Source organism: Drosophila mojavensis, unplaced genomic scaffold, assembly GCF_018153725.1.
Source record: "Drosophila mojavensis isolate 15081-1352.22 unplaced genomic scaffold, ASM1815372v1 contig_136, whole genome shotgun sequence".
Classification (NCBI taxonomy): domain Eukaryota; kingdom Metazoa; phylum Arthropoda; class Insecta; order Diptera; family Drosophilidae; genus Drosophila; species Drosophila mojavensis.
Window position 1 is genome coordinate 19345877 of NW_025318667.1, and position 141346 is coordinate 19487222.

Genomic DNA, 141346 nt, shown 5'->3' on the forward strand with positions numbered 1-141346 from the left:
TGGTTCATTGAAGTCATAAACTCATATCACCGCTTGGATTTTGCTGTAGTATAAATCTTTAAAAATATCGGAAAAATACCAACAGAAAAGTCATTTTTGCCTCATTCAAGTCATAAACTTAAACCAAAGCTTTGCTTTTATTTATTTATTTTTATTTTTTAGTATACTTATTTTTAAAATATTTTTAATTATTAAGAATACTGAAAATACCATAATAGTAGCAAAAATAATTTTTTGCCTGGCTTTTGTCAGACACTCCAGTCATAAGCTGAAATCAAAGCTTAATTTTCTTCTTCTTTTCTTTAAGGGGTTTTTTTGCTGTTATTGCTGCTGTTGTTGTTGTTGTACCAAATGTCAGCGCTGCAACTGGATGAACACTTCGTCGGATCAGCGTCCCCAGCTGGCAAATCAATGCGCCTCACGCACAATCAGTGCGACAGTCGGGCAGACGCGATGCGATGCGACCAAGTGGTCCAACGCTCAACTCGCTGGATGGACAGCCCGCAGCATTCAATCAGAGCTATTCAATGGCAGCGCAAAAATGAGAATAACCCAAACAAATCACAGTTGCTGCCCGCCGGCTGTCCCGGCTGTCCCGTTCCAGCTAAAGCTGGCAACTTGTCTGTGCTGCCAAAACTTTGTTTTCGCTCACTCTCCTCACTCCCCTCTCGCCACTCTAAATCTTTTTTTTTTCATCTCTTTTTTTTTTTTGCAACACTTTTTGCAATGCAATACATAAACATGGTTACAATTTATGCGCCCCGTCCGGCAGTTGTGCAACCGCATTCCCATGCCAAGGAGCTGTAGCTCCTGCACACCAGCCTGGGCCGGCCCCTCCATACCTACCCATCGTGTTGAGCAACAACTGTTGCCCTAGAAAGGCGCGGAGTGCCAAACTAACTTCAAACTCGCAATATAAACACATAAATCCTGGCCACTGATACACACAGATTCCGTTAGACAAGAGTTGGACGAACTGAGCGTGGGCTGGGCGTGGCTGTGGTTGTGGAGGTCGTAGGTTGGAAAACGCCAGCAGCAACTTTTGCGTAGCGACAACAGCAAAAAAAAAAAAAAAAAAAAAAAAAAAAAAATAACTTGCCAGCAACAACAGCAACGGCAGTTGCATTCAAAAAATATTATTGGGGCGTTTTTGTGGGCGTGTTGGCATCGGTTAGCTCGGGCAATGTGGAAATCTGGCAAATGGAGAAGCGCTCGCAGCAACAGCAACGACAACACCTTTCCCCCAGTTTAGGCTGCCTCTTAAATGATGAAGCGCTTAGTTTTTTATGCATGGAACTTGTCGATGGCAAAAGTTGAATTATTGCGAATCCAACGGGGCAGTAGCTTGGCTCATGCATTATGAATGCGTTGGACGCTGACGAGCAGCAGCAGCAGCAGCAGCAGTAGAAGAGATTAGCGGGGTGTTGGGACAGACAACATGATGTTGGACTTAGATGGCTTAAGGTCGCCACACACACATATACATATGCATATATATATATATATAAACATATAGACTATATATATTTATATGGCATTTGGAGTGGTGCAGCCGGTGGCAGCCACAAGTTGCACTCACTAGTATGCCACAAATTTGGTGCAAAGGGCCCTTAAAGCCTGGCTAGCAGCTGTGCGAGCGAGCGAGTGGAGGAACGTAAAGCACAAACTTGTTGAAGTGCTCGATGAAATATTTCAGCAGCACACAATTTGCCGAAGACAGTATTCTGTCGATTTATATATATATTTGTATACATATATTTATATACATATGTTTCTTATATACATATATATGTATATATATATATATGTATCTATACATATCACTGGAAGAAATATAGAGTTATATATATTAGTTATAGTTATATATACTTAGCTTTTCAATACTTCAAGCACAAAGTCATCTCTAAGAAAATATACTCCAATATATATTTAACCATTTGTCTTTTATATTCTGGCTAGTCCCATTTGTAGAGACTTACCATGGGATCATAGTATAGTATATCTTACATTTTATACTACTATTTAAATTTACTACTCTCTTCGCACTGCCATTTTGAAAAATCATTTTACATTTTATATTACTAAGTTTTAAACCAAAAAAATATATATGTATATCTAAATATATATAGTTAGTTTTAAATTTTTCTCAAAATATTGTATTAAATAATACAATTTATTCTACTATTTTAGTAAACTCATTTTTTCGCACTACCTTTTTTATAAAACACAAAATTTTGTTAACTCAGTTTTTAACCAAAACACATCTATTATACAAAATATGAATACTTTAATATTATTTTCCAATTGCTGTCTCAAAAATTAATTTTACATTACTATTTGAATTAACTACCCTCTTCGCACAACTATTCTTATGAAACACTAAAAGTCGCTTACTAAGTTCTTAAAAAAAAAAAACTTATTTAATATAAAAATATAAATATATTAAATTATATTAAAATAGATATTAATATTATTGGTTTTAAACTGTTCTCAACATATTGTATTAAATACTAAATTTTTGCACTATTATTTTCATGAACATATTTCATGAGCTGCATATAAAATTTAAGGCATTTATTTAATTGATTGCATTTCACTCTCTGCCAGGCAAATCTCAAATCTAACCGAAATATTTGGCACCCAATTTTTGGTATTCCATAATTTTAAACTTTCCAAGTTTCATTTTGGGGGCCAAATTCAACTTTTATTCATATAACTGTTAACGCCCACAGCCATTCTAGTATTTATAAACGAGTATTAAGCGGATTCGTATGCATAAAAAAAAAAAAAAAAAAAAAAAAAAAACAGCAAATAAATAAAATCGAAATAAATAGAAAAAGTTTTATGAATAGATTTTTTATAAACAAGAAATTCCATTTTGTTATATAACAAAAACTGAATCTCTGCAAAGCTTTAGCTTTAACGAATTGAAGCATTATTAATCGGTAATAGCTCCAACACTTAGTTGATAGTAAATTGATAAAGAGATATTCTATTATACATATATTTAGAGTAGGGCTAAGGCAACGTATGCTTGACTTGACTTATGGCTGGCAAATGAAGCAAGGTCAATAATAAAATACTTTGAACAAAAATTTCTAAAAATATTGAATGGCTCTTTGCATATAAGATACTCACTTAACATATTACAAGAGTATTTCTAATCTTTAAAATGTTACAAAAATATTTGTGCCGCTTTGAAAGCCATTGATTTTTTGTTAGCACAACTTTAATATGCGCATAGCTAATGGCCAGGCGAAAAAGCCAAAAGCTAAAAGCAACAGCAAAACTAAGAAATAAAAGGAACAAAATAAAATATATATAAATTTGAATATATAGCATTGCACTTTTCGCGTTGGCGCTGGCGCTGCAAGGCCCTAAATCAATGTTGGTATTGTGCGGAACGGTGCGGTACGGGCATGGGCATGGGCATGGGCATGGGCATGGGCATGGACAGGTTTGGCAGCGCGGTGTGAAAAGGCAATGCTTGTGGCAACACCCGGGGGCATGGCGTCAATTTGGTAACCAAATCGAACATTTCACAATGCCAACCGAAAATGTAATTGACGCACGTTGCTTAGGTACGGAATCGTAGCTGCAGTTGGAATTGGAGTTGGAGTTGGAGTTGCAATTGGAGCTGGAGTTGGTGGGGTCATCACCTCTGTCCAGTGGGCGGCAGCACCCATGCTACTATCATCATTTTAATGTTGATTGTCGGCTTGTCAGGGCTTGCGGATAGGCGATAAGCGCTTCATTTTGCGGCTTGGTCGCCAAAGCAACCCGAAATTAGATTGAGTAAGCGCTGCCTGCGCGCGTCGTGCAATTGGCGGTGCCACAGCCACTGCAACTGCAACTGCAACTGCAACTGCTGCAAATTGAAATAGCTGCGATACAAGCGCTAATTTGATGACGCCACGGCCTCCCGTGCAGGTCAACGCCAACAGCACCGTCTCCTCACGAATGGCCACCTGAGCAGCTGGCGCCGCCACAGGAACCAACCCTAACCGATTGATAATGCACATGTGCATAAATAAACATCTATATAAAGCCAACCCCTCGGTAACAAGCCGAATTAAATGGTTCAGCGCCTTCGGGCAGGACAACGCACGGCCTCTGGCTGCCAAAGTGCAGCGACTGGAACGAATGCAGTTGCTCCTTAATGAAGTGCACAAAATTCAAATTTATGAGCCTATTCCTTTTAAATGCTGACTCGTTTCATTTATAAATGTTGAAATATAGCTATAGGTATGTAAATTTCTTGGATATGAAAGCAGCAAGGGGCAGCTTTCTTTCTCTAATATAGCATTACATAAATATAAAAACAAAGTCCAACTGCCTTGAGTTTGTCTTTAGTAGACCTTTACTCGAGCATTGAATGAGCCTAGAAAGAGCGAGTCTAGGCAGAATGTATTTAAGTAGAACGACTAGGGAGAGTGGGTATGGGGAGAATGACCCTAGGGAGAGTCAGCATACATATATGTATATATATATATTTTCATATTCATAGATTAGCGTACCGCTACCTTTTTGGCAACTTAATCTAAACATTATTTCTAATCTAAGATACTTATGTATGTCTTATTAATGAACAGATATTTTTTAGATTTATAAGATGCATAGGTGTTCAGGTCAAGACCCAATCCAGCAGATCTTGAGGGAGATGGCGTTTGAGTCTCCTGCTTATACCAGTACGGCGCTTGAGTGAATGCAGAACGTAAGCGCCTGGCCTAGAGCTAGCATAAGCAGAGCAAACCTAGGGAGAGCGACATACAAAATGTACCTGGTTTTAACTCGTCAACTTTAAATGCTGCCTATACAAATCCTATTAAAGTGCCGTATTACTTCTAATAACGTACTACTAAAACATTCAAATGATATAGCATAAGGTACTTATATAAATATGCCTCATACATTGCAAGCTCTATTCAACAACTGCCTCTCTGTGTGATTCTCATGCATTTGAGACTGCGCTTGAAGATCTTCTAGAATATTTATATCACAAACTAAATGTTTTTAACACAATAGAAGCCCGATAAATGACACTAGACTTTGCATTTTAGATATTTATTTGAAAAAATAACTATGTTTCTAGTATTTATTTCTGCTCCGAAAAATGAGCACGACAGTTTTTCAACACAGTTATTGCTGTCAACTGATTTTTGACATGTGATTTTCACTTGTCACTTGCATTGAAAAGTTTTCGCAGCTTTGTCATAAATAATTCGTTTCGCTATGAATTGGGCTTTGTTCCTGTGCATTTTCCTGCGCCAAGCAATGCAAACCAAGTGAGTTAATGAATATGCTAATAAAATCAGCTGTCTCATCAATGCTCCACGCCTTGACAGACCCTGTGGGGCCCACGGCGAGGCGCACTGCATGCGCTGCCAATACCAGCGGGTGGTGCGCAAGAAACGTGGACGACAGTCACCCGATCTCTGCGAGCAGACGGGCGTCTACAGCTACGACTATGAAGAGGATGACTAGAGGAGAAGACTCAACGCTGATAGAGACTCGCGGAGCGGAAAGTTACTCTCGATAATGACTGATAAATAAAACTTGAGCTGAGTGAATTCGCAGCCGAATGGATTCTCTGCTTTGGTATCGGGGGGCCGCTTTGGGACGTCTGCACTTGCCGTTTTGTAGAAATCGCTTAGAAATTGTCACTTTTAGGTAGTCTGGCAAATGTGTCTAATTGACTGTCGCTCTTCGAGGTGCGACGCGGTCTGGCTGGCGTTTGGGCCTTTGTTTGGTTGAATTTGAAAGTGGCCGCAAATAGAAGACAAAGTCATGGCCATCACAATTACGCTCCGGTTCGGACCGGTCCGGGAAAGTGCTACTAATTAGCCATGACCAATCACAAGTCTCGCACACCGGCAAGACGCTGGTCGGGGGGGGGCCAGAAATCATTTACAAAAGCCAGCGCACAAATGTGTCGCTGTGCGACGAAAATATGATGTTAAATAAATAATAAGCTGTCCATAATAGATGATATAGGCGTAGAGCTAGTTGCCTTTCGTTTTGGCCCATTCGCATTGCATAAGTCCGCCCAGACGGCGACGAAATGTAGGTGAGACAACTAGCAAAAGAAAACCAGCGTCCCACGTTTCGCGCCAAGCGTGTTGCTAGCCGCTCTACCGAGACACGCTAGTTCTCACTTTTATCTTCTTTCAGAATGTTATAACGCTTCAATTGATACTATAACAAATAATCGACGCTCTTGCTTTCTTTTTCTTGTGCCCTTTTCCTATGTCTCGCTGAGGCTATCTCTATCTTTCCTTTCTATCTCCTTCTAAATTTATTTTCTTTTCTCTCTTTCTCTCTATCCGTCTATGTCTTTCTATATCTTTGAATTCTTCTCTCTGTCTCCATTTTGCCCCCTTAGCTCTCGTATTCCCTTACACCTCTCGCCCTCTCTCTCTCTCTCTCGCTCTCTCGCCCTCTCTCTCTCTCTCTCTTACTGCCTGGCTTCCCCCACATCCCTTTTCGCTCTATTTGCTCTCTCACTGTCCCTTGTCGTTACCTCACTCACTCTCTCTCACCTAGCTCTTTTTCTCCTATCTCTCTCTTCTCACTTTCCTTGGGTCTCCTCTGTTCTTTTTCGTCCTTTCTTTAGTCGGAGAGAGATGTAAAGATTTTTTTACACTATCTTTCTCTTTCTCTCTCTCTTTCGGTTTTTATTTTCTGATCATAGTTTTTCGATACCTCTCTCTTTGTTTCTTAATTTATCACAATTTCCGTAAGCGTCCTTTATCCGCCTGTCTAGCATTCTCTTTTTTTTTGTCAATCTTTGCTCGCTGTCTCTCCTCACCACGCCATTTCGCTCTACTCTCTTCTTCTCTTCTTCTCCACTTTCCCTCTCTCATTCTCCTCCCACTCCACACACTACTCCCCTCCCTCACTCACTCTTATTTCATTTTCAAATAGCTTTGAAAAGGGTTTATGCAAAAAAATGCTTTCCCTAGCGTGTTGCTCTCGTGCGCTTATTTTTGGACTGGAATAAATTCAACTTTAAGTCCATTAAGCCGCAGTCAATCAGCAAGGACAATATTTTTGCCTTTTCGCCATTTGGTGAAAAATTAAAACTGGCCACAGACAACAACAACAGCTCGCGGAAGTGAAATCATTTACATATTCCTTTCGTTCTTTTTTAATGTTTCTTGTTTTTGTGTTTTTTTTTTTCCTGTTTACAAAAATTTGTTGTCCTTAATTTCCATTTATTCTGGTCATTTTTATTTATTTTTTTTTTTGCTTTACCACTTTGGCACTGCCAAAATAAACTATCCATGAATTTATGTATAGGAGTGAAAACGCAACATGGGAATGCAGGCCCATACCCCGGGCACGCCCCCGAACAGGAATGCCCGAAGTTTGGGGCAGACACGGAAAAAAAGAGAAGTAGGAGCAAACAATGAAAATGCTCGCAATGAAATGCATTGAAAATTGAAAATCAATGAACTGTTATAATAACTTGCTGCAGCGTCAGGAGGAACCCTTGCATATCTATCTGCAGCTCCAGCCACGTAGACGCGGATATCCAGCATATGTGCATATGAGCTCGCATGGCTACATATGTATGTATGTAGAATGTATATACATATGTACATATTGGTAGGTACGTACAGACCCTTAAATGCATATGCACTGTGCAGGCCCACTGAGAGAGAGAGAGAGAGAGAGAGAGGGAGATAAAGAGAGAGAGAATGCACAGGCTATGGCGGCTTACCAAGCTACACTGTGACAAATTATCCAGTAAAAAATCTAGATAGAAGGAATAAATCAGCTATATATATATATATATATATATATATATATATATATATATAGAAATATCGATTCATCTGAAATTAATGTATTACTCTATATGCATTACTCTATAGAGAGATTTATCGGCATATCAATATCTATTTATCAACAGGAAAACTTGCTTAGTCAGCGCTATAAATTTGCTATCATTCATAGATATGTATATCAACATATATATTTGGAATATATCGATTTTCATAAATATATCGATTCGCAAAGATCGAAAGGATTTCAGATCTTCGTAGAATTATCCATATCTCTAGCATAGATATATCAAGAAAAATATATAAGATATATAATACGGAGATTTTCATAAATATATCGATATGCTATAATCAAAAAATTTTTTTTTAAATTTTATTAATTTTAATTTTAATTTCAATTGTATTACCTATGGTAACTCCATTCCATTTCAGAGAAATAGCCATGAAGTATATAACAGAATATAGATGTTATGTATAACTTATGGTAGATTCTTTCCATTTAAGGAAATATCAATGCAGTATTTTGCCGAATATAGCTTTACGTAGCACCTATGATAGCTCCCTTCCCTTTTAAAGAAATATCAATTTAGTATATTACTAATATAATAGTACCGAATATAGATCTTACGTATCGCCTATGATGGCTCCCTTCCATTTTAAAGGGATATCAATTAAGTATATTAGTAATATAAAAGTAACGAATATAGATCTTACGTATCACCTATGATAGCTCCCTTCCATTTTAAAGGGATATCAATTAAGTATATTAGTAATATAATAGTAACGAATATAGATCTTACGTATCACCTATGATAGCTCCCTTCCAATTCAAAGAAATATACATTTAGTATATTAGTAATATAATATTACCGAATATAGATCTTAGGTATAGCTCCTTTCCATTTCAAAGAATTATCAATTAAGTACATTAACGTATACAGATTTTAAGTATCACCTATGGTAACTCCCCTCCGACTCTGCTGCAGTGCATAATTCTTTGGCTGCTGCTGCTGCTGCTGTGGCTTCTCGGACTGCCTCTCGCTGTGGCTGTGCGAATGCAGAGATGGTAAACGGTTGGAATGTGCCATTGCAATGGGACAAGTGGAATGGGTCGTCAGCTGTACCACCAGCCACCTGCCACCCAGTGGCAACTCGTGCGTGCAACGCTCTTCATTAAACATATGTATATGCACTGGCTTACGAGCAGTTGCCGCAGCGAACGCACCCCCCGATCCTCGCCAGCGCCCTGGCCAGCCGAGCTGCTCCAATCGCATTGTGAATGGGATGCAACGATTAAAAATTAAATGTTGTCGTATTAACAAACAAGCTGCACCCGCTGCCAGTTGGCAGTGGCATCTTCGACCACAGATGTGTTGCACTGAAAGAGACGTTCGATGGCGAAGGGCTGCACTTCACTGGCTTCACTGACTTTCCGCATGGCAGTATGCCGAGCTGAAAATCCTTTTGTGCATGTAAAATGCATGGAGGGCTGGCGTGGCGGACGCGCGACGTGTGAAATTTATGCACATATGTTGAATGCATTTAAGGCAACGAGCGGACAGAGGGAGTGAGTGAGGAGGAGAGGGAGCGGCATGTGGAGTGCAATGGACAACGAACTGGATGCAGTCCGTAGTCCATAGACTGCCAGACTGCCAACATTAAGACTCTCGGCTAGGTGATCAAAATTCATGGAAAATCAAGCAAAGCGCGCATATATTTCGGCAACGGCAGCGGAAAAACGGAATAAAAACAAGTAAGAAAGCTCTAGTCGAGACTGCTCGACTACGAGATCCCCTGAACCCTTGGAGCAATAGATATTTCAATACTTTTTCGCGACTTTCAGCTTACACAAGAAACACGCACACACACACACACACACGCACGTACGCACACACAGGTAAACATACACACACACACGCATAAAGACACACATACACACACACACGCATACAGACACAAACGCATACACACACACACATACACACACACATACACATACAAGCAACCACGCATAAACACGCATCGGCTGCAGTGTGCGCTTACTATGAGAACTTAATTGTTTAATAACTTTTTTTTATGGACGTACGATCTTCATGAAACTTTTAGATTATGATTATAACATGAATATGCATGTAATTGCCAAAGCACAAGTCTCTAGTATTTGAAATACGCTTTTTACAAAAGTGAGGGTGAGGGGGTGAATTTAGAGGTGGGGGTAAATTTTAACAAAAACCGAAATTGTATAAATTGCATATAAGCATACATTAAAAATTTGGAGACTCTAGCAATAAAGGTGTAGAAGATATAATTTTATAACTGGGTTTCGATAAGGTTTTTTATCGATAAAAAAAGATCGGGATGAGTTATCGATTTTTAATGATAAACTTGATATGCGCGCTGTAATTACGGACATTTAAAAAAAAATTTGAAGTGTCTAGCTCTTATATCTTCTGAAATCGACGCGTTCATACATACGGACAGACGGACAGACGGACAGACGGACAGACAGACGGACAGGGCCAAATCAACTCAGCTCGTCACCCTGATCAAGAATATATATACTTTGTGGGGTCTGCCACGCCTCCTTCTCCCTGTTACATACATTTCAACAAAACCATTATACCCTGATTTCCCATTGAAAATGGGTTCAGGGTATAAAAATATGAAAATGAAATTGTTGGAAAATTGCAATGGCAATGGCAGTGGCAATGGCAATGGCAATGACTGTGTGCAACTGAACAGAGCAGCCCGAGAGTGCCACGAAGCCAAGGCACAAGTTGCAGCAGGACGTTCAGGCGAGTTAAATGAGTTGGAAATGCATTTGGCTTGCATGACACTTGGCATGGGCAAAGCTAATGGCCAAGAGCATAGCTGCTGCTGCTCATATTGATGATGCTGGGGCTGCTGCTGCTGCTGCTGCTGCTGCTGCTTCCCTCTTGCTGTTGCTGGCAGTCATTAAGGCCAAAAAATATGCTGGCCCCGTCCTTCGCTGATGAATTGCCGCCACTCACCCGAGCGTCTCAAGTTTTTCCAATCAATTAACAATCGGAATTCTTTCTTTATTTATTTTTATTTTTATATTGTCAAATTGCCATGACCCAAAGGGCCGCCAATACGATCCTCCAGTTGCATCATTAAAGCTTTAAAAAAAAGTATATATAAGTACATGGAAGACCTAACGAAAATATTGCACAACTTCAGGTTTTTTTCTTCGGCCAGCACAAATAAATAAAGTGTAAAGTCACTTCGTTGGGCCGCCAAATAAGTAAATAAACAGCGCATCACTGAAAATAAAGCTAAACTATAATAGCGCATAATTGCTGAGATACTTAGGCTATTGATGCGAGTCTTCAGCCATAAAGGAGCTTGTTAGCATGGTCGTATATATAGCATAGCTGGGTACCATGGCATGGCATGTCGCTCTATTTAAGCCAACTTGTCGATTTGTCACTTTCACTCGACAAGCATTTCATTAGCCTAATTTTTATACCCTAAACCCATTGAAAATGGGAAATCAGGGTATAATGGTTTTGTGAAAAAGTATGTAACCGGCAGAAGGAGGCGTGGCAGACCCCACAAAGTATATATATTCTTGATCAGCGCGACGAGCTCGAGTCGATATAGCCCTGTCCGTCTGTCCGTCCGTCCGTCCGTCCGTCCGTATGAGTGCGTCGATCTCAGAAGTTATAAGAGCTAGAGAGCTGAAATTTGGCACGCATACTCGTGTGTACCATACGCAGTACGAGTTTGCTAGACCTGGAGTCTTCAAATTTACGTTGTATATAAAGTTAATGGATACAAAGATTTTGTAATTTACAGATTTTGGATACCACGGCCCCTTCGCCCCCAATTTTAAGTATTAGAGACTTGTGCTTTGGAATTTACACACATATTCACCACATGATTACGCTCTGAAAGTTTCATTAAGATCGTATGTCTACAAAAGAAATGATTCAACAAATAAATTCTCATAATATTGCCCACACTGCAGCGCAGCCCAAGCGCAGTCGCTTCTTACTGCGCAGTTAGCAGAGCGTAGGCTTATGAGTGCGTATGGATGCATGTGTATGTATGTGTGTATAAAAGAAGTGCAAAATTTTTAGAATATCAGCTTAGGGGGCTCAGGGTATCTCCTAGTCGAGCAATCTCGACTGGAGCCTTCTTACTTGTTCGCTATTCGATTGCCGATCAAAGACCAGCCGAAAGCCCTCTGCGTATCTCTTATACCTTTTCACAAAGTGAATGAGCCTATTAGGTTTTTTTTTTTTCACTGCCCGCCTTGCTGTAGGTACGTCCGTTCGTTCGTTCTGCTCATTCCGGAAGCTCCTAACTGCATAAATTCGCTTTCTTAGTGATGAACGAGTATTATGCAGCCGAATAAGCTCGACTACAATATTCTGACATGTTTTATTTTGGTGATTTGCCAAGCAAACTCAATAAATGCTTGGACTGGCGCACGCGGCGTATGCGCAATGTTGTTTTTTTTCATATAATAGCTGAAATTGACGTTAACTTTGGTTCAGTTGTGACTATTATTGTGCTTTATTTTCCATATAGTTTCATCATATTCATTTGAGTAATTAGCTATGAGTATTTGGATGTCGGAATCGAACACAAATATAGAATATAATCACCCGATTCGAAGAGACTCTAGTTCAGTTGAATTTTGTTGTATGTGAATTTTGATTTTGATGCGTACACAATTTAAACAAGTGGACGATTTTCGATCTTGAACTGGATATTTGATATTGAGTACGGCATGTCGACTAAGGCCCGAACTTGACTCTGACATTTATTGCAACAGCACATTATTTTGACGGTTGCGGGCAGGGTTGTGGCGGATGGGCATTGTTCAGCGAAATAGGCCTCCACTGCCTCCTGTTGGCTGCGGTACATGGCCTGGAGATGCTGCTTAAGCCGCTCCTCACTGCTCAAAGGAGTCGACGTCTGGTCATCCTCCGATTGGTTTTGCTCGCTCAGATCTACCTCGGATGCCTCTGTTGTGGGCTGTGTGCTGGTCACATACTCCGATGTTTCGTTTTCACCGGCTAGACGGCGGTTCTGACCGTTGGCCCCGAACGGCGGCAACGGCAGTGGAAACGGATCGTTTGTCATGCTGATTTCGGCAAAGCTCTTGGCCAGGCGATACAGTTCGCCGCTGTTGCCATTAATGAGAGCTATGGGGTCAAAGTACCAGGGTACCCTAGCCTTGGCAAATGCCGACTCCAGCAGCATATAGTTGTGCATCGAATCGTTTGCATTCGCGGGCCGATTGATGATCAGGATGCTGGCCAGTGATCCAGGTCGCAGCTTGCCCATCAGGCGACACCAGACCACACCGTTGCTGAGATCCCTGAGCTTGTGACAGCGCGGAGTGCTCACCAGTCCCTTGATCCACTGCAACAGCTGCCTCGCCTCGTTGCTCTCGTGGCCCTGCGAAACTGCAATAAAAAGTCCATTAAATCGAGCCAATCTCCAAAAACACAACTCGGCTGCCAACGGCCACTCACTGCTATGCATGTCGGGGTGATTTCTTATTCCAAATCTAATTTGTGTTAATCACTTGCAATTTTTAAGATGTTCCTATCTGGATTGCTACGTTCGAATTGGAGAGTTAGACGTAATACTCATTAACAGTTTGACACTCAACCGAAAAAAAAAACGAAAAAAAAAGGCAAAAAACAAATTTAAAAACTTCCTATTTCGCTCTCCCTTTCGACAGCTTTTCTCCCTCCGTTCGCCAATTAACACATTTATGTGGCCAGTGACCAATTGGCCAATAGGCCCAGCGCACTTAACTCGTTCACAATGGGTCAATTTGGCTTTTCACAGCCAGCTCAAAATCAAATGAATAGCATATTGTGCACGTTTCGATTGGACTGAATGTTGATTCGCAGCCGCATAACTTCCAAGTGCCCAGCACTCAGGCACTCACAATTCATTCGATTGATGTGTGAAACATTAGTTTATGACAATTGGAAATTTGATAGCTCTCAGCTCTGCATTCATCAAGTGACTAAGCAATGTTTTGCCCACAGATATAAATGAATATAGATAAAGTCTCATCAATTATGGTTTTTAATGCTTGAAATATATTAAAATTTCTGTAAACGGTTCTTTATTCATATATTCATTTAGCTCATTTTAAAGTAAATTTTTATATTGAAATGCATCTAAAATAAACGATTTAAATTTTTGAATTTTTGCTCAGCTATATATCAATTTCAGTTCATTCATTCATATATTTATTCATCTCGTATAATATTCATTAATTTATTTAGCTAATTTTAAAGTCTATTTTTATATTCAAATGAAATAAACGACTTCCAATTCTGAACGCTTCAGCTACATCTAAATTTCAGTTCATTCATTCATATATTCATCTTGTATAATATTCATTCATTCATTTAGTTCCTTTTCAAGTACATTTTTATATTCAAACGCAATATTGGAATGCTCAGAGTCTCTTATTTATAGTTCTTAATGCTTTAACTATACTTTAATTTCTTAGACTACAAGTTGTGATTCATTAAATTCATATATTTATTCACCTGATTCATTCATTCATTCATTAATTCAGCTCATTTTAAAGTAAATTTTTCTATTAAAACACACTGAAATATAATTTGACAAACAGACATCACACACACACCCACACACACACACACCCACGCCCACACACACACACTTACACCTCTGTCTATTTACTAGTTTAGTTTTATGTGTGGTACGTAGTGGCTCTTAAAAAATCTCTTGTATATTCTTTGTGCTTCCTGTGGCTAACTGCGCTGACTGTGTGCTGTGGTCAAGGCGACCCCATTCGAGACGCCCAATCTAGCTGGCATTCCCGTTGCCATGCCTATGAGCATAGCCAGCTTCAGTCCTAGTACCAGCACCAGTCCCCAGTACACCAATCCCCCAGTACACATTGCCATTTGCTGGCAGCATGCAAATGAACGTTGGCCGGATACGGCACGTGCTCTCATCGGCTTCTCTCCTTTGGGGCGGTTGCCGTCACCTTTATGCGGCCATTCCGTTTCGCCACTGGCCGAAAGAGGCCGACCGGCAGCAGCAGCAGCAGCAGCAGCAGTTAGCCAGCTCCTGCGCGCAGTTGGACATGGCGCAGTGTTTTGTTAGAGACGGCGCCATCCTGTTGCAGGATGTGGTACGGTTACCTGCGCTTTCCAGCGCACACACAAATAAAATGCAAACAATGCTTGTTTCATTTGCGTAATAAAATATTTATACAGGTATTTAGTTAGCCGGACTCCGAAAGAGAAAGCGCGAGAGAGAGAGAGAGAGAGAGAGAGAGAGAGAGGGATAGAGAAAAATAACAGCACAAAAATACCCGCGCCAAGAGAACGAAAATTAAGCAAAATGCCACGAAAAAAATGGCAAAAATACAAAAAAGGCCACCAAAATAACAAAAAACTGGAAGAAGCAAAGAAGAGAGAAAATAAACGAACCCAAGGAAATAGACAGCTGCCCGCGGATGTGGCAGCAGCATTTTTAGTCAAATGAACAACTTTAATAAAAAGCTGGCAATCCCTTTGATGCCGCTGCTGTGTGACCCATTGTTTTGGGCGAAAACAAAAAACGTCTAGACGTCATTTCTCAGCCGAGAGTCGCTCGAACAGTACCCACAACCCACACCATACGCCCCCTCGAATCCAGCTGCCACAGACTGCGCCTCGTCCTGTCGCTGCTCGCGATATGTTAGATAAATCAGTACGCGCTGCGATTTGCGCTGACTTCACAGGCCGTTGCAGTCGCAGTTATCCTCGAGAATTATGGCCATGACGTGGATATTGCTTTCATTTATCATTGCGCCAACATTAACCAACCGAGCAGCCCCCTGCCTCACCCGTAGCTGACCGCACCAACCGAATTAAGCTGCGTGTCACGACGCTCAACTCTGCTCAGCCCATCTCAAGCAACATATTCTTTCAGCTTCATGATTTCTCAATTTGATTAAAGCCTTTTTGTAGACCGATCAGATTGGAAATGGGAAACTCGGGCATCACGTGGCTGACAGGCAGAAGCAGGCGTGGCAGATCCCTTGAGATATGCTAATTCAGTAAGGCGAACTGGCCTAGCACTTTCCGTCTCTACATTCATCTGATCGTCTTCTATTCGTCTGTCCATACGCACGTCTGTTCGTCTTTCTGCTTGTTTATCCTTCCCTCTTTCCGTCTATCCGTTCGCCCATCTGTCCGATCGCTCGTCCGTTCGTCCCTCTGCTCTGTCCGTCCGTCCGCCCATCCTTCTGTCCCTTTGTCTGTCTGGCCTTCGTCTGCCCGTCCGTTTGTCCCTCCATCTGTTCATCCGTTTGCCTGTTCGTCCGTCTGTCCGTCCGTGCGTCCATCCGTTTGTCTGTTCATCCGTCTGGCTGTCTACCCCTCCCTCTATCCGACTATCCCTTCTTCTGTCCGTCTATCCATTCCTCCATTTGTCCGTTTTCTCGTCCATTTGTCTTTCCGTCCGTCCGTCTTCTCATCCGTCTGTCGTTCCGTCTTCTAATCCTTCGTCTGTTCGTCTTTCTGTCTTTCTATCTGTCCGTCCGTCTTACCGTTCGTCTGCCTTTCTGTCGTTCCATCCGTCCATCTCTCCGCCCATCTGTGGCAGCTACAAAAATATTCCTGATATCCAAGATTTTCATTCATTATTGAGTTAAGCTATTCATTTTTATTGCATACAGTTCAGTTAAATTTTCATTGGAGAATCGCACGTTTTGAGCCACTGTTTCGTTAGGCGAATACTAAAGTGTTTCGTATGCCTCGAGTGTGCTAAGTCTTTGCGCAGTGCTGTTGGCGTTTTCCTTCTGGCTGCAAATGGTTTTCCAAATTCCAGGTGCTGCTGAGCCCAAGTGGTTATCTTGGCCAGGGCTTTGCACGTTGGCTCTCTGAATAGGACGGCGGGCGGCTTTGACTGCAACGTGCTTTATCGCAGAGACGCTAATTAATCTGTGACGCCTTCAACTCCATTGTTGCGGCTGCTGCATCTTCGTGCAGGTCGAACTGATGGTATTGCCCCCTCCCCCATCGCCGCCTCCTGCTGTTACTGCTGCTGCCTTTTTGCGATGCTGTAAACATTTTTACCACGTTTTTGCGAAACGGAAATTCTTCTAATATTTTTACATAATTTTATGTGCGACTACAACAAAAGGCGGAGGCAACGACAACGACGATGACGACGACAACGACGACGACGACGTCCGCAATGACAATTAACAAAATAAACAAAATGTAGCAAAAAATGCGAGTGAGTGAGTGACTGAGTGAGTTGTAGGCTGTGGGCTATCTGCCACTTGAACGAGTGAAGGGGCCGAGTGGGGTGTAGGCTGTGTGCTGTGGGCTGTGGGCTGTGGGGTGCGGGGTGAAGGGGCGCAAGGTTCGGCGCTCGCATCAGGGGTTGACATTTGCTGGACGGGGGGTCGGGGTCTCAGCCCGACTCTTGCCGTGGCACACAAACAGCGCACTTTAATGTGCGGTCAACAGTCAGGCAAAGTCTAAATTTGAAATGTCAGCATTGTCAACGGCAATTTAGTCGCAACGCGGTGACAACACCAACAACATAACACAGCAACAACAACAACAGCAACAGCAATCAGAATGAGTAGTTTTTTTTTTTTTTTTTTTTTTTTTGTTTTTTAAGCATCGTCGTTTGAATACACTTCAATCACTAAAATGCATATGCAAATAAGTATAGGGACGACCTGACTGAGTCTAGCTTGGGAACAATGGAAGGCAGCCGAGTTTATGGCTCGAGAGATAAAAGTTTGTAATATATGTAGACTAGAGCTAACGATTAGCTGTCCGACATTGATTTAGAGCTAATTACCGTTAACTTATACGTGCATGTTATAGACGTACCATACACATAGGGATTGCATCAACAGACATGCCATAAGCATACTATATGCATACATTGTTGCATTCATGCCATATACCAACACATACACAAATTTGCTGAATGCTATATACAAATATAGTGTCTATATAGTGTTTAAGGAAAGTATACATACTGTTTAGATTTGAATACTATCTATACAAATATGTACATACATACATCACATCATAATATGCATACATCATATGAAGATAGTAACAATGTTTGGCTTATACTTATGACATATCTACATGCTAGTAAATAATACTAATAATAATAATATAATATAAGTATATACTGGGCTGTTCATATTCGACGAACCCATCTGGCAACCCTACTAGATTGCCCATGTTTGACGGGTCCATGTTTTGTTTTTTAAATCAAAGAAAAACACATTTTTTTAGATGTTGACATTAATAATAATATTTTTTTTTTTTTTTTTTTTTTTTTTTTTTGTATTTTGTTCAATTAGATTTGTTGACATAAATTTTCAATATGATATCTCTCAATTGGCAGATATAAATTTACATAGCTTTTAACTATAAACATATTAGATATGTACATATGCATATATCAATATTAGAATACTTTATATATTTATACTAGATATTACATTCATATATAATTAACTTTGAAGATCAACAAATGCCACTCTTGAAAATTTCATACATTTGAAGAAGCAGACTATGCGAGCTGAGAATAATTAGGGCAGTCTTATATAACGAGTACGATTTCTACTAGTTTTTCTGATTATACCATTAAATTAATATTTCTTGAGTTTTAGTTCACCTTCAGATGTGCATATATGCATTTTTGTTTTGATTCACCGAGGAAGTCAACAATAACACAACAATTTTTGTTGGGGTTTTATAGCTGGTATATTAGCATATTATCAATATATCTGAGTATAGATTCCTTCCCGAGCATCTACATAAGTGCATACAGACATACATACATACATACCTACACACTTGCATACATACATACTTACATGCATACATACTTACACACATACATGCAAACATGCATATTGCATATGTACATACATACATTCATGGGCAAATATCCAAAATTTCATATAGCTAACTTCTGCTACCCTCCCATCTTCTTCTCCCTTCATTAATATGAAAAGAAACCTCACAGAAAACCCATATACCCTTTCATAGCATGCTTAAGCAAACTAAAACAACCTCCCACATTTGTTCTCCATGCACATCAATTGTGTTGCAGCTGCATAGATAAAGCGAAGATACCCCATTGTGTAGAGCATCTGAAAAGCTGCAACATATTGCACAATGTTGTTGATGCTAACAGTTGCTTGTTGCTTTTTTGTTTGCCGTTTGCTGTCTACTGCTTGCCGTTTGCTGTTGTTGGCTTTGTTGTTGTTGTTTTTTGTTTTTTGGTTGACAACATTTACACTTGTACACAAATAATGCATAATACATAATAATAATTGCGAAAAGCTTTCAAATGCTTTGTTTAAATGTTTTGCTCGTCGGATTTGGGCACATGCTGAGGCCTTCACGACAGCACGAAAATGTGGCATGCGGCATGCGGCATACGACATACGGAACATGGCATGCGCCGTGCGGCATGCGTCATACGGCATGATGCATGTGGCATAAAGCATGGGCATGACTTCGCTTAATTCACACACTGTGTGTCTACACCTTTTGGCGGCAATGGGCGGCCGCCCAATTGGACCCGAGCGCCCGGTGAAGGGTCGACCCGGCAGCAACGTGTTGTGCAATCAACTGACTAAGCACTATCTCATTGCTATTATCTAATTTTAGCTTCTTTGTATTTGGCCAAGGTCTCCGGTCAGCTAATGGCCATCAAAAATCTGTTTTGCTTTATTGAAGATTCTATAAGCACTTAAGATAAAAGCAAAACTTAATGCAAACGACCTTGTGCAGATGCGCCTCATGCTCGCACTGATACTTTGCACCTGAATGGCAGATTTATTAAGCATGTGCACACCTCTGAGGTGACTAGAGACTGTTATTACTTACAAAGGTATATTGTGCCTATTATTTATCAGCAATCATGCAACGCACAGATGGGCAACATCTAGCAGAAACCCTTTCAGCACATACAAGTTGTCCATTGGGCTCCACTCAATTTGGTATTTATTGGCACTACACATGGTGGGAGGTTCCACTCAACTTCGTATTTACTCAGATCCTCAAATAGGTTCGATTCAGCTTCGATAGAATCAATTGTGGGAGCTCAACATCAGTGCACTGCGCGCTCTCGACTGAAATTGGCGATTCTTTAATGAAGTCTTACGCTCCTAGTCGTTCAAATATAAAGAGCTGTCCATATTCAAGGGACTCTATGTATATACACTGTACTTTGACAAAGACGGACACAATACGCCGTAGAGGTTCAAGGCGGTCACTTGAAACTATCATATTTAACAAGTGATGTCAATAAATCTACTTGAACCAAATAAATTTATTATTATTCAATAATCTGAAACAATTTGTGATTTTCATTGTTAAAAAAAAAAATCCATCGGTCAACCTTGTAAGGCTGCCAGATGGGCTCGTCGAATATGGACAGCCCAGCATTATTATTTTTGTAAATTTATTCATATTGGACGAGTTATTCATTCCCATAAGTTATTCCAGCTGATATTGATGGTTATTAAGCTCACAGATCATAGACCTTCTGGTTTAGGTATTGGATGTATCAAATGATATTTCGAACTGTTTACATCTAATTCCTGAACGGTCTTGATATGTCTCCACATAGAACTCTTAACAAAACCAGGAGGCTGTACTCCTTTTTTTACTTAAATTATTTCCAAATGATGCTCGCATTCTTCTTCTTTCTCTCCAGCCATTCACTATCATCGCACTCACGCCAACTGTCGACAGCCTCATAGGCATCGGAATGGGTAAGTATCGATAAATTTATATATATTGATAATTAACCACGATGCTCTTATTGGACTACTACAAATGGAAGCAGGAATTTTTTACAAATTACATACTTCTATACTTCTACATTTTACCTAAATATTTATGAAAGATTTTACCATATTTAATTTGGGAGTAGGACATGAAAACATAACAGAAATAATTTTTTTTTGCATACTTCCACTTCCTCCTTGCTCTTCATTGTATTCACAAAATTTCATTACATTTCGAAATCGGATTTCAGTTAATAATGAACTCTTGATCATCTTTAATCAATATCAAATATGTAAATATTTCACAATTTATTAAACCTACAACAAAAGCCAACAACAGAGAAAAATACAAAATAAACGAACGAAATGTAAATGAAAATTTGCATTGTGCAAATGCATTTGACGCAATTAAAATGTGTGCAAATACTTTTGACAACTGATATGCAGGGGCTCAGTGCTATAATTGCTGTTATATGAACCGCTGTATTGTAAAATTCATATTATTTGTTTTGTTTTGTTTGTTGTTGTTGTTTTTTTTTTTTTTTTTTTTTTTTTAGTCTTTGCCGCCAGCTAAATGGAAGAATAATTCCCTGCCTGCAGTGAAATGTGTAAACAAACCTTTGACATAATTAAATATGTATAAAAATACATTCGGAATTTGTATTATTATTATTCTTTTTTTTTTACTCTACGTGTGGTAAGCCTCGCTTGTTGTAATTTCTATATATTTTATAATATTTAAAATTGGGTTTCAATTTAATTATAATGAAATTCCATTTAGTTTAGGGTCAGATTTAGTCCAGCGCATACGAAATCTGACCCTAAGCTAAAATCCATTCGGCTTGAAAAATTGATCGACAGGATGGAACAGCTTCAGACATTCATACAAGTGGCAGATTATTATTAATCTATATTTTATTTTATTTTATTTTTTTTTTATTTATATTATATTTAGTTTCTGTATATATGTTATAAATATAAATAATAAAAAGTCAACGGTTTTAGAAATGGTACGCATAAATATGCGATATGTTGAATTTGAAATAAAATTCTTATGAGTAGAGAGTGGACCTACATGGGAGCAGGTAGCGGAATGAGAGTCGCTAATCAAAAGACAGTATTTGTAAGACATTTATATATACGAAATAACGGAATGGGATACTTAATGAGAGCTGAGTGTGATTGCTGAGCTGAATACATATACATGTGTCCCTGTATATGCAAGTTTATAAATGAGTTAATCGGCTTTGAGTCCGTTTTGTCTCCTACCATAGCATAGCTTATATATACATATAGCATAGTTTCACAGTCGCTCCCAGTAACGAGTTCTTTTATTTTTAAATTTCTATTCGCTTCTCTTCGTCCACTTACAATCAGAAGGACCCCTATTCATAAATAGCTTGCTCCGCAGCACTTGGAACCGCGCTCTTTGTTTCCCACTCACTCTCTCCCTCTCTGTCTCTTTCTCTCTCCCTCTCTCTCTGTCTCCTTCGCTCATAAGTACACTATCTGAAAGGCCTGAGAGTGAGAAGAGTCTCTACTCTGAAATCTCTGAAATCAGAGAAGCGTGCAGCTTAGATCTAAACTCACGCGGATTATACCTGTACAACAATTCTATATAAGCTCTCAATAACATTACTGAAATGTTGGGAAACAATTATAAAAATTTAAATTTAGAAAACTGCTCAAGGAGCCAGTTGCTTAAATCCTAAGTTACTCTAAATTTAATATTAATTGTAATTTGTAAGAAATCAAATCAAATCAAATCAAACGACAAGTTAATACATATACCAATTTGTTCGTCTTTACTAGAACAATTCAAAGTTAAGAATTCATATCTGTCTACATATACATATACAATAATATATGTACATACACTTCGCGTCATCAGGTTAGCGCCCCCCCTTACACTCATTTTCTTTTACGTTTTTCTCTTTGCCTATTGCACACAACTTCTTGGTTTTTTTTTTTATTTCATTATCATCATATGAGATGTCTCTCATACCAAAAAAAAGCGCGAGTGAAAACCCGTTATGTTTTATTTTCTATCCTTCTCTATTTTCGCAAAAAATGTGTGCACTTATTTTGCGTCATCAGATTAGCGCCCCCAAATGCAATTGTAATTATCTTGCTTATTTTGGCAATTACACTCACCAAATTTTTTATGAAGCTCAAAGTATTCAATATATTTATAGTATGGGTAAAGAAACAGTTTTATCTTTGGTTGAAAATCAAAGATTGAGGCATACTTTGAATCTAGACTATGCAACCATAAAATTGCTGAAAAATCAGGAAAAAACAGAAAACTAAGTGGCAATTTTCTTACAAATAGGGAAAACTATGGAAAAAACTATATAAGCGGTAATAATCAAGTGATTTCAGAAGGAAATAGAAGAGCATTAGTTCGAGAAGCTTCGAATTCCCACGAATCGACCACCAAGATTAGGGTTAAAATCAGTGTTAGGACGAGCTTATCAACGGTCTAAAGAGCAATTAAGAAAGTTAATTACTTAAAGAAACAGAATGTAAAAAAAAAGACACCAGTCGATATGCTGAGAAAGAAATACGCATTAATTTTGGCCGGGCGAATAGGACGTGGTCTACCCAATGGCAGCATGTTGTCTTTTCTGATGAGAAAAATTGAATTTGGAAGGAACTGATGGATATAATTATTATATCCATGACCTACTCATAGAAGAACATTATTTGGAACGGTTTCCAAGCCGCTGCGGCGGGGGGTGGTGTGGCATTTGTGTAGGTATCAATATCTTACTACAGCGCTTGTAAGCTTCAATTTTTGACATCGCGCATGAACGCATAGGACCATAATATCGTGTTTAAAACTGCTGTTCCGCATTTCTATAACCTGTCTGAAAACCGGCATTAGATTTTCCAGCATGATAATGCCCCAATTCAGACCGCCCGATCCCTGAAGTCCTGGATTCAGGGCCAAAAAATTGATCTCATGGAGTGGCCACCATACTCACTCGACCTTAATATCATTGGAAACGTCTGGGGATGGTTGGTCAGGAAAGTATATGAGTCCGGAAAGCATTATAGTACAAAGACAGAGTTAATCGAAGGTACTGAACACGCTTAATCAACCATATCCTTGAATAATATTGAACAACTTTATAATTCCATTCCTAATCGAATTTTTTAAGTAATTTCAAACAAAAAACGGCACTACGCACTACTAATATTACTTAAAAATAACAATAGCTTAAAATACAGGTGTTATTTTTGGTAATTAACTTAAATAAATTGAATTTAGCGCAGGGGGCGCTAATCTGATGACCAAATTTTTGTTACATGTTTTTTGTACATTTTACAAAAAAAAATTATTAAAAAATAATCCTTATTGTTACAGTAGCCATTCTTTTTGTATTTTAAAGAGAAATAAATGGAGTATAATGTAAAAAAATTTCAAAGATGGAGCTCTGCTGGTTTAGATTTTATTTAGCTTTGAGGTTGAGTGTAAAGGGGGGCGCTAACCTGATGACGCGCAGTGTATATGTAGCTCAGCAAATCTGCCAACATCTCTGTCATTTGTGCTTAAAGTCCACAAAGTGTTTAAGTTGCATTCGAATGTATTCATTCGCCGTATGAGCAGCTCCATTGCTATTCAAGATGTCGCGCACAGAACAGACGCCAGCACAAGATAGAGCATGAAAGTGGCACACACACTCACACACACACACTCACACACTCCTATACACACTCTACTCAAAAGGAGAGCAACAAAAGTTGCCAACGCGAATTAGTGACACATTTTCGAATTCGATATAAATGTTTTTATGGGTTACTCCAGCTAGAGCTCGCCAGGCGAGGGGGCGTGGCTGACTGTGTGCGATAGGGCGTTGGGCGTTGGGCGCTGGATCGTCTCCTTCGTCGGCAGCCTGGTAGCTACATTGATAGTAATTGCATGCAGCATGCACAATTGCAGCCGCTTGCAGCTTACTAAAAACGACACGCGTAATAAATCCATAATCCGAGGCGACAATTTGAATCATTGCGCTGTAAATGCATGGCGAATGGGCGTGTGGGCGTGTGGGTGTGTGGGCGGGCGCCACTCGCTCTACTTGTAACTACAATCCCTGCCGAGTGGAGGTCTGGAGGTCTTCGTGGGTCGAGCCAAGCGTTTGACAGGCAACGGCAGCGTTGTCGCAGCTGCAGCAGCTCCAGCAGCTCCACGCAGATCGCAGTTTGCAGTTTGCAGTTGCCAGTTGCCAGTTGCCAGCTCGTATCCAAAAGACAAGACAGTCGCAGCTGCAGTCCCAGTTGTAGACGCCGCTGTTGCCCCTTTCTTTTTGTTTTATTGCATTTCACTTTACTGGCTTTTAGTTTTCATTCTTATGCCCTGTACAGTTGGGCAGTCGGGTATGCTCTGTCGTGCGACAGCATGTTATCAGTTTGATAATCACAAAAAAATAAATTGCTCTAGTCCAGGTTAAGTGTGTAAATAGTTCCATAATAAAAAGTTGAAATGGACTTGTGACAGTCTTCGGATGTCCTCTAGTCGGGCACTGCCCATCGCTTGTTATTGTTGGTTTTGCTGCCTTGACGCCAAATTCATTTGGGCCCCTCCCTCCGAATCGGCTCCTCCTTAGCCTTGCCAGTTGCTGCTGTCAGGCATGTGAAAATTGCATTTTATGCTGCTGCTGCTCCACTACCAACGCATCCCAAACCATTCGCTGTCTGCTGCTGCTGCTGTTGCTGCTGCTTAGCAGACAGGTCCTTGTGCTGTATGTTTGCCTTTGCCTTGGCAGTTAAAATAATCATAATAAAAACAAAATCCAGCGCACGACTGCGGCGCAGACGAGACGAAGACGTAGAATAGCATTGAGCCTTAGCTGGGGAATGAGCGTGGCCAGAACAAGGGAAAGCGCATTAAAGAAACAGCAGCTAAAGCAGGAGAAGTAGCAGCAGCAGCAGAAGCAACAACAACAACAACAACAACAGAAAAGGCAGCAATAGAAGCAACAACAATGAATGTCAACATTTGCCAGTGCACTTTGGCAAGAGAACGGAAGCTGGGAATCAGGACATGGGCTTTGACTTGGACATGAACAGGAGAGACGTGAATGCCTCACGTCGGCTTAGTTATCTTGATCAGGGCAATGCAATCCATTTAATTTGCCCTTAATGAAGTTTGTAAAAGAAGCGCAATAGCAACAGCAGGAGCAGCAGCAGCAGCAAAAGAAGGAGCAGGAGTAGCAACAGCAGCAGGAGCAGGAACTTCACTAATCAGTGGACTTTTTGGGGCTCATCCAATCTGAAAGCTGACGCCGTTCGATTTATACGCCCGACCTTTTCAATTGGCAGCGGATTTTCATGTTGCGGTTGGTTGGCAGCCAAACTGGCGAGACCCGCTGCCAGGATCTGATGTTAATTTGCAAATGGCTCGGTTTGCGGCCCGATAAAATGCATATCGCATCCACACCAGCTGCACTTAAGCCAGGTCAGCCAGCAGTGACCAGTTCTAGTTATGATTGTTAGTAGCAACTAACAAAAACTAAATTGTGAAACTAAATTGCGAGAGTTAAGCTTCGCAAAAACTATATATTTTTATGATTATTCCACTATCATTTAAAGCATTTTCGAGTATTGAATACGACTTATTTTCTCTTTTTAGCCCACGATCTGCTCTAAATGACCTCAATTAAGCGTGCTAGAGTTGGCGCGACTAGGGAATACCCTGACAGACGAATAGGGCTAAATCGCCTCAGTATGAAATATATATACTTTATGAGATCTGCCACGCCCTTTTCTAGCACTTACATACGTTTTCAGAACCAATATACTCTGATTTCCCACATTCACTCTTTCTCTCTCTTTCTCTCTCTCTCTCTCTCTCTCTCTCTTTCTCTTTCTATCTATCTCTCTCTTTCTCCCTCTATCTATCTATTTTTCTTTCTATCTCTTTCCATCTATCTCTGTCTCATTCTTTCTATCTCTCTCTTTATATCTATCTCTCTCGCTGTCTTTCTCTCTCCACCTTTCTTTCTATTTCTCTCTCTCTCTCTCACCTTCTCTCTGTTTCCATCTATATCTCTCTCTGTCCCTATTTCTATCTATAATTCTCTCTCTCTTTCTATCTTTCCCTCTTTTTCTATCTATCTCTCTCGCTGTCTTTCTCTATCTATCCCTCTTTGCATCTCTCCCTCTCTGCCCCTATCTGATTGGACAGGAAATGTTTATTCCATTCCATTCTCTAGTATTATAAGGCTTTCCACTCTATTCATCTCATAGAAATTTCAAATGATTTTACATTTAATTTTGTATTTTTCACAACCTTTCAACCTTTGCATTTTGACTTAATCAATTTAAATTTAAATTGCAATTGCCACCAGAGCTGCCTCGCTGTTTCTTAGTTTATTTCTAAAAAATGTTTTTGAATGTGACACACCTATGCGACAAATGGAAGAGCTTTAAAGCCAAATGAGACAAGCGACAGACACGTTGGCCTCGCTGCTGATTGTCGCGACGTGTCAAATGGCCAAATTGCAGTTTGAACTCGGTCCAGGGCAGGCGATGGGGTCAATGGTCAATGGTCAAATGCTGAGCAGCTTTCGGAATGATGCTCACTATTCGGCCCAGAAGGTAATCACACCGACACCTGACTGACAGCCATGTCATTACGTATTTAAGAGGCTCGCCAAGGCAAGGCAAGGCAAGGCAAGCTCCTGGAATAGGGACTGTGGCAGGACTACATGAATGGCGACTCGAACAAGGACCCAATACATCCAATTTTCATACATTAACATGCTGTGTGCCTTACCCACATAATTAGCCAGTGTCCTAGACGGAGCCATAAAGTCAGCGCTGGGCCTCAAGCGGAAGCCATTTCAATATTGAATTGTCGGTTCGACGAATGCCCAATGCTCCGCTCGGTCAATCTGTCGCCCTAATAGCTTGTCTCGGCTCCCATATAGTAGCATATACACATACGAACGAGCTGTGTTATCCAACAATTGATTAATGTTGCTCTGGGACCGGCAGCAGCACTTGCCAATTGCGAGCTCTGCTTAGCTGCCAGCTGGCCATAGTGCTGAGTGTTGAGCGACGATGGCATCATAACAATGAGCATAGAGAAGAGCTTTGAGTATACATTGGAGACGATAATGAGATTTTTAATGAGACTTGATTAAAAGTAGATTAGAGATTTTGTTATAGGATTTATAGAAGAAAAATCATTTTTTTAACTCCCTGATTTTTTATTGCTTGAAATAAAGTTTAACAACTTTAGGCTTTGCCTATGGCATCTAGCGGAGCTATGGTATATACACGTTCAATGTGGATTAGCTTGAATTTAATACCTTAGCTAACATTATTTCTATGACAAAGAAACTTGTTGTGCTTGATTACTGGGCATTATTAATTCATTAGTCTTATTAATGATATAATTGTTACTTGATTTGATTCAAGCTCGAACTAATGCATATTTTCTGCGCATCATTAGCATAGCTGATTCACATTCTTTGATAATATATAGTTAATGTAATAGGACTACAGATAGCTATAGCTTTATAATATTTTCTAAAATAATCTGTTAGATTTTGCCATTTCACAAAAAATAAATAAATAAATAAATAAATAAATAAAAAAAAAGAAATAAAATAAAATAAAAATAAATAAATAAATAAAATAAAATATTTTTTTAATTTAAATAAAAAATGAAAGCTTATACTAAAAACAGCACAGCGTGATAGGCCTTGCTTCTAGAGGACTAACGGTTTATGCAAGAGCCTCTGTTAAAGTCTTTTATATAATATGTATATATAATTTTCCAATATAATATTTATCTTATCAAAACTATATATCCTACAGCTTTTTTGACAGTCTCCTTTTACTATCTATTTTATAGGAACTCTCTCTTCACCTTCCACTGATGAATACATATTCATCTGCTGCCTTTTTTTTTATTAATGCGAGTATTTATATTTACATATATTTTTTTATTTTGTATTTTGTATTTCTATTTTTTTTTATTTGCAATCTGTCTTATACTAAACAATATTTACAATAATTATCAATAACCGGATGGCTTGAGCTCCAATGAGATCCATTCATATATTTACATAATATTATATAAATCTAATACACTCGGTAAATATATACTTTAAAGCTCAATGCTGCAGCTTTAAGGCAGTAAATACTTTCACCCTTTTGCAACGCTCTAACTTACGCCCACGCATAGCTCTATCGCAAATGGAAAAGCACTTTCAAGCTGTGAGTACTTGAGTGTGTGTGCGCGTGTGTGTTAACCAAAATCAAGCCGACTATTTTGCATACGCAAATAAAAATAAATAAATTGAAATACGTTGAGCATCAGCGCCGTGTAAGCTACCTCCCACTGCCAACAGAAGCGTTCCCTTCCACCTCCTACACCGCATCCTCCCGCGCTCCAGCTCCAGCTCGTCCAGGCAGGATATAACACGCATGTAAATCGACGTTTTACAGCACAAATGCTACCTGTGGGGCCGCCAGCCACCTGACCCGCTAGCTGACTGTCTGGGGTGTAGTTGTTCAGGTAAATTTTCCGTGCGGATGTGCCATTGCCAATTGCTCAAATTGTGGAAGAGCAGGGGAAGACGATGGCGGCGCCGGCGTTGGTTTGCTCTTCTCGTTTGCTTTTCTTCTTTCCATCTCTCTATTTTTTATTTATTTTTTTTTTTGTGTGTTCATTTCGCACCTTTTTGTCTGCGCTGTTTTGCATATTTTTCGATTTTACCGCTCGCTAAAATTGACGTCGCAGCTTCTAATATATGTTGGGATATATGTAGATATATATTCAGAAATATATATGTATTTACTTATACTTATATATGCGTATGTATTTTTATTTCGATAGTGCTGATCTTGAAAAGTATTTATTGATATCTACAAGGCATTTGTTTAATTTTACTTTTTAACTAGGGACTCTGCTATCTCCATTTATATATATATATATATATATATATATATATATATATATATATATATATATATATATATATATATTAAGGAGAGCAGAAGGCCTCAGGCTTCTAAATAAATGGAGATAGCAGAGTCCCTATATATATATAGCATCATTTCTAGAAATGTGACGAGCTAATTTCGCATTCCATCGCTCTTTAAAGTTCCCTTCACAATCACAAATGCTTGATATTTCTGTCTGAACTCACTTTGTTTCATATTTGTCTCTAGGTGAGAGGTAACTGAATTACTAACTACTATCAAGTATTCCGAATGAGTAGGGCCTGTGTGCATACGTGCATGAAATATTGAAATCGTTTGTCGTTTGCCCTGTTAGATCTAACACATTTGGCCATTCAGCGTGAAGCCATACAATTTGGCATTTGGATTAAAGTATTTTTAATCAATTTTGTTGCAAGTTTTTTTTTTTTTTTTTTTCTATTTTCTTTGGACAAGGACGCAATTACAACTAATTTACTGCCACCCCCTGCGTATGCAATAAAATGAAATTAAATGCCATAAATCAACGCCAAATATGTTGCTAGCTGGCCCCAAACATAGAAGCTTTCATATAGTATTTATGGCTTAGATACAGCGATACACAAGGCGTTGCGCCTTGACCTTTGACCGAGCCGGTGTGGATGTTGGGGGGGCACACTGCCAGCCTATAATGGCTAATAATACGAGGAAATATATATATATATTTATAAATCTGTTTGCATATCAGAAATCGTTTGGCAAAGAAAATTTGTGAAACGAATTTTTTTAGATTAAAATACATAAATATTTATTAAGTTTGTTGCATTGATTTTTGTATCTTCGGGTTTCTCTTCGCTTCTTTCCCTGGTTTTTTATGTTCGCTCCTTTTCTATTCTGTATTCTTTCATCTAATATATTTTATTGTATCTTCTCTTCTCCTGTTTTGATATTTTCCTCCTATTTCTTCGTTCTTCCCTCATGCCCAATGCATCTTCCCTCTTTCCCATCGTTTTTTCGCCTTCACTCTACACTTTTCCCTCCTCCCTCTGCCCTCTTCTTTCTCGGCTCTACTCTTTTTTTCTTGTCTCGCATGTTCTCTTCTTCATAATCTAACTAAAAGCATTCAATATCATTATTTCAGCATAACCAATTCAATCGGCTCTCGCTGGTTGCTCATTCCTGTTGGCCAGTGTTATAAGTTGAGCATTTGGCTGAAATGCGATATCGTTTGCATTCTACAAGGCTGTTGATTAAAGTCAAAGGTGGTCGAGAGTCGGCTAATGTGGATTTGACAGTTAACAGGATTAAATACCATTAACAACAATAACTGTTGAGCAATCTTTTATTGAAATGTTGCACAATTGCTTCGTATATATGTATATATGTAACACAATTCGCTATTCAGCGTACAAAGCGCACAAAACAAGCCCAACCAAATCTATACGGAGAGTGAGGGAAAAAAAGCAATCAAATAGAAGCGAAGTGGTCAACGGCTAGTGGGTGACCCGTGGCCGGCACGTCGCCGCTGCTCCAGTGCCAATAGCCGAAGCCAACGGCGGAAAAGGCGACGGTGGCGTGTGGGGGCCACACAAGCGTATACAGAAGAAACCATGTGGCGACGGTGGCTACCACCTGACCCGATCCCGTCGCGCCAGACGCTCAGTTCTATGCGGTAACAAAAAATAGTCACAATAAAATGCCAACTGCCAATAAACGTCAATAAATCAAACAATTGAGCGGGGCCAACTTTTGCGACGCCGTGCGCCAAATAAGTCCAACTAACGACGTGGCCCCGAGCCGTTTCAAGCAGTCCAAATAACCAAAAAAAAAAAAAAAAAAACAACAACAAAAAAACACAGCTAAAGCGAGCCAAGCGGCAGGCCATGTGAGTATTAACATGTATTGGCTTGCATGTGCAGGCAGATGCACTGCCTCCATTTAAACAAAGCTGTGGGGATCATTCCTCATTTAATGACAGAACAAAGAATAGAGCGAACACAAGTTGCATACGAAATGATCTGTATCATTTAATGAAAGTAGTTCATGTTAGGACAGTAGAAGAACAAAAAGGTTTCATTACTTCTAGAAATATACGAGAATATAGGTATTTTAAATATAAAATAAATAGATAGAGATAGATATTGAGATATTGAGATATTGATACAGATACAGATACAGATACAGATACAGATACAGATACAGATACAGATACAGATACAGATACAGATACAGATACAGATACAGATACAGATACAGATACAGATACAGATACAGATACAGATACAGATACAGATACAGATACAGATACAGATACAGATACAGATACAGATACAGATACAGATACAGATACAGATACAGATACAGATACAGATACAGATACAGATACAGATACAGATACAGATACAGATACAGATACAGATACAGATACAGATACAGATACAGATACAGATACAGATACAGATACAGATACAGATACAGATACAGATACAGATACAGATACAGATACAGATACAGATACAGATACAGATACAGATACAGATACAGATACAGATACAGATACAGATACAGATACAGATACAGATACAGATACAGATACAGATACAGATACAGATACAGATACAGATACAGATACAGATACAGATACAGATACAGATACAGATACAGATACAGATACAGATACAGATACAGATACAGATACAGATACAGATACAGATACAGATACAGATACAGATACAGATACAGATACAGATACAGATACAGATACAGATACAGATACAGATACAGATACAGATACAGATACAGATACAGATACAGATACAGATACAGATACAGATACAGATACAGATACAGAAACAGATACAGATACAGATACAGATACAGATACAGATACAGATAAAAATACAGATACAAATACAAATACAGATATAAAACAGATATGGAAGTTTTGAGGATTTTTCTCTTTGTGTTACATTTTGAATCTTAACATCTGAATACCCTATGATCGAAAAGATATCTCTTTATACAATATAAATAAATATTTATAGTATTTGTTTACTGTAAACTTTCTTCTTCTTCATGACTAGATTAGAAACTAGAGGAATTTTAATTTAATGTCTTGCAAAAGCGTTTGTCTCTCCAATTACTTACGTAGATTATTTTTAATTATTTTTACTTATTTTTAATTATTTTAACATTCACAAGGACTATAAATAATAAGCGTTTGGACTTATCAGCAAAATATTTATTGAATAGAAATTCAAAGAGAAACCCTTTAAAAGCTTAACACACGAATTGTAGTGCTTCATAATATCGACAACGATGTCGCTGAACAAGTGGCTTCTTTTGGCTGGGCTGGTCCTTTTGGCCACGTTTGGATTGAGCCACGCCGAACGCATTCGCTACGACAATTATCGTCTGTACAAGGCCACTCCAGAGAATGAAGACCAACTGGCGGTGCTAAGAGATCTGAAGGTATCTTCGGACTCCATCATATTTCTGAATAGTGCTCATGTCGTCGGAGCTGATGTCCATATGGTTGTTGCCCCACACAAAATTCCTGATTTACTGGAGATACTGGGTAAAGCTAAGATTAAATATGAACTGCAGTCCAAGGACTTCCAAAAGTCAATGGATGAGATTGAAGGAGAGGTCAGACCTAGGAGTAATGCCAGCTCTGAATACAACTGGTTTGACTACTATGACTTGGAGGACACCTATGCCTGGATGCGATCATTGGCCAAGCAAAACCCAAACATTGTTACACTGATCGAGGCTGGTAAAACCTATGAGGGACGCTCTATATTGGGCTTGAAGATTTCCAAGAGTGGCCGCGAGAAACCTGGAATCTTCATCGAGGCTGGTATTCATGCTCGAGAGTGGATCGCTCCAGCGGCAGCTACCTACATCATCAATCAGCTACTCACGTCAAATGTGCCTTCTATCAAGCAGCTTGGCGAAAACTACAACTGGTACATCGTCCCACATGTCAATGCCGACGGCTATGTCTACAGTCGGAAAACGAATCGCATTTGGCGCAAGACCCGCAAACCCTATGGCATTTGCTTTGGAGCCGATCCCAACCGCAACTGGGACTTCCACTGGAATAAATGGGGCTTAAACAACAGTCCCTGTGATGATCAATACGCTGGACCCTACGCATTCTCTGAAATTGAGACTTTATCACTGTCGAACTACATTGCTTCGATAAAGGACAAGATTCAGCTTTACCTTTCGTTTCATTCCTTCTCCCAGGCTCTCATATATCCTAATGGTTACACCGCATCGCCACCTGACAATATTAAAGACTACCAACAAGTGGCCAAAGCAGCTCTCTCTGCCATTTCAAAGCGCTATAATACGAAGTATGAAGCTAAGAGCATCTATAATTTTGCACGTCTTGTATCTGGATCCACTCTTGATTGGGTATATGGCACCCAGGGTGTGCGAATGACTTTCTGCTATGAGCTGCGTCCTCCCCCCAGACATGGTTCAAGTGGTTTCTTGTTGCCCCCATCCCAGATTCTTCCTACCAGCGAGGAGCTCTTGGACTCGATTACTGCCATGGTTGATCAGGTCCAGAAATTGGGTTATTTTAATTGAATACTTTTACAATAAAAGAAATACATTTGAAAAGCACAGCTACGCATTAGACTCATTGTTATATTTATCAGATTGTTGATTATATTCCATGTGGATCTTATCGATATCTACAGAAATATTCACAGTCAAAATTGCTGGCCTGAGACTTAAATAGTCAGGAAAGAGAAAGTTATATGGGACACGATGGGTTTCATACGTTTTCTATAGGCTTTAAGCTCCATAGGAAAACTTATTCTGCAAAAGCAATTAAGTAATGACAGCAGCAACTTGATATGAATGGCTCCATACTATGATTGAAATTTAAGCAACGTGTGCTAAAGATAAGGTGTTAATAGAAGTCTTAATAGGTTTTCGTGGTTAATCTGGCGGTAAGCGCCTGACTCATTGACGTTGGGTGTCAATCAACTGTACTGCTAAAATATTCAACTAATTCGAAGCAGCTCGAAGCTGTAATCAAAAGATAAATTAAGCAAACATGACCCTTAAAAAAAAAAAAAAAAAAAAAAAAAAAAAAAAAAAAAAAAAACAAAATATCGATTATCTGCTAAAATTGTGGGACATGCACAAAACCAATATACTTATTTCACTTTCGTGAATGAGTATAATAATTTCCAGGAAGCCAGCGATCCAGGGAATTCTTTAATACAGATGCAGATACTTCATGTATATATATGCCTACATGGCCACTTTCTAAGAGGTATAATCTGGTATAGTATATGAATAACAAAGGTGAATGATTTTGCAATGATTTTTTTTATTTATTTCTTGCATTTCTTAGTTTTCTTGTCACCAATATGCACTTGACATAGATTTGCTTCGATTGACATGGAATTTATACAATTTTGAATTTATGTTTGAGCATCTTAATGGTTAAATTTCAAATGGACTCGGAACTTCGGATATGGACTGGGAATTTAGTCGCCGTCATTCGGAATTAGAATTTGCCTTTTTATCAGACTGACGATTTGGGTTTGTAGATTGAGCACTTCAGTTGCTGTATTTTTCTTTGGGTTGCATTTTCATCAATTCTACAATTGATATAATATTCATTGCTAGAAGGACTGACATCCATTTGGACAATAGAAATGTAGTATGTTTGCGGTACCTATGATTTGAATTTTTTCATTTTTTTTTTTTTTTTTTTGCTTTTTTTCTTGTGAGTTTTTTTTTTTGTGGGAGAAGGGTGGGGGTAGGTTATTGTTTTGTAGCCAGCGTGTGATACGGGGCCAAATAATCAGCGGGTATAGATGGTTTTGACCAACGATCCCTGCTTGGCCATGGTGTCCTTGTGCAGTTGATATTGAAGCACATATGCGCTCTCCATGCGCAGGCCGTCGCGCAGCTTGCCGCCAATCTCGAGAGCAGCTGCCTCGTTGTTGCCATTGGCTGTCCAAATGGAGATCTTGTTGTTCTTGCCTCGTATATTGACGACAGCGCCGCACAGCTCATGCGAATATTCACAGCTTTCACCGATCAAGACAAGCATCGTGTCCAGCCAGAAGTTATCCAAATCATTTTTGTTCCCCTTGTTGAGGGTGATTACCCAGCGCCCGCCCTTAACGTTAGCCTCATCCTCCCACATTGGGCGTATTCCCTTCTTGAACAGACAATAGTCGCTGCCCATTTTAATCTCTGATGGCGTCTTAATGTGATTTATGAGACTCCAGAAATTCTCGACCGTGTTAAAGCTGGCCACTTCGTGCAGCATCTCCTCCCAGCTCTTGCTGCGATCTGTCTCCAAATACCACAGCGTCCATTCACTGTTTAGAGGATGATGCGGCTCCGTTGGCTCTGCTTGCTCTGCCTCACTGCCACTAGCCACACCAAAGCTGACTGTATCCGTGCCAACTGGATCTAGGGGCGCCAATGGGGTCATATAGCCGCCATCTGTGGTGCCTCCACTCAGATCGGAGCGAGGTGTGGATAGCGGTGAGCAAACGCTACTGCCACCACTACAGCAAGTAGCATTCATCACGCTCTTATAACTAGCGCTGCTACTGCTGCCGCTGCCGCTGCGGCCGCTGACCGAGCTCGGCTTGTTGGCCTTCTTGGTCGCTGGCGAACAGCTCTGCACTGGCGTCGTGGAGAACTCGTCGTTGTTAGAGCACGACTTAAACATGGTCTTTGGATTGGCAAAGTTTTTCATCTTGTAAAAGTTAGATGGATACATTTTGTATGCTTTCTTTGAACTCTGCGAAGACACACAAAATGACGAAACAATTGACACCAGCCTACACCATTCACGATAGCGACGAGGATAGACATCGATTCGTTACTTACCTACCTTTGCCTGCGATTAACTTGATCTCAATTGCCGTTTTTGTGTTCCTCTGTACTTTGCTCCAAATTCAAATTTGTTGCTTTTGATTTTAGGATTATCACAACACTCGAACAATATTATTTCTGTTCTTAAAAACGAACTGTATGACTGATCTCCCTTGCGTCGCACACTATACTTAAAGAATGAACAACAAAAAAATAAAAACACAATTAATTGAAACTGTTTCAACAAAGCACACGAACGTGTGAAAGACTCAAATACACACACCATAGATGTATATGGCTGTCATGTTTGATTAAAAAATCTAGGCCTCTTTAGCTTGCAGTCAACATTAATTTCATTAACTAGACTAGAATTACATGGACATGGATCTGACGGTAAGACGCTAAGCGCACTGCATAAATGAAAGTGAAATAAAAGTATGAATAAAAAGAATTTTTAGAATTGTATTAAAAAAAAAAAAATAAATAAATCAATCAATTTCAAAATAAATCCTTATAAATTTGCAAAAAAAAAAAAAAAAAAACAACTTTGCTGAAGTAGTGCGCCGTAACTGCTTTCCTCAAAGTGGATTAGCAGAATTTCCAACCTCCAAGAAAATACAGTAGAATCCCGATAATTCAAAATGGCAAGGGGACTTTTTTTTTTTCGATTTTAAGGGGATAAAATTTTTTTCGATTTATTACGATTTTCGATTGCTAAATTACGAATTATCGAGACTCGACTGTGATAGATTAGTTTTCCAATGTCCGTTAGAGTTTACATTTATTTTCGTTCAGATGGTAAAGAGTCACATAAATTAATATAGCTGTGAAGCTGCTAAATTCTAGAACTAAACCAAATCTGTTATATACATTATTTTGATTGTCCATATGTAGCTCAATTTAAAATTCTATAAAGCCAAAAGAAGTCAATGTTTTTTCACCTCAACACCGGTCGAGAGGTGTTTGCAAAGAGTTTCCCTTTGTAGTATAAACATTAAATTTGATTGGCATATGTGTGCTATGCGAAACTTGTGCCAGTAATTATACCCTTACAGACCATGGAAAAGCAGCAGCAGAGACGTGAGCTCATTGAATGTAGCGTAAGCATCATTTTTTGTTCTCTTTCAATTGGCTAGGAAACTAAAACTAAGTGAATCTAACACGTAACATTGCATGAGCCAGGCGAACTCTACTTACAAATACCATCTATCAAAATTGCTGGGAAAAATTTGCAGACTTAGATAAGACTTAGATATGCCCTATCATCATTGTCAAACTATATGTGAGCTCTTTAGCTTGTCAAGGCTTAGCTGACTCAGTCAGGGCTCGCTAAGTTAAAGTAATTTTTGTTGTTTGAAGACTTTCGACTCAGATCTCACATTGTTTATCTTCATTCTCTGATATGTGTCCTAAGCCCAGCAACATTTTTCAATGGGTATTTGAAATGGTTTGAGCTGAGCGCTGACCAAACGAGCAACGTGCACATGCCTGAATGCTGAGTTGGATAACGAGTCCTGGGCAAAGCCCAATTTCAATTCCAATCGCACGCAAAACTTGACGAGTTTCAAAATAAATATTTACACACACCCCCATGCACACACACACACACACACACACACGCACACACACATACATACATATATAAATATATATATATACACATACACTCAATACACTTGGCCGACACGCTGGAGCAACACTTCACGAATTTCTTATTAGCTGCACTTCAAAAACTGTGCAAAGTTGCGCTCCAAACTTATTATGGCACTCGGTTCGACCCAAAGTAGCTGAAGAAGATGAAGAGGAAGAGGAAGGGGAAGAGGAAGGCGAAGGAATTGGAGGAGGCGAAGAAAAAAGCTGAAGAAAAGGCAAACGGAAGGAAATGGCCGTGGGAATGGGCTAAAGTAAGCCAACTTTAACTAATGGCAACATTTTTGTTTGCTCATGTCGAGTGTTATTGAGCTAAAGCAAAATAGCAAAGTTTCATTTGGCTCCGGCTGTCATAAGTTTAAATGGGGTTATTGGGCGAACAAGCAAAATCAACAGCCAACAACAACAACAAGAACAACGACAACAGCAACAACAACAACCACTGGCTGCAAAGGGATAAATGAAAAATGTCAAAGTCCAAGGCAGGGCAACAAATCCTAGGACATGGCTGACAAATATTTGTGCAACGGCCAAATGGAAGCCAAATCCCGTCCTGTTAAATGCCAATACTGTTGCAACATTCTGTAGCATATTGCAAGATGCGACAACTGAATATTAAGAAGTAGCACACTCTTACATATATATTCAATTTAGCATATTAAGTATGCATATTTTGAAACATTTTGCTTCCTTTTTGCCTTTATTTTCTCTTTATTTTCGTTTATCAGCTGGCAAATGTCAATTAATGGGCCAGTTGCAGCGGAAACTAACTTACAGCAGTCACTGTTTGGATTGAGCAATGACAAATAGCTCAATCTTGAGCTTGAGCTGTGAACGGTATATTGAATTTGAGTATTTGATGTGCCAGCAGCATTTTTATATACTCGGAATTTGCTAGCCAAGATGCTGACTCGTTGCACCTGTAATCTTAAAGAGTAATGTAACCGAATCTTCTCCTGGATAATACCGGGGTAATTCTATGCCGATGCGTTGAGACTGACACCAGGACAGAGAATTTGCTTTGTTTAATTTTTTATTATTATTTTTTTTTATTTATTATTTTATTAATTTTAATTTTTTTTATTTTAATTTTTTTTTTATATTTATATATATTTTTTTTGTAATGTACAACTTGTTAAGCTGTCAATTAGGTAGTAAAAAGCCGGTTTAAATAAAAAAAAAAAAATAAAAATATTTTATTTTTATTTTATTTTATTATTTTATTTAATTTTTTTTGACATCCAAAAATCAAAATTTTTCCCCTAAAGTCGCCGCAAAGCTTATTATCAAATATGAATGATGTCTTCGTTTGCTAAAGGAAACATTTTGTAATTCAACTTCCTCAAATATCATGCCACGCCTCTTTGTATGCATTATAAACTAGCTTTGAGTGCTTAAAAGATACTGCAATTCGAATCAATAAACCAATATTTCTGTATGCTCATAAGTATGTGTAGGTTTTATCGAAACTATAACAAAAATAAGCTTTAAACAAAGAGAGAATGAATCAACTCTCTCTCTCTCTCTATCTATCTCTTTCTCACTCTTTCAATCTCTCCCGCTATGCATAACTCTAGGCGTTGACTCTGCGAGTGCCATGCAACAAAATAGAACACATCAAAACTACAAATAGAAAAAAAAGGAAAGCAAAACATCACAAAAACAAAACAGAATAGAACAGAACAAAACAACATGAGCCAGCCATGTTGTTTGTTAATTAAAATTGGCGCAGCAGCTATAACAACAACAACAACAACAACGACAATGGCAACAACAATGACTACAACAATGGCAACAACATGGTCCAGCATTGAGCCAAAAAATTGTAAACCGCATTTCAAAGTAGTTTGAAGACAGGTCAGCATTTGAATATTTCATGTATGGGCGGGGCGATGGGGAGCTCTTGTGTTTAGGGATTTTGATTGCGATTTAGATTTGAATTCGGATTTGGAAAATGCATTAGCATAGCGGGCCACGGCTCACATATTTAGTAACTATTGAAATATATGAATATTAAGTTTTATTTGCACATAATTGAATTTACATTCTCTCTGTGTGTGTTTGTTTGTATTTTTTTATTTTTTATTTTTTTTTTATGTTATTATTATTATTGAAAATTAAATATATTTAGCATAAATTTGAGCTGAAATTGCATTAGACGTGACCTGGGCTGGTTGAAATTATTTATTATTTGTTGCGCCCAAAAGTATGCTCATTAAAATATACCATAAAAATACCTGCAGCCCCAATGAAATCAATATTTGTTACATAGCTCAGCTGTTTGTTGTTCAAGTCTTCTCTCGATATAGCTTTAGCTGATAAATTGAAGGGTATATAGAATCTAATCATATTAATTATGTTGCCTTATCATATGGCTATGGTAGATTTCAAGTCAAGAGCCGGTCTGGTAGGTCTTGATGGTCGTGGCATCTGCCTCATCTCTTAGTTCTAGTGCGTCGGACAGAAGATCTTGGGGCTACGCTTCTAAGAATGTAGGTTGTCGAGGTAGTTTCTGGGCACATCTTGGATTCTGTTTCCAGGTATAGCTCGATGTTCCTTACTCAGAGCCCGAGGTAATCTTCATCAGGAAATTTGTGCAATGAACAAGTAATTTATATATAATCTTGCCTGCAAATGTTTATATAAAGAAGTTAAAGATTATATTCTATCAAAAGAACAAAAGAGTATAAATTTAAAAAGCATTTGCTGGTCTAATGGCCAATGCTTGAAGCCAGGTTAGAAGTCAAGCAATACACAATAAGAAATCGTAAAATAATAAATACATAGCAACCTAATATTATTTACATATTTAAGCAACTTGAGCTGAATCTGAAGTTTGGTAGATTTTTATACCCTGAACCCATTGAAAATGGGAAATCAGGGTATAATGGTTTTGTGAAAAAGTATGTAACGGGCAGAAGGAGGAGTGGCAGACCCCATAAAGTGTATATATTCTAGATCAGCGTGACGAGCTGAATAGCTCTGTGCGTCCGTCTGTCCGTCCGTCCGTATGAGTGCGTCGATCTCAGAAGTTATGAGAGTTAGAGAAAATTTGGCATGCATACTCGTGTGTACCATACGCAGTACAAGTTTATCATATTTTTGGCGATAACTCGTCCGATAACTTTTTTATCGAGAATAATCGAAAAATTGATTTTGTTTTTTCATCCTAATTTGAACACTTTTAGACCTAGAGACTTCAGATTTACTGTGTATATACAGGTGATCGATTTTGTAATTTACAGATTTTGGATGCCACGTCCTCTTCGCCACCAATTTGTAAAAAACGCATTTCATGTACTAGAGACATATGCAAAGCCCAACTAATTAATTCTATGAATTTTATGAATTTCTTTTCATAGTATATTTATAGTACAAAAAATCCTTTTAAGGACACCGCTGTCCGCTGCAAGCTCTGGCTGCTACTAATTATAAGATTAGCTTCACATTTATATTACTATGTGCACAATCGCAAGCTTTAATGCAAAGCTCCAAGTCCTTGCCTTTCACCTAGAAATTGACTAACTCTTTTGTATTTGGCAAGTGGCCACACGATACGAGAGCGACGTTGTCAAATGGCTGTGGGTGTGGCAGCAAAAGCAGCAGCAAGAGCAATGGCAACGCCAACGCCTCGTCTATTCGAAAAGCGATTTATGTGCTGCCAATAAATTTACTCAACACTTTGGCCCCCAACTAATACAATATTTACATCAAATCCTTGTAATACATGAGGCAGTTGGCCCGCCTGTGGGTGGCAACTGTGAAATGTCTAAAGTAAAAAATAGCAGTGCGTATTTCTGGCGCTCGTTGCTGGCTGGCACTGGGACCCCATCATGTATCAACGGAGCTTCACAGCTGCCGCTGCCGCTGCTGCTGCTGCTGCTGCAGGCGGCGCCCCTCCTAGGACTGTCATTTAAGTTAAAAGCGCATTTGTAAGTGCGTTGTGACTGCTCCGAGTTAAGGAGCTGGCTTCTGTGCCAGCGTATGGATTTGGAAGGTCTGGGCCTGAGCCTGGGCCGGGGCCAGCGACTGTTGCTGGGAATTGAGATGGGCTTGGGAGGGGGAATTCTGTTCGTTTTGGGGTCGGTTGAAAGCGAGGAGGGCGAGGGTATGGGGTTCGGGAACTGCCTTTGGCCTGGCAGCCAATTTCAATCCCAGCGCGCTTTTTAAAAGCAAATCTGGCACAAGCTGCGCACTTCTTTGCGCACTTTATGTCTGTTGTGCAATGTTTTAGCATTTTCTCTCTTGGCCCTGGCGGCACTTTATGACGGCGTTAAGTGTTCAGCGGTAAACGGATCAGGCTCGGACAGTCAAAAGTGATGACATTTACAGCACCGGCTTATCCGGGCTTAACATAAACACATATAAACAGCAAACAACTATTTATCATGCAGCTTTAAGTTATAAGCAGCATATAGAGAGCACTGGATGCTGTGGATGTGGACATACATAAATACGATTAACCTAACATGAGCTTCATTTTCGTTGGAGCGAGAGACTGGGAAAGCTAAGCAGTAGCTCAGACTATGTGAATCGGCTTAACCAACATTTCTTATGTTTTTTTAGATAAATATTTACAATAATATTTAGAATATTTTATTTATTTTTTTTTAATGTAAAAATAAAAAATAAAATAAAATTTTTTTAAAATATATTTTATATTTAATTACAAATGTTTTTTTTTTTTTTTTTTTTTTTTTTATTAAAATATGTTTTGTCATTTATATATATCATTTGTAAATATCTGTGGAAACATTTCATAAAATAGATTTCAAATTTAGAGCAAAGGGGGCCGGGTATCCAAATTCTACAAATTACTAAATTTGTTCTTTAATTCCATTTTCATATACGGTAAATCTAAAAATATTCAAATCAAGCTTAAGAAACGATGCTAAATTAACAATTATTATAGATAGTAAGTGAGTAAGGTGAGTTAACGAAAAACATACGATAAGCTCGCACTGCGCATGGTGTACACGAGTATATATGTATATATATATATATATATATATATATAGTCTTCAGTCTCTGTTGTGGCTTACGAGATCTATGCATTCGTACGAACAGACGATTAGACAGACGGAATGGACTCAGCTCGTCCTAATTTGAAATGTTTTTCATAAACATGCAACTACTGACATAAAGAAAAATGCACATTCAAAGCTGTAAATAGCATGGAATTATATAATCAATTCGTTTTGCTCAAATGCATTTAATTCGCCTAATTGTTGCAATTTGGAGAACAAAATCGTGAACGAGAAAATCCAACAGCTGCTTCAGTGAGACCTTTCTTCTGGCTTAGTCTGTTATAGTTCATCAATTGTGTTGTTAAAATACCAAATTTGAACAGCTTTGACAGAAAGAACACATTATAGTTGAGCAAAAAATAATTATGTAAATAGATGCGACTTGGAGAATTTTGTATGTAAAAACTTCTGGTTTTTACCTCGATGTTTGTTCTATAAATATTGATACGGCTGAGGCAAAACAGGTTTTGAGGCTAATAATAATTTGTGCTACACATTTAAAGTCCCGTTAAACTAAATCAATAATAATACAAAGAATAGCAGTCATAATAGACAACTGCTTATCAAATCGAAAATCTAATTTATGCATGTCAAAATTTAAATGCTCTCAGCCCAGTGATTAATTAGCAAATGACAAAGCCTGAACTATCTGAATAGCAGGTTATGTAATATGCCAGGGAGTATCATATAGCTAATATGCTCCGCCACGGCAATTTCCATATGTTGGCTAACCAAACGTAACAAATCTAATCGCATCTGAATAGTTTCTAAGGGGCCCTTCGAGCTCCTCCACAGCAGCCGCATCCGCATCCGAGTTCCGTGCGAGTCGAGACGCAACCGGCAACTGGCAGGCAGCACAACTTGCCACGCAATGGCGCAACTTGTCGGTGTTGGCCATGCAACAGAGTGTGGCAGCCAAACAGCAGAGCCGTTAGCTGTTATCTGACAGCGCCCAATGTGGACTCATTTTCTATTTGCCCAACTGTTTTAATCTGTTGTCTCTGTTGTTTCAATAGATTACATTCGACTGAGATCGAATCTACCTTCATTTGACATCATGGAATCTAATTGAGAATTTTTAGCACTACATGTCTTTATACACTTCCATTGATGGCAGCAGGAATCAGTCATGCGGTTGGTAGTTTGGCCACGATACAGCGCATCGCATTTCTGGGCAGTTGCTAAAAAACGTGCTTATGTTCGAGTTGTAGAAAATCCAAATGAGCTGCAGAAAAAGAGTGTTACGATAAGTAGACTCTTGGACAGTAGACGTGACAGAAAGAAGACTTAAAGTGATATATATATACATATATACAACAATCGGATGCAGGTTTACCAGTAAGAGCTAAAGCTCGCATCTCAGTCTCTCTTGGAGCTATTCAATTAAAAGGTATTTTATTTTATTTATATTCTATATAGCAAAGGAAAAGACATAAAATTTGAAAATTAAAAAAAAAAAAAATAACAACAATAAAATATTACTTAACAGTCGAATAGCTTTGAGCTCTGATATATATACGTACTAATAAAATAATTAATTTTAATTTTTTTTATTTTATAATATTATAGGTAATTCAGATCGATGTAAAAAATCAACCGCAAAAAAATAAAAATAAAAATAATAATTAAATAAATAAATAAAAAAAAAAGTCAAGCAATATTCGGCTCTTATCGCAACCGCAAGACCTTCTATAGAAATCCACTTATGCTCATCAATATAATATAAGAGAAGCAAAAACTTCACAGAGGATTTGTGGCGAACTGAACTCAAAACAAGCCGGAAAAGTGGAAAATATAACTCGAATTTGTTCATGCAGGCAGCATGAGTACCTAGGACACAAGACAACGAAGAAACATCACAAAACGTGGGTTACAAATAAGTACATAGTTAAGTGCTTCAACAGACCTCGCTGATAGAGCAGATTCATAAAAAAAAAAGTAAATAGAAAACATAAATACTAATGCTCGTCGATATAATATATATAGAGAAACAAAAAATTCGTAGAAAATTTGTGGCGAACTAAATTAAAAAAAATCGGAAAAGTTGAAAATAGAAAGATAATTTTTCATATAAGCAGCATAAGTGTTCAGGACAAAAAATAACAGCGAAACCTCAGAAAACGTGGGCTACAAATAAGTAGTAAAGTGCTTTGACAGACCTCGCTGATAGAGCAGTCGGTAATGCTCCATAAAAAGAGAAGCGAAATATAAGTAAGAATAGATGAAGAACATATCTATTTGTGTGCAGTTGGTATGTTTATCTCTACATAACATAAAACATTTTAATCAAATATTTCGTGAAGGCAACTATGTCGACGTAAGCGCTGCTGAAATCTACTCGGCTGAGAGTTAACTGTGATCCGAGCGGAGCAGCCGACTACAGTTCAGCAGTGGCTGTCGCAAGCCAAACATCGAGCGTTAAGCGTGAATTGGAATTCAAAGTGGAACTGGAATCGAAATCGAAACCGATATCGAAATTGGAATTGAGTTCGTTGACATCTATACAGCAGCAAGCAAGTGGAGATCTAACTGAGCGCAATATGTTGGCGGGTCATGTGCGCCTCCTCAAAATACTATTCGTGATCATCTCAATAAAGCTGTTCATCGTGGTCGTGTTCTTTGGCTACGACAACACGAATGAGGTAGTTCGGCCACAGCGCTTCGTGATCATCGATGAGCTGCTGGTGGACAAGAGCGATGGTAGGTCACAATGGCATCAGGTAACGATAGTGGTTAATTGAGTGGTTAATTAAACATTGGCATATTCTAGAGCCCAGCTGGGCGGATCGTCTGAAGCTGATACGAAAGGAGATGCCCTCATTTCCGCTCGAGGAAATGCACCGTCGACCGGCGGGCATTCCGAAATGCGGAAAAGTGCCCAGCTTAATGGAGATCGACTTCAGCAACGACTATTGGCAAACTTTCACGAATGTCAACCTCACTTACCACATCTATGGTGCCTACTACGACAACAGAGAGACGATGAGCGAGGCGCCCCTGGTGCGCGTGCTAACCATGATCAATCACTATGGCAAGCGTGGCGAGATCAGCTATCCGGAAACCTTTTGCCAAATCTGGTTCAAGGGTCGCGTCGAGCCGGTTGTCGTGAATGTCACAGATCACAAGTTAATATGGTACTGGGGCGGTGCCTCGCCTTATGTCTTCCCAACGCTCCTCAGCTGCTGTTTGCCCAAAGCGAACGTCACAGACGCAGCGGAGGCACCCGAAATGGTGTCGCTGGTAACGCAGCCTTGCAACAAGCCCAGGAATCTGATGCGCGTCATTTACGAGCCGGATGACAGTAGTGCAAATGCCACAGACGCTCCGCAAACGCGGCAGCAGGAGCAAACAAATAGCACGCAACTACAACGGAAACCATTACGATTTATGGTCTGCGTCAAGTCCATGGACTTTATCTACAAAGACATGTCCTGGCGGTTGATTGAGTGGCTGGAATTGATGCGCCTTCTGGGTGCCGGCAAGGTGGTCTTCTATGATAGTCAGATGCATCCGAACATGACGCGAGTACTGAATGACTATATGCAAAGCAGTCCCGGCTTTGTGGAGGTGCGACCCTTGTCAATGGCACGCGGCGAGCCGCACGCTGTCCCACACTTTCAGCACTATGTCATGCAGGCAGACAGCTTTAATCGCATACTGAACGAAATGATACCCTATAATGACTGCTTCTATCGCAACATGTACAAGTACGACTATATTGGTGCCTTTGACACGGATGAGGTGATCATGCCGCTGGGCAATGTCACCAACTGGTCAGATCTAATCGATCTGGCGTACAAGGTGCCCGACTATCAGCGAGAGACGTGGAACTGCAGTGAATGGGCTAGCTTTTGCTTTCGCAACGTCTACTTTCCCGCCTACCCCGAACGACCCAAGGTATACAAGAAGCTGCCCAGCTTCTACTACATGCTGCAGCATGTGGAGCGCGTTAGCGAGCCCTGTGATCGATATTCGGCCACCAAGTGCCTGCACTCCACACGCTATGTGATCGGGCTGCACAACCACTTTCCGCTCTTTCGGGCGGAGAAGGGCGAGTGCGAGCCGAAATCGGTGCCCGTCGAGTATGCCCAGCTGCAGCACTACCGCGAGCCGGACAATAAAACCCGCCTCCTAAATCCCATCATAGACGACAGCATCTGGCGATTTCAGCCGCTGCTGCAGCAGCGTGTCTATGCCCAATACGAGCGGCTCGGCTTTCTGCCCAGCGCGGAGCAAGTGCTGAGTGCCCAGGAGCAGCGGCACAAGGACGACGAGCTCCTATTAAGCAAATCAATCTCAATGGGATAGAAACTCGTATCTCATCCAAGTACTAGGCTGATGTATTTTTTTTTTATGTATACTTTTTTTTTTTTTTCTATATTTATTTAATAATGTTATGGCCCACGCGTAGATAAGCCTCTGTCAAGGTATCCAAGAACTATATTGCCTACATTATCTACCTCTTTCAACTCACACGCCGACTATGCAGCAACTGGAACTTTGTTAGATCGACAAGCTGTCATACTGCATTAAAATGTAAATATACATTTCAAATTTCAAAATACCCAAAAATAGTCAAGTATAAATATACGTGTAGAAATTGACGTTCTTGAGAACATATACTTTAACAATTTCTATACACGTCAGAGAGTTTGTCCTCAGCTCTATTGAATTAGATTTACAAATGATGATGAAATGTGTGTTTAGCTGAAATTTCAATGATCTGAATGTTTGTGCTTGTGCTAACAGCACAGATGCTGTGGCCAAATTGTGCCTAATAAAACTAGATAAAGCCGGCAACGACTCTGGCAGCCGAGCGAAATGGGCCATAAGTTCTAAAAATGACAAACAACCGCCAAATGTGGAATTGTTGCTTGGCGGCGAGCTATGCATGGGAGACGCTCTTTGGCTCTGGCTCTGGCTCTGGCTCTTTCTCTGGGTCTGGGTCTGGGTCTGGCCTAAGGCGCTGACTGGCGCATAGCCTGTCTGGCAAACTAAACGCAAACACAACTAAATGGTAAACGAAACCAGCCTTAGAGAATGTGTATGTGTGCGTGTGTGTGTACTCAGAAGTGCGCACAAAAACGCACCTGAGCGCAAATGAATGATGATGTTGTGCAGTCGCTACTTTTTGTCGATGCAACACTCTGCGCCGGCTGCGCCTTGCACACAGCACAGTGGCCAAACGAATTCAATAACTTGATGAAAAAAATGTAGAAAGTCAATTTCAAGCAATCCAATTGTTTTCCCTAAGCTTGTAGAGCTTATTAAAAATAAACAAATTGAATAATATACATATATAAATACAGTTAAAATTGTGAAGCAAAAAAAAAAAAAATTGTTTTTCATTTTTTTACGGGTTTCATTCATTCTGCGCCGGCTGCGCCTTGCACACAGCACAGTGGCCAAACGAAGTCAATAACTTGATGAAAAAAATGTAGAAAGTCAATTTCAAGCAATCCAATTGTTTTCCCTAAGCTTGTAGAGCTTATTAAAAATAAACAAATTGAATAATACAGTGCTTATCATAATTATAGCCCACCCTGCAACTTAAACTTTGAGCCCGTTGTAACAAAATTTTTAAGGTTTTTTAAAAATAAATTTTACAGCACATTATAGACTGGAGCATGTTCAGTATATTTTATCAAAATTTTAGTTCAATTTATGGAAAACTAAGAAAGAACCGTTAACTTTTGCTCTGTGCTAGCATTTTTGCTTGCATTTTTGTGTATCATAATTATAGCCCACTGTCGCAAATTTGAATTTATTAAGTGCGGAACAGACTTTTGGCTTTACAGACATTGTAATTAAGTAAATTTAGATAGTTTTTAAGAGATGCCGCTTGGAAAACAATAATCTTATTATGAAAAGGGCCGTATTTTCTCACTTTTCGAGTCAGGAGAGTCTATTTCGAGTATTTTACGAATTTTGAAAAAAAGTCAAAGTGTAATTAAAATTTTTTTGGATAACCCCGAAGAATAAGGATCAAGAAGATGTACTGGGTGAAAACCGTTACTAATTGCGCACGATAAACGCAAAATTATTAAGAAAGCCAGCAACAACCCAACCGCTTGTATAGCTTTGGCCGCACATGTGGCCGAATCTATGTCAGCGATGACTGTTTGGCGAGTACTTAAGAGCTCAGGAATCATAAATAGGTCTAAACTGACCAAAGCATCCATGTTGCTAAGTCGCCACAAGGTTGCTCGCCTTGGTTTTGCCGATGGACATACTGCGACCGATCTGACATACGCGCGTTTGAATCATCGTCTTTTGGCTTACAGTATATTTATAAATTTTTACCCTAACAGGTCGTGTTTTCTGATGGGAAGAAGTTTAACCTGGATGGTCCTGATGGGTTTGATACTTATTAGCATGATTTGAGGAAGGATCCTATGTTTTTTTCAAGGACAAACTTTGGAGGTGGCTCCGTCATGATTTGGGGTCCATTTTTTTCATTTGGTACCTGGGAATTGAAGTTTGTAACGAACCGAATGAACAGTGAAGAGTATATTCAGGCTCTGGATAGTATTCTCATTCCATATTCAAGGGAATTACGTGAGAAACCAATGGTTTTCCAACAGGATAATGCCAGAATCCATGTGAGCAGACGTACAAAAGAGTGTTTGGAGGAATGTCATGTTGATGTCCTTGACTGGCCAGCATGTTTTGGGGATTTCAACCCGATAAAAATGTCTGGGGTAATCTTGCAAGACGTGTGTATGCCAAAAATCGCCAGTTGGAGACAGTTGGATATCTTAAAACGCAAATTCTAAACGACAATGACTAAATAACAAAGTTTCGAAAAGGACCTTTTATTAAATTTAGTGGTTTCAATGAGGAAGAGAATTTTTGAGTTAACTAAGACAAATGGAGGCCGGACTAAGTATTAACATTAGTTTTTCCATTCATCCGCAACGAATTCGGATTTTTTTTACAAAAATATGAATATGGGCTATAATTTTGATACAGAAAATGGTGCTGTTTTTCCTTGTTTTTTACTTCTTTTTAAGAAATCGTTATTAAATCGTGAATTTTAAGTGAAAAAGTTTTTTTGCCATTCATAATTGAAATATTGAACTACTCATTTTTGAAGATTTTGAGGAAATATTCCATTTGGGAAAAATTTTCAGCCGATTCGTTTAAGTGGATTAAAAGTGGGCTATAATTATGATAAGCACTGTATATATAAATACAGTTGAAATTGTGAAGCAAAAAAAAAAAAAAAATTGTTTTTCATTTTTTTACGGGTTTCATATTCATAATAATATTCATTTAAAATAGAGCAATTTAATTGTTTTATCAAAAAAAAAAAAAAAAACAAAAAAAAAAAAACATTTGCATAAATTTATTTGAATATCATGGTATAGAAACATTTGTGTGACGTCGGCTTTGCAGCTTGTCTCTCTCTATCTCTCTCCCTCTCTTTCACACAATTTTAGCAGCATTTGTGTTGCTGCTACGCACACAAGCAAGGGTACTGATCACTGATAAATACATACATGTATACATTTCCAACATCGTCTTTTTATGCTTTATACGGAGGATCTTTCATATTCGTTTCGTCGATATAACCGTTTTGATACTTTAAGCGGAGTCGTTATAACCGAATACAACTGTATATGTATGAGTACAGTAGAGTCTGGGTATAGCGAAAGTTCTGGTCCCCAGACAAACTTATATTAGCCTTTGCCGGGTCTTACAGGTCGCATCGCTCTAAACGGATTTTGCTGTATTTATGAAAGACAAAGCTAACAAAATGCTGGACAGGCAAACGAAGTATAAACTTTGTAGCTGGCCTTAAGTTTGGTTTTTAGACTGAGTTTTATTTACCTTTCATTTTCACATTTTTTTATTTTATTACTTTTTAAGCACGTCAGAATCTATTCATTGTGGTTTGATGTGATGGACGGTCAAGAAAAATTCCAAGCCGCCTGAATGTGGCATGCCTATATTTTGGCTCATCAGGACTTCAAATCTGCAGCCAGAACACATTCCCCAATTACTATCGGTTAGGTCTATTATAATAATAGAAATTAATTAAAAGAAATCATAAATAATAATATTGTTTATATCATAGACTGAATTTTCTCCAGACTTTACAATTTCAGCACCTATTCAATCGATTATTAACCACTGTGCAACTGGTCGTGGCGCTCGCTGCTCGTTGGCATCCTCTTGCTGCTGCTGCGGCTGCTTGTTGCATCGTTTTTTGGCTCATATGTTGCAACCTTTCGCTTAAGCAAATTGCCAGCGTATGTATGTCTGTGTGTGTGTGTGTGTGTGTGTATGTGGCTTGATGAGTTTGCGTTTGCGTTTGCTGGCTCTGCGGCAGTGCCTTGTACTTGCGGCCAGCAAAAGGCGCTGAGTTATTTTGCTCGTGCAATGGAAACAGCGACAGCAGCGTTTTCCCAAAATGGCATAGTGAACCTGGAGGTATTTTCATGCCAAGCCAAATGCTCTTTCGCTCTTCCAGTCTCACCCTCTCTGTCGCTCTCTCTCTCTCGCTGCTTCTCATTCTGTGCTGCATTTCACTTAAAATGCTTTTAACCAAAACATTAAGCAGCTGGTGTCACATTACATCACAATGCAGACCAGACGTTAGCTGCTACCAGCCGCAGCAACAGGAGCAGTGGCTGCCACACGAGCCACTTGAATCCCTGAGTTGCAGCACCCGCCCACAAATTAATAGCTTAAATAAGCTGCGAGGCTGGCTAAGAAACCAGATAAAGTTATGAAAATGTAAACGAGATAAATGCATAAACTGGAATTAGAATATATCTAAGCTGAGCATGTATGTACATATATGCATATAGGATATGTATATGTGCTCGTACATATATAAAGGTAAATATGATTAGCTCGTAGCTTGAGCTCAACTTGCAGGTCTTCAATTTAATACAAAACAGTTAAGAATTAGTGTCTGCCACGCCTCCCGCTGCCTGTTGCATACATTTTCCGCAATCCATATACCCTCACTATAAATTCCAGCAGGCTTCACTTAAATCATATCATCTAATTTGCATATGTTAAGCTTCTATATTGAATCAGAGACCTTTGATAGGGTTTGAAATTGCTTTACATCATTAATTAAATAATTTATGAAAACAAAATTATAAAGCTGTGTGTGCTCGCTAATTGTTCATTCATTAAATTTGTTGCATTATTTAACTGCATTTATTCACAGCAAATCAGTTCGCTTCGATGTTATTGGGTTTCAATTATTTTGCATTTGCTGTTGAGTTGTGCGATTGCAGTTTGACTAATTAGTGCAGCACAAATTGTGAACAAAAAGGATCAAATGTAATTTATGTATATGTGTGTATATACTTATATATACCATATACATATATATTTAACTGACAGCCAATGCTCGTTATTTACCTAGCATGAAGAACAACAAAAATGCATTTGATGTATAGCCAAGGAAGAAAGGAAACAAAAACGAAAGAAAATTGAAAATAAATTACATGGCAAAATGTGAAAAGGCCATGGGCAAGGCTTTTGTCAGCTTATTAGCTGAAAATGCCAGGCTGGGCTGCACTGGCCAAGTCAGCCAGGTTCCGGCCGGATCGGGCTACTTGATTCGTGGCCCGGCTCCTTGTGCAGCTTAGCGCTCAAACGGGCTATGGCTGCACCTTTCAAACGTAAACGTCAATGCCATAGCCAGGTAAACACACACACACACACACACACACACACACACAGGCATGCACACGCATGCAAGCATGGCTAAAGCGCAGTCAATCAAGTCGTTTATGGTCTTTGCAGCTAATACAAATGGCTGAGCATTATATATGCACCCAGGCGCACGCCCACCCACACACACACACACACAACCTACCACCCTCTCGCTGCCCTGTTCAGCAATTGATTGCTTGTTTATTCAAATTAAATTTTGCATAATAAACTAATCGAAGAACTAAGTCAAATTTGGCTCTGCTCCACGCTGCAGAGAATCCTGGCATTTGCCTGCTTAATAATTGATGGAAACCTAACCGAGAATTGCCCAAAGATGCATTTAAAGCTGTGTGTAAAGATGTGTGTCACAAAAGAGCAGCCACAGCTTCGGCTGAAATAGTTGGATCCACTCACAACGCACCGAGCACACGACTCTGACTATGCGTGGCGGCGGCCTCTTTGGCAGTGTGCCGGCCAGTCCATAAATCACTTTAATGCCCGCACTCCAAGCAGCCGGGTCAGGCACTGGCACCACCCGGCATCCAGCTAGGGCCGTAGGTGGAATTTCTTGTTGGGACGCCAGAAGCCAGGCCGGAGCAGAGCTGGGCACTATTCAAAATTCAAATCGAAAGGTCTGCTCTGATTTGCAGTTCACTTGGAGCCAGTGATTGATATCTTTTGAATATACTCGCAGCAGTCTTAAAACACATGCACATACATGAATCTGGGCCGAAAAGAAGTTGATGAGGAGAGTATCCTTGAAGTATACGCTCATCAGCATCCACTTAATATCATCTAGGCGGAAATCTAGTCAAAATGCGATATGGTCATCTTAATGAGTTGCAGTAGCAGCATCCAGCAGCCATCCATTCACTCTCTAAACTGCTCGAATATTGAACGTAAATAACGTAAAGGAGTTAATAGCCGTAATTTAAGTACGGACAGATTTCGTACGGAGCATGCACAGCATGGACTCATCTTTGGGTCAACTCTCGGCCGATTAAATGTGAGGCCAGCCAGCAGTGTGTTGTTGTTCTGGTTGTCCAACTGCAGCTGAATCGTCAGCATGATTAATTGATGAAAATCCCTTTTGCCATGCAGGATAATAAATTACAATACACAGACCAGCACGGGCGGACAAACGAGCGAACGAGCAAACGCACGGACAGGTAGCATGTGCTTCAAATAGCTAACAGACAGACAGCCACACACACACACACACACACACGCACACACACGCACACACACTTATAGCGAGAGCAGCGCGCTCAGATGAGGTCGTGATATGTACCGTGGCCCTGCATTGAATTAAACCACGGCCAGGACGAGCATGTCGACAGGTTCCGGCCAGGAAGGGCACGACGACACGTTGGCAGTTTCCTAAATTAGCTTAATTTCATTTAAAAACATACCATGCTCTATGCCATTGTTGTTGTTGTTGCTGCCATTGTTGTTAACGGCGACATGGTGGCACGCCCACGATCACGCCCACGGTTGTTGGCCCAGGCCAACAAACAAGCATCAAGCAGCGCACATCACATATTCACATACATATGCATTGCTATTCTTACTATTCATCTAATATTGGCATTATTATTATTATTATTATTATTAGTATTTATTACTATTATTATTATTATTATTATTATTATTATTATTATTATTATTATTATTATTATTATTATGAGTATTGGTATTAGTATTAGTATTAGCATTAGTTTATGTAGTTAATCAGTCATGAGTCTTTTAATTAATTATATTTGTTAACCTAATTGGAGAGTAAAGCTTCAAGCTTTCTTTGATGCACACAAACACATACACAGAGACACACTCACACACACAGACACAGACACACACTCACACACACACACACACACACACACACACTCACACACACACACACACTGAAAGATGATTACATGCGAATCGTGCAGCTTCTGGCAACTGGCAGCATATGAAATTCAGAAATTTAATCATCACCTGCACTCTTGCTGTTCACCTGTGCATATGCATATGCATATACGTACGTATATACGTATGTGTACTATATGTTTGCCTGCCTCAAAGCTGAATTTGCAAATATACAGTATTTAGCTTATTGCCAGCTCACAATTAGGAAAGCCAGCGAGTGAGCTGCTTACGGAGCGGCTGCACCGCCCATTCATAACAGATGCACTAACTGGGCCAATACGCTGCGTATACACAATGCGCTGCAGCGCGCACTGGCGGCGTTTCCGCGGTGTGTGTATCCGTTTTGGCTTCCCCTAAAAGTATGCTATGTGTTTATTGTGTGCCAGCGACTACTAGATACTAATCAGAGGAGACCAGCAAAGAGAGCCGAAGCATGAATGGGAGGGAGAGCGTGCATGTGTGTGTGTGTGTGTGTGTGTGCAAGAAAAAGTCTTTGATGACTAATTGCATAAACTGAAGCGAAAACAATTGTCAACGTTGTTTAAAATAAAGAAATATACATACTCCAAGCTGATTCACATGAATTGAAAATAAGGAAATCAAATAGAGCTGAATTGCTGCACGACTTATTCGTCATGCAGAAATACAAAGAATGGGAAGCAAAAGCAAAGTCTATTAATGTATATAATATACGAGTTGATTGATTTTTAATTGTAATTCTATACGAATGAATTGCCACGTCAAATAACTATTTGGCAATAAAAAATATTAAAACACTCGTAGATTTTTACTGATGCTGAAAAGCAGATGAAAGCCTTTTGATCAGATCAAATAATATTTTTTATATGTTATTTTATTTTATTTTTATTTTATTTTCTTCATTTAATAAAATACATATTTATTGATTGTCCTGCTACCTTTTTGGCAACTAAATCTAAAGAAAAAGTAGTTTCTAATATTTTTGTAAGGCACAGAATAATTTAGTGGAACTGGAATTGTGAGGTTGTATTATCACGACTTTATGAGCTTACGAGCTACGACCCCGTCTAGGAATTCTTAAGTGTGGCGGCTAAGTATGTGTGAGAAGTCAATATGTACAAGTCGAACACGCCCGACTTAGCTATTAATTCTATTTGCTTTTCCACAAAACATATCTGAGCTGTGATAAGATTAGGTATTGTTCGACTTATGCATATTTTTATGTGTTTTTTTTTTTTCTCTGGTGAAGTGATGTAATTGTTAAAAACAGCTATTTCATGCATATTCAAGGGATAGCTAGCAAGCTGTAGCACTACGCAGAGCAGACGATGATGCCTTCGAGCAATTGAGGTGTTTCCAGTTAAGCGCGCCAAGCCTAGTATTATATGAATTTCTTGGAAATTCTGCTTTTGCAAAGAAAAATATTATTAACTCAAAGCACGCACATAAAACACTGCAGCACTGCCCCACTGCACCACTGCCCCACTGAACCTCTGCACCACTGCACCACTGCCCCACTGAGTTTTTCCTTGGCTTCTCCCGTTTAGTCTCGCTCGTTTAAATGATATACTAGCTAATACCCTTTGTGGATAATTAATGCATGCATCTCAGAGAAGCAAAGCTCTCGAATGCGTCGTTACAATTAGCTGATTGGACTTTGACCAGGTGGCATTCCGCAACCCGCTTCCCGGCTCACACTTCACACCTCCCGGTCGCCTCAATTCATTCATATAGAGCCGTGGGGCGATAAAGCTTATCGCAGTCATTACGTAGCAACTGCTCTGACGAACTTTGATCGCCTGTGTAAAATGTTGAATGTCGTTTAGTTTGCGCTCAGTCGCTTTGTCCAACCGGTTTCCGTTCATAAACTTGAGCTTTTGCCCCGGCAGGGCTCAAGCTACGCTCGCACAGCCGAGAGAGCGATATACACAGATCTTTGGGTACGCTTATTAATAAATAGCATACTATGCACTTGAGATCGACTGATTGGACTCAAGCTTGACTTGCTCAGTGCACAAGCTAATAGTAGACTTTTATAGCTGCAGATGACTGAGGTATAGCTGCGACAATTAGCTTCCTGCCTGTTAGAGGTTAAGCAGTTGGGCTTATTTCCACATGCATAAATATCAATGATGCTCTCTTATAAACAATTAAATGACTTATTATGGTTAAGGCTCTACGGCAGTACTGTCACTTTTTCCAGAGCACAAAAAGCTAGATCTAGCTGGAAAGGCACATAGAAATGAGCTTTTATATATTTGTGCTCCATTTTAAATATTTTGTGATTTCTATTAGGTAAAATAGTAATTTACATACATACAAATTGAAAATAAATAATTATAACAATTAAAAAAAAAAAAAAAACGTTTAAAAACAGATTTACAATTTTCCGCTTTTGGACTTTGAAAAAAAAAATATATATATATATATATATATATGTATATTTCAATGATTGATGCTCTCTTATAAACAATTAAATAACAGATTATGTTATGTAGGTATTTTTATTATATAATATAGTAATTTACATACATATAAATTAAAAATAAATAATAATAATATTTTTAAAAAATCCAAAAATAAAAAAAAATAAAAATTTAATAAAAAAGCTTTTTCAATATTCCTATCGGAGTTTAAAAAAACGCCAGATCTGACGGGACAAATGCTGAAATGGCATCAGTGCTCTACAGGGTCTAAAGTGTTAGAGTAATTCCAGTCAAATATTGTCGCAGTCACAAAAAAAACCTTTATTATTACGTCGTACGTGGTTTATATAGACTTATCGTTTTTCAAGCATCGCTCTCTCTCTTTCTCTCTCTCTCTCTCTCCCTGTCGCTCTCGCTCTCCCTTGCTGCAAGTTCAGTTTTAAGTATTTGCTCGCGAAACCGCTGGGAAAAGCATTAATTGCGCTCGTTGTAAAAATTATTACGAAATGCCCAAGTCATATAAAATAACATCAGAAACATCTGATAATAATGAAAACAGAAGAGCTAGCATAAACAGCAATTTGAATGAGCTGTGTAACTGTAGATCAGCACTGAGTGTGAACATTCCGCTTACGCTGCAACTGAACGGCCGAGGCCTTTGATGAGACTGTGTGGGTTTGGTTTTTCGATATAATTGATAATCAGCTAACAGCTAGTTATCAGTTTATTTTAGAGCATTCCGTTGCTGTTACTAAACGGATCGGTTATATATATATGTATATATATATATGTCTGTATGTATGTGCATATATTTATACATATGTCGATAATGCAATAAGCGATCAAAAAAAAAAAAAACAAACATTATGGACAGCAGCCAGATAAGATAAGCGAACACCTTATGGAAAAGTCAGATACATAAACTCAGACGCACACTCACACATACATTATACACCAATATATCGGCACATATCAAGATATGTGTGCCTTGGAGCGTGTTAATTCCCTGTAAATCAGTCGTCAGACGTCGACATTACCCTTTGCCCGCGTGTTCCAATGTTGCAAAATTTGCAACGGACATAAAGAGAGAATTATGTCACTGTGCTGATTACACTTGGCCGAAATGCCGGCGCGACGGCACAGTGTCCCAAAGAGCTGACAATTGTTATCATATCTACTACATGCAGCTTTAAACCTTTGATAAGCAATGCCTTCGGTTCAAGCGAAAGTGTGCAAAAAGAAAATATGTATAATTTTGTGGAAAATTCAAATGAAAAGAGCCAATCAAGAGCGATCGATAGCTGTACAAAGCGAACTTATCGATAGCATATAATTGCATATGCTTTGCATGTATGTAGGTATGTACTTACATATGTATATGTATGTATCTCTTATCTCTTATTATTGCAGCTGCTAAGCAGTAGTCACATACATATGTATGTATGTGAGTGTGTATGTGCATGGTGTCTGATACCGTCGACAATTGTAGATGTTTCGCACAGCGTTCGCAACGCCACGCCCCACTGTACACAATCGAATCACAGTTGCTCGCGCTTTTGAACGCCAGCCGCTCTCATTCACTCGTAGCAACGCGCGCTGTACGGAGGCAACGGAAGCCACAGCAGCATAGGTAGCTCCACCAATTACCGATCGCATACTCAACTCGACTCAGACAGAGACTGCAGAGACAGCCGACATGAACAAATACGCTCTGATCGCTGTGTGCCTGCTGGCCGCCCTGGGCGCCCTGCTGCTGGAGGTGCGCGCCAGTCCCAGTCCACAGAAGCTGACCTCGAGCCAGCTGGAGAGCGTCTCGGCGCAGTTCCTGCCGCCCGAGTTCCGCAACACGAATGTCAGCATGGGTAAGTGCAGCTTGGCGTCGGTGACATAACGAAGGGGCTATGGTTAATGATTGGGTTTTACTTCCTTTCGGCAGATGATATTAAGCGCGTCTATCGCGAGAAGTGTAAGAAGGTGACTGGCAAGGACAATACCACGCTGTACAAGGATATCGAGGATGCGGCCGGCAAGCTGGGCGCCTGCCTCAGTGGGGTGGCCAATCTGACGGCCCTGCAGGCCGAGATGGAGGCAGCCCGTCCGATCGGCGAGCTGGACACCGTCTTCCACAAGTACTGCCAGCGGGCGCCCGAGGCCGAGGGCTGTGTGCGCGAGTTCAACGAGAAGGTGAAGCCCTGCCTGAGCGCCGAGGAGCTGCGCCAGCAGGCCACCATGATGCGTCTGGGCTCTTCCTTGCTGAACTTCGCCTGCTCTCGCGGCGGCGATCAAATTGCACTCTTTGTGGCCGAGCAGGGGCCAGAGTGCCTGGAGGCGAACAGGGAGAGCATCAGCAACTGCCTGAACAGATCATTCCATCAGTATATACCCAAGGACGGCCAGGTGCCCGATCTGATGAGCCGGCCCGAGCTGCTCTTCTCACCCACACACTGCGTCGACCTGCAGAGCTTCGAGGCCTGTGTGCTGCATCATCTGGAGCAGTGCGCCGAGATCACGCCCGCCAACATTGTCCAGTCGATCTTTCGCTTTGTGAAGAACGAGACCGACTGCAAGGCCTGGATGGATGCCCGCGCCAACGAGCGCCCCATTCTGCTGGCCAGCAGCAATCACACTGGGGGCGGGGCCGGCACCCTAGTCACCACCCTCAGCGGCACCCTGACCCTCACGCTGGGCGCCTTCCTGCTGCGCAACTAGGCTATCACAACCAGAATTCATCATGCTCAGCATTTGGTTGGCTTTGATAAAATGTTTAAAGTATTCCTTATTTCCATTGATAATCATATAAATATATATCATTAATTTTTTTTTTCCTTATCTGGAGTAATGAGAGTAGTGATAACGTTTCCAGCGAGCATATTTATTTATCAATTTTTTTTTGTTTTTTTTTTCTTTTGTTTTTGTTTTTGTTTTTTGTTTGAATACTTACGTGCGGTACTTTGTAATTTAATGACAACTTTATTTATTGCCTATAATAAACAAACAATTACGATATGTGAAGCAACCGTTCTGCCTTTCCACGCATGCCAACGATATCCCAGACTTGCGGTAAGCTGTGTGGGGGCAATCGTCTATATAATAGGCGTGATGGAACGATCGCTTCATCATCAGCAGCGTAAATATGAATTTGATGTATATAAATAGTTCACACACTCAAGCGGAAGGCTTTGTTCTTATCAAATCGCAACACTTTTATTTTCACCAAGATATGATTGGGCAATAAAGTACGACTCATGCTGGGCTAGGAATTATATTGAAATCAAGGGGTATATCTATTGCTTGATTCAGTAAATTAATAAAACATAAGCACACAAAGGGGTTACTGAGCTGCCCCGTATGGCTTTAATAAATCAAAAAAAAAAAAAAAAAAAAAAAAAAAAAACAAAAACTTAATAAAACATTAATTTTTTAATTTATATATTTTCCTAAACGAGTTTTCTGTTATATTTTGAATGAGCTTAATGGAGTTTTACGTTACTTCAAGACTCGTAAGACTCTTAAACTGAGTCACGCACTCCGATTATCCGTTGTATACTTTTGTGCTGCTCGCTTAAATCGAATGCAAATACTATTTGCTATACTATTGAGTGTCCAGTGTAATATACCCCTTTGAGTGATTCGTGACTGTGATGGGTGTATGCGATAGGCATGCCTCTGCGCTTGCTGACGGTAATCAGACGGTATATTCTGTTCATGTATTAGAGAGATGTTGCTGACACTTCGACCGGGAAAATCCCATTCCATATTAATGAGAGTTCTATAAATATAGACTAGCACTGTACTTATATTGGAAACGATAAGCAAAATAAAGATAGGCTAATAAATTTGGGCTACATTCCAGTTTCGTCTATCTTCTCGATAAATTATGATAAAATATCCAAAAATTATAATATTACTGTTGAAAATCTATCGATATTAAGTATTGGCAACACTAAAAACTATAATGCCGATTATTGAGATGTCTGGCAACCTTACACTTATATATAAGCGAGAGTTGAGTTTTAGCACGCGTAACGGAGTGTCGCGCATACATTTTTTTTTCTATGAATAAACGTTAATATAATTACAAACATATCTACTGTAAACTTTTAGTATGGGCAGTGAAATTTACAACAATTACTTTAAGCGAAATAAGTCTGCAAATTAAATGATAAATATAATGAAAAAGTATGAAAGCTCTAGTCGAGACTGCTCGACTACGAGATCCCCTGAACCCTTCGAGCAACTGATATTTCAATAATTATTCGCACATGCACACATACACACAGGCATACGCACGCACGCATAAACACGCATTGACTGCAGTGTGGGCTGACTATGGAAATTTAGTTGTTTAATAACTTTTCTTGTGGATGTACTTTCTTTATGAAACTTTTAGATTATGAGTATAACATGGATGTGCATGCATTCGCCAAAGCACAAGTCTCTGTTTGAAATACGCCTTGTACAAATATATAACAAAAACCGAAACTGTATAAAATGCATATAAGTATACATTTCAAATTTGGAGACTCTAGCTTTAAAGAGGTAGGAGATACAATTTTATAACTGACTTTCGATAAGGGGTTTATCGATAAAAAAAAATAAGTTCTCGATTTTTGAGTTATCGGACAGGGCCAAATCAGCTCAGCTCGTCGCCCTGATTAAGAATATATAGATACTTTGTGGGGTCTGCCACGCCTCCTTCTGCCCGTTACATACTTTTTCACAAAACCATTATACCCTGATTTCTCATTTTCAATGGGTTCAGGGTATACAAATAATCGGGCATTCATCAGCGGTAAATAATAGAGGCGATCATGGAGTAAGCTAGATAGCATTGGCTAAATTAGTCATGCGCCCAATAATGGAAGATATTTGTATATGCTAATAGTACTAAGTAGGGCCACATATACATACATATACATATATACATAAATTATACATATATCAAGTCTCTAGTGGTCAATAGAAGAATAACAAAACTACTCTACTTTTTTTTACTGTGTGAATAAGTACAGCAACATATAGATAAAAATATACTTCTTTGGCTTGTCATTAGATTGAATTGTATTATATACATTATTAACTATATATATAATTAAATAATATGTGCAATTATTCCAATAAAACCCAATAAGCTTCAACGTTTTCTGCCAAGACGATTGCCTTGATAGACTGAAAATTTGAAGCTAGAAGAGATTGCTGTTAATCTCACTCTCATCATGCTCCCCTTGCATATTGCAGAACTAACTTCAGGTTAGCTCAGTCCATTGAAGCTAAACATGCGATTTGTAAGGCGCCTGAGTATATTTCACAGAAATACGTTGGATTATTATTATTATAAAAATAAATATGAGCAACTAACAGAAGTTCCTCAGTACTACTGAGAGAGAGAAAAAAAAACCACTTAAATTATTCGAATCAGCTGCTAATTTGCAGCATTTGCGGTGTGTGTTTGCTCCAGCACTTGGTGCTGCTCTTGCGCCTGCTCCAGATCCGTTTCCTGCTCCGGCAGCTCGTCCAGCGTATTCTGATCCTCGTCCATGTTGGCCACCTGCTCCTGCACATCGTTCAGATGCAGCCACGCATACTCCACGGCCGCACGCAGCTGATTGGCATATCTCCAAACGCTGCGGTCCTCCACCACCTCGGACATGTCGTACTTGACGTCCGGCTCGCGATAGTGCTGCATCTGGGCCAGCTGAGTGCTCAAGGTGTGCTGGCTGCAACCGCCAGGCAGCCACTTGAGTGTGAAGTGATTGTGCAGGGTCACCGAGTAGCGAGTGTTGTGAAAGCACTTGGTCGCCCGATTGGGCAGCGAATAGTTGCGATGGCGCAGTGTGTGCTGCAGCACATAGAGCTCGTCGGCCTCCAGCTGCTCGTGGTTGAGTGCCTCGGGCACCGTCTTGATGAAGTACGTATTGATGAAGCACAGCGAGACATGGCCGTTCGGGCAGTCCGCCCTCGTCTCGATCTCGTCGGCGTCGACAACGTCTTGCCAGCTGTGGAGCTTGCCCAGCGGCATGATCACCTCGTCGATGTCCACATTGAGCATATAGTCGTGCCGATACATGTTCCTGTAGAAGCAATCATTGTAGGGTATCAGCTCGTTGAGCCGCTTAATGAGGCGACGGTGCTGCAGCAGCTGGTGCTGATAGTGACGCAGACGCGGCATGCCGTTGGCCATTGTCAGCGGACGCAGCTCGAGGAAACCGATGCGCTGATAGTAGTCCAGGACCCGCTGCACCGCTGGATGCACATCGTAGATGTAGGCGTAGATGCGCGAGGCGCCCAGCAGGCGCTGCAATTCGAACCACTCGATCAGACGCGCCGACAGATCCACATAGGGGAAATCGAAGGCCTTGACGCAAACGCCAAAGTTCAATTTGACGCCGCCGCCAGATGCAGCACTGGGTCTGCCGCTGGATTTCGCCAGGGAGAGGGAGCTGACGTTGGCACTGGCCTTCGGCTTGGCTGTGGTATTAGCAACCGGAGAGCGATCAAAGTGGACGCGCAGCGAGTTGCTGGCGCGGTCGCAGCTGTCGCTGACCAGTGAGACGACGCGCGGCGTGGCGCCCTTCAGCTGGAGCGGCAGCTCGGGCACGGGGCAGCTGAGCAGGTGCGGATAGCTGAGCAGCGGCGTATGGCCCCAGACATAGACCCACACGCTCAGGTACTCGCTGACCCGCGTCATAATCGGCTCCTTGTGGCCGGCATACCACAGCTGGCAGTGCGTGGGCGGGAACGGGGCGTGGATTTGATTTGCCGTGGCCAGAATGCGCACCACGCCCAATGGCAGCTTGACGCCCGGCCGTATGTCCATGTAGGCGGCATAGAGGCGGAACGTCACGTTCGCATTGATGAACGTCTGCCAGTAGGTGTTGTGGAGCTGCAGCTCCAGCGGATCCGGATACTGGGCGCATGTGCTATTCTTGCGATAACTATGCGGCTTGGCGTAGCGCGTCCAGAAGCCATAGTCCACCTCGGGCAGCTCGTATTCCAGCTGGCGAACCAGCTCCTCATCGAACGGCTCCTCGATAACTTCGATGGGCGAGGCCAGAGACTGCACCCGTTCCATTTTCGGTGGTAGCTGCTGCCGCAGGCTCACATCCGTGCTGTGCAGCGTCGTCAGCAGCAGCAGCAGCACAAATATGAGAGACACCGCCAGCACCGTCAGCTTGACGAAACTACTTCTACCTCTTGTTGTCATTGCGGCCAAACTAATTGTGGTTCTCATAACGCCAATCGACGAGCCCGACACTCGTTCGCTTTATCTATCGAACTCAACGAACTTGGCCAAGTGCCGAAGTGTTTCCTGCCCGAGTTTTTATCACTGTTGCGCTAACTGCCGTGCTAATGTGCTGCCTAATTAGACTGTTTCAGCAGAAGTCTAATTGCAATATGATAAATGCACGTATGACTCGGCAAATAACAAGGACTCTCCACAAATATGTATATAAACATGAGAAATATGTAAATTGAAACTGGGTAATTCGTGGTTAATGATAGGTGTTTTACACCACGTTTCGCTATCAACTACTGCAACAGTTTTTCCAACGATCATTCATAATAATTGTCTTCTTCAAGCCAACTGCTACAAACTTTTTTGTGTATCTCCCGTTGCACATGATTAAGGTCTTACCCTTAGCCTCCTCGGGCAATCCAGCATTTAATGAAGTTCAGGTCTAGGAGAGTTACGCTTGCCTAGGGCCAGCTGTTAAATGAAGTTCGGCTTGTTAATTTTAATATATTTATTTTCTGTGCTTCACAAACGAATGTATTGAAGTACATATTTACTATATTAGTATTAAAGCTTTTAAAATTAAAGTTTTTTTTTTTTTTTTTTTATTTAAAATTTTGGCATTTTTAAAATGTCAATAAAAACACTATTTTATAAATAAAATGCTTTTTTTATTTAAAACTTTGGAATGTTTAGAAAAATTTTATATTACAAATTTAAAATATTTTATATATATTTTTTAAATTTACATTAAAAAATTTATTTTATTTTATTTATTTTTTTTTATTTTTTTTATTTTTTTATAAAAAATATTTCTTAGTTGTTTGTATAAATTCGTTATTGGTTTACAAAAAAATATATGTTTCAACTATATTAACAATAATAACAATATAAAATAATAATAATATTTTGTAAAATCTTAAGTTAAAAAATAATATTTAATTTTTTCCATTTGATTCAAGCAGATTTTTAATTTAATATAAATGTTGTTGCTTTATTTTTAGGCGTTACCCTGCATTTATATGTATAAGAAAATATAAGTACACACAATAATAATATTTTATACATCAATAAAAATTTTGGGTGTGATCCGCATTCACGTTTTATAAGTCTGTTTCGTGTATAGAAAATTTTAGCTTATCTGGAATTTGACAATCGATCACATCAATCAAGCACTAATTGCCAAATAAACAGTCCGCAGTGCCTTACTCCAGAGTCGGAAAGATAAACAATAAAGTTCAGTACAGTGTCAGCATGATTAGCATTTAATTAATCATCGATATGCGTTCTTGCCCGTGCTGTATTCAGTTTAGTGCGACCTCGTTGTAGCGTCTCCAGGTGCAAAAACTTTTTCCAGTGCATCATTAAAATATGTAACTGTATTAGTTGGAACATAGCATTGCTTTCAAATGTGCTTTGAAACAAGCTGTGTGTGTAACACTCGAATAGATAGACAGACAGACAGTTATGGAGTGGTCTTCCATACAATGGATGACCAGACAATTGTAATGAATCCAATTCAATGTTTTCTCTCACTGACTTATCAATGGTATATGAGTCAAGCAGTTAATTACTTTCGATTGGCTTTAAATATTACGTTCTATGCTCAATTTCGAAATATTTGGTAATTTCGTTGATAAGTAGATAAGATAAGACTTATCCAGCAATCGGCTCAGCATATGTTTTCCTTTTATATATTTTGACATTTTTTTAATTTTTTTGTTTATTGATTTGCTCTCCTAGTCAGAGAAAAGAAAGTTCATTGAGCTATTTCTCTTCGCTTTGGCTATTGCTATTGTTTGCCCTCGAGACGTTTAAAGTGCTGATAAGTGGATTGTTCCGATAATATTATTAAAAATATGAAGCAGCTGAGCCTTATAGAAGGCGAGTTCTTCTAGTTAGTTCGTTTTCTATTTTCAGTCTAAAACAAGTAAGAACGTTGCAGTCGGGCGTTACCGACTGCGGAATACTCATTCACATCCCATCAACCATTTAGTAGTTAAGTTTCGCTCTAATACTGTAGAATATACAGGTTTTTCCGATTTGCCACGCCCCAACTGGGCGTAGACACCTCATTTTTGGTCAGTTTTTAGAAAGAGATAACGGTACCCTAACTGCAAAGTTTGAATGCTTACCCTCAAAAAATGTGAAAATTACAGGGTATTTTTCGATATGCCACGCCCCTAAAGAGACGTAAAAATTATTTTTGGGGAATCGATAGAGGAGGCTACCAGTAACTCAACTATCCAAATTTGAGCTATTATACTTTAGGAGATATAAACTTTTGCGGTTTGCCACGCCCCCTGTGGGCGGACATATATCCGACAAAACTTTTTGGTCTTGGGTGATCAGTCCGAGTATATATACAAAATTTGAGGTCTCTGCCATCAATAGTGTCCAAAATATAGGAGAATTTAAAAAATCACTATATCTTCAGGTCCGATTTGCCACGCCCCCAATGGGCGTAGACTTATAATTTATCTTCAGACTTTATAGAATCATACCGTTAGCTGAAGTGCAAAATTTCAGCATTCTAGGTTTACAACTTTAGGAGATACAGTTTTATCCGATTTGCCACGCCCCCAATGGGCGTAGATATATCCGCCATAGCTCGTCATCTTGGGTGGTCAACGCGGACCTACATACCAAATTTCTGCTTTCTAGCTCTTCAACAAACATGATTTCTGGTATATGGGAAAATGCATTTTCCGATTTGCCACGCCCCTAGTGGGCGGATCGGGAAAATTTTAACACTTTATAAATCGGAGATATACACGAGTATGTGTTCCAAATTTCAAGTCTCTAGCTTCAATAGCGCCGAAATAGATTGCGTTCATACGGACAGACGGACAGACGGACGGACGGACAGACGGACAGACGGACAGACGGACGGACAGCAAGACGGACATTGCACAAAACCAATATACTGATTCACTTTCGTGAATGAGTATAAAAAACAATTTAGATTGCCATCAAAATGTTGGCAAAGCAAAATTATTGAGTGGCGAATTTTAGATTTACAGAAGCAAAAAAAAAAAAAACATAAAAAATAAAAGTATTTATAAATAAGATTTGAATGCAGAATTAATTATTTCGACTTTAAATACAAATTTTATTTATAATAATTTCTACATTCATTAGGCTCAGATTCAGTTTAAATTATTATGGTAAAACATAAAGTTGAACCAAAAAATTAATTATATTTTAATAATTATGTCATGTTCATATATAATATATATATTAATATTTATCAAAAAATTATGGAGCATGCATATGCTTTCATTGTTTCCAACTATAATTTAATTTAATTTTAATTTTCCGCCTTGAATGTCTACAGGGTATTTGCAAGTCGGTGCACGCCTGTTGCACTTCTTTTACATCTTGTGTTCTTTGTGCTATTATAACTTTTCGCTGCCCTATTTTTACAAGTAATTTAAAAATAATTTGATGATGTCGCTGCTGCTGCTGCTGCTCCTGCTGTGGAGTGGGACGGAGCAGCGTTTGCGCTTGGGATTAACGTTTTTTGCGAGGTCCGAAGTTTGCTTTATTGACATTGTCACCGGGGCTAGCGACAATGGCGGCATACCTGTAAAGCGACCACGGTCCACGCCGGAGACAACTGCGACAGCGGGCGGATAATAAAATTGTGAAACAACTTTTTAATGAGAAACATTTTTTGCGTATCGCGTGGCCCCTGCGAAGGGTTGAGATCTCATCAGGGCTGGGCGTGGGTGCTGTGAGTGGGCGAATTGTTAACGCTGCCACGAATCTAGGTGCTGTTGTTCTCTCTCTCTTTCTCTCTCTCTCTCTCTCTCTCTCTCTCTATCGCTCCCTCTCTGTTGCCTGTGGCCGTATGCCCCGGATACGGCTGCGGATACGGTTGGCAAGCGAGCGAGCAAACTTAAGTTACTTTCGAAATGATGCGGTAATCGCTTAAATGCAATGTAAATTACGCGAGTATCCACTAAAGAAATGGCGGAATTTCAAGAGGGCTTATATTGACTTTGGCCTGGTCACCTCAATGTGCCACTTCAGCAGCTAATGTTAGTTGGAAATCGTCTCTGTGTGAGTAATGGAGCATATTACAGTTTGTTTCTTTGCATTGCTTATCTATCTTCCCGCGAAAAGATAACGATGCCACTAGCTGGCGTGCGGCTGCCAATCAATATATTTAATGAAGTGTAGAACTGGAGTAGGCTGACCTTAGAGGCAACGCTATCTGCAATACGATCAGTGAGTGCATGCCTCGACTGCATTCCAATATTCACAGAGTACTGCCAATGCTAATACGCCCTATTTCATGTGCAATCAAATTTGGCGCATACTGCTTTCAGATTATATTAAAGCAATAAACATTTTGACACTGTGGTGCGGGTATTGTTAGATCGAGCAGCCGACACCTGTGGCTGCGGCTGCGGCTGCTGATGAGCTGCGGCGCCATTAAAAACAGCCACACAATCGATTTTAGTGCCATGGAAAATACATGAAACAACAACAACAACAACAAGAACATTTACCACTTGCCAGAGAGTGGAAAAGTTGTATGCCCAGACGATTGACGCGAACATTGGCACATGCACACACACATACATACACACACACCTCGACATCGTCGACATCATAGCCTGCACTGAGCATGGGCAGGAACTGGCGAGGAGCTATCGCTGGCGCTGGCCCTGTCGCTGATTCTGCTCGGGCTTATGGGCTACAATTAACTATGAAAATTTTACGCCGCACTGCAAAACTGCAAACTTTTTGCCTTAATTGCCCAGAAAAGTAACACAAATGAAAGCCATCGACGCTTAATTACTTTTGCTAAATGGCAGGGATGTTGCCGTTGACTGTGTTACGTAAACAGTGGGCGGCACGGGGCGTGGCATGGCATGGCATGGCATGGCGCTGCTGCATTTTTGCCTTTCTCATTCGAATGCTGGCCAAGTGGCAGGGCCAACTTTACAGCATGCGGGCGCAAAGGGCAGGTGGACAGAGCAGAGCAGAGGAGGGCAGAGTCTGGGCGCGCTTTGAATTTGCAGGCAGGCAATTTACTGCATTCAGTTCATAGCATTGGCCAAGTCTCCATCTGTTTATACACTTTTGCACGGGATATTATGGAATCTGCACCTTGGCTGCTTAGCATTGAGGAGCGCGAGCTAATGCGCCTTTTGTTTCCAGTCATTGAAACCGATTTGTGAATCGGCTCGAGAATATGCCTCTATCATGGAGGCAGCTCTTCTACGCTAAAGCTGACTGCATTCTATGGCCCATTGCGAGAGCATTGAGGGTTCGCTGTGCTGTGCAGCCGAGCTCAGCTGGCGCTGTTTTTACTTGTGCTTGGCTAAAGTCAGACTGATTGCTGCCAGCATGTGAGCGGCAAAGCACGATTTGACTTTGGTAGACGTCACAATCTGAGAAGTTTTGCCAGCGCTCTGGCAAACTTGGCCGAAAAACTTGCCAGGCACTTGGGTTGCAAGTTTTTGATTAAATGCCTGCCACAAAACGCTATCCACGCACTGGGCCGAAACTTTTGCACCACTCGCAGCCAGAAAATTGTTAATTGAATGCACTTTGGGTGCGCAGTGTTTGCCTTTTACCCAAATGAGTGGCCATCTGGCAGCAGTTGGAATTAGCAAACGAAGTGGATTACTTCGAGCTTGCTGCCAGCCAGCCACGCCTACTCCATCGATCTAACAGGAGTGCCAAGAAAACTTTGCTTTGGAGCGAAAGGTTCTTCACTAAGGCTCGTATTGAGTTGATTGCAGCTGAGCTCGTCTTGATGATAATAGGGCTACAAACAAAATTTCCCAAAAAAAAAAAAAATAATAATAATAAATAAATAAATAAATAAACAAAAATAAAAAAGTCAATAAAAAATAAATTTAAAAAAAAAATTAAAAATAATAGCAGTAAAAATTAAATTAAATAAACTAAAATACCAACTCAGGTCTAAATATAATAGATTGCACAAAAAAAAGAATAAAATAAAAAAAAAAATAAAAAATAAAAATACATTAAAAAATAAATTTTAAAAATAAATAAATTTAAATAATTAAATAAAATAAAATAAACTAAAATACCACTTCAAATCATATAAATAGGAACATAATAATAATAATAAAAGTCTAATACAAATAAAATAAGATAAATTATAAAAAAAAAAAAAATTCTAAACCAAATTAGATCTTATAAATAAATACCACTTCAAATCGTGTTAATATGCATATATAAATAATAACAATAATAATAATAATAATAATAGAAGTCTAAGCCAGCTCAAATCTTATAAATACACTGACAATTGCAATTTGAGCAATCGCATTATCCTGCCTGCCTAAGTTCATCAATCACACACGGAACTGGCTTGGTTTTTCGTATATATCTCGTTTATGGCCACAAATTGATATCGGAGCTATTCGAAGCACATTTGTTAGACTGCATTTCAGCTGTCGGTTAGTTGGCTGCACGAAAGATGAATACCTTAAGCCACGCCCCTTAGCTTTAACAAGGAAGTCGAGGGACGCAGTGCAGCTGCACTCGCCTTAGACACACATACACACACAGACAGGGAGAGACGCATGTATCTAGAGCCACGCCCCACAGCTGCTGCTACTGCTGCTGTTACTGGGCGTGGCGTCTTTTCACTTGAATAAAGTGCTCGCCAGAGAAGTAAAAACCCGAAAATAATAGCAAAAGCATCTGAAGATATTCTATAAAAGCCGAGGCTAACGAGATTTGATGAATTGCAAGTCTTTGTGAATGGAAGCTGCAAGAAAACTGTGCGTGAATAGCGCTTTCAACTTCAGCGCCCGCATCTTAGCCAAAAAAAAAGGAGGAAATAAATCCATTAAGTGGCTTAAACCAGTACAAAAAAAAAAAAAAAAAAAAAAAAAAAAAAAAGATGCACAACAAGAAATACGGCAACAGCAGTGAAAAATGCAGTTGACATAAAAGGCACCCAAGGAGGACAGACAGACAAGCAGTCAGACAATCGGACAGACAGACCGCCAGATAGACAGACAAACAGTTAACTAGATGGCACAGCATTCGGATGGGATGGCAGCACAAAGCATCTTGACGAATTACTTGACAGCAACTGAGCCACTGAGACGCAGTCCACGAAAATTTCATTTGACCAAAAGCCTTAACGTATCAGGTTGCCATTTATTACGTGGCCGTTGCAGCCGCTGATGGTTGCAACAATTAAAATGCGATTTGCAGTCAGCCGTAATTGGGGCAATATCATATTTACGGCTCGCAATTAAATGAACACAATGCAGACGCCATTTCCTTCCAGTTATTGTTGCTATTATTAGCCATGCCTCCAGCTTCTGATATCTTTGTTATCTATCCAGCTATCTATAGACATTGTAAGTGCCCGGCATATCGTGTGATATTCATTTGTCGTGCAGTCTCTATGTCTGTCCAGCTGATAAACTTCCAGATAAAAATTCATGTTCAGGTAATTATTTGCTTTGAGCTTGGATAGGTTTTGCTATTAAAGCATATGCCGCAAAGTATACAATTTGAAATATGCAACTATTATAGAGTATTAGAAGTGTATTGAAATATTTTCCTTATTTTATTGGTTCTATGCTCTTATTGGTTCTATGCTCTCTGTCCGCCATTTCTGTCTGGCAATCAAATATATAAAAATTATTTATATTTTCTGAAGGCAATGGAAGATAATGCGCACAGAACAAACAGCTTAAGGCCAGAAAGAGCGAAGAAACAGAGAAAGACGGAATGAGTTTAGCTCTATCTTGATATGGTTCCGCTTTTGAGAGAGAATCTACTCTGCATTGGTCAGCCTTTGCATTCAGTCTGTCATTTTTTTCAGCTATGGTCGCCTTTGCATATTGGAAATGGATCTCCCATATTTGGCAGCTTGAGTCTTCGCTCTCGCTCTGTGGGCTCGCCCCGCTCCGCCTCCATATGCAAAACAATCGTCTTGCAGATTGTCAACCTCAATGTAAACATGTTTTTGCAGGCAAAGTAAAATATTTGCGGATATAGCGCAAAGTATGCAACGAACGCAACTGAAACATCAATTCAGATTGGTCCACAGATGCAGCTGGGACAGCCACGGCATAAAAATGAAAGTAAACAGTCGACTAATCACGGCGAACGAAATGAGGAAAAACAATGCCTTGATTTTGCAGCCAGTTAGACGTGTTTGATGGGAAAATGTGTTTTGATGTGTAAATAGTATAATATGTAGCAAGCTCAAACAAAATTCAAACCAAATTCAAGGAGTTAGCCCCCAACGCACTCAGACAGAGACAGATACAGACATACAGAGAGTGACAGAGAGAGCGAGTTAGGGGGAAATAGAAAAAAAGTGAGAGAGAGAGAGAGAGAGAGTGGTATAGACATCGTATCAAGATCCATTCTGAAATCCATTCAGTTATGGAACGACTCTCGTTCTCAGCACTAACCATGGCAATACTGCTGCACTCGGTCATGGGCATCTCGTATTACTTTCTGCTGGCCCGATGCTCCCCGGCGCCCCTACTCGGCAGCTGGCTGTTCGTGGCGAGCATTGGGGCCGTACTGCAGGTGGTGCGCATATTTCCGCACTGGTGCCGCAACTGTTCGTCTCTGTGCCGCCTCACCCTCGAGATGGGCATCTGTCTGCTGACGCTGGACCTGATGCTGACCAAGCTGTGGTGTCGCATCGAAGCGCTCTGCCACTGTGCAATCATCGGCATACTGCAGCAGCTAGTCACCGAGGAGTACACCTTCGAGAGCTGCGAGTACTGGCTGCTGGGCATCACCACCAGCATCATCGGTGCCTGCCTGCTCTGGCTCACGTTGTGGGCCACCGCGCTGCCTGCCCGACTGCGCCTGAACTACATCAACTGGCAGACGAACGTCTCACGTTCCGTCAAAAGCAATATTTGCCACTTGGCCTTCGGCCCATCGAGCATGCGGAACAGCACGGCGATTCAATGCCAAGATAGCATGCAGAGCTTTGCCAGCTGAGCTAAGCGTATCGCTTCTGTTCTGGCAATAGACATGCAAATAAGTGTGCCCAGAGTTGGATTCAGCTACGTGGCTAACCGCACGGATTGTATAACGAAAATTATACTAAAAATTAAATAAAGAGTGCAAACAGAGTTTCCATTTGTTATCCATACTCTTCTATAAAAAGCAGAGATTTGCTAGGTATAATATTTATTCTTTAAGGTGCTGCGATTTGCTGTCTATACTATTCATTAAAGGGCAAAGATTTGGTTTGAGTGGGTTCCATTAGTATACCACATTATCACTGATGGGCTGAAGCTGTAAAATCGTTGTAAAGAATCGAAAAATTAAAATTCTTTAACACATTACTTGTTCATCAATTTAAAATGTCCGACAGATTACGATTTATCATGGAAATTCTGCATGACAAACTGAAAATCGGCTTGAGAGTCAGAGAGATAAGGTTTTTCAATCCCAGAGAGTTGAGTAGGAATCAATCGTAGCGGCTTGATGAACAATATATAAGAACCTCTCAAAAGACTCTATAGCAGAAGATGATCTTTGAGATGAGAGAGTGAGGTTGGAAGTCAGAGAAGAAGAGAGGAAGAGAGAGAAAGAAGACGAGAGAGAGAGAGAGGACGAGAGAGACAGAGAAACCGAGAAAGAGGCAGAGACAGAGAGAGAGAGAGAGAGAACAGATTCCAATGACTGCAGTTCGATCAATCGAGTCTTAGCTCACAGTTGGCTAAATGTCATCGTTTATAGATGATCCACACATTGATTATACTCAAGTCAAATGAACCTAATGATATATGATCTCTTTATTGGACCTGTGTATATATTCAGAAGCCGTTACGGCCAATAAGAGGGCTATTGACCAATAATAGTTCACTAGGTGGACAACATTCATAGATACAACTCTTTATAAATGACGTGCAAAGGTGCGAGCGAATTTATAGTGTTACAGTGTATTATAGTAGGGCTTCTACAACCATCAGGTTACTAGTGTAGGCACCAATATATATTTAGTAGAGTCTATATTTAATATCAACTACACTTAAACATTAAATAATTATATATAACAGTTATTTTGAAATCTATTCCTAACTGAAGTGAATTTTAGCCTTAGCTCGGAAGACCTGATTGACTAACACACTTGCCGAACATCTGATGTCCGATTGGGAATTATAATTCTCAATTATAACAATTAGCTAGCCGCAATTCATTAGCTTTGAGCCACACTCAATGATTATAATATCCAAATTCAAGCTCAGAATTTTGTGCAGCTTGAAAAACTAATGTAATTCTCGTACGACCTTGCCATGCTTTGTTGTTGTTGCTTAGCTGCATAGCTATTGCTATAACTGAGCAGCAAGTAAACCAAGTGGGGAAAAGCTATTTTGGTTGCTTTGGCTGGCTCTAGCTTTGAGCCAACCGGTGCTCGGCTGCTGCTACAAAGAAACCCGTTTGAGCGTATCATGGCCAGGAGGCAATGCGGAAAACATCCGCAGCCAGCGCCTAATTGTGGGCTGCTGCACTTCTCTGCTCGTCGTGTTTCGGAAGACGGAACCAAAAATCCAAAGCAGTCAGAATGTCGGAGACGAGCTTGCCACACGGCCAGATACTCTGCAAATGTGTGCGGAGGTATGAGGATAAGGATTTATGGTGGTTTGCTGCGATGAGATTGTCAGATGTATATATGATATATATGTATATCTGTATAAATATTTATATGTATAAATATTATTTTCATTATATATGTTATTTATATTTATATGAATATATATCTCTGAATAATAATAAAATGAATAATATGTATAACTATGATTTTCATTGTATATATTATTTATTTTATATTTTTATATTTATTTTTCATATTTATATTTTAATTTAGTATTCCATTGTGTCATAAATTTCTTTATAAATTATTAACTCTAACTCTATTATGAACGTTGTGGAATGTCTGCAGAGCGCATTCCCAGTTGGCGCGGTAAACTTGAACTTGAGTTGAGCACGACTTAAACTGAGCTATGCTGCACATGCAACAATGCGCACAGAATGAGCTGCTGTGATAATGTTTTGATTTCCACGCCGCAGCACCAAAAAAAAAAAATAAAATAAAATAAAAAGCAAAAAAAACATGCAATAGCTCGTGAGTGAGTAGCAAACGGCTTTTGGCTGCAACTTGTGGCATGCTACAGTTAAACGGCTTTTAATGGCGATTGAGGAAAATTGGCAGCTTCCTCCCACCTCGCCCGGTGGCTCGCCTGTCCCCAGCTGCCGCACCTGTTGCGCCCGCCTGGCTCGGCGTATATAAGCAGCCTCGTCGGCGTCCGTGACGTTAATCAAACCGCGTCGCCTGACAGTCGTGGGCTGCAGCCAACTGAAGTGCAAGTGTTTAGCCAACATCAGATACAATTTCATTTGGTCTCTCATTAAAAAACGCGACCCAGCGAGTGTCACAGCAAACGTTAAATCATGGCAGAGGTGAAGCATTTACTGCTGTATATTATTTATTTTTGTTTTTGTCTTGGTTTTTCATTTTTGTTTTATTAGTGTTTTCGAACAAATATTTGCTCGTGTATGAATGAGCATAATTGCTGTGAGGCTACGAATTAAATGAAAAATAAAAGCAAGCAGCAACAAGACAGCGCGCAGTGAAAGTGAACTTTAAATAAGATTGTTACGCCCATCCATTCATGGAACTTGGTTAAGTAATTTTCGGTGGCTTGTGTTTATGCCATTTGTATGGCAATTAACCTGGCCAAAATGCTTAAACAGAACAGGCTACCTAATTACCGCGTTGCCCCCATTGGGCGTTGCAGCTTGCCAGCTTGGACATGAAACAAAATTTATTAATTAACAAAACAAACGATGCCTCTCTCTCTCTTCACATCTCCATCTCCATCTCTCTCTCTCTCTCTCTCACTCTCTCTCTCTCTCTGTCCCTTTCTCTATTTCTCTTTGTGAACTATTACCAAATTGTTAAATTAACCATATTCGGCCAAAGCGTTTTGCTTACAATGAAGCAGTTTTGTTGGCATAAATTATAGTCAAATTATTATTGGATTTTGTGAGGCGTATATATTTTAAAGAAAATTGAAAAATAGACCTAAAGCTAGATTTATAATTCTCATCAATAGATTCCTGTAAGCAGCTTTCACTTGGCATAGCCAAATCTCAAACGTCTTAGAATCAATCACATCAATCAATCAGTCATTGAGAAAATATTGTTACTTGCTGATTCTGCTCTGATTCTCTTACTTCTATCTAAACTCTAGATGTACTACATTTATATGATATGTTGTATTTTATTGAACAAGTCTTTTGCTTTTTTTAGTGAAAATTTAATCTGGTTAATTGATTGACATTCCATATATATAAAACTTATTATGTTTTACACACAATATATCATAGAGCAAATTGCAATGTGTGTCGCCTTTTGATATCTGACTCATTAATTCGAATTTGCCGTTACACTCGCTAAACTCTTTCACATTTCAGATGCTGTGCCTAGGAAGATTCCACTGCGTGTTGCTGCTAGTGCAGCTGCTCGTGCTGCCTTTGCTGCACGCTCTGCCCGTATCAAGCCCCGAGATAGCCAACAAATCGGGCAAGTCCGCCAACAGTGTTCAAGTGCAGCAGCAGCAGCAGCAACAACAACAACAGCAACAACAGCAACAGCAGCAGCAGCAGCAGCAGCTACTCCAAGGCAGCTCAAATGGCCAGGATGTGCATCTGAACTCCCTGAGTGCTTTTGCCACCAACTACGATAGCATAGGCACGGCCCAGGCGCAGCCGCAGCCGCAGACAGAGGCCGGCTTCAAGCCCTCCTACAAGCTGCCCGAAATGGAGACGAACTTCTCGCCCATGCAGAGCGTCAGTCTGGGCGACAGCCCCCCCCTTGCCAATCTGCCCAGCACGCCCATGCTGATGCAGTATCTGCCGGCGCAGTCGCTACAGGATGGCAGCGGCACCGTGCAGTATCTGCAGCTGATACCGACGCGCCCCATCATCGTGCCTATCAGTCCGTACCTGACGTCAGCGGCCTCGGCCGGCGTGCAGCCGCCGGTGCCTGCACTGACGCCCAGCGTGGCCGCCACGCCCGATTATGGTGCACGCAGCGTGCAGCTCAGCCCGCTGCCCGCCAACACTGGCGTCACGGGCCTGCACTACTCAGGCGCCGGCCTGCAGGGCTACGCCAGCGCCATCTCGCCGGTGGCCGCCTATCGCAGCAGCTATCGCATCAATCGCGAGGCAAAGGAGAAGAGCTTCCCGCCCGCATTCAGCCTGAATATGAATGAGTATCTGCCAGCGGCAGCCGCTAATCACGGTGGCACGCCCACGGGCGCAACATCCCATCCACAGCTGTATATGAGAACTAGGACATAGTTGGCTGACTCGAGTTTGTTGTTTAAGTCATTCGTTTTTTTTTAATTTGTTTTTTTTTTTTTTTTTTTTTATTAATATTGTTATACTTAACTTTGACTTGTTATTTGTTATATTCGAGAGCCGAATAAAGATATTTTGAATAAAAGAATTGTAAATCATTCAAATTAGCTAGCTTAGAGTGAGGTCTGAGTGAATGTATGCTGTTATTGCTGAACTATGAATACATATGAACTATAGATATACTATAGATATAAACATATCAGGTAAAATTTGATATAAATTAAAAACATTCACTATTAATTGATCATCAAAATCATAACTCTAAGAGAATGTTCTGATTGACTGACTCGATTGGAATATAAATAACTTAGTTTAAGTGCTCCTATTGTTAATTTCAGACTAACAAAAACTTGACTGTTTCTAAGTTCACATTGTTACATTTACATAGTCCGACTCATCCAGGCATTAATGCAACATTATAAATATTACAGAGTCTATTACAACATGCCCGAGTTGCTTATAGGCCCAACAGAGTAAACAAACAAACTAAGATGACTCGGAGCAAGGTCGTCTTAGGCCAACAATCAGCCGCCAACAGGCAACAGTTAACAACTAACAGGTAACGGCTAACGGCCCAACAGCCAAACAGAATGAATTTCCATTGTCTCTGGGCTGTGTGTGTTTTTTTTTTTTTTTTTTTTTTGTCAGTGAAAGTAAAACAACAAATTTCACGCCCGCCCGGAACAGTCGAATTGTTAACATGCACTTGTACACACACACACGCATATATATATAAACACACGTGTGTCAGCAGTCATTACGTTGTCAACCTTGAAGTTGCGTCAGTCAGCCAGTCAGCCAGATGCCCCAAGCGTTCCAAATCGTAGTCCCAGTCCCAGTCCCAGTCGAGCCAATACTTGCACTCGACCGTCTAATTGTCGCGTTTTGACAAATTCATTTGGCTGGAGCTCGGCCTGTGCGAGAGGCTTTCATTACCACTCCATCTTGCGATCAATTATAGCGATCGAGCCGACCTTCTTTCACTTGCGGCATTATGTGGACCGAGTGCCGACAGGCATTTCAAAACAGTTCCAAACACAGCTCGTGAATGCTCTTACTCTGGCCCTGATTATTAAAATTAATATTGGAAATTCTGTATATATATCTATATTTCGAATATCTCTATTTTCATATAAATTATTTTCAAGTGGGTCAAGAACTTTTTATTAAACTCGAATGCTCATTGCATGAAAATCAAATTTTTGGACAGCAAAAGGTTTAGAGGGCGGAACAAATGGATTGAATGATTGTGAATAAGATATAGGTATCATATATATATATATATATATATATATATATATATATATACTATATACTACATAGATATATCAACTTTCTAAGTTCTCCGATGCACAGAACGTGAAGATCAAATTTCTTAGCAGGCAAAGGGCCCAAAGCCAGGAGGAACAAAAAAATAAGTGTGAACAAATATTATATATACGTATGTGTAGAGAGTAATCTATATACATATAAATTACATACACATATATATAATACTGCATATACATATATAATCTTATTCTATCAATTCTTATATTTTACTGTTGAAATTTTACCTCTGATTTAAGCTTTAATATATCTCCATACATAATAAAAGTAAATGTATATGTTTATTATTATATATTATTATTCAAATTATTATTGTATTTTTCTTCTATTACACATTGAAGACATAAATGTATGTATATACATTTTAACTATATACAAATAAGATCTTAATCGCATCTCAATCTTCGCTTCAAGAAAACTCTTTGGCAATCGAAGATAACTCAGTTCTGCCAACACACCTGCCCGATAAGGCGGGTACAATTTTAGTGTACAACATCTCTGACCATACCCGAAACTGTTATCGAATGCAGCACATCGATGTACATATGCTGCCACAATTTACTTTCGAGCAGCTCTAATGGCGTTGACGACGCCCCACGGCGTGCCCAGTGCGTCTTGTGGGGCCAGCGTAATGGAATTTGTTGGCTCTGCTCTGGATATGGATGGAACTGATTAGGCACACTTGCTACGACGGCGACTGCGCCTCGTGGCGGAAGTGAACGGTTAACAACAACAACATAACTAATACCAAGCAGAAGAAGAAGAAGAAGAAGAAGAAGAAGAAACCAGAAAACTACTTGAATATAGTTCAATTAATGGTCATGTTCGAGATGCTCTCGTTGCTCTGTCGCAGAGCAGGTGCAGGGATGGTGAAAGGGGTGATTGCTTTGGAGGGAGAGTGGGGGGGGGCTGCTTTGCATGTTGGCTGTCTGTTATAACACTTTTAAATGCGTAAATTAGCTTTGATGGCTTGACTTTGCATATTGTTGCTGTTGCCTTTTTGTTTTGTTTTTTTGTTTTCTGTTTTTTTTTTTTTTTTTTTTGTGTGTGTTGAAGTTTGGGGCGGTGTTCAATGTTTGAAATGATTTCAATTTTTAATTTCCGACTGGTGGCTGTGCTTGCCCGCACTTTCCATTTCAATTAATTGCGCGCACTTGGCGCTCTTAGCCGCCTTTTGTTTCGCATTCGTGGGCTTGGCTCACTTGGCTCAGTTTCAGCTGCAATCCTTCGACTGACTCCCATCTGCATTGCTAAACGTTTATTGCCCTCTATCTCTCTCTCTCTCTCTCTCTCTCTCTCTCTCTCTGTCTTTGCCTCAATCTCTCTCTCTCTCTCTCTCTCTTTCTCTCTCTTTCTGTCGCTGTGCTGTTGCCGAGCAGCAACAATGCGTCCACTTGTTGGGCTTTGGCCATGCCTGCAGAACTGCACGGCCGTTTCTGTGTTAGCCAAGTTGGCTCTTGGTATAAAACGCACCGTTAACGCTTCGCTCTGTCGCAGTCGCAATTGCTACGCTACGTTGTTTGGTTTCGGCTTCGTTTCAAATTGCGCCGTATTTGTTTATTTGTTTTTTGTTTGTGTTTTTTGTTTGTGCTATTTTTGTTTCATTCTCTCTATCTCTCTCTCACTCTCTGCTTACTTCGCGAATGTCGGCAGTGCGTTGGAAATTTAATTTTGGTTGTTAAGGAACATCCGCTTTAAAGCATAACCAAAGTGATTGATCGCGTTTCTTTTACGACTTTCTGCTAAATAAGGCCAAAGACTTGCCAAAAATCAAAAAGCAGCTCGAATCGTGCAAAGTGCAGAAATGGTGCGTAAAGAGCTGAAGCTCAAAAGGTTTGCTAAAGTGACCCGAAAATCGGCATAGAGCTTAGACTGAGTATTGAGTTAGTAAATATTGACAGGAAGTTTTTGTTTAAGGAAAGTATGTTGACTTAACGGTATACGGATAGAGCTGTTACTTCTTCAGATTTCTCTTACATGTGTAATTCATAATGAATGTATGTATAATTGATGACGGACTTTATGTACATTGATAGGGCTGTTCCTTGAGGGAGGAGATTTCAGAACGTTTTTCCCTTCTCATATATATATATATATATATATACATTATATTTACTGTATGTATAATATCAATTATATTGCTTACGTAAATAATAAACGACTTCAAAGTCATTTAATATGTCTCATATAGGTATAAAACTATTATAACATGGATTTTTATTGACTTAGATTGGCAAAGAACCAAAGAAAGCAAAAAATTGTATCTCTTCTAGAAGTGTACATAGATGATTCCTCATTCATTTAGCAGATATTCCAAAGGTAAACTTTAAGGCCTAGACAATTATCTACTTGAAGCCTTATCGCTGAAATCTGAACACTGATCTTTGGTATCAGAAACTATACTTTCAGATACCAAATATTGCACTATCAAACAGTTAAGAACATCATATTAGCTATTACTGAGGAAAACCATATAAACCAGGCTAACTATAATTGTATCTAGTCTCATTATAGACAACCTCCAATTTGCACTGATTCTTAAAGTTAAGAGCAAAGTTCATAAGTACATCTAGAGTCTTATTATAAACAACCTCCGATTTGCGCTGATTCCTAAAGTTAAGAGCAAAGTTCATTCATCGACTGAGCATAGGTCAGCAATTCGCCTTCGACTGCAACAATGCAATCTGTCGCTCTTAGACCGCCCAGGCTGACAATTGTGAATGACACAGAAGTATGATTGATGGCCAGGGCCCTCAGAGCACTCAGAGCTGTTCTGTACAGGCGCGAGTTTGTCTTTTAAGTCTTTTGATTTTGCTGAGTTTTTTTTTTGTTTGTTTTTTTTTTTTTTTTTTGTAACTGCGGGCCAAACAAAGGCGCGCAAATTACGCACTTTAGCGCTGGCAATTGGCAGTCCATCAGATCCATTAGCCGAGCTGTCATCAATCAAGCTGCATTTGCATTCGCAGCGCCGGGCATGTGACCTGCGAGCGATCATTACCAGCCGCTGTGGCCAGCAAAATAATTAGAGAGCAGCGTCAAACTGGCGCACGCATCTATGATAATGCTCACGATGGCACTGACAGCTCCAACTGGCTTAGCGCGCCACAGCGAATGCTGTGCAGCCGCTTGGCCAAAAATTGCAACTAGTTTTTCAAAGACTTTTGAACGGATTTTTCTGTTTCTTTATTTTTTTTTTATGATCTTTTGCCTTCTTTTTTTTTTTTTTTTTTAATGTGGCATCATTGGGTATTGCACAAAAAATGCAATTTTTGGCTGGCGAGACGAGTGCAGTTTTCGGTTCAATTCGAGACCGTCTCACGTTGAATGCAGCAGGAATGTTGCAATCGGGGCCGCTTAAAGTTGGCGTTGCGTTTGAGTGCTTCGTGACAAATGGCCGTTAGTTTGGACCAGCGATTTAGAAAGGCGCTGCTTATCAGTGGCGCTCGGCCTGGCCTTGTGCCGTTTGGCCAGCTGCTCGTCTGGCCAACTGATTGGCTGGCCACCCCCACCTATTATAGCCGTCTGTGTGTTGCCAATTTCACAGTTAATGTATTACTATTACTATTCGTCAAGCCGGTTGATCTCGAATCTCAATCAAATGCATCACTGGTCGCAGGTGGGCGTGGCACTGGCCACATTTCAGCGAAAGGCAGCTAGCAAAGCGTAAACCTTTCACTGCCGATTCCAAAGCCAAGCAATAAGTTAACATTCAGCTATAGCAACAATAAACACAAACTGCGTACACCTGCGTCATTACATTCGCTTGCTAAAAAGGCCCAACTAAACATCTTCTTTTCTCCGCCTCCACAGAGACAACTAGCTCTGCTCTGGGCTCTGCTGGCTGCGCTGACCGCGACTCAAGCAGCGCTGCAGCGCCCACCACACGGCTACGACGATGACAACACGCCACTTCAGCTGAGTCTCGAGGATCTGGAGCGCGAGCAGGAGCAGCGGCTCGATCTCAATCGTCTGCCACTGCTGCCCACGCACTACGAGTGGCATCCCAGCGTGGCGGCCAGTGTGCCGCCCAGCTACATCCAGGACGCCGCCAAGCTGGAGCAGGTGGAGCGTCTGCGCCAGCTGCAGCAGCAGCATCAGCAGCTGAGCGCTGGCTACGCATTGCCCGACCAGCTCTCAGGCGGCTATCTGCTGCTGCAAGATGGCAATGCAATGTAAGTATGCAGGTGGCAAGAGCTTTCAAGCTTTTGGCTTGTGACTTGGGACGAAGCTCAAGTGCAGACACAAACCAGACACAAATCAGACACAAACCAGACAAGCCAAGACTGCAGCAGTTCGAAGCTTTGCAACGTTAACTTTAGTGGCTACACATAAAAGCTTTAAGCTCTAAATGATTAATACTTTGAGTTTGAAGTTTTGTAAATATAAATATTTGCCTAAATTGCTAATTTTGCTGGGGAGTCACAGAATTTGATGTTTATTTGGATTCGTGATTATATAATAGAATCGGAATCAATCTAGAATAATATACATAGATCATAGAAATCAGATTAACTTTAGTAAAATTTGAGATATCAAGTCAATATACACATATGGCAGAAAACCGGGTATTGCCAATAAAATTTTGAATGCAGGATCAATATAGATCAATATAGATGATAGACATCAGGTTAATCAAAGTACGCTTGTTAATAGAAAATCAATAGATAGATGATAGAAAACAGAATAAAATTCATTAAATTTTAGTTAGATAATCAATATAGAATATAGAGTTCATAACATTTTGAATACATTTTAGAAGAACGAGTAAAAGACTAAAGTCAATAGAGATCAATAAAGATTGATGATATAACACATAATGTCATTAATTAAATTTAAAATAAATTCCAGAAAAACGCCTACAAGATTTACCAATCTAACCAGTATTATTTAAGTTTTAAAAGATGATTTGAGGCTTGGTTTTTCTTACAATATCTTAACAAAACTGAAATTTTGATAGGAGTGGAGAGCCGCTCTTGCTTTATGAGTAGGCAAAGTGAGAAATAGTTGAACAGACTCTATTTAAGTGCGGAAATGTTGATTTAAGCATCCGCTGGGCATTATACACTACCATATGCTGGAGACCATAAAATAATAGAAATATAGTTCTTTTATTAGATATTGAAAGTGATTTGGATGTTTAAGAAAACCGCAACATTAACAAGACCAGACCATCAGATACTTGGGATTAAAAAACACACACACACACTCACACACACAAGTGCCTAGTGAATTGCGGTTTTCCAGCTCTTGTCGGCAGCCAAATTGCCTGTTTGTCAATTGAATTGGCGAATTGGCTGAAAATGAGCGAAAATTGCAGTGTTAATCGAATGCCCTTAAAGACACATTTAGACGAATGCAGCCAGCCAATCTGCGATAGATAGCTCTTGGCCTGTGGGTGGGTGTTGAAACGGTCAGTTTCACTCACGACTGCAGCCGGCGTTGGCTTCCGACAAATGGCAGCATCGATTGCCTTAATAAGTAGCAGAGATTAGATAAACGCGGCTCGTTAAGTCACATCTTGCTGGCTCTCTCACACACACTTTCTCTCTCTCACTCTCGCTTTCTCTCTCTCTCACTCTCTCTCGCTCGCAGCTCACCTACGTCCGCGTCGACGGCAGCAACGCCAACAACAACAGCCGCAACGAAGACGCAAACGCGATTTCTACAGCCCATTGTGCCCTTTGATCTGGACCTGCAGCTTCAGCTAAATGGCGTGCAATATCTGGATGGCAATGCGCTGCCAGCTCCCACCACCACAGTGCTGCCACGCCCCATACCCAGACCCGTACCACGTCCGCTGCGACCGCCCTACGCTTTCTTGCAGCAACAGCATCACCACCACCTGCCAGCGCCGTCGCTGCGCCCCAGCCTCAGCTCACATGGCGGCCCAGTGGCGCTGCCGCTGCTGCTGCCGCAGTCCAAGCAGTTCGCCTATGCCCCTGTGGGCCAGCGCAATTATGCGCCCGGCACCCGCATACCGCTGCCCTATCCGCCCAGTTTTGTCAGCATTACGACGCGACGGCCAGCGTCTGGGTACGCAGGCGGCTACTCGAAGCCCTTCCGGCCATCGCAGCCAGATCTGACCCCGGATCTGTTCGCCGGACGTGACTCCAAGTCGCTGCTGGACTCCTACATACCCAGCTGGGAGGTGCTGCGTCTGTACCAGCAGCACCAAACGCCGCGGCCATTCCAGAGCCACACGCTGGCCTACGCTGTGCCCATCCAGCGAGTCTTCAAGCGCGACTCCCAGCCAGAGACGGTGCCGGAGCGCAGCCGCATTGTCAAAAAGTCCCTGGACAAGCAGCTGGCGCCGCATTAGTTTGTATTTCTTAGCAAATGCAACTATGTATAATTTTTATTATTATTTTTTTTAATTTCTCATTTGTTATAATTAATGTTTGTATTATTTATTCAGTGAAGCTCAATGCATTTTTGTTAATATTTTTATGTAGACTAGAAAATGTTATATATATATTTATTTTGATATACTTTGTGGCCTTTGTTATTAGATGACATTCCAATCACTTAACCAAGTTATTTTAAATAAATGCCGTAAAAATATATGACTGAATAGTAGGACAGATTGCAGCTTGTCGTCGTATATTGTTGATTCATCATTTATTATATTCATCATGTATCTCCCACCAAGGGCACGTTTTCGCCAAGTCAGCGTTGCTTATGATATGTATTATGCGATTTCGTAGATTTCTATTCCAAATCTCCATATTTAGTGCAGTTTTTATTTTAATTTTTGCATTTTAATTTTTTTCTTTTTCTTTTTTTTTTTTTATTATAAATTGAAAGTTTGTTGCCAATTACAAAATCTTGTCTTCTTCGTTCACACATTCGTTACGAAATATAAAATATCAAATTATATTGCATATGGCATATGATAAGTAACGATGGTAGTCATATATTTTAGCTTGTTTATTAATTATGTCATACACCAAGAGGTGTTATTGTTGTAATTTTTTTTTTTTTTATCTCTTAGTTTCTTAGGTACTTTTTCTTTGTCATGTACCTACATATATTAGTATATATATATATCAGTGTTTGTAAATGAAATTCAAAGCAGATAATCAAGTAAAATTATGTTCTGTTGGCTTCTAATAAATATATTTAAGAAGAAAGAAAAAAAACACTATGCTAATATGAATTTGATAGAGCTCCAATGTATGTAAGTATGTATGACAGGACTGCATTGCTTCACGCACTACATAAATCGAATGGAATGAACTCGAATTAAGCTGATTGACTGAGCGGCACACAATTTATTGAGAGAGTTCCAGTTCGCACCATACGGCCTGCAGTGAAATTGGTGAGAATTAATAAAGTAGACAAGCCGAAGCATATAAATAAATATTGCGAATAATTTCCCATCTGGACAGTGGCGTGACATGCCTGCAATGAATGAGAAAATCAGGATAATGATTAGCCCAATTACGTATTCGAATTTATTTGTTAAGTCTGTAAGCCATTGCCAAATATACGACTACTCAATAAAAATCAGCCCCCATTAACAACAACTTAGCTACGCCCCTGCGCCTGGAACTGATTTGAATAGAGTATTGATTAATATTTTTTAGACAGTTGCATGGAAGGCAAATGCATTTCCTTAAACTCTCTATCACACTCGCACTCTCTCTCTCTCACACACACACTCGCTTTCTCCTTCTCCCTCTCTCTCATTCTCTCTTTAGTAGCCATTTGAAGTAAGCTCAGTACATCTATCACAAACGAACTTTCAGCTTATCAAATCTGAGCAAATGCAATGCCAATTTTAATATACACATATACATATGTATGCATGTGAAGACGAATGTCTAGCCAACACTCACATAAGTATTTCGGAGCTGAACTCGAGTTGCTGTTGTGTGCACTTTGGTCACATAACATGCGGCAAGCGCCATGTCCAGGCCATTTAAAGCGAGGCGAAGCCAATCGAATCTGACGACAATCCAAATGGAAGATGTGCCTAGCTGTGCCCGCTGCTGATGTAATCGCGTCCATAAACCGAGGAGCCACCAATAACAAACAATTACACCGGCCACATCAGCAGACGGCATCAAAGCTGCCAGTTTGCACGGCTGCACCCAAGTCGCCGTCGCCGTCGGCGTCGTCGCATCTCTGCGAGGCGATGCTGCAAAATTATGATTTGTATGGCAGTGTGTTTGTTTGTTGTTAGATTTGAAAGTCGGCAACTGTGCAATTTATGCAAGTAGGAAGCGTTGCACAGTCGCCGCCAACTGCAGCAGCAGCGGCAATAACAGCAACAGCAGCAACAGCAGCAGCAACAACAACAAAAACTGTGGCATTAAGAGGTCGCATTTTGGCTGTTAATGAAGCTGACTGCTGACTGCTGGCTGCCACTGTTGAGGGCCCAATTGTTGCATCGTCTGCTGCGGTTTGCCTGCCAACCAATTATTTACGAAAATATATATGAAGAAGGAGGATGTTCCAGCTGCCCAGCTTCCGCTCATCAGCTCTTTAAAGACCATGTTTATAATAACCAGGTAGTTAACTGGACTGAGTGTGGCATTAGCATTAGCCCTCGTACCGCCGTCATTTCCTGCTTTTAGCACACTCAACTTCTCGTTAATATCGATAGAGAATCGGCCATGAAACCTTTCTCTGCGCTTCTCATAATGGAAATCTCACTCCTAGGGAGAACTCTACGTGCCTCAACTCTTATTGTCGACTGGCATAGCTATGCATGGTCCTCCCTAAAGCTTCATTAGCTTGTCCCGTTATCAGATACCTTACAAGATAATTATAATTATACAAACTCTATGCCGTTTGGAGCTGGTAAGACAAAGAGTCTTCCCTTTTTTTTTTCTCTCATTCGAAATTCGTGTGTACAGCAAGTAGGAGCCCGCAGCCATGTAGACAAGACTCCACTTAAAATGTAAATGTACTTTCCAATCATGTGATATAAGTGTTCCTCGCTATCAAAATAACATTTAAGCTACCATCTAAATTGCCCGGTTTCAACAGGCCACAGCACAGGCCGAGTGAAACGGGTTTTTGCCGCGCAACTAACCCATTATCTTTTCCAAACCCAGCTAATTTGCAGCTAATTGAATTACTTAGTTAACAAAGTGTTCGACATTTAGTGAAACTAACTACTTGAAATGGGCGTCCATTTGCAAAGTTTCGCTTTCGCAGTATTCATGTGCGAATTTCGTAGCTCGCAATTATTTTAATTTAGATTGCTGACGGACGGGACGAGCAATGCATAACAACAATTTCTTGACTATTTATTAGAGTTGCCTGGCGGGCAACTGAACAAATCGACAAATCGAAAAATCGACGCCTCCGGACACAATCTATGTATCTCGGTTGACCTTGCGCTGCCCAAGGGCCCGCTCCAGATGTTCCGTACTATTCAAATGCATGCCCATCAACATAATAGGGAACTCACCTTCGGATCGTATCGAATCGAATCGAATGCAGGTCGATTGTTGTCGCTGTACAATAAAAACTTATTTTTCCTCTAATTTATTATGTTATTTATATTATTTATTTGTATACCCTACTACAATGGGGTATATACGCTGTGACATTGCATGGGCGTGGCAGATAGCAGTAAATATATATACATATATGAGCTGGCTCAAACTAGCCCTGCTCGACTTTCTCTAGACTTCGCTATTTTAATTTGTAATATTCATAAATATACGTCTAATACAAATAGAGTTTAGGGTTTACGACGAGTTGAAATTATAGCTAAGAAATAAAGAGGTAAATTCGAGTCAATCAAGTCGATTAGAAAATTCGTCTCTTTGGCCATTTACAGTGAGTCACATGAATATTCGGCTTTTTTTCTGTATGTGCCTAGAAAGTTAGGGCAACAACTAGTCGCCATTGGCGATCGTCGAGTTCCTTTTGGCTGCTGACTAGCGCTTTAAGCTGCATGGACAAAGCCCACGTTAACCTTCTGCAAATGGGCGAGTAAGCTGCATTATCATTGCCGATTATTATGACATTTCGTATTATTACAAGGGAGCGACGACGACGACGACGACGACGAGCGCATCTCCGGCCAAGAGGTAAAAGCACAATAAATAATCGTGGTAATCATAATAATGATAAAAGTGACGCCTCGCTTCATCTGGCCGACTCACTGATATCGCTGTGGGCCATGCGGGGCTTACTTGATGTGGCTATGTGGCAACAGGGCAGCCCACTTGCTTGCTGGCCAACATCTCAATTGCTGTTTATTTGCCTATCGGGGCGATCAGGGCGAACGCCAACTGAAATTAAAAAGCTCGAAAAGAGTGAAAAAAAAATATATATATATATATATATTTATATATATAAATGAAATAAAAATAAGCAGATAAAACACCAAATTTCGGACAATGCAACCGATTGGCGATTGTTGATTGCGACGGGGCGCGTGATATTCGTATCTCTTCTTTTTTTAAATTTATTTGAGTTTTTCTCTTTCTTTTTACTCTTTTAAAATATTTTATTGCTATTATCGTTATCGCGTTGAGCTGTTGTTGCTCTTCTTTTGCCTTTTTTTTTTTTTTTTGTCGTGTTTTTGTTTTTGTTTTTGCTGCTGATGTTGTTTTGGTCAAATTGGATTACAAAACTGACAAAAACAGTTGAATGTTTGCATTTAGCCGCCTTTGTTATGCCATTTCTTTTTTCACACACAAACCCGAGCCACCGGACCCAAATCCAAATGCAAATCTCGAATATCCCAAGCCCCAGCCAAAGCCCAAGCCCAAGCCGTAGCCCAATCCCAGACCTCTTAATGCGCCAATTAAATTGCCACTTTACTTGTGGAGCAGCCGAGCGAAGATCGCGGTTCGGATGTGCATGGCGCTGCCGCCGCAATTGTCTTTATGCAAATGACATTTCGATCGGCGCTTTTTTTTTTTTTCATTTTCATTTTCATTTTATTTTATATTTATTTATTTGTGGGGGGCTTTGTGACGAACTCCGTCGCGCTGGGCTGCCTTTGTGCCAGGCATAGAGATTGTAATGGCCAAAAATAATAAGCATAAAATGTATTCATCTAAAATGAAAGGTATCCCAGATCGAGCATCGAGCATCGAGCGTTGCGCCACGTTTTTTTTATGACTTTGAACTTGAACTGGGCGAACAAATGTTTATCTTTCTAAAAAAGAAATTTCGTAAAATGAAAGGCAGGGAAATAATGGACAAGGTCACTCGGGCAATTCTAGTTATGGTTATTCGAATGATAGGCGATGTTTAGCAATGGCTATTTCAATAGACGCCCGTATGCATAATTACTTTTTATATTCAAATTCTATGTTATCTTCGGAGTGAATTGGGCAATTATTTTAGTTAATAAATGAGGGAATCACATACTCTTAATTATGCTAGTATTTAATTTATAAAAAATAAAGAAAAATAAAAAAATAGCAGTCAATATTTTTTATGTGGCCTTAGCTGTAAATTCCAAATTTTAATAATCGTTTAAGCTGCAGCGATCTTTGCTGAGCTGATCATTAAGAAGTATATCTAATTGGAGAATTCTTCTGTAAAATTCTTCTTACATTCCATAATTTATTGCTCTTGCCATGGTCTCCCACAGAGAGAAAGTTTTAAGAGCTGTATTCTATTAAGAAGTTTTAAGCAGAAGCTCTTGTAGAAAGATCTTCTTATAAGGCTTTGATGCTTGCTCCTGCATGTCGTATACGTAACGTTTTATGATGAAATTTAATTTTTATTTATTCATTATTTTTATTATTTATTTTATTTTATTTTATTTTTTGCCAAATAACAAATTTCAATTAAAATATACAATAAAAATTATTAAAAAAATTATTATTTTATTTTTTTTAATTATTTAGTTATGCTTATCATATTTTATGAAAATTAATATATGTGTATATAAAATTTACACTTTTGCGCTAGAAAATTTAGATTATTATCAAACAATTTTTGAAATCATGGAATGTCTATTGATATACATCTGAATAACCATTAATAGATAATAGTCAGCACACAACTCTAGGAAATATTCAATCCATTTCATATTTCTCGTTTCATCGATTAAAGACTATATGTTCGTTCATTAACTTTACGTTGGTTGCATTGGCCGCCTTTGCTGCTATTAAGTCGAAGACTAGGTTTTTCATATGCCAGTGACATGGTATTTATATATAGTAATATATATGTATATCTTTGCAAATGGTAGATATCATGTTAGCCGTTTTGTGGCTAAAAGAACTTGGCAAAAAGAGAAAAAAGAGAAAAAAAAAGTGTAACGTAAAACAAGTATTTTAACATTGAAACGAATCTGAAAATTTGTTTATTATTGCATTTGCTTATTGTTGCAGCCGCGTATGGCAGCAACCTACACCTTCATACACACACACGCACACACACACATCGGTGTCATTGCTGGTGAACTCGTATGCTGCTCGTTCCGCACGTTCCCGTTGGCTGACTGACTGGCCAAGTGACTTGGACTTGCTGCAACGAAGACGCTGCTACTGCTGGTGCTGCTGCTACGATGGCTGCTGCTGCTGCTGCTGCTGCGGCGGCGGCTGTGGCTGGGCATAAAAACCAAGCGCTTCGCCAGCGCCAGCCACAGTTAGTCGCGCGAGTTTTGAACGCCGCAACCAACGTCGAGCGCTGGCACCCAACGATCAAGTTTCCCACAATTTTCCAGCACCTTGTTGCCTTTATTTTTTTTCTGTTTTCTTGAAGAGTGTGATCTCGGGTTTTCTTCTTTTTTTTCTCTTTTGCTTGCACTTAGCCAGTGTAACTGTGCGCAAAAAGTAATTAAAACGAGAAACTAGTGAAGCAAATACAATCCATAAGAAACGAACTGATACACAGATACACAGATACAGATACACCTATACATCAGCATCCACATCAACATTTACATCAGCATCTGCTCGTGCTCAAAGTGTTTTGTGTGAAAAATTAATATTTAAATGTGCATTGTCTGAAGTCAAATACGAGCAAAACATCTTTGGAAACAATGAGATTAGCATTGATATTGGTACGTATTATACGAGCAGGAAACACCAGCCCATCCACACTTACATAATGCGGAAGCATTAGGGCCCAGCCCAGACCAGGCCAGCCCATTGGCAAACCCTTACTAATTGACGAGCAACCAGACTCAATATTTGCCTATGAAACATCAACAATTGTTGTTATTTGTTGTTCAGCTTTCCTTAGAAGCGTGTGTGTGTGTGTCTGTGTGTGTGTGTGTGCGAAAGTGTAGTTGTAGGCGTGTCTGACGCCCACCCGCAACGCTTCCTGCCATTCCGGTGCTGTCATCCCGTTGGCTGCTTAATTCATTTGCATGCCAGCCACTGAGCCGGCTTGGCCAGCTGCAAGATATATTTCACCGTTGTCTAACGAGGGGGGTGCTGCACATGCGGGGCAATGCCACGTAATGACTGTCATAGAAAGTGCTCACAGTGGGAGTTTACAGCTCACTGTGTCTGTCTTAGTGTGTGTGTGTGTGTGTGTGTGCGGCCAGTTCATGGCACTTACAAGCTCAGCCGGTCTGTGGTGCCAGTTCACTGATCCTGCCACAGTCGCTACCCCAACAACAATTTGGCCGTTCAAGTTGTTTACGTTACACAAATACATGATTTGGCTCTTTCAGATAAACAAAGAGATTACCAAAAGTTATAGCTAGTCAAAGATATATGTATATATTCCAACTACAATCGAACAATTTTGTATTTGTGTCTCTTATTTGCATTTTGTAATATGAAAAATAATTCATTTAAATCAATTAAATTTTTTGTAACGTCCAAAACTCGGACAGCAAAGATTTGCCACGATAATATATAATATTTATAATATTGCATAATTTTTTAAAAATTATTTTTCTATGACAGCTGGTAAATTGATAAACAAAATAAATAATAATAATATATCATAAAGCTGCCAAAAGAAATATAAATTAATCTGCTTCATAGCTATATATGTCGACTTAAATCTATCAATTTGATAGGCCTCTACGCCTTAAGATGTCTCCACGCAGCATCATTTCCGCTGCAATAATACAACAGCAACAACAACAAAAACAACAACACAATTCCATTTACAACTCGTCAAATCAGCCAAATATAATCTCAATGCTTGGCTGACCTTTTAACCTCTTAAGCTGTGCACGTTGTCCGCCCTTGCCCTTGTCTCTTAAGCGTCAATTTTTGTTTTCGAGTTGGCTAAAACGCCTGCGGTTCTGGCCTCGCCAACAGCAACAGCAACAGCTTAGCCACATCTGCCACACGCCGTCACGCTCGAGCCATCAGATAGTTCCAGCCGCAGTGCTCATATCTATGCGCTAATTGGCTCAAGTCGTGGGCTATCAACGTTTATTAGGCAGATCTGCCAACTGGACTGGATTGGATTGCCAAACTAACTTGGCCGCAAACTGTATTTACGCAAATGCGACAGCATTTTTAGAGTCTATCAGTGTGTCTGTGTTTGTGTGTGTGTGTGTGTGTGTGTGTGTTTTGTGTGTGTGTGTGTGTGTGGCAGGCAGAACTCGTTTTGGTGTTGCGATTACATAAAGTACTCATAGCTGAGGAAGAGGCTTTAGCTCAGGCTCAGGCTCAGGACTTCGCTTTGACGTCTGCTCTGGCGGCTGCCTAACAATTTGCTTGATTGTTGTTTAATTTACATTTTATAGTTATGGCTCTTCTCTTTTTGTGTGTTTTATGCCTTTTGTTGCATCACGCAGCAGCAGCGGCTAACGGTTAAAGCAGCAACAAAACTGAACTCAGCTGAGGCTAATTTGCACGCGTTGCGTAGCGCCAGCAGCAATAATTTCTTTTCGCTCTCTGCGCGACGGCTTAGCTAGAGATGGACGTGTAGCACGATAGCGCAGCTCACGACTCACGCCCCTCGCATGCCAAAAAGGCATTTGAGTATTTGTGGCATTCCACACATAGCTTGATGGAATTTCACGTGCTACACAATGTTCTGCCTGAGCTGTTTGACACAAGCTCGTTGTCACATTCTGCAAAGTGAAAGGCAGCAACAACAACAACAACAACAACAAAAACAACAAAAGCAGCAGCAGCAATAGTCGCATTAATTTAATTAAATTATTGCACAAACATTTGTTTTTTTTTTTTTTTTTTTTTTTTTTTGTAATTTTCTTGCCACCAAAAGTAAATCAATGCTGGCCAGGCTGACAGGTGGCAAAGGGGGAGGGGGAGCGGGCCAGCTGGGAGGGGGGCGGGGGACAGTGTGTGGCTGCTGCTGGACGCATTATATAAAAGCGGGTAACAAACATAACAACAAAGATCACATAAATTCGCATGTTAGCGAAACTCGTCGACTTCCTCACCAGCGACCGCCCGCCCCCTCCAGCCATAAACGTGCCCCAGCCACAATGCCTAGCATTTGACAGAAATTATTTCTGCTCGTTTTTTTTTTTTTTTTTTTTGTTTTTGTCTTTATTTCTTTGAGTATCTTTATTTTTTTGTGTAGCTGTTGTTGTTGAGTCGCAGGTGCGCCCGTGCAGCAGGTGAACGAAAGTCAGCTAAACAGTCTTCCTGCTTAAAGCAGCAGCAGCAATAACAGCAGCAACAACAACAACAACAACAACGCACACACACACGCACGCAAACAATTACAAAATGAGCAATAGTAAAATGTCGGCAAGGCACTGAGCGCTATTAAATCGTGTATCTTGAGTCCGGGCGGCTTTCAGTTGGCACACTGTCCCAGTTTCGAATTTATCGTTGCCGTAATTGAGTGACAAAATGCAATTAAAAACTGTGAGTATTATGGCGCACGGACAGTCAGGGGCTTAAGCACATGCAAAGTGTTGAAATGCTGCAACGAAATGGTTATTAAAGTTGCCAAGAATAAACAAAGCAGAGTTAAAGAGTCACGATGCTATGCGACACAGCCATGAAAACTACTGGAAAAAGTTGGTTAATAAACGAGTCGAGGCGTGTAAGAAAATCAAGTCATATGAATGTAAATGTTAAGATGAGATTTAACATAGGCCACATAGCTGCAACCCACAAGCTTCTAGAAATTATCTATCGAATATATTCAATTTACCTATAACACATAAATCTTATGATAAGAAGATATATATACTTAGTTCCCTTTCAATACACGATGCATGTCAACTCACAATGAGTTATTTATGATGTAAGCCAAGAGCTTATATAATGCGGCATAACAAAAGACTAAGGACACGAACTTGACAAAAAAAAATGCAGCAAGGCCTAAGCCAAAGATTTTACAGCTGCCAATTGTTCAGCTCAACAATATTATATATTACATACATACATACATACACAAATAAACATACATACATACATATACAACTGATGCTGCAAGCTTGTTTGCGCATTCAAAACAAAAGACTTAGGACACGAACTTGGCAAAATGTTTTTCCTGCTGAAACTCAGGCTGCAGCCGGACTTCTTCATCGGTCACATTCACTTTATTGAATCGACAACGACGAAATGTCAAATGTGAAATACGTGCGTCTGTGTATATGTGTGTGAGCTGTAAAAGTGTTTTGTTGATTTTTATTACTAGTGCTCAAAGAGTCGCTTTGATTTTTAATGATTTTAGCTGGTTGGGTTTTTGTATCGAGACCATTCGATAGCCGAGAAGACAAAAACAAAAGAGCTTTTGGCGCAATAGCAGCCACAACATTCGTTTGTCTAGCTGGCGCCTCACCTTGAGCCCAAAGCGGAGACAAAGGTGGCGGCAAACAAAAGCCCCAGCATCGCCGAGTCTCTACACACTCTCCGGCTGTGTGGCTCTGCTCACTCTAGCCCAGAGCAAATGCATTGAATCTTTTAACCGTTTCGCATCCTTCGATTTGCCATTGCAGTGTACGCTATGCGCTGGACTGTGCTTGGCCAGCGCCCTGGGCCAGCCAGAGACGCCGACGAAGTCTTCAGCCAGCGGCTATCCGAAGAAGGTGACGACCCTGAAGAAGCGACCAACCAAGACGCCCGCCACCACAACGCTGACCTCCTCAGCCGCCCAGACGAGCAGCAGCGCAGCCACAACGAAGCCGAGCAAGCCACGCGTCAAGATCGCCAGCAAGACGACGGCAACGACCAAGCCACCTTCGCTGACAGCCAGCTTTGGCAATTTGCCCGCTGATGATCTGGAGTTCATCAAGGAGCTGGACAAACAGTTCAAGCTGCACGGCAACAAGATCAAGATCAAAGTGGAGCGTGAGAATACGACCACCAGCAGCAGCAGCAGCAGCGGCGGCAAGAATAGCAAGCGCACCATCGACGGCGAACTGGGGTCAGTGACTGCTCGAATCTAGACACAATTTGTGTTGGGGCTGTATGGAACCAGTTTGCCAGACTCTTAGGTGCTACTGCTCCCAATGTGCTGCATAGATGCAGTGGAACTAGGAAGAGCTGTAGAGTCTTGCCTTCGAAAGGCAGTTGAGCTAGGCTTATAGAGCGAGGGCGGGGTCTGAAACCAGATGGAAAACTTCATATTCAAATTTTTCTTTAGGGCTTTTTTTTTTTTGCTCATGAAAATTAAGGTGGAAAATTATTAGATGGAAGTTTTACATAACACATACATTTAAAATAAAGTATTTTCTTTGAGCATTTTTCCCATTTAAAATTCAAATACGTATATAATATTTTATAATCCAAAATGTATTCTAATTTCAACCAGAGTCTAGACTATTTATTAACTGTGGCCTTGCGGCTCTCATAACAATCTTCTATCAATAGCAAAGAATGGAATGCAGGTTGCAATTATTTACAATTAAAGTCACATTTCCACTTCCGCAACTTGCAGTTGCAGGTGTAATGGCTAAAAGAGAACGTAAACGGGTATTTAAATCAGCTGCCAAGAATTCAACTGGAACTGATTTTAAGGCTTTCAATGCACTCGAATGATTATTGTCTGATATACTAAAACTCTGTCCACTCTGTCTCTCCACAGCTATGGCTATGCGCATCAGGGATACGACTATACGCCGCCCAAGTTCATGTTCTACCCGTACTCGCAGCATGATATACCCGCGACGGAGTCGCCCGATATTTACACTGGCTACTCGTCCGCGGAATACGAACAGCCGGGCACGACTCAGGCACAGCAGCAGCCCATCCAGCATCAGCAGGTGACCAGCGTGACCATTGAGCCCTCCTATTCCTACGAACTGAAGCCGCAGACCAGCTACGAAACACGCCAGCCGAGCGCTGAGCAGCACGCGCATGCGGAGCAGCCGCAGATCGATTTGCCACAGCCGCACCAAGAGATCAGTGGGGCGGGCGGAGACTACCAGGAGCCCGTAATTGTGCTGCGCATACCCGGCCCGGCCAAGTATGCGGCACATCTGCAGGCACTGCTGCAGCAATACTTGGAGATACGCGCTGCCCAGTATCTGCAGCTGCTGCAGGAGGCGGAGCAGCGGAAGCAGCATCAGGCCGAGGAGTTGGCGCCGCAGGGCTACGCCGCGCCCGAGCAGCACGACCCGGCCCACTATCATCCGGACGTCAGCTACGCGCATCAAGTGGCCGCCACGCCTCCGCCCATACAGTACGCGCCCATTGACGATGTCTACCAGAGCTACAAAGGCCGCCATCAGCAGATGGCCCAGGCACCGCAGTACGAGCCGCCCGCCCCCGAGAGCTACTATGCGCCCAGCGCCTACCAGCAGCAGCAGCCGCAGTACTACTACGCCCAGCCGCAGCAGCAGACGCAGTACGAGAGCAGCTATCAGCCACAGCTCTATCTGATTGCCATGGCACCGCAGACGCAATACGCTGAGCCCTCCGAGCCAGCGCATCATCAGCAGCAGCAGCAGCAGCAACACCAGCAGCAGCAGCAGCCCATATATGTGCCGGAGCAGGATCCACCAACGGCGCCCGAAGCAGAGCCGACTGGCCACGATCACGAGCTGCCCATCACCGAGAACAACCCGCGACCCACACACACCAAGGTCATCTTCAACTCGCAGAGCAACGGGGCCGACTACTCCTCGAACATGTACTCGCTGCCCTCCATTCGGCCATACGCAAAGGAGCAGCAGCAGCAGCAGCACTCGCAGCAGCAGGCGGAGAGTGGCCACACAGATGTGGCAACCACGGCCGCCGACTATCAGCCATCCCATGAGGCCGCCGAGCCCGTGAGCATCACACAGCCTCCCTACAACTACCACGCCCACGGCCTGAAGATGGCGCTCCAGCAGCGCCAGGGCAAGCGGGCAACCAAACCGGATCACGCTCCCGACCGCCAGCTGCAGCAGATACGCGAATATGTGCGCGAGAAGCTGGGCGCCGAGATGGGCTCAGCCGTGGAGTACAAGACGACGCAGCTGCTGGAGGGTTAACCCAGCTCAACTCGACTCGATTCGACTCGACTCAGCAGCTATTGCAGCTATTTGTTAATATTATTGTATAAAAATGCATCGCTCTCGTGTGTTTGTTGTTGTCGAAAGGAAACTATCATTAGTATTTATTTTACGTGCTTGGCCCCGGCTTGCCCAACCCGCAAGCCAGCCGGGCAATCGGTTCAGCTCCAAAGGAGACGGCGAGAGGCAGCTCCTTGTCTGATCTTCATCAAATTCGAATTCATCTTCTTTTACTGCATCTTCATGCTCATGCCAGTTGTTTTATTATTGTAAACCCATTTCATTAATTGTTTTATTATTATTGTTTTTTTGTTTTTTTTTTTTTTGTTTTTTTTAGTTTTCCCTTTGTGTATTGCTAACAACAACAAATCGTGTTAAATATGTGCAATAATTAGCTTGTAATGATGAAATGTGCTTTTGAATTTATATATATTTGCACGAATAAAAATAATGTGAAACAAAGGAATCCGGTCATTTTTTATACCCTGAACCCATTGAAAATTGGAAATTATACCCTGAAAAAGTATGTAACAGGCAGAAGGAATCATCGCAGAGCGCATATAATTTTGATCAGGGCGACGAGCTGAGTCGATATAGCCCTGTCCGTCTGAGTGTCCGTCCATCAGTCCGTCCGTCCATATGAACGCCTAGATCTCAGAAGTTATAAGAGCTAGAAAGCTAAAGTTTTGCATGTAGACTCATGTATACCATACGCAGTACAAGTTTATCATATTTTTTCTGTAAGTCATCCGATAACTTTTTTATGGGGAATACTCGAAAAATTGATTTTGTTTTTTCAGCCCAATTTGAACACTTTTAGACTTGGAGACTTCAGATTTACTGTGTATATATATTTGATGAATACAAAGATTTTGTAATTTACAGATTTCGGACACCACGCCCCCTTCGCCCCCAATTTGTAGAAAACGTATTTTAAGTATTAGAGACTTGTGCTTTGGAGTGTACACATATTTTAACTATATGATCACGTTCTGAGAGTTTCATAAAGATAGTCCATCTACAAAATAAACTATTCAACAATTAAATTCTCATAATATTACTCACACTGCAGCGCAACCCAAGCGCAGTCGCTGCAAGTGCTTATACGTACGTGTGGATGCATGTGTATGTATGTGTGCATAAAAGATGTGCAGACTGAGCAATATATCAGCTCCTAGTCGAGCAGGGGGGTCAGTGACCTTGAGGGTCCGATCCAGTATTACTCCAAGACATTTGGCATCATTCGCCTACGGCACTGGATCCCCCTCCGAGAACACGGCTGGCGGCGTTTTCCGCCTCAGCGTGTAGCAAACATTGCATTATATACGACTTATCGTATGAAATATGTCATGATCTGGTTATTCTCCAAGCGCTACTCTATTGCATACTTATTCTATGATTTCAACATTGTAGGCCCTAGTCAATCATATGTCCTCTTCTTTCCAATATCAGTGGATGTGTCCAACTTGATGCATTACATCTTGCTATACTATCATATATATTTCATAAGTGCAACAGGTAATTTTACAGAGTAATTCCTAGTCCAGCTAGTCCGGCTACGAATATTGTATACATCATATTAATAGAGCCGTGTTACGCGGCTGATGACAACAAAGTCTCCCCAATTTCAGCGTTCGCCTACCATGCCCCACCTATGATCAACAGGGTATCCCCCAGTCTGGCTACACACATGTATTGCAGGCACAGTCTTTTTCGATATTGCAGCGTCGCCTAAAAGCATGCCACACGTTTGTCGCACTGCATGTGGCAAGCATGTGTGGCAAGTGCATCGCTGGCGCATTTAACACATATTTATTGCGGAATATTCAGCGTTAAATTCAAGTATATTATGCAATTTGCAACGAGCACCCGGAAGGCACGCATGAAACCAATAAAACTCAACACACAATAATATCAATTGAAAATTAATTCGGCATTCATTTTTATTTCCATTTTTTGAGTGGTGTTAAATGCCAACAAAGTTTTAAATGCATGTTACACACAAAAAATACAAAATACGAAATACAAATTTCAGCAACTTGCGCCCAGACACGCAAATCAGCTGCCGAAACCAACAGGAAATACAAAATACCAAAGAAAAAAAAAAACAAACAAAAAAAAAAAAATGCAACGAAATTCAAGTAAGCAAACGAATCAAAGTTTCGCATGCACTGCAATAGGAGCTTTTCAGTGTGTGCTTCATTTCAAGTGTGACCGTTTGCTGAACCAAATTGTTAAGGTATGGAATGCTAGATGAGCATTGAGAGAATTCCTTTTAGCTTCATTGATGATGATAATGATCATTATTCAATTTGTCTTGGACTTAGCTAGTGCAGTGGGAGAGAAACAAAACTACTTGTTACTATTCGGCAATATACGAAGTTTATGAGATGATGAGGATATTGATAATCCCTTGAGCCCTCTCCTGTTGTTATTGGTGTGCAAGTATAGGTGCGAGCTGAATGCGTTGCCAGTCGTATTTGTAGTCCATTGAAAACCGCGTCGTAGTTTCCATGGATGCCTACACTCTAAAGGAAAATTGAGAAACTTATAAATAATCAAGATATTTTGTGGTAAACTCTTAGCATCCAAAGCTTTCTGCAATTCAGCTTTGCATATTTTTGTCACCTAAATCTACTTTCTTTATTCTAATATTAATTTAGTTTGACACTCGCTTGCTTTGAGTCCTATATCTAGTATTATGTCTGTCTGTGCCGCAGTCCAAGTATCTGCCACCTAATCGATGTCATTGCAATTATTTCTATATTTTTTTGTTTAAGCTTTATTTAGCGGAGTTGTCTAGATGGTAGAAATATCAACATGTTTATATTCATTTACAGTCTTACTTCGCAAAAGTTGTTGCAAAGAGCAACAGCAAAGGACAATCAACATTTTTCGGTGTTTTTTCTATATTTTTGTTATAAATATTTTATTATTTTTTCTACATTTTATATAAAAATTTGCATAGCCAAAAAAAAAAAAATCCTGCATTTGTTCTTAAATTTGTATTTTCTTTTTAAATATGTAGTTTTATTTATTTTTTATTTCAGTCTAAATTTTGCATATTCAAAACATATTTTCTCATTTTTCTTACATTTTTCTATATATTTTTTCACACTTAAGCATTAAAATTGCATACCAACATAATCCATATCTATATATAATCCATAATGCGCATAATTTTTAAAACATAGCTTTGCTCTCATTTTAGTTCACATTATAAAGCACTGATATAACTATATTTGGTCTTCTTATAATTAGCTAAGCTCTGGTCAACTTTCACCCACTTCGATGGGTGATTTCTGTGCATTGTTCGCGGCGCCTGCTCAGCCTGTTGCCACATGGCTTAAATGAGTTTACGTAAAAGCCAAGTATGTAAGCAAACAATTAGCATAATCAGCTGCCGTAATGGACGGCAAATTGTACCAATTTTTATAATTTTTCCTATGCAAATGCGGCAACGTCTGTGGCTGTAGCTGTGGCTGTAGCTGTGGCTGCATCCCGACTTTCCAGTCGACGAAACATTATTGAAGCAAAAATACTCACTCGAAATGCGCAACATTTGCGGCAGGAGGCGACAGCAACTTCCGCGCACGCGAAATTTGTTGCACTTCCAGATGTCTATCGGGCAGATGCAACTGCAATTCCAATAGCCGTTCAATGCGTTGCAATGCAATGCAGCCCAGCTAGCTGGCTGGCTAACTAGCTAACTGGTCTCTTCGCATGCCAAGCACACGGTGCGACGGTGCGCCGGTGCGCCGGCTCGTTCATGAAAGCAGCCGAAATTGAAAGTTTTGCTCCCAAAGTGGATCGATTGGCCATTGCCGTCACGTTGGCCACGGGCAGATGGCCAAGATATCGGCCACTGCCCAGCCCTGCCCAGCACCGCCCAGCACTGCCCAGCCCTCTAGACTAGCTGATTGACCCGGTGGGCAGGCGGTCAGGGCCTTGAAGTGAAATGTGGTCAATGCATCTCCCATGACTCTGTAGCATCATCATTAGCATGAGCGATGAGCACTTCCTTGGCGACAGCACTACAGACCCCAAAAGAAATGTCGAATGCTGGAGACAATGATAGGCCTGCTAAAGCTCATAAACGGTATAATGATCTAAATGCTGTCATAACAATGGACCCATAAAACACTGCAACAACAACAACAACAACAACAACAGCAGCAGCAACAGCAACAGCAACAGCAACAATTCACTCACTCGCTCGTCAGCAGCAGCAAAATTAATAACTTAAGCGTCAGCCCGAAACACGTAACATTTTCCAACATTGTCCAAGCGTTGCAAGTGCCGCGGCTGCACAGTGGCACGAGATGTGTAGCACCTTGTCGAAATGTTATTTGTATTGGGGGGAATTTAAATATATTTAGGTTTTCTTACTAACATTGAAAACTTGTTTGAATAGAACAAATAATGCAGCTTAATTGATGTTTTTAATTGATTAATGAGCTGACAACAAAAACAAAAAAATAATCTTAATCTTGATCTTACTTTTATGCTTGTAAGACATATACACATTACAAACAGAATATTAATATTCGTTTTTTTTTTTTTTTTTTTTTTTTTTTTTGTATTAATTGTAATGTATTTACATATATAGATTCAAGGCATATGTCAAAGTAGAATATTTAACATAACTAACAAAAATTGTATATACATATATCATTTGACTACCATTTTATAGTTAGTTAGCTATATTATTTGCCTTTCAGTAGATATGTGATTTAGTAAGATGATAAGAATCCATTTTATATATTGATATAGAAAAGATTATGTCGGCGTAGTCACAAGCAAATTAGACAGGCAATAAATAATAATATAAACAAATTTAAACAATGCGCTATCCTTAACTATTAATTATAGTTAACGTTTCGTAATGTATGTAAACAAGTGTCATTTACTGAAAGCACTCAGAGAGCAACTGTTTGTGTCGGTTCTGTAACGAGTTCGTTCGTGATCGGAATTGTCCTTACTTTTTCGTTCTATGGTTTCCCCGTCTTTTGTGTATGGTATGAAATGAGAGGGCTCTGTTGTTGTTGTTATTTGAGTGAATTGAGTGTGTGCATGGGCATGTGAAAATGGAGACCGATTACATTGAGTTTTCGGAGTAGACATTTGCTTACACTCTGTGCCTCATTGGCCGAACGACAATCGTATCTCTCCCGAAATGATCGTGAGAAGAGCATCAAACGAACAAAACCGAAAAGAATCGAAGGCTCTAGCTCAGAGCGAAAGTGTGAGCGAGAGCTATAGCTAGATTAGAGCGAGAGCGAGAACTAGGGTGTGAGAGTGAGAGGGAGAGCGAGCATTAAACAGTCACTGTTATATGCTAAAAAAAATTGACAGCAACCACTGTGCACTGTCCCCATCAACATAGCGTCGCTGTCCGCTGCCGCTGCCACTGCTGCAGTTGTTGGCGCTGTGTAGCGGCTGCATCGCATTCACGTATGTTCGCATTGGCAAGGTTGTTGATCTTCACATGTGGCATGCCCAGTTGCCGTCCCGTTTTTAGTTTGCCGACATGCGAATATTGTTATTGTTTATTTATCTTTTCTTTTCTTTTCTTTTTTTTTCATTTTACTTTTTACTCCGCTGCATTGCCAGATTGCTGAGGCTGTTAAGTGTGGCAAATGCTTTTTGCCAGAATATCAAATATAAATCAAAGCACAAACTGTCGACTGGGCGACGGGCCACAATGAACAATGAACCCATTTCAGTCAAAAGCGAAATTAATTAGCCAGCATATTTATATTGACCACTATCGAAATTGAAATCTTAAGCTCGAGTTTATATATACTTGTATATTTATATATATACAAATGTATACAGTTAGAGCTGCTGCAGCGGCTGCTGTCCAAACAGTCTGATAAATATCCTCATAAATTTTGTGCAACTCTTTTCTCTCCATTAATTACAATGCACTTAATCAGTGGCCATGAAGCAAATGAAACTGAAACCTTAAAGCGCACAGACCAAACAATACAATGAAAATCCATGTTTTTCTTGCATTTTCATTTTCATTTTCTATTGCCTCGTTGTGCTTGAGATGTGCCACGGCCAGCTGCTCCGAGCTGATTGCGCTTTTATCTGAGCAGTGCAATGCGGCTGAAAGTGTTTAATGGCTAACAGCTTGGGCTCGTTACAAGATTTTTAGACAACATACATTTTTCGCATAACTGTAGCAATGCAATGCACAAAAGCAATAAACCGATCCTTAACTTATTACTAAAGACATGAAGAGTTGTATATGAAAATAAGTAAGCTAATCTGATCAAAACATGACAATAATTCATTTATTTAAGATAAATCTTATAACTTTGCATAAGTATATAATTTATTGCAACTTTACTCTATAATCGAATCTATACAGTTTGAACTATTTGCTTTAGAGCTAAGTCTTAGTGAAGGTAAACTCTAAACCAAAAACAACTATAAACTTATTTATTCAAATACATTAACGAAACAAGTGAAACATAGTATATATTATTGAGTCTAGATAAATGTAGAGAAAATGTGTCTCAATATTAAAGGTGAATGATATTATTGAGACACCTTTTTCACTGTATTTACTTAGGATATATATTAAATTTGTACCAAAATCAAAGCCAAATATTGAAATAAATGGTAGATAATGAAAATACTATTTTAAATAGTTTTTAAAATAATTTTTAAAGAAACTTGAATGTAACTATAGGTAAATTATAAGCAAATAGGAAAATGTTTAATGTGGAATATTATATGTAGAAAATAAATAAAACATAATTAAAATATTATATTTAGTAATTTTGCAGAATAATTTTTATAGGAATTTTAATGCAAAAATAATATAAAAATGTTTTATAGAAAAAGAGTACATAAAATTAAATATTAGTAGAAGCAAATAAGTCAAAAAAAAAAGAATGAATTTTAAAGCAGCTTGCCTTTCAATTTTGAACAGCATATATAGTATTAATATACAAAAAAGTGCAGAGAAGTAATAAATTTAAATACAGCCCATTGTAGACAAATGACATTTTTTTATTTATTTATTTTTTTTTTTAAGTACCAAATATATTCAAAGATGTTAAATATGTTTGAGAGCACTTCTCATTAGTTGTAATCAAACAGCAGCAATCAAATTGCCACTATGTAAGGTGCTTATCAGCTATCGAGCTAATAATAATTGACATTTGAGTGTGTCAGTCAGCAGGGGCTCCAGCTGCTGCATCCAGCTGACTTTCCTATCGGGTGCCACAACAATGACAGGCGCAATATATTTCATTGAACTGCATTTTCACTGCCGTTGCTCGATATGTATGTGTTTGTGTGTGTGTATGTGTGTGTGTGTGTGTGTATTTGTACAGCTTATGGCTTAATTGGCCAACACGAAATCGAAACTGTTTGGCTGGAACCAGTTTGGCATTTGACATTTGATTTGTGTGCGGCAGCTGCGCACGCGTCCCACCCGGCGTATGCGTTATGGTTAATTGTGATAGGCGAACATATCACGCATACGCAGTGCGTTAAGTAGCCGTTATAATTTGAACGTTGGAATCTGCTGATGGCAAAGCGAATGTCTCCAGCACAATTCCCTCTCCCTCACACACACACAGACACACACCTAAGCGCGTGCGCTCTCTCTCTCTCTCTCCCTCTCTCTGTGCGCATAGTATATCTTTCTCTGTGCTTTCGTTGGCGCACACATTCGCATAAATTTTCCGCTGTGCCGGTAAACGTCATTATAAAAGCCTCGGCACGCCAGTGCGGCACAAACAATTCAAATCCAGTAACTGACGCGCAATGATGTTCGCTTTGGCAACGCGTTGTCGGTCCAGCAGGAGCCAGCGCCTGCACCTGCTCCAGCACCTGTGCCTCTGCCTGGCCGCGTTCATGCTGATTGTAAGTAGTGCGACCGCCAAGGATCTTTACACAATTGGCCAACGTTGTTATTTTTTTTAATGTGTTTTTGTGCCACAAGTTTCAAGTGATTTTTTGTTTTTGTTGATGAGCAAAAGAATATGTGAAAATTATAAAAACAAAAGGCAAACAGACAAAAAGCCCATGGAACATTGATTGCATGCAAAGTTAAGAAAACCAAATGAAAGTAAAATTCATGAAAGTAAAATTCATGTAATAAATAATGAAACAAATTGCGGAAGCTCTGGTAACTTGGACGACACATCGAAGTATTAAGTTAATAACCCTAATGAAGTTAATCAAAACGTTATTTACAGTTTGAAATATGCGTATATTTTACATGTATATCATAAAAACAATCCAAAATATTCCTATAGCTAAAAATATTAAAAGCCGAACAGGCTTATCAGAATTATATTTATACCCTAAGCCAACCCAAAATATTCCTATAGCTAAAAATATTAAAAGCCGAACAGACTTATCAGAAATATATTTATACCCTAAGCCCAATGAAACTAGATAATCTGAATATTGGTTTTGTTTATATACGAGCTCCATGTATCACAAGCTTTAGTTTAGCTAGAAAAACATTCGAACAGGAAGAAGCATTGAATCCAGAAAAACATCTCCAACTGTTGTTAGCCTACTCGATTTCAACAAAGTTAATGCTAAGTTAATACCAATTTAATAGCAAGATTAGTAAGATGGATTCTATATAAAATCGAAACTGACATTAAATATGTTTAGCATTGATCAAGCCAAAATTTCTTGTCACTAGCGCAATATTTTATCAAACAGATATAGTTTTATTCTTACATACATATACCTATTATATATCTGTAATATTTATATTAGATTTATATATTTGTATGCCCTGAAGTCATAGAAAAAGTTTAATGTCATTCAAGACAGCCTGATTTTCGCCAGATGCAGTATATAAAGCTTATCTCATTAATAGTCAGTAAAATTTATTTCCTATAAAAAATACACCTTTAATATTAATTATATAATAATACTGTATTTAAAAAAAAAAAAAAAAAGGCCAAAAATAAGGTATAAATGAAATCAAGAATAAAAAATATTTCACTCAAAAAAAAAAAAATAATAAAAAAAAATATATTAATAATAATAATAATAATAATAATAATGTACAATTTTTATATTTTATACTTTTTAATTTTACATTTTATATTTAATTTCCAAATTTACATTTTTTTATTCTATATTATATATTTTAAATTATATATATTATATTTCTATTTATATAAACTCGTTTAAAAAAACACACACACAATTTCAATTTAATTCATGTATACTCAATACTCGATGAATGCTTAGGCTATGCTCATTAAAAATACTACATAAAAAATCAATATGCAAAGCACATTTATAAATTATATAAATTATAATATAATTAAAATAATATAATTTTCAAAAAATATAATTATTACTAATATAATTTTTTTTTAAATCAATATATGCATAAAAAAAAAAAACAATATGCAAAGTACATTTATAAATTATATAAATTATATAAATTATAATATAATTAAAATAATATAATTTACAAAAAATATAATTATTACTAATATAATTTTTTTTTTTAATCAATATGCATTGTACATTTTAAATATAATTTGTATCTAATAAGTTTAGCCTTCCCCCAGTTCAAAATATGAATGCATAATTTATTTAATTTTATATTGTACTTCACTGCCTGTCGTTTGGCACTGCGAACAACTAGTTTAATTATGAGTTAGACTGAGCTAACTAAATCGGGATTTAGCGTTAAACACCCAATGGGAGAAGGCAGTAATCGCCACCAGGCACTAGGCAGTCAGCAATTTGGAAAACAACCTCAATCACAACAAAATTGCGTGCCGAAAACATTTCATGTTGGGGCGTAAAAGAGCGCGGGCGCCAAACTGGCTGCTTGGGCCAATGAACTTGCAGCGGACGCAGCGCAAGAGCGCGTGGAGGCGGCGCACAGCGGGCAGAGCCAGTGGGAGAGGCGCGGCAGCGTCATGATCCGTTCCCAATGTGAAAGCGAATTGGTTAACTTTAATTAGTTTAATTACAAAACAAAAACAAAAACTACATATAAATGTATATATATGTATGTATGCTTATGTATTAGTGTGTGCGTCCAACTATCCATTAGCCAAAGCGAGTAGCCAACTGAATGTGCACTTTGCATTCATATGCCGCCAATTGACGCTGAACGACATCAAGCAACGAAACAATTACCATTTAATTGCGGCCGGACTCTCCCCCTCTCCATCTCTTTCACTCACCCCCTTTCTTTTTCTTTGCTTTCCTCTGCTAACTGTCTCTCTCCCTCTCTCTCCCTCTCTGTCTCTCTTTCTTGCAGTTGAGCACATGTGAGGCGCAATCGCAGCCTCGCATGAGCCGTCGACCCATAGCAAAGACAAATGTGGAGGAGTCCAGTGAGCGCAGCGCTGTGCCCGATCAGCTGGCTCAGGCCGCAGCTCGTGTCGACGGACATGGACGCAACTATCCAAGACGTGGAGCTCCAATGCATACCAGGACCAAGGAATCAAACACAGGTGAATGGGACATCCATAGCTAAGATTCACTATTCCTGCTCAATTGGAAATCAATAAAACTTAGTCCGTCATTGCGTATGCTCACTGTAGCTACCAAGAAACTATACTACTCCAAATGGCAGTAAACTAAGACCAATTGCTCATCTCTAATGCCTAACCTGCCCCTCTCGCTCGCTCTCTTTCTCTCACTCAGACTACAACTATGGCCAACTGGAGCTGAATCTGATACGACCCGAGCATGAGACGTCTTCATTGCCACCGCAGAGCAAGCTCAATGCTTACTACTCCAGCAGCGGCCTGAGCACAACCGCCGAGTCCGCTGGAGCTGCCGCTGCTGATGTGAAGCACGAGAAGACGGCCATGCTGGAGGACTCGGAGACGGCAGCCGAGTACGTGGCCAATGCCATGAAGAGGGCCTATGGCTCAAGGTTCAAGGAGCAGCAGACGGCACTGCGCACTGCGGCCAATACACAACGTCCCTATATTCCCAGCTCCAGTTCCAGTTTCAGCTCCAGCTTCGACCAGCAGCAGCAACAGCAACAGCAGCAGCAGCAGCAACAACAGCAGCAGCAACAGCAGCAGCAGCAGCAGCAGCAGCAGTTGCTGCACCAACAACATCAGCAGAAACAGGAGCAGAATCAAGCCAAGGCTCAGGCACAAGCTCAAGCGCAGGCGGCGCTGCTGGAGGCGCAGATGCAGGCGGAGCTGCAGGCACAGCTTGTGCAGCAGCAGGCGCTGCTCCTAGCCGAACAGCAGCAACAACAGCAACACCAGCAGCAACAGCAGCAGCAGCAGCAGCCGCAACAGCAACAGCAGCAACAACAACAGCTGCAGTCACATCCACACTCTGTCGAATCCGCATCCAGTGAATCCTCTCCAGCCGCTCCAGCGCCCGTCTATGAGAAGGAGTCGGTGCCACGCAACTATGAGCTGTACGAGACAGCCAGCCAGGCCGCGCCCTCTGGCGGCGATATCGAGCGACTCTATCGCACAAAGTACTACAGCTATCCAGCACCGCAGCCGCAGCAGCCACAGCAGGTGTATCGCACGCTGGAGGACGAGGCGGAGGAGAAGGTGCGACTCTCGGCATCCACTGAAATCCCCAAGGCTGAGATCATGAAGCAAATTGAAAAGTCCGTCATCAAGTACATGAAGGAGCTGGAGGCCGAGGGCAAGATCATAACCACACCGCAGGAGCTAGCACCACCAGCCACAAAGACCTACTACAAGCTGCTGTCGCTGCCCAGTTCCAGTGGCTCCAGTGGCTCCAGCTCCTCGGGCAGCTCAATTGCCAATGAGGAGAAGCGCTACAGCAGCAGCACCGTGCGGCCCAAGTACAGCAGCCCGCCATCAACGAGCCAGGGTCGTCAGCCGTCGCAGTCCATGCAACAGCAGCAGCATGGTCAATATCATGGCCAGCACCATCAGGTGGTCAAGCAAAGCTCACATGGACTGACCAAGGCGCAGCGCTACCAATCCGAAACGGAAACGGCCTACCAGGCGCCAGAGATTGCCGCCGACTCGCTGGCTCCGAACGTGGAGTTCATCTATAAGATCAAGACGCGGGCGCCACTGCAGACGGCCACCGTGAAGACCGTATCGAAGCCCTATACCCTGCCGCTGAAGAGCAGCGCGGAGCACTTCGATCATGGCGCAGCGCTCAAGAACATCGAGGAGTTCGACCTGTCGCATGTGGTCACAACGCCAGAGCGGGAGCAGGAGGAGCAGCGGGTCACGAGCAAGCCACACAAGCTGTACTTCAACTCGGAGATCTACCACGACATCAACTCGTTGCCCTACAAGGGAGAGAAGCTGCGCGGCAGCGGCAGCGGCAGCGGCAGCAGCGCCAGCAGCCTCCACGCCATTCAGGCTCAAGAGTATCGGCACAAGCTGAAGGCAGCGGCCGATCTGCATGGGGACTACAAGGGCTACTCGGGCTACTTTGCGGAGCCGGGCGCCAGCAGTCTGGAGCTGGGCGAGAAGAGCCGAGAGCCGCCCAGCGGCATTGGCAGTGATGGCAGCGAGGAAGGCTATCCGCTGCCCTACCAGTACGTGCTGAAGAAGGAGCCGCTGTCCTCCAAGTACGAGGAGGAGCGCGAGAGCTGGGAGCAATCGATGCGCCTGGCCCATGGCAAGCCCAGCAGCAGCGGCGGCTACAAGGCCAGCGGCAGCAGCAGCAGCTCGACCAGCCTGGAGTACGACAGCTACAGTCCCAAGTTCAACAACAATCCGGAGGGCTATGGCTATCAGCACACATACAAGACGCAGCTGGTCCGCGGTGCCGGCTCAGCCAGCTCGGGCAGCAGCTCGGCTGGCAAGCGCGGCAAGCGAGGTGGTGCCCCACATCCTGGAGGCGCTGGCGGTGTGCCCGGCAAGAAACTGTTGCGCAGCAATGCCGGCTCCTCTGGCCTCGGCGGCACAATTGGCGTGAACGGCAAGCTGGTCAAGGATCTGGAGGCCAATCTGGCGCTTCGACCGCCCCCCAAGAAATAGTCTGTTATTTAGTATATTATATGAGCAATTGTTTTTAATACCGCAAAGATATGCCGTTGTTTTTTATTTTTTTATTTTAATTTTAATTTTATGTTTTTTTTTTTTTTTGGTTAGTTATTTATAGTTTGCTATTACAAATTATTTATTTAATAGCCAGGTGCTGATCGTGCGGGGGCGGGGTAGCAGACAGGGGTTGCAGCTGGTAGAAAAACAGTTGCACCAAGGTAGAAAAAGAGAATTGAATAAACAAAATATATACATATATATATAATATATAAAAGCTTTGACTAACTGATTGAAGCAAAACTAGCGCAAAAGCTAGCGTTGGAAGCGTATGCGCACCAAAAGCTCCACACTAGCAACTTTGGGAGATATTTATATAGCAAAAGCTTTAAAAGCTAAACTTAAGCTAAGAACGCCATTGTGAAGTTGCAGCATGTTTTAGCTAACCTTTAAAGACTTTTTTTAATTTTAGCTAACTGCACTTTAAGCGCTGCAGCGCTAAAAGCTGCTGAAAAGCCACCTGAGCAAATAGACCATAAAAGTTGCTTAGATGAGGAAAAAAGCTAAGTTGAGATTTAGCTCTAGTTAAGCTTTAAGGGAAAGCTGCAGAGTACAAAAGCTGCTGCTCTGCGTGAGCTCATTAAAAGCTCATTAAGCAAATATACTTTAAAAATAAAACCGCTTTAAATTAGCTAAAACTCTGCCTAACTTACCAAACTTCTTTAAAAATAACTGAGGCACAGCTAGGGAACACTGAGAATTGATAATTTATGATGTATGACTCCTATACAGAAATGCATTTCAGATATTACTAATGATATGGAAATGTGTCTTAATTTCATTCTTTATATATATATTATATCATTGAACTATTAGTTTTATTTATTTTCTATTATATTTAGTCACATTTCAACAACAAATGCTGAAATCATTCAATCATTCAATCTGAAATCCAAGTTTGGGCTTTGTAAACCTATTTAGAGTCATGACATATTCCTACGCATCAAGTAAGTAAAACTCTCTTGTATTTAATAATACTCTGGGCAAAATTTTATTTCACAAATAGTAGAATTATGTATAAAAAACAAAGCCTTAAAATTAAGTACATAATCAAGTATCCGATTGGCTCTCATCTGATAAGAGAAAACATTTAAAATTATTTGGCAAAAAAAAAAAAATTGAATTTATGCAGAGAGTTTAGCGAGGTCACGCCTACTCGTGGTGCGAGTAGTGCTCGTAGTGCTCGGAATGATGCACTGGCTCCTCGTAGTGGCCGTGCTCGTGCACATGCGATTCGCTGTGGCTCTCCAGCACCAGGCCGTGGTTGTGATTGTGCTCGGTCTTGGGGTGGAGGATCTTCAACTTCTGCTTGGTGCCGCCGATCTCGATGGGCTTCTTGATCAGGTGCTGATCCTCGTGCTTGATGTAGACGGGAACCGCATGATAATGATGGAATTTGACGCTCTGATGCGATGTGGCGTGCTTATGATCCACCTCATGGTGCACCTCGGTCTCCTCGTGCTGCGGCTCGTATTTGGCGTGCTCCTCATGCTCGTAATCGTGAATTTTCAGCGCGCTGCCAAGAGCCAACAGAGCCAGGCACGGAAGCTAAGCCAAAGACACACGCAACAACAACAACAACATGAAATTAATAACGGCATTGATTTGCTAGCAATTCGGGTATAACACAAGGATGACAGAATTCATAAATTTGGTATTTTCTTATATAATCCTTTTTCATGAGATCCTTGAATTATTTTTATATTTAATATGAAATTATTTTGGCTTACAGCAAATTTCAGCATTTTGTTTGTTTTTTTTCGGCTTTACAAAAACACGCACAGAACAAAAATGAAAACACAAATTTTCCAAAATTTTACACACGAAAAAAAAATAGAGTTTTAAAGTTTCGTTTGGGTGGTGCTGGCTGGAGTTGTGGACTCCTTGACGTTGCTGAGCTGAATGTGGCTTAGCCGTTGAGACCAGATTCGATTTATACCCGAAGAAATGATGTGTGCACACCGATGCGAACTGGCTGCGCGCTAGTGAAATGTGCAACACAAGCAACAACCAACAACCAACAGGCAACAAGCAGCATGCAACAACCATGACAACAATTGAGTAGCTGCGGCAACGAACTTCAAAGCAACAACGAACGAAATTGAAGTCAGAGTCGATGTCGTTAATGGCATATAAGATAAGTTGTCTTTGGCTGTTTTCGTTGTTGTTGTTGTTGTTGTTGTGCACACTCACACTCACTCACATACACATACACACATGCGTGCGAAAGTCATACAATTAAAAGTTATTACGTATACGCCGCTTAGACGTCACGTGAAGCAGGAGATTTTCCATCAAAAGCCTGTTGTCATTAGTGTGCGTGTGTTTTGTGTGTGTGTGTGTGTGTGTGTGTGGCAGGTTAACCACCGCCGCCAACACTAACCGGTCGAGCGGTGCACAAATATGTAATGCAAGTGCAAGGTAATTGAACAAAATATACAACAACAACAACAAAATAATAATAATGATAATAGCCAAACATACGATAACGGTTAGCAAAAGAAAGAAAATCAACAAAGACATAAATATCAAATAACATTAATAAATTAAATCGAAAATAGTATAAATTGCGCTAATTAGTAATATTGATTGACATCGATACAGCCACAAAATTTAAATCCCGTCTGGGACTTTCCGCACGCTGGGAAACGAGTCCGTTCGGCATCTTGCTTTGCTGACCGATAATCTTCCTGGTCACATTAGCCAGTCAAAGATATATGTATATGTATCAGCTCATTCTGCTAGCAACAGCCAATTGTAACAATTGTTGCAAGTCTCGTCGTATTGCTTCCTCATTCGTTCATCTAGCCACACCCAAAGCAGCTCAAATGTAAATGTGAAATTTTCGAATGCTTAAGAAATTGGTGTACGATCGACAGACGCTAATTATGGCGAGGGCTTTGATGTTTGAATACGTTAAACAGCAGGCACTGCAATACGCTGCAGCTTAATGTGAATCTGTGGAAGGGCTTGGTAGTGAAAGGTTCAAAATGCCTAATGACTCCACATTTACTTGCAAATAAATGATTCGATGTTTATGTAAATGCTTGCCCAATCGGTCCGTTATGTTCCAATTATCGTTTAAATGCACATTAAATACAAGTTATAGCAATTAAAATGCACTTCGATTAGATAATCAAGCAGTGAATGGCCGTATTTGGCGCAGGAAGCTTTAAGTTGCGAAAATTTCCCCAAATAACAAATGCAAAATTTACAAAAAATAAAAAATAAAAAAATTTTATATGTATATATGTATAGAAAAAAACACGTATAAAAATGTAGACTCAAACCGAAGCTTAGGCCCCCTACAGCACTGTTAACTGTTTTCCAAATGGCGCTGCTGTCACTTTTTACTCTTACAATGCCTTATGTGCGCAGTAGTTTGAATTTCTTTGGGTTAGTATGCTTCCAACAGCCAAATCAGCAACGCCGTGTGCAGAGCAAAAGTAAAAGTAAACTACATTTCTGCACGGTGGGGCCAACCAATTTGCATAACAAGCTGTGGCCACTATGGCCAAACTCGATTGATGCAAGCACCATATTAATTAATAATTTAATAAGCGCTAAAACGTTTATATAACTTCAATCCTCTTCCCATATCGCAGGAAGTCGGTAAATTTAAATTTAAAAGCCGTTATCAAGAGCTGCCACCTGTTTGTATGCGTTATCGACTATCCGATTAAATTGATCAGCTGTGAAAAACGACGAAGTACATTAGTGATGAGCTGCATAAAGTGTAAATGTTCAGTTCCTGGTTTGACTGGTTCTCTGCTCCCAAAGGAGTGCAGTGACAGCCGAAAGGAAACAAATTACTGCCAATGTTGAGCATCTTTAATTAGTTATAAAAGAGAAGCAGAATGGCATCAAAGACAAATCATGTGAATTAAGATATAAATTCCCAGGTAATGACCAATGTTGCCCAAAGTATATATGTATATATATATATATATATATGCTCAAGCAATAATTCAAGCAGCTTAAGTACCATATGAAAAAATATACTTTCTAGTTTAGTTTAATATAGCAACCCTACTAATTACTATTAAATTAAAAATCACTGACTTTTAACTTTAAGACAAATTTTTTAATATTTGAAAAGCCAGCTATAAGAAACAGTAATTAATCGCTTTGGTGACAACTGCGCCAGTTCTATCGATATAGCGCGCGACATCTGAAATGTAACTGTAAATTGTTTTGCATAAGTTTTGCCATGGATTTAGGCGACGCTAATATTCGAGCTTTGCGCGTATTGGGCGAAGGCTCGTTTGGGCGCGTCTTCTTATGCGTAGAGCGCAATGGCCCCAAAGAACGTAAAGTATGCGTAAAACGCATTATTATGCGAAATCCCAAGAATCAGCTACGTCTCATCAAAGAGGAGGTAATGCACAAACATACATGCATATACATGTGTATGTATGTATGTACATGTAAATATGTTGTTGAGTAAAATGACAAACTGTGCTCTTTAGATTTACATCATCTCGCAGTTGCGGCATCCGCATATAGTGCAGTTCATACGCTCCTTCATGCACTCCGGCACAGTAAACATTGTGATGGAATACGCACCAAATGGCACCATTCGCGATGTCATCCACACAGTTAATCAGTCAAATGGACGATTGGGCGAACGGCGACTGTTGCATTATTTGTCCGACATGATCTTGGGCTTGGAGTATCTGCACATACGACACGTCATTCATCGGGACATCAAGCCGGAGAACATGCTGCTGGATGCCAATGATCGCGTTAAATATGCCGACTTTGGCATTTCCAATGTGCATGTGCCCGCCAGCCAACAGCCCTGGCAGGTGATCGGCACACCGCTCTATATGGCGCCCGAGATCATGTGTGGCGCCAAATGTGACTTCAAGTCGGATATCTGGTCGCTGGGCCTGGTGCTGTACGAGCTGTGCCTAGGCCGCAATCCCTTCCAGTCCCTGCTCCGGCCAACGGATCCCTTCGAGCAAGTGCGCTGTGTTGTCAAAGTCATGGCACAGCCCAGACTGGACTGCCAAGTGATCCGGCGACGCTACAAGCCCATTTGGGCACGTCTCTGCGAACTAATGGTTGTCTACAAGCCAGAGCAGCGAATTTGCCTGCCCGATTTGATCTGCATTGACCCATGCATTACGCAGATGATTTATTCGCGATACTTCAATTATGACTATTAGGAATAATACTTTAATATCAATATTGTAACTGTAACCAATTTCTGTATTAATTTATAGTTCGAGTTTGCATGCTGTGATTGCAATTCGTGTTCAAAGACATTTTATTACTAATTCTTAGCTCGTAATATTTTACATGCTATAAGCAATATATTTTAACCGTAGTCTAACCCTACGCCTTCTTTTTCTGTTGCCCCATCTTCATTTTGAGACTCTTCACCAGGGCGCGACGCTCAAGCTCTTGCTTGGAACGCTTCTTGTCTGGCTCCGGCTCGGGCTCCTGCTCTTTCTGCTCGGTCTGGGCGTGGCGCCGTTTCAGCTTCTCGCCAATCAGCTGCTGCATGCCTTTGGTAGGCTTGTAGTTGGAGTGCGTAGGATCAATGTTGAACTCGTGCGACTTGTAGATGGCATTGAAGCGCTCATCATTCAGATTGACTTGGAAGTTATCCTCCTCCTGCTGCTTGCCCTCGCCGGACTTTGATTTCTTCAGTTGCTTGCGTCGCTTGCGCTTGCTGCTGCTGTTGGTGGCCTGCTCCTCCTTTAGGATTTTGGCCAGACTGAAGTGCTGCTTTGGCTGCTGGTCACCTTCGTCATCATCGTCCAGCAACAGCGCCAGTTGCGCCTCTGACTCCGCTTCCGCATCGTTCGGTGTTGCTTTCTTATTCTTTTGCTTCTTCGACTTGGCGTTTTTACTCTGCTTGGGCTTCTCGTACTCACCGCTGGCAAACTCCTCCGCAAAGTATGAATCATTCATATCAATACCATCGGGAATGGAGTCATCGCTGCTCTCTGCCGCATCGGGATCAATGCCCTTGAGTTCCAGTTGCTTACGACGGCGCAGCTCCTTACGACGCTTGTTCTTCTCGCTACGCTTCTGCAGTACCTTTTCAATGGGTGTCAGTGGTACTATGGTGCTGCAACTTGCTGGTTCTTTGGTCTTGTTATCCTCGGGCGCCTCAATATTCCAGGACATTTCCATTTCATAGCTTTTCTCCTTCGACTTCTGCTCCTGAGCGTTGATTTCAGCCAGCAGACTTTTATACTTTTCGATGCGCTCCTTTTGCTTGAGACCCTTAGCTGGCTTCTTGGCAGCAGGAGTTTCCTTTGTGGTCTGTTCGTCATCAATCTCTTTCTTCTTCGAATCCACGTCCTTTTCCTCTTCCTCTTCTTCTTCCTCTTCTTCTTCATCCTCGTCACTGCTGTAGGCAACAATCTTGCGCAGCTCCTTGTCGTTCAACTGATCGACCTTGCCGCTAGACAGCTTGTCGCCCAGCTCACGCCTGTCCAGTGCCGTCTCATCCCAAGTGAGATCCACTTTTGCCTGCTGCAGCGCCGTTGTGGTAAACTGTCTTGGTTTATAGCTGTTCGCATCCGGCAGCTCGTAGCACTCGTCCGTAGGCATGTCCTCAGAGAAGTCCGTGTCGTCTGGTATAAAACGCAGATCCACACGCGTCGCTGAGCTCTCATACTCAATTCCATCGCACTCCTGGTACACCTTGTCAGCAGTGGCGGCGCTGTCGCACTCAACGACGGCGTAGTAATAGCGCAAGCGATTCAGCTGATATTGACGCAGCTTCTCCATGTGATAGTCATCGCCTTCTTCGGCATCGCTGTCCTGCTCGCGCACCAGTTCCTCGTCGGAGTCGAGATCTATTTCGGGCGGGGCTTTAATCAACTCAATGGGTCCGTGAACATCCTCCTCGGCCATACGGGCTTTACCATACTCGGACGGATATATCTTAACGCTAAGAACGCTGCCACCGGGAGGCAGAAAAGAACTCAACAAGACCATTAAGTCCTGCGCTCGTATGCGATCCCAATCCATGTTACACACGGCCAGACGTCGTGTCGACTCTTCTGTGCACTCCGCATCTATATCCAATTCACCCCAGACGTGATCAATCTGCAGCTCGGGACCATCTTCATCGTCCGTGCTATCCTCGCCCGACGAAGAGTCAGTCAGAAGTCGGCCCTCTCCGCGGGCATAGTCGATATTTACATCTGTTAGACGCTCGCGTAGGCTCTCAGGTACGTCGGAAACATCATCATCGCTGTTCAGCTGCAGAGCATCGTTGCCGTCATCATCGTGTATGATGGCCAGCTCTTCAGCTCGGCGTTCCTCGTCCTCTTCGGCATCCTCTGCCTTTTTCTTTTCTGCATCTTCCTCTTCATCTGAACTTTCGTTCTCGTCGAGTTCGTAGAACTTGCGCAAATCTTCGGCATTTGTTTTATTTACAGGCCTACCATACTTGTCCACGGTATACTTGACTTTGAACTTCTCTTCGTCGAACATACCCTGGAAGCGCTTGTCGATCTTCACTTTGCGTTGCACCTTGGGCACACCGCGAAAACGCGGGTCAGACAGCAAATGCTGAAAGCGCTCATCCTTCCAAATTCCAGTTGCTTCGGAATCACCGTTCTCAGCCTTTGCAGAAGTTTTAGTATTCTCTTGCTTTGCAAGCTTCGTTTTAGGCTTAACAGATTTATCCGGCTTTTTTGCCATGTTTGATAATTTTAAAAAAGCTAGCAGCACATCAACACGTGCGTAGAGATGTTCACAACATATCGATACTTATACTTACCGAAGTTAAGCTGCGATATCGTATGATTTTTGTAAGGATATCGATATATTAATTTGTATTTCAACTGTAGCAACACTGATAAATGCATCGCTGATATTTCAAAATCATTTTTTGAAAGACTATCGAATATAATTAATTTTAGAGCAATTTAAAATATTTTTCTAAGACCTATCTTAAATTTTATTTTAAAATTGCATTTCAACATTCAGATATAATTTAAATTTACGCGCCTATAGACAGGGTGATCGTTATCGTGCGTCTCAGCAATAGCAACAATATGTTATCGATGACGAGCTGCCGAGCTATATGTATATGTATGTATATGTATGAGAAGTGTTTTTATTTAACTTTTTTACGCATTTAAAAACTACGACAGATCTGTTTAATGGCACCGCTAAACAACAATGATATACACTGTAGCACACAGTAGCAGTAAGTAAGCCATAGAGGCGCTACACATTGACTTCAGTACAATCTGCTTGCGTGGATGCGTTTTTGGATACCATAAACAGAAATAGCAACAGCAACAGCAACAAATACTCCGGCATTGGATAACAATCAGTTTATAACGACGGTTGACTTAGAACAGTTTAAAACTCAGTGCGTCTCGTGCGAAGAAATCCAAACTAATCGTTCGAGGTGCCATAAATAAAGTAAGAACAACAACAATAGCATACTGTCAAAGCTGTTGGCGCGGGGGTGGCGGACGGCGTGTCGACAACCATCATAAGTATGAGTAATAACGTAGAAAGTAACGGCAATAGACGCACCGTTGATTGGCAACGCTTCGGTCTTGGCGGTGATGATGAAGGCGAGATAACGGTTGCAAACTTTCGTCAACGCAGCAATAACAACACGGGGGGCTTTGTCGATTTGGGCAATGAGTATACGTATGCAGCTGGCGGTCATCATGCGTCCGGCGCTAACGAAATCTTTGCCGGAGAGCAAGGTGACAAGCCATGGTAAGTTCGAGTTCACAATTTTGTCAAATAATATCTGACTGATGTCATCATCACTCAACAGGTGGCGCTCGAACTTCTTGATCTCACAGCCGGTGCTGTTTGGTACATGGGATGGTGTCTTCACCTCTTGCCTGATCAACGTGTTTGGCGTTATCGTCTTCCTGCGCTCCGGCTGGATTGTCGCCCAGGCTGGCATCATCAATGCCGTGCTCATTATTTTTTGCACTGTGGTCATTGCCTTGATTAGTGTGCTGTCGGCCATTGGTATCTGTGAGAGATGTCGCGTGGAAAGTGGCGGTGTTTATTTTCTCATTGCACACACACTCGGCTCCCGTTTCGGTGGGGCACTCGGCTTACTGTACTGCTTTGGACAAGCTGTGGGCTGTGCCCTCAACGTGATGGGATTTGGCGAATCGATGGCCGGCCTAGTGGGTCTCGAGGATAACAAATGGGCCATCCGCGGGTTTGCAACAGCAGCTGTCCTACTGCTCGGCTGCATCAATGTGGCAGGCGTCAAGTGGGTGATCAAACTGCAGTTTATTCTGCTGATGATATTGCTCATATCTGCGCTGGATTTCATGGTAGGCAGCTTTGTGGGTGAGGATACGGGTAAGTGCTAAAACACTCCTTCGTTTCTTCCATAATAAATCTAACAATATTACGTATTTTGGCAGAAAACGATTTCGATGGGTGGATGAGCGGAAATTTTATGGAAAATCTTTGGCCAAAATATGAACACGGCTACTCGTGGTTTCAAGTCTTTGGAGTATTCTTTCCCACCGTCACTGGCGTCTTATCCGGCATCAATATGAGTGGCGACCTCCGCGCACCATCCACAGACATTCCCAACGGCACGCTGGCCGCTTTTGGCACTTCGTAAGACATTCATTGTGATAGATTCCTCAATCGATCGACTTATTCGTTTTTGTTTTGTGCAGCACTTTCCTGTACTTAGTTTTTGTGCTGTTTTTGGGTGCAACATGCAAGCGAAGAGTATTATACACAGACTACATGATCTCTGTGAAGGTTTCGGCCGTTCACTTTCTGCTGCTGGCGGGTATCTATGTGTCCAGCATGTCGTCCTGCCTGGGTGCGATGTACGGCACGCCGCGCGTTCTGCAGAGTATTGCTAAGGAAAGCGTCATACCTGGTATTGATGTGCTGGGCAAGGGTGTACGTAAATAGCTCTATCTCTCTCACTCTGTCTTGTTGCTCACATTGCGTTGTTCTCTTCTATTTGATTTCATGTAGCGCGGACCTAATAAAGTGCCCCTGTACGCAATGGCCGTGGTGGCTCTGGTTACCGTAACCTTTATTATCGTAGGCGACATTAACTTTTTGGCGCCTATTGTAACGATGCCATTCCTGATGACATATGCCTGCATAGACTACGCCTATTTCGCACTGGCGCAAACCTTTGATATTCAGGAGCAGCGCGAGGAACGCTTTCGTATACAGGCATCGAGTCCAAGCTACGAGACTCGTCGCTATGGCAGCGTATCGGATGGGGGCAATGATCTGGATATGCTATTTCCGGATCGCGTGCGGCACAAGAACCTGCAGAGTCCTCAGAACTCACCGATGCATCAAGCGCAAACATTGCCAGCAGTGCCTTTAGAGAATATTGTAGACATCAATGAGTCAGGACCAAGCACTTCATCGGGTCAGGAACCAGCGGCAATGGCGGACGGCACTGGCGTGACCGTCGACCCTTCCACAGCACAGGCTGGCAGCGAAGCAGATGATGAGAACGAGCCCATTGCCCCGATTCGTCCGCCTATACATTCCAAGACGAAAAACTGGTACTCTGGCTTCTGCAATCGCTGGGCCTCGCTACTGGGAGTAAGTGGATAGTTTCCAACCTCTTAGAAGTTCACTTTAATCTTATATTTCTTCCTTCACAGGCACTCACCAAGCTGCTGGTTATGCTGTTGGTGAACTGGTATTATGCCTTAACCTGTTTTTTGGTCGTATTCGTTGTTTGGTTCTATGTGGGCACAGCTAATCCCGCCGTCAAGCCTGGCTTGACTGCAGAGTTCAACTTTTTTGGCTGGCTCAAGAGCGTGATTTTCCGTTGCTTTGGGTAAGGAACTTCAATAGCATGTGTATATTCGAAATTTTGTTAATATCAACTATTCGATTATAGAAAACGCATGCACGAGTATGAGCAAATTGTTGTGACACCATCTTGCCCAGGCGTGGATCTGTCGCCCACACAATTGAATGAGCAGAACGAGGACTTCAGGCCGCGTCCAAACTATCATCATTCATCGGTAATAGAGGGACGGCTGATAGACGACATCTAGACTTTTGGCCATGGGCCGTATACAGTGGGATCATGGGTTATTGGGAAACGCGGCAAGCAATATTTTGAGTGCATTTTGCTAACACTAAACTAATTCAATGATAACATACAAATGTAAAGTGCAACACTAAACGTAGTTATGTTAAATCCAGCACATGCATTTAGAAGCGATCTTCCCACACACACACACACACACTCAAAGACCGAACCCAGCGCACATTGCAGCTTTAGCTAAATTAAAATTACTTGTGTACTAATTATTTATTAATTGTAAGTTCAAGAATTTAATCTGCTTTTAATATGTTCCTTTCTTGTGTAAAGTCGTTTTGCTGATTTCCTATTGTTTAATTCTATAGAAAGCCTGTAAAATTGTTGCTTAATATATATGTTTCCATACGTTTTGTATTGTCTCAAAGCACATACATGCATAATTTATTTGAGGAAACATATGTGATAATGAGATAATAAGTAAAAACAATCAAAAACAAAGGAGAAACCCAACAACAGCCCAAAACAAAGCAGAAGCAAATTGTTTTGCAAATTTGGCGTTTTCGCTTTCTATGATACCACAAAGGCGAAAAATTATCAATGAAACTGATTTGATTGAAATACCTTATGTTCTAAATATATGTATCTTAACTCACACACACAAACAATACAAGCACTCACACACACAAAATTGATTAGCCATCGTCCGCAAGAGCCACGAAATCACAACCAATTCAAGCCCAATTCTTTAAATGCAAAACAAAAATAAGTAAGCAATAACAATTAAAAAATTATAACCTTCATAATGTATTACCACAAATATCTGCAATAACTTCATCATATATACCACATTACATATGTATGTATATATATTTATAAATATATATTGCTAGGTATATAATCAAATATTTAAGAAAATATTAACGGAACCCACATAAAACATTGCGCGTTATATTTCAAAAATATACAAAGCGTTTTACTTTTGGACGTACATACTTATATAGCATAAATTTAACCTAGTTATACAAAGAGCAAATAACGCATCCATGAACAAACTGAAAACAAAAATCAATTTATATGTAATATCAATATTAACTGAAATGTGTATTAAAACAGTTTAATAAACCAATATATTGTTTATATTACAGTCTGTGTAAGGCAATGAGTCCAATTGAAAATACAGAAGAGCATAAGAGATTGCGTAAATATGTTTCTGTTATTCTGTTTTACAATAAAAATTTTATCTGAGGCGCCGATTTTCAAACTCAATATATATCGATTATCATGGAAAAGCAGATGTGAAACCGAATCGATATATGCATACGGCAGCCCTGGTATGCAATAACTGCAGCCCTATAACCTCAAATCTAAGCCAATAGAACTAATATACAGTGGAGTTTTGTCATATTCCCAGCAAAACTAAATACAGCAGGTATATGAGGTTGTCCCGATAGCTCCAGCCAAACACCATGAACACCCTAATGCGCCTATCACCCCAGCTCCACCATTGGCGCACATATTGCATAAAACAATGCGCCGCAGCCGGTACAGAAGCCGCTGCTCGAGGTTGGTAAACAATAATAGTTAATTTGACGTTACTCATCTGAAATAAGTGTCACGTCGACCCACAGGTAAACCCAACTATGAGGAGTTCATTGGCAGCCGTCACCAGCAGGCGCAGCGCAGCATCGTGGTACAGGTCAGCTCTGAGAAGTCATACAACGAATTGTATAACTACTGCAGCCGATTCGGACGTATTGTCACTGTCCAACACTACTCCGTACAGCATGAGGATGAGCTGCACTATATGCTGCTGGAGTATGCCAGCGCCGGCGAAGCATCCGCCGCGATCAGTTCAAGTGCTTACAATGCAGAACTCAGCGGCAGTGGCGTGCCGGTACGCTCGCCGTTCCTTTGGTTTAGAGCACCAACTGGAGGCGCTGGTAGACGGGGACAAGCTAAATTGGCGGCTAATCAGAAAACGCTGGCGCTGCACACAGTCAACGGCACGCGGTCATTGAGCCACGAAGCCTTGAAGGAGCTATTGCGCGGTGCCGCTGGCATCGATCAACAACTGAATCTGCTGTACGAACAGACACGTTTGAATGAACTGGGCGTGCGCATGCGCTTTATTGCTGCGCTCCAGGTGGAACAGGCCATCTCGGGCATGTTTCCGGATGCGTTGGCACAGCCATTCGGATCCTCGGTGAATGGCTTTGGCAAAATGGGTTGTGATTTGGATTTAATATTGCGCTTCGATGGCAAAACCCCAGGCACAGACCAAGATAGTCAACGCGAAGCATCGCGTCTCATATACCACACTAAGGAGAATCTAAGCAATGGACGTTCGCAGACGCAACGACAAATGGAGTGCATTGGTGATATGCTGCATCTGTTTCTGCCCGGAGTCTGTCATGTGCGGCGTATTCTGCAGGCGCGTGTGCCCATCATCAAATACCATCACGAGCACCTCGACCTGGAAATTGATCTATCAATGAGCAACCTGTGAGTAGTGGATAAACAACTATATTCATTTATTAACTTGATATTTATTATAACTTGATATTCTTACAAAAAGTGCCGTACATTGAATAGTTTCGATATGGTGTAGGAGCGTTAGTAGGCTAAATTTGGCTTCATTCTCATGGTTTATTAACGTACTTATTGTTCGAAATGAAAACTTAACTCCATCAACGATGGATGTAACTCCTTGCACTGTGCGCTCGCTCAGGTACTTTTTATACCCTGAACCCATTTTCAATGGGAAATCAGGTTATAATGGTTTTGTTGAAATGTATGTAACAGGCAGAAGAAGGCATGGCAGACCCCACAAAGTATATATATTCTTGATCAGAGCTGAGTTGATTTGGCCCTGTCCGTCTGTCAGTCCGTCCGTCTGTCCGTCTGTCCGTATGTTTGAACGCGTCAATTTCCGAAGATATAAGAGCTAGAGACTTGAATTTTTTTTTTTAAATGACCATGTATACAGCGCGGATGTCGAGTTTGCTTTTAAAATTCGATAAATCATCCCGTTATGTTTATCGAATAAAAACATTCAAGTTCAAGTCAGATGCCACTATAGCTAATTTTTCATTTTTTTTAATTTCTCAAATTTTGTTCGAGTCCCAAGCGCTGCGACTTATGTTAATTTTTTTAATTGGTTCAAAATATTTTTATATTTTAAATACATCGAAATTGAAATTTTAGCCATACTAAATGGGCATTTTTATTAGTTGGGCTCAGGGTAGTATCTAGTCGAGCACCCTCGACTAGAGTTTTCTTACTTGTTATTAGTTGGGTTCAGGGTAGTATTTTGCTTCATTACGCTTAAAACTTAGTTAACTAAATGGTTGTTATGTTGGCTTTATGTCAGCTCTTAGCGTCTGTAGTTGCTGGCCTGTTCCTCCTCCTTCTTGACGGCCTGGACCAGAACAAAGCTCATAACGCCACAGATCACCGATAGCATTGCCATCACCATGGCCAGTCCCACAATCCAGGAAGTTTTGCCCTCAAAGAACCAGGTCAACTCGTCCACGCAGCCACTGAAGAAGGCATTGCCGCTGACGGTGTCGCGGCACGAGCTGGGCAATGGCTGGCGCAAGTCCAAATAGTCCCACGGTCCGCTGGCACCGCAGCAGCCAATATTCTCCTGGATCATGGTCAGCACATAGTTAGAGTAGGAGTACTCAGAAGTGGACACAAATCGCCGCAGCGACACATTCAGCAGCGGCTGCAGGCTCGAATTAATTGTACTGTACTGCAGCAATATGGCCGAGCCGGCCACAGTGGCAATAAAGCCGAATATCTGTGTGCCAATGAATACGAAGAGAGCCAGTGTGTTCTCCATGAGCGCACTGAGACAGCCCAGAAAGCTGACGGCCATCATGATGATGCTGATGGCGATCAGCACATAGACGCCAATGTAAAAGGCCTGCGCCTCCAGGATGCGCAACCAGTCATTGAAGCCCGGCTCGGCACGCAGCCAAACGGTCAAGGCGAACAGCGCCGTCGATATCATCCAGGCGATAATGTTGAAGCAGAACAGCGTGTACTTCACGCAGCCGATCTGTTTTTCCAGCTGCTCGTCGGCAGGTCCATAGCCAATGCCCATTGTGGAAGGCTGCAAGAGAGTTGGAGATCAAATTATTGGCTTCAATATACCAAAGATTCAAATTTATGCAATTTTCCACCTGTCCTACAGTAATAAACGTAACTGAGTCAGCGCTAGTATAAATTTCTACCCATATCACGCCCAACTGTTAATCACTCGAGCTTCCGATGCCTCCTTCTCTGTGCCCAGGCCCAGACCCACGCTGAAGGCGGCCAAGTCACTTGGCCTTATCAGCGTTGTGTTTAGCAAATACCATTATCTCTCTTTGGGTGTTTGGTTTCGTTTCAGAGCGAAGCAGTGGCATACACACAATATGATTAATATATAGGTTTTCTATTGCAACACTCGTTGAATTTCAGACCAAAAATATTACCAAACTCTATATGAAACATAAGTTTTCTGCTGTTTTATTAATCACATTCTTAACCAACGAACAAAAAAAAAAAAACGATTGGGCCTTTTCCATTGAAGGTCAATTCATTTGCACAGTTATTTAAAAATAAAAATCAGTTTTTCTTTCTTTTTTTTTTTATAAATATATCTATAATTTTTTTTTTTTTTTATTCTACACTGAATGGAAATTTAGTTGTTCACCTTTTTGATTGTTTATAGCTCGAAAAAAGTGTATAAATATATAATATATTTTATACGCCGTTATCGGAACTCCGTTTGGCTCGTTCGTTAAAATCGTTTTGTCAGGAAATGCCCGTATTGTATTGTATCTGACCAAGTTGATATAATTAGAAATATTTCAGAGGGGGAGGTCCTAAGATAAGATAAGATAAGCATACGCTGCGGCTGAGGCTGAGGCAAGCCAAAGCTTTTGTTGATAAGATTAGATAACAACAGTTGCCGATTGCCAAATGGCATATAAAACACACATAACGGGATAGTATTGTCATCCCTTTTGCCCATGCTGCAGGTGAATCAGTTACACTTAATATGCCTCCCACCACATTGGCATTCCGTTTGTGATTCGATTATGATTCACAATGTCGGTGACGCTGATGAACTAGTTGCTGATAAAACTAAGCCCACAATGCATTCAAAACCGTATCCAGTCGGTGGAGATGGTCAGTTCTCCGTATGAAATGCCACGCCCTGGCGCTCTATGGCAGGTGAATCACAAAGCACGAAAGCTTTGTATCTTTGTGACTTGAGGAAACTAATAGAATCTCATAATTTTTTTTAACTAATGGAAATGGAATATGGTTTCTTAGAACAGCTCTGTTGCTATGACTAATATTATTATTTATTTTATTGTATTTTTATGTTAATTATTGGAAATGGAAAAATCATGGTCTAGATAAAGGTTTTATATGGATTATTCTCCTACAAACAATAACCAAACGCTCCTCTTAGCTTTACCTTATTAAAAGTAAAAGTATTTGAATCTCGACTCACTGGATATACTATATTCCCTTACAGCACTGGCTTCTTCATGTCCGAGCTGCTGTACATGTTTGGAGAGATGGATCCGCGCGTGCGGCCTTTGACTTTTTGCGTGCGGCGCTGGGCGCAATCATGTGGCTTAACAAATCCGTCGCCAGGACGCTGGATTACCAACTTCTCGCTGACCTGCCTGGTCATGTTCTTCCTGCAGCAGATGCGGCAGCCCATTCTGCCGTCGATTGGAGCAATGGTGAAGGCCGCGAACACAGCGGACATTCGGGTCACTGAGGATGGCATCAATTGTACCTTTGCGCGGGACATGGAGCGTGTGGGCTTCCAAAGTCGGAATACGAGCAGCCTGAGCGAACTGCTCCTACAGTTCTTTGAGTTCTACTCACAGTTTGACTTTCACAATCGTGCCATATCGCTGAACGAGGGCCGCGCCCTGGCGAAGCCGGATCACTCGGCAATGTACATTGTGAATCCGTTGGAGCAGCTGCTGAATGTGAGCAAAAACGTCAGCCTGGAGGAGTGCGAGCGACTGCGCATCGAGGTGCGCAATGCTGCCTGGATGCTCGAGTCGGAGGTGGAGAACGCAACACTCTCAGAGAGCGAGCGACGAGAGCAGTCCTGGGGCCTGCTCAACCTGTTCAAACATCCCGAGAAGTCTGTCATACGCCCGAACATGTTCTTCAAACCGCGCATGGTCGAGGTCAGCGATCTGTTTGACAAATCCCAGACGTTAGCGCCTACACCGCCGCCCGTCAACTACAAAAACCCCACCGTGCGCCAGCAGGTGCAGAGCATTAAGGCAGCTGCACGCAGCGAGCTCAAGCAACTGCGTGAGTCCAGCACAACGACGACGGCGACGGCGACGTCCGCAGCTAAAACCAAACGCAGCAGGTGATAACCGGCGGCATTTCTGTAGACAAATCCCGGCTTAGTGTATATATTTTTATATATAAATAGATAGTAACTCCACTCTGACTACATATTTTTAGCTATCTAAATGTTGTTCATATTGTTAAGCGTTACGCCCCAAAACGCAGCCATGTGGGCGTACAGTGTACGAGAATGCTGCAGCCTTGTATATGCAACTCGTATGTGGCGGACCCAGGGGAATTGTTTCCAAGCTATTCCTGTCTGCACCACCTACGTTAAGCGTTAAGTATTGTAGTTGTTTTTTTTTTTTTTTTATATAATAATTTAATAAAATTAAAAGAAAGTGTTAAAGTTAGTCAATGTTTTGCAATGAGTCAGCTGGGTGGGCTGTGTAAAATAAAGACAGAATATTTTATGTATTTGATATGTAGTCCTTAAATATAACATCTGATATATGTGCCAAAGATCCCATTCCAAAGGCTATGTGAGTCTGAGAGGTCTCGCGAATGAAATACGAAGCTACTGAAATATTTTATAAATAGATCTGAATAAATGAATTTTACATTGAATACATTATAGAAGCATTCGCTTAGGAGGGATCCATTGACTGTTCGGTCGAAGAGTCTCAAATTTACATAGGTTACGATCTATTTATAAAGAGAGAGACGTAAGTCAGACAGGTATTAGTTTCCACACTAAATATTTCTAGAACCACTTATCCATAACATCTGTTGGCTCAATATTATTGCATAGAAATACATTGTAAATATATATGTGTATATAATATAGATACTTAATATGTATATCTATGTATATTCAAGCAGTTAGTCAAATTGTGATTAGATTTTCATAATTGCTCAATTTATTCAGTTTTGTTTTCTATAGTTTTTGTTCTTTTTCTTTTGTTTTGTAATTATCTATAATTAGGGCAAAGTCTTGATCGTTAACAACACGCCTCATGCTATATATTCACGAAATGTTTCTCGTTCAACTTTATGTTCTCACATTTCTCTTGTTGTTCAACTATGTTTTGTAAATGTTTAAAATGCCACAAGTTAGCACGCGTAATTTGATTCAACATATATTTGTATATATATGTGTGTATATACAATATATGTTTGTTTGTTTCTTTGTATTAATACAAGTACGAGTGAAAGTATGTACTTATGCATGTATGTATGTGTGTGTGCATAACAAGACACAACATATATAAATATTTATATCTGGATGTCAATGTGTACTTATGTAAATGTTTACGATATTTTGCGTGTCTGTGTGTGATTTCAGTTTCAATGTTTATTTGATATACATTTGTTGTTGTTCTTGTTTTTTTTTTTTTTTTTCTTTTTCTTGTTTGTTTGCTGTGAGTTTCTTGTTCTCTTTTTTATTATAACATACATATACCTAAATAAATATGAATATTTTGGTTATTAGTTGATGTGTCTTATGTTGTTTTTTCTTTCTTCTTATTTTTTGTGTTTAGTTTTTGCGCTTTTAGTTGTAATATCGTTTGTCTAATTTACAAATATAATGCAACCGGTTATTGCTTCTGATTCTGCTTTTAAACTTTAACTGTACTCGTAATTAGGTAATTATGTAAGTATGTAAAGCACGTTTCGCATGTGTATGTAACGTTTTTATTTCCATGTATTTAATTTTTTACTGTTATTTCTGTTGTTGCTGCTGTTGTTGTTACGGCTGTTATGTATTATGTATTGTTGGTTGTTTGCCATACGCTAAAGTTATTTAAAATAATTTACATACATTAATTAAAGAAATTTAAAACTGTAATTCCTAGTTAATAGGTACAAAATATTGTTTGTCATGCGCCACGGTGAGAGGAAATTAAACGACAAACAAACGCCTAATCATATTCATATACACATACATATATATTTTGGTATATATATATACATATATCTGTTAAAAAAAAAAAAAAAAACAAACAAGAGTCCTGTTCGTGTGGACAGTATGGAAGCCAGCCCAAAGAAACATTGGGTGTTAACTGTATAGTCGAAACAAGGCAACCTAATTAGAGCTCTCGCTTGGCGGCCACTAGACAATAATTTCAACGGCATCATTGAACGACGCGTCGGCTCATCTAAACCAGAGCTTCAGGCGCAGCGCATCGACGCCGTTTAAATAGTAACGAAAAAGTCGTTTATCACGCACAAATCCCAAGTTCTCATACAGACGCAGCGCTGGCTCGTTACGCATCTCCGTTTCTAGCACCACTTCATCAGCATTGTCCGCTAGCATAGCCTGAAAGGGGGAATGACTCGAATACAGTTAATTGTCCAATTATCTGGACACACAGACACTTACCTCAATGGCTTTGGTCACGAGCGTGGTGCCAATTTTAAGCTTGCGATACTCCTTGCGCACCGCCAGCATCGCAATGTAGCCGCGCCTCACATTCATATGCATGTCCAGCTTGCATACGATGGCGCCCACATATTGATTATCATGCGCGGCGAGGAAGCATAGTTTTGGCCAATTGTAGATGAAGTAGCGGTACGTGTATATCGAATATGGCTCGGACAGCTCTGCCTGTATCAGACGCATTATTTCCTGCAATAGATCGAAGGTGTGTCAAATTACGCACAATATGCTGTGGATGGAATGACATCACTTACGTGCATTTGATGCTCGGCTTCGTATTCCTTATAAACTATCTCATCGGCTGTAATGGCAGGTTTAAGCTGGAGCTGTGTTTGTTGTTGTTCTTCTTCTTGTTCTTGGGGCTGTGCCGCAGTGGCGCCTGCTCCGGCAGCTGCCGACGTCGAGGGCGCCTCATCTTGGGTGCTGTCCGCAGCGGCAATCTTAGCTGTAGTTGCTGTTGATGTATGTGTGTTGGCAGTGCTTGTGTCACTTGTGTTGCTTGTTGCTACCGCGGCTGTTAATGATGTGTCGTGCTCTCCGCTTTCCGAATCCTCTATTGATGCCTGGGACTTGTTGTTGTTTTTCGCTTTACTACTGCTGCCATTGTTTTTTCTGTTGCGGCTGCTAGAGTTGATGTTGTTCACATCGTTGTTATTGTTGCTGCTGTTGTTGTTATTGTTTATGTGATTGTTGTTGTTGATGGCAGCGCTCTTATTGGCATGCCCATTGACCGTGGCAGCCACAGAGGACGATTCAGCTGTCACCTTTGGCCCGTCTACAGCATGGCCATTAAACAGCTGCACCTGCTCCATAAGGCTATTGATTGCGGCCATTTCATTCGCAGAGTCGACATGCCCATTGGACTGGTGTACAACAGCCTTGACTCTTGCTGGTCCTTGTGCTGGCTTTGCCTCCGGCTTCTGTGGCTGTTGTGTCTTCTTCTTATTTCGATACTTCTTCTTGGAGGCCGTCGCAGTTGTAGCTGCTGTCGCCGTGTCCGCCATGGCCACCTGAGTCGCCGCTACTGAACGAAAGTAATATTTTAGTTCTAAGCAGAAGGACACAGCTGAGTGCACAGGTTGGCAAGGAATATGCGGAGGTTTGCATGCTTACCTGCTCCTAGTGCTGGTGCTGCAACTTTCCAGCTGTTGATGGGCTATATCACTGTCGCTGGCGGGGAGTCAACGCACTCTAGACAGATTTGCCTTTATTTTTGGTTATATTTTCACAGTTGCAAGTTTTTCATTCACACACCCGCACATACACACACACACACACTCGTGCAGATTTAAGAGCGATGAGCGTTGTTATCGCGACTTTGGCCAATCGCAGGTATTTGAACTGGTCGCAGTTCCTGAAACTTAAGATAGCATACACGGCATTATTATTTGTTGAGACTACACTGCGGTTAAAATTGGTAATTTAAGACTAAATTAATGTGTAATTTGTTGTATATAAATTGAATTAATATATTTCAGTCTTTTTTAGTAACTGTTCGTAACATATCAAATAGGTATTTTGGCATTTCCAGCTGTCACTGTAAGTGAAATATCGCAACATTTACCATCTCTAACACACATACACTCGGCACTGCTTGTGACACTTTGTTCCTATTCTGCTTATGGTGCTTAATTTTGGTTGTTTTATTTTTTGCCTTATATGCACTTAAACAAAATATGCGAGTTGTACCTTAACGGCGCATAATATATATATTTTATGATGCTTACCCCTATGGCATTGACTGTTATTTTTACACTCTCTGGTTATGAATAAATACACTCACATGCACACGACCACATGTAACACAGCGAACAGCTGAGCACACACATAAGGCTGAACAAATCATCGATAGCTGCCGATAGGCAGTCGTTTCGATTACATATTTGCAAGCAACTTGAATCAAACGTCCTAGTTTGAATGTTGGCGCGCTGTACATATTTATAAACGTATTTTAAAAGAAACTATTTTAAATAATTGTTTATTTAAAAACTTATTTATGCAAATGATAAAGATATTTTGCATATAGTAATTTGACGCAAGTGAAATTTAATTTCTTATCTAATGTAAATAAAATTCTCTTGTAAATATTTATAGTTTGTATTATTTTACCAGCCTATTTCGTTGCTCTTCTTACAATTACTTAGCTTTGTGCCGGAACTATTCGTATTGAAAGTTAATGTGCTAAGCTATAATATATTTTAATTCTCTCATAAATAAAGACGAATTCGAAATTAATTAAAAAACAACAAATATAACCTTCGCCTACATTTTAGTCAACAGTCAGATCAACCGAATCGTAAATCGTAAATAAAATAAAACCGATCGAAATATACGAAGATTAATGTCCACACATAAAACTATGACAAAATCTCAAATTGATTTCTGTCGCTGCGGCTCTGCAAAGCCGTTCATGCAAAGTGAATGCATCGCCCTGTCGTCTTCCTGTTCGATTAGTGGGTGCTGGACAACCGGCCAACTGCATGAGTCGAGCGCTGCTTGCAACCAGCGTTTCCAAGTGTTTTCAAGTATGTCGGATCCGGAGCGGTCTTACCTTATGTAAGCAACGCATAGGCTGCTGCGTCTTGAGAGATTTTAATTTCAATTCGAAATTCAGCTGAGCTGCGCTTAGCCAAAGCTGTGCAAAACAACAAATATGAAAACGAAGAAAAATATAAATAATACGCACTGAAGATGGAATACACTGCCAAAACATGCAAAGTATGTAAATATATATATTTAACTAACGAACTTGAATAAAATTAATTTAAAAGTCACATAAAAGGATTTATGGCAAGTTAGTTTGTTAAGGCAACTTTTTGCAATCTTTTGATGGCTATAGAAAATAAAATTTTCTCTACAAATGGCTCAATATATTCATAATACCCATTTTACTAAATGCTCACAAAAATACTCGACACTCACCGCAGGCCTTTCACTTGGGCAACTCGAAAGCTAGACAAACCCAAGCAAACCAAACCAAACCAAGCCAAATTCAACAAGCAAATAGACTGGACAAGTAGATGAAGATGACACAAACAAGTCGGGCAGGCAGGCACGCAGGCAGACAGAGATGCTGAGCGATGCGTCGCGACGTCTTTTTAACTGCACTCATCTGCACACACATAAAATTAAGCATACAATTTTTTAGACGACCTATGTTAATTGGCAACGTCTGTGACTTTGTCATTTGAGGCATGAGTTGTGCACCTGTCGGTCCGCTGATTGATTGGGTGCTGTTTATATGGCCCTGTGAATGGGTTAAAAAGATCGCGTCGTAAAGTACGCGACATCAATTCGACGCCCGCTAACAAAAGACTTAGGCAACGAACTTGGCATTGCTCCGCGGCCTGTCGCTCTGCGCTTCTCGCTCGTTGTTGCTGTTACTGTTGCTGTTTCAGCTTGTTTTTGTTATGAATAATACTTATCGCAGGAATTGGAGCACAATGCACGCAATGCGTCAACATTAAACCGACTGATGCAATGCCTCACCAAATTATGCCAAATTGTGTCATCATAAAGCACCAGAGCTCCGATGGCATTCGAGTCAGGCGATTAGAAGCGTTGCGTGCCGCTACAAATACTACTACAAATCAGATGATTGAATAATATCGATGGGAAATTTGCATACGCCAATACATAATCGTCGCAGCGTCTCTCTGGTTTTGCTGTTTCACTTTTGAAAGAGCCAAAAAATTAGCAAAGTAAACAGCAAAGTCAAATAAAAGGCATGCGGAGAAAGTGAATGGCCGAGCAAAGTAAAAGCAAGAAAACAAAAACAAACACAACAACAACGGCAACAAAACAATAACAACAACGAGAGGCAAACAGCCATTGAGCATGAGTGACAAGCCAACACCCGTCTCTTATCAAAGATGCAAATCTCCGTGCAACGATTACGCAGACTCCGCCGCACTCCAACTAGACCTGGGCCGGGTTTTTGTTTCATTTTTCGCACACATGCAGCTAGCCAGGTCGTAAAGCAATTGCAGTTTTTTTGTTTTTGAGCAGCAGCAGCTACAACAAAAACAACAACAACAACAACAATAACAACAGCAACATTGGGTCTGTCATGTCTGTCGCCGTTTTGTGTGGTGTCATTTTGCCGGCCCCTGTTGCAACTCATGTGCATGGGGCAGAGTCAACTCAAAAAGTCTCGGAAAATCCAAGCCACAGTCGGAGCATAGCACACACGCATGCAGTATAAAACACCATTTAACTTGGGCATCACTCAAGCGATTTGTTTATATACCCTGTAACTATTTAATGTGCATAATGAAGTTTGGAGTTTTACAAGCAATTGGCCGCCGATGAGTCTTCTCTGAATATAACCATATGCAACTAGTTGGCATATCTTAGATTAGACCCAAAAACAGTTGTGCTTGATAGGCTTCATGCGAAAGAGTCGGAATCTCTCTATATTATTGATGGCTAGAGAGGTGAGCAGATAGAAAAGCAAGAGGGAAACTACCTATCAGTCGGAATATATAATGAATATCTCATCTTTTTCGACTCTCTCGCTGACTCAGTCACCCCCTATATATATATATATATATGTACATATATGTCTATTTTTTTTTAAATTCTCTCTTCCTCTTTTCTCTCACTGATTATTTGCCTCGCCAAATCTAAATCTAAATCTCACTCTTCTTTTTTTTTCTCTCTCTCTCTCTCTCTCTTTCTCTCTCTCCCTTCCACTATTCCATTTATCGCTCTCACTTTTTCTATCATTCTCTCTCGTAGACGCTCTCTAATTTCACCGCCTTTCTCTGTGATTTTCATAATCATATACAACGCATAAATCCTGGGCATAAAGCTACTACTGAAACACTTTCCACATGTATTTTTGCTTTGTCTAAAATAAAATACGTTGCACATCAAAACTATGCTGAAAGAAGTCTATGGTATCTCCCAGTTGAATAATGCTCGCTCGCGTGTTGCGTTTTCTTCTTCTTTTTGAGTAAATTGCCGCGTCAGCGACAAATTGTGTCAAATGTTGTCACCAAGAGGCAACAAAGGGCAGACACGGTTTGGGCTTAAACGAACCGACTGGTAAACATCTTTAAATGTTTTATAATTTTATTGTACTACACACAAGTAAATGTCGGGCTAAAATGGTAATGTTACAAATGTCTGTTTGTTGGTTTGCTTGTTGCCAAAATCGTTTTTAATTATTTCAAGCAAAAACGTGCCAGGCCGGGGCAAGGGCAGGGAGCGTGGCATTATGCAAAACTAGAAGAGCGCCAAAGTGGAGCAGAAAACAAAAACAACAATAAATAAATAAATAAAAAATGCAAACACTCAACATAAAATGCTACTAGACAAGCGTTTAGACATGTTTAAGCAAATATTGGCACAAAATAAACAAATTACAGCGGTTTTTCGTTTTAATGTGTTTCTATGGGTATTAAATCATAATTTGAACCTGGGTCAAGTCGCACTAAACAAGCCTGGGAACACTTTAGTGACGGCTGAGCAACATATATTAGTTTTGAAAACATTTATCAATTTTCATATTTTATGACATAAAATTTGAAGACGACTAAAAATATGTATATATATAAGTTAAGTTGAAAACCTTAAAAACAAATATATATATATATATATATATATATATGTAAATAATTTTTATTTGTTAAATCGATTGGTGTAAATTTATAAAAATATTGTAAAATAAATCAAATATATTAAGAACTTATCTAAATAATAATAAACTAATTTATGAAAATATTAAAAAATAAATTTAAAATATTAAGATTTGTAAGATAAAAATGATATATTATATATTAATATTAATTATATATTAAGAATTAAAAATAAATCATATAAGAAATTATGAAGGTATTTATTAAAATTATAAATATAAATGTTAAAATTTATTAAAACTTAAAATACAAAAGTTATTTATAAATTTAAAAAATTACGTAGAAAGTGGATGCTCTGTTCTGTTTTAAGTATATTTGATATATATAATATATATATTATTAATATTTGTTTTTTCTTCAAATTAACTTCAATATTTTTATGTATTTATTTATTTATTTTAAATTAGAATTAATATAAAGTTAAAACTAGTTTATAACTTAAGCACTGGCTTAGTCTTCTTCTTAGCCTTCATATTACATATAACATATGTATTACATATGATATACTTGAAGTCAATTAGTTGAAATCTTTAATAAATAATAAAAAAAAAAAAAAAATACAAACATCAATTAAATCAATATCATTTAAGCAAAGCAATAAAAAAAAAAAAATAAATAATTCAATTTTTTCTTAGCCTGGTCAATCCCAGCTACCAAATCGAAACACAATGCACGAATTGATCTAGTTTCGGTAATGAGCAACGGTAGGCGGAGTGCATCGTAAACCTACGCAGTGCAATGCGATCGACATACATATATATATAAATAATATGTACATACATATGTATCTACTCAATATGCATATATATTCATTATGCAATAAAAGCACGACCAAAGACAAATCTGAGACCAAAGCAAAGCAGAGCGAAGTAAACCCGAGCAAGGCAATGCAGAGCGAAGCGAAGCATAAGACAATATACATAATCGTAATCGACTTCCAAATCAATTTCAACCAGCAACTGGCCTCAAGTGGAGCTCCATAGGCCCGAAATGGGGCAGAAAGAGCGGGCAGTGCGTGGCTGTATGCAGAGATGCGTTTGGCCAAAGTGAAATGGCAAGAGATGCCGATGCTGACGATGATGATGATGATGATGATGCTGATGATGATGATGATGATGATGATGATGATGGTGATGCTGATGCATCTGAAACCTGTATGCTAGAATGTCTAACATTGCTCTCTGACTCCTAGATCGATGGTATGCACAGGTGTATTTGGTCAAGGTGAGCGAGCTGGGCAAAATATCAAACAGCAATCATCGCGAACAGCAGCAGCCGTAGCCGTAGCTGTAGCCGTAGCTATAATGAAATTCAAAATCCAAGATTCCGTGCCCAGCATCAGTTGCAGCTTCTAGAGCAGCCCGTTTAACGCTCTCTTTTGGGCACGCAATTCACCTGAGCCCCAGACACTGAGACAGTTAAGTGACGTCGCTGTCGGCTGCGGCAGTGGCAGTGGCAGCGGCAGTGGCAGAGGCAGCGACATAAACAGCGACGGCAGCGTTGTCAGCGCCAGTCCAACCCGTTCAGTATAATTCGAACGCTCATTGAAAATGGTCTGCAGGCCGCGCATGCGCCAAGCTAATAGCTCCACGTTCACCTCCAAGTCGTAGTCGAAGTCGGTTTCGGAGTTGAAGTCGCGTGCTCAACATACACTATACATATACATATATACATATATACGCTATATGTATATATATCTACAACATTTCATAGTCGAATTTGTATTTTTGTTGTTGTTATTTTTAGTTTTCTTGTGCTTGTGCAACGAAAGTTTAACGCCTGAAAAAAAAAAAAAAAATTAAAATAAAATAAAAGTAAATCCCAATACGAATCAAAAAAGTTGTGAAAAATACTAAATTTGAAGACGTGCCAAAGGCGAGGCGCCAAAAGTTTTGAAAATGTAATTGAAAAATTGATGTTGTGCTGGAAAGTAATGAAGCTTTGATAAGGCAGAGGCATGCGACTATGCAAAGTGCCAGCCGAACGACCTTGACACGAGGGTGATGTATGAGGGTCGCCAGTTGGGGGGACGCGGGGCGGCTTGCAGCATGCAAATTGGCCAAACGATTGGTGTGTGTGTGTGTGTTAACAATAAGTGGGCGGTACTGGGCGTGGCAGTTAGCAAATGTTAAATTTGTTTCTGTTGGCAAACCAACAATCGCCATCAGTGACGCTTGACCATGATTTAAGAGTTCATATATATATGTATGTATGTATGTGTGTATTAGTCGCAACTAGATCAAAGCTGTGCTAAAAAAAACCCTTGACGACTGTAAGCTATTAGTGTGTCATAAATGTAAGGTCAAAATATATATATGTATATATATATCATATATACATATATATATATATAATAAATATATATATATATATATATATATATATATATATATATATATATATATATGTATATAGATGATAAACGAGTTTGGAATAAATACATATGTTGGTCTTATATGTAGATAATATGTATATACTATAAAGATAAGAGATGGAAATGTTTGCATTGATAGGAAAAAAGCTTAGATTCTGAATAGAGATTCCATTTGTATATGGGATTGGGATTCGTTAACAGGATTCGTTAATAAATATGTAGGTCTATGATAAGCTCTCACATTTACCTGAATAATGCTAGAGACATTGCCTATTTGAATGTAAAATAAGATTTTTTTAAAACATTTTTGAGGACAAATTGATTTTATGCTCTGTAACTATTCGCGCTATAAAATTAAAATATACAAAAAAAAAAAAAAAAAAAAAAAAAAATCACCGTTTTTTTTTTATCAAACTGAATTAATTACTTTATGCTAACAACTTTGTTAATAAAAATGATTTATCTCGAGCCGCGATTCATAGGCAAAACGTAATTTGGTATTTCAAGTTCAATGCGGCCTTAGCTGCAGAGATCATCAGAGCTAGAGCCGGGTCTAATCTATGCCCAGTCCAAGTTCAATGCGGCCTTAGCTCGAGATCTCATTTGAGCCGGGCCTAACCTACTTGCCGATAACAATTCTCACAATGGCACAGAAAAATCCATGGAAAGTACACAGAATTCATTACCAAGTCAACAAACAATTATTTCTAAAGTCTCATTTTGCCTAATGAATGACGACAACAACAACAACAACAACAGTAGCAACAAAAGACAACAAACAATTAGCAATGCTGACGGTGTAATAATTTTGTTACAAGCCAACGAAATGTCAACGCAACATTTGGAAAAAAGCTTTTGTCATAACTTTTGACAGCATAATTAAAGTTACAAAAATTAAAAATAAAAAAACACATATACACATATATATATTAAGAAAAATAAACGACATTAACAACAATTTTAATAAGCAAAAGAAAGCATTAAACGCTAAGAGTGTTTTATATTTGTTTCTGTTGCTGTTGTTTTTGTTTTCGTTTTGTTTTTGTCGCTTTTTCGTTTTGGTGGCACAGGTGAAAGTGTTAAAAAAAAAAAAATACGAAGGGAAACAGCAATAAACTGGCAAATCAATAATAAAAAAATAAATAAATAAAATAAGGTACCAAAAACCCAATTGACTGGGTAAAAGTTGGGCCAAAGCGCGGCAGAAAAGTGCAGAAGCTGAAAGCGTTAATGAAACTGGGCAAATATGAGGCTAGAGCTGATTATGTGGAATACTCGGACACACTTATGCATCGGCTGTGGCCGCAGCCGGCTTGCTTTTCTTTCGGTACTCGCTTTTGGCTGCGGCTCGGCGCAAAGTAGGCGTCTCCTTTTCCTGGCCACCCAAAACAACATTCACTCGTCATATGCAGGCAGCGCTTGCCACTCGGCGCTTAACTAGAATTTAGCAGCAATAACTGCAGCAACAACTGCTGCAACAAGTACGGCAGCAGCAACTGCGACAGCAGCAGCAGCTTTAACTAATACTTGCAAATTTGGCATAAACCAAAAGCCAGTCCGGCTAGTAGGCTGAAACCCGTGTAAAAACCGCTACTGCTGCAAAAATTCAAGCCAAAAAGCTGAAAGCAACAAAAGCATTTGTAACAAGTTGCAGTAAAAGTGGTGCGTATATGTTGTGTCGTCTCTTTTCAACCAGCCTCTTTCTGCGAGGCTCGCTCCCTCTCACTCTCTGTCTCACACCATCTCTGTTGGCTGACTAATGAAGCACATCGGCCTGAAGTTGATGAATTTTACGCGCCTTGTCGCCACTGACTAATTGACTAAAGTGAGAGCAGCCCGCAGTTAGCAGTTAGCAGTTAGCAGCTAGCAGCCCAGCGGCGCTTTCTCAACGGCTTGTACCGGAAATGGTGGCAGACGACCTTACTAGTCGGTTACAAGAAAATAAAAAATAAAAATTAAAAAAAAAAAAAAAAAAATATCTACAAATAGTAGTATAGATTAATTATATTTTTTTACAAGAAGCTAAAATATAAAAACAAATTAAAAAAAAAAAAAAACCAAATGCCTATAAAATCATTGCATGATATTAGATGCTCGTTTGTGTCTCAAGTCTTTTGATTTTATAGATTAATTATACTTTTGTTTTATATACTTAGCAATAGCCTT

At 40.5% G+C, this 141346-nt stretch overlaps 19 protein-coding genes and 1 long non-coding RNA gene across 29 annotated transcripts in view; 13 read left to right on the forward strand and 7 right to left on the reverse strand.

Moving 5' to 3' along the window:
* Positions 1-12305: 12305 nt before the first annotated feature.
* Positions 12306-13408, reverse strand: LOC6584250. Its single transcript, XM_002009870.4, has 2 exons — positions 13298-13408; positions 12306-13228 (listed from the first exon to the last, which is right to left on the reverse strand). Exons 1-2 carry the CDS (start codon positions 13305-13307, stop codon positions 12492-12494), a joined length of 747 nt encoding a protein of 248 aa, XP_002009906.2. The 5' UTR covers positions 13308-13408; the 3' UTR covers positions 12306-12491.
* Positions 13409-32824: 19416 nt separating this feature from the next.
* On the forward strand, positions 32825-34164 carry LOC6584251 (zinc carboxypeptidase A 1). Its single transcript, XM_002009871.4, has one exon. The coding sequence runs from the start codon at positions 32848-32850 to the stop codon at positions 34126-34128; it is 1281 nt and encodes a 426-aa protein (XP_002009907.1). The 5' UTR covers positions 32825-32847; the 3' UTR covers positions 34129-34164.
* Positions 34165-34862: 698 nt separating this feature from the next.
* LOC6584252 (eukaryotic translation initiation factor 4E1) lies at positions 34863-36664 on the reverse strand. 2 transcript variants are annotated; one of them, XM_015161309.3, is made up of 2 exons: positions 36413-36664; positions 34863-36319 (listed from the first exon to the last, which is right to left on the reverse strand). In XM_015161309.3, the coding sequence occupies exon 2, from the start codon at positions 36296-36298 to the stop codon at positions 35363-35365; it is 936 nt and encodes a 311-aa protein (XP_015016795.1). In that variant the 5' UTR covers positions 36299-36319; positions 36413-36664; the 3' UTR covers positions 34863-35362. The 2 variants fall into 2 exon arrangements, with proteins under 2 accessions (XP_015016795.1, XP_002009908.1); XM_002009872.4 differs by having other exon boundaries at positions 36409-36663.
* A 6131-nt stretch (positions 36665-42795) lies between these two features.
* Positions 42796-44712, forward strand: LOC116804497. 3 transcript variants are annotated; one of them, XR_004364476.2, is made up of 3 exons: positions 42796-42971; positions 44087-44460; positions 44640-44712. It is a non-coding gene; the product is annotated as an uncharacterized LOC116804497 (long non-coding RNA). The 3 variants fall into 3 exon arrangements; XR_006358014.1 differs by lacking the exon at positions 42796-42971 and adding an exon at positions 43328-43464; XR_006358015.1 differs by lacking the exon at positions 42796-42971 and adding an exon at positions 43331-43437.
* Positions 44713-45066: 354 nt separating this feature from the next.
* On the forward strand, positions 45067-47674 carry LOC6584253. Of its 2 annotated transcripts, XM_015161507.3 has the most exons (3): positions 45067-45321; positions 45374-45770; positions 45841-47674. In XM_015161507.3, the coding sequence occupies exons 2-3, from the start codon at positions 45611-45613 to the stop codon at positions 47376-47378; spliced, it is 1698 nt and encodes a 565-aa protein (XP_015016993.1). In that variant the 5' UTR covers positions 45067-45321; positions 45374-45610; the 3' UTR covers positions 47379-47674. The 2 variants fall into 2 exon arrangements, with proteins under 2 accessions (XP_015016993.1, XP_043867360.1); XM_044011425.1 differs by having other exon boundaries at positions 45067-45770.
* A 10961-nt stretch (positions 47675-58635) lies between these two features.
* LOC6584254 (27 kDa glycoprotein) lies at positions 58636-60073 on the forward strand. The gene is made up of 2 exons (XM_002009874.4): positions 58636-58929; positions 59004-60073. Exons 1-2 carry the CDS (start codon positions 58764-58766, stop codon positions 59774-59776), a joined length of 939 nt encoding a protein of 312 aa, XP_002009910.1. The 5' UTR covers positions 58636-58763; the 3' UTR covers positions 59777-60073.
* A 2293-nt stretch (positions 60074-62366) lies between these two features.
* On the reverse strand, positions 62367-64298 carry LOC6584255. The gene has a single exon (XM_002009875.4). It carries the CDS (start codon positions 64296-64298, stop codon positions 62490-62492), a length of 1809 nt encoding a protein of 602 aa, XP_002009911.4. The 3' UTR covers positions 62367-62489.
* An 8164-nt stretch (positions 64299-72462) lies between these two features.
* Positions 72463-73414, forward strand: LOC6584256. The gene has a single exon (XM_002009876.4). It carries the CDS (start codon positions 72705-72707, stop codon positions 73278-73280), a length of 576 nt encoding a protein of 191 aa, XP_002009912.1. The 5' UTR covers positions 72463-72704; the 3' UTR covers positions 73281-73414.
* Positions 73415-75628: 2214 nt separating this feature from the next.
* LOC6584257 (probable serine/threonine-protein kinase yakA) lies at positions 75629-77718 on the forward strand. Its single transcript, XM_032732348.2, has 2 exons — positions 75629-75749; positions 76767-77718. Exons 1-2 carry the CDS (start codon positions 75741-75743, stop codon positions 77652-77654), a joined length of 897 nt encoding a protein of 298 aa, XP_032588239.1. The 5' UTR covers positions 75629-75740; the 3' UTR covers positions 77655-77718.
* A 2837-nt stretch (positions 77719-80555) lies between these two features.
* On the forward strand, positions 80556-85457 carry LOC6584258. The gene is made up of 3 exons (XM_044010318.1): positions 80556-80850; positions 82854-83215; positions 84636-85457. Exons 1-3 carry the CDS (start codon positions 80848-80850, stop codon positions 85360-85362), a joined length of 1092 nt encoding a protein of 363 aa, XP_043866253.1. The 5' UTR covers positions 80556-80847; the 3' UTR covers positions 85363-85457.
* A 6137-nt stretch (positions 85458-91594) lies between these two features.
* On the forward strand, positions 91595-98795 carry LOC6584259 (putative mediator of RNA polymerase II transcription subunit 12). Its single transcript, XM_002009879.4, has 3 exons — positions 91595-92034; positions 95866-96293; positions 96954-98795. Exons 1-3 carry the CDS (start codon positions 92014-92016, stop codon positions 98341-98343), a joined length of 1839 nt encoding a protein of 612 aa, XP_002009915.1. The 5' UTR covers positions 91595-92013; the 3' UTR covers positions 98344-98795.
* A 7347-nt stretch (positions 98796-106142) lies between these two features.
* On the forward strand, positions 106143-111403 carry LOC6584260 (chromatin modification-related protein eaf-1). Its single transcript, XM_032732428.2, has 3 exons — positions 106143-106251; positions 108641-108836; positions 109030-111403. Exons 1-3 carry the CDS (start codon positions 106153-106155, stop codon positions 111327-111329), a joined length of 2595 nt encoding a protein of 864 aa, XP_032588319.1. The 5' UTR covers positions 106143-106152; the 3' UTR covers positions 111330-111403.
* A 978-nt stretch (positions 111404-112381) lies between these two features.
* LOC6584261 (histidine-rich glycoprotein) lies at positions 112382-113137 on the reverse strand. The gene is made up of 2 exons (XM_002009881.2): positions 113123-113137; positions 112382-112940 (listed from the first exon to the last, which is right to left on the reverse strand). Exons 1-2 carry the CDS (start codon positions 113135-113137, stop codon positions 112545-112547), a joined length of 411 nt encoding a protein of 136 aa, XP_002009917.1. The 3' UTR covers positions 112382-112544.
* Positions 113138-115545: 2408 nt separating this feature from the next.
* LOC6584262 (serine/threonine-protein kinase Nek8) lies at positions 115546-116730 on the forward strand. The gene is made up of 2 exons (XM_002009882.4): positions 115546-115770; positions 115862-116730. The coding sequence occupies exons 1-2, from the start codon at positions 115603-115605 to the stop codon at positions 116561-116563; spliced, it is 870 nt and encodes a 289-aa protein (XP_002009918.1). The 5' UTR covers positions 115546-115602; the 3' UTR covers positions 116564-116730.
* LOC6584263 (ESF1 homolog) lies at positions 116632-119138 on the reverse strand. The gene has a single exon (XM_002009883.4). The coding sequence runs from the start codon at positions 119061-119063 to the stop codon at positions 116733-116735; it is 2331 nt and encodes a 776-aa protein (XP_002009919.1). The 5' UTR covers positions 119064-119138; the 3' UTR covers positions 116632-116732.
* Positions 119139-119389: 251 nt separating this feature from the next.
* On the forward strand, positions 119390-123526 carry LOC6584264 (solute carrier family 12 member 8). 2 transcript variants are annotated; one of them, XM_044011676.1, is made up of 8 exons: positions 119390-119456; positions 119519-120104; positions 120166-120713; positions 120779-120980; positions 121043-121277; positions 121356-121946; positions 122009-122187; positions 122251-123526. In XM_044011676.1, the coding sequence occupies exons 2-8, from the start codon at positions 119875-119877 to the stop codon at positions 122408-122410; spliced, it is 2145 nt and encodes a 714-aa protein (XP_043867611.1). In that variant the 5' UTR covers positions 119390-119456; positions 119519-119874; the 3' UTR covers positions 122411-123526. The 2 variants fall into 2 exon arrangements, with proteins under 2 accessions (XP_043867611.1, XP_032588320.1); XM_032732429.2 differs by lacking the exon at positions 119390-119456 and having other exon boundaries at positions 119463-120104.
* Positions 123527-123723: 197 nt separating this feature from the next.
* Positions 123724-129351, forward strand: LOC6584265 (poly(A) RNA polymerase, mitochondrial). Its single transcript, XM_002009885.4, has 3 exons — positions 123724-123963; positions 124029-124902; positions 127937-129351. Exons 1-3 carry the CDS (start codon positions 123867-123869, stop codon positions 128805-128807), a joined length of 1842 nt encoding a protein of 613 aa, XP_002009921.1. The 5' UTR covers positions 123724-123866; the 3' UTR covers positions 128808-129351.
* LOC6584266 (tetraspanin-2A) lies at positions 125635-127211 on the reverse strand. Of its 2 annotated transcripts, none has more exons than XM_015161308.3 (2): positions 127103-127211; positions 125635-126517 (listed from the first exon to the last, which is right to left on the reverse strand). In XM_015161308.3, exon 2 carries the CDS (start codon positions 126506-126508, stop codon positions 125774-125776), a length of 735 nt encoding a protein of 244 aa, XP_015016794.1. In that variant the 5' UTR covers positions 126509-126517; positions 127103-127211; the 3' UTR covers positions 125635-125773. The 2 variants fall into 2 exon arrangements, with proteins under 2 accessions (XP_015016794.1, XP_002009922.1); XM_002009886.4 differs by lacking the exon at positions 127103-127211 and adding an exon at positions 126588-126677.
* An 818-nt stretch (positions 129352-130169) lies between the features above and the next one.
* LOC6584267 (N-alpha-acetyltransferase 30A) lies at positions 130170-132995 on the reverse strand. Of its 4 annotated transcripts, none has more exons than XM_032732433.2 (5): positions 132892-132995; positions 132278-132524; positions 131419-132188; positions 131108-131353; positions 130170-131044 (listed from the first exon to the last, which is right to left on the reverse strand). In XM_032732433.2, the coding sequence occupies exons 3-5, from the start codon at positions 132166-132168 to the stop codon at positions 130880-130882; spliced, it is 1161 nt and encodes a 386-aa protein (XP_032588324.1). In that variant the 5' UTR covers positions 132169-132188; positions 132278-132524; positions 132892-132995; the 3' UTR covers positions 130170-130879. The 4 variants fall into 4 exon arrangements, with proteins under 4 accessions (XP_032588324.1, XP_032588325.1, XP_043867612.1 ...); XM_032732434.2 differs by having other exon boundaries at positions 131419-132185; positions 132892-132993; XM_044011677.1 differs by lacking the exon at positions 132892-132995 and having other exon boundaries at positions 132278-132634.
* A 5349-nt stretch (positions 132996-138344) lies between these two features.
* LOC6584268 (mucin-5AC) overlaps positions 138345-141346 on the forward strand; it is a 14889-nt gene continuing 11887 nt past the window's right edge. Inside the window, exon 1 of the mRNA XM_044011675.1 lies at positions 138345-138706. The gene's annotated coding sequence lies outside the window, so the exon portion shown is untranslated. The remainder of the gene's footprint in view (positions 138707-141346) is intronic.

What these genes read in the sequence shown, in the direction of transcription:
- LOC6584251 (XM_002009871.4), top strand. Translation starts at nt 32,848, where the DNA reads ATGTCGCTGAACAAGTGGCTTCTTTTGGCTGGGCTGGTCCTTTTGGCC.
- LOC6584252 (XM_015161309.3), bottom strand. Translation starts at nt 36,298, where the DNA reads ATGTATCCATCTAACTTTTACAAGATGAAAAACTTTGCCAATCCAAAG.
- LOC6584253 (XM_044011425.1), top strand. Translation starts at nt 45,611, where the DNA reads ATGTTGGCGGGTCATGTGCGCCTCCTCAAAATACTATTCGTGATCATC. An exon ending in GCTGGTGGACAAGAGCGATG is followed by an intron (nt 45,771 to 45,840) that starts GTAGGTCACAAT and finishes GGCATATTCTAG; the next exon opens with AGCCCAGCTGGGCGGATCGT.
- LOC6584254 (XM_002009874.4), top strand. Translation starts at nt 58,764, where the DNA reads ATGAACAAATACGCTCTGATCGCTGTGTGCCTGCTGGCCGCCCTGGGC. An exon ending in CAACACGAATGTCAGCATGG is followed by an intron (nt 58,930 to 59,003) that starts GTAAGTGCAGCT and finishes TCCTTTCGGCAG; the next exon opens with ATGATATTAAGCGCGTCTAT.
- LOC6584255 (XM_002009875.4), bottom strand. Translation starts at nt 64,298, where the DNA reads ATGAGAACCACAATTAGTTTGGCCGCAATGACAACAAGAGGTAGAAGT.
- LOC6584256 (XM_002009876.4), top strand. Translation starts at nt 72,705, where the DNA reads ATGGAACGACTCTCGTTCTCAGCACTAACCATGGCAATACTGCTGCAC.
- LOC6584258 (XM_044010318.1), top strand. An exon ending in CTGCAAGATGGCAATGCAAT is followed by an intron (nt 83,216 to 84,635) that starts GTAAGTATGCAG and finishes TCTCGCTCGCAG; the next exon opens with CTCACCTACGTCCGCGTCGA.
- LOC6584259 (XM_002009879.4), top strand. Translation starts at nt 92,014, where the DNA reads ATGAGATTAGCATTGATATTG. An exon ending in TGAGATTAGCATTGATATTG is followed by an intron (nt 92,035 to 95,865) that starts GTACGTATTATA and finishes TTGCCATTGCAG; the next exon opens with TGTACGCTATGCGCTGGACT. An exon ending in ACCATCGACGGCGAACTGGG is followed by an intron (nt 96,294 to 96,953) that starts GTCAGTGACTGC and finishes GTCTCTCCACAG; the next exon opens with CTATGGCTATGCGCATCAGG.
- LOC6584260 (XM_032732428.2), top strand. Translation starts at nt 106,153, where the DNA reads ATGATGTTCGCTTTGGCAACGCGTTGTCGGTCCAGCAGGAGCCAGCGC. An exon ending in TGGCCGCGTTCATGCTGATT is followed by an intron (nt 106,252 to 108,640) that starts GTAAGTAGTGCG and finishes TCTTTCTTGCAG; the next exon opens with TTGAGCACATGTGAGGCGCA. An exon ending in GACCAAGGAATCAAACACAG is followed by an intron (nt 108,837 to 109,029) that starts GTGAATGGGACA and finishes TCTCTCACTCAG; the next exon opens with ACTACAACTATGGCCAACTG.
- LOC6584262 (XM_002009882.4), top strand. Translation starts at nt 115,603, where the DNA reads ATGGATTTAGGCGACGCTAATATTCGAGCTTTGCGCGTATTGGGCGAA. An exon ending in TACGTCTCATCAAAGAGGAG is followed by an intron (nt 115,771 to 115,861) that starts GTAATGCACAAA and finishes TGTGCTCTTTAG; the next exon opens with ATTTACATCATCTCGCAGTT.
- LOC6584263 (XM_002009883.4), bottom strand. Translation starts at nt 119,063, where the DNA reads ATGGCAAAAAAGCCGGATAAATCTGTTAAGCCTAAAACGAAGCTTGCA.
- LOC6584264 (XM_044011676.1), top strand. Translation starts at nt 119,875, where the DNA reads ATGAGTAATAACGTAGAAAGTAACGGCAATAGACGCACCGTTGATTGG. An exon ending in CTTTGTGGGTGAGGATACGG is followed by an intron (nt 120,714 to 120,778) that starts GTAAGTGCTAAA and finishes GTATTTTGGCAG; the next exon opens with AAAACGATTTCGATGGGTGG. An exon ending in TTGATGTGCTGGGCAAGGGT is followed by an intron (nt 121,278 to 121,355) that starts GTACGTAAATAG and finishes GATTTCATGTAG; the next exon opens with CGCGGACCTAATAAAGTGCC.
- LOC6584265 (XM_002009885.4), top strand. Translation starts at nt 123,867, where the DNA reads ATGAACACCCTAATGCGCCTATCACCCCAGCTCCACCATTGGCGCACA. An exon ending in TACAGAAGCCGCTGCTCGAG is followed by an intron (nt 123,964 to 124,028) that starts GTTGGTAAACAA and finishes GTCGACCCACAG; the next exon opens with GTAAACCCAACTATGAGGAG. An exon ending in GATCTATCAATGAGCAACCT is followed by an intron (nt 124,903 to 127,936) that starts GTGAGTAGTGGA and finishes ATTCCCTTACAG; the next exon opens with CACTGGCTTCTTCATGTCCG.
- LOC6584266 (XM_015161308.3), bottom strand. Translation starts at nt 126,508, where the DNA reads ATGGGCATTGGCTATGGACCTGCCGACGAGCAGCTGGAAAAACAGATC.
- LOC6584267 (XM_032732433.2), bottom strand. Translation starts at nt 132,168, where the DNA reads ATGGCGGACACGGCGACAGCAGCTACAACTGCGACGGCCTCCAAGAAG. An exon ending in AAGCCGAGCATCAAATGCAC is followed by an intron (nt 131,354 to 131,418) that starts GTAAGTGATGTC and finishes GATCTATTGCAG; the next exon opens with GAAATAATGCGTCTGATACA. An exon ending in TCGTGACCAAAGCCATTGAG is followed by an intron (nt 131,045 to 131,107) that starts GTAAGTGTCTGT and finishes TCCCCCTTTCAG; the next exon opens with GCTATGCTAGCGGACAATGC.